General features: G+C 41.1%; 3 protein-coding genes and 1 non-coding gene across 4 annotated transcripts; 2 read left to right on the top strand and 2 right to left on the bottom strand.

The window, feature by feature from the left end:
• The first annotated feature begins 22,361 nt into the window (after positions 1–22,361).
• Smad9 (SMAD family member 9) lies at positions 22,362–48,285 on the top strand. The gene is made up of 5 exons (XM_042685591.1): positions 22,362–22,962; positions 27,472–27,729; positions 29,715–29,936; positions 42,639–42,895; positions 48,107–48,285. The coding sequence occupies exons 1-5, from the start codon at positions 22,551–22,553 to the stop codon at positions 48,248–48,250; spliced, it is 1,293 nt and encodes a 430-aa protein (XP_042541525.1). The 5' UTR covers positions 22,362–22,550; the 3' UTR covers positions 48,251–48,285.
• LOC122112935 lies at positions 38,391–38,497 on the top strand. Its single transcript, XR_006148313.1, has one exon. It is a non-coding gene; the product is annotated as a U6 spliceosomal RNA (small nuclear RNA).
• Positions 48,286–66,980: 18,695 nt separating the features above from the next.
• On the bottom strand, positions 66,981–78,205 carry LOC122112884 (regulatory factor X associated protein). Its single transcript, XM_042685840.1, has 4 exons — positions 78,142–78,205; positions 74,101–74,807; positions 70,075–70,182; positions 66,981–67,248 (listed from the first exon to the last, which is right to left on the bottom strand). Exons 1-4 carry the CDS (start codon positions 78,203–78,205, stop codon positions 67,138–67,140), a joined length of 990 nt encoding a protein of 329 aa, XP_042541774.1. The 3' UTR covers positions 66,981–67,137.
• Positions 78,206–138,515: 60,310 nt separating this feature from the next.
• On the bottom strand, positions 138,516–138,839 carry Sertm1 (serine rich and transmembrane domain containing 1). The gene has a single exon (XM_042685304.1). The coding sequence runs from the start codon at positions 138,837–138,839 to the stop codon at positions 138,516–138,518; it is 324 nt and encodes a 107-aa protein (XP_042541238.1).
• Between the last annotated feature and the right edge of the window lie 4,172 nt (positions 138,840–143,011).

Raw genomic sequence — 143,011 nt, 5'->3', positions numbered from 1 at the left:
TGGTGAATGTTCGTGATAAAACTGGATTTTACTGTCATACACTCAAGCATTTGCTGGGTGGCCTTCTGCATTGCTAGACCATGGGGTGACCAGGCCTGTGGCCATTAGCAGCTCAGCCTTTCTTAGCAAGTGCCAGCTCCTGTGCTTTCAGGAGTACGAGGGGTCAGGTGTGACAAATGCAGTTGTGAAGGTGCACACTGGTGCTTCAGAGGCCTGTGGGGAGGGAGAGGAGCGCAGAGGAAAGATGATCACAGCTGCTTCCCCTGGGTGTTGGGATGCTGCTGGGGGAGGTCTCCAGGAAGCTGGCTCAGTCCTCAAGGAGGAGGTTGATAAGGATATGGCTGCCCAGAGGCCTCTCAGCACAGTGGGAAGGAGGGATGGGATCCAGAAAAGATGACACTGGGATCTGGAATGGTACAACACTTGCCTAGAAATGCAGGCTGGGAGACCCTTTGCAAAGATGTTGCTTGAAGTTGATGCTACAAACATCTGGGCACATTGTCTGTTTAGTTTCATATAAATGGTATAAATGCATCTTCATAGTAGAAGTTTGGGAGACACATTTTATTTTTGTCTTATTTTCTGTGTTGTTCTCAGGCTTGAACTCGGGCTTAAGTGCTGTCTCTGAGCCTTTTTTTTTTTTTTTTTCCATTCCTGGGGCTTGCACTCACGGTTTGGGCACTGTCCTGGGGCTTCTTTTGCTTGAGGCTAGCACTTACCACTTGAACCACAGCACTATTTCTGGCTTTTTCTGTTTATGTGATATTGAGGAATCAAACCCAAGGCTTTATGTGTGCTAGGCAAGCACTCTACCACTAAGCCACATTCCCAGCCCTCTGAGCTCTTTTTGCTCCAGTACTAGCTAGCTCCCTACCACTTGAGCCACACCTCGCTTTCCAGCTTTTTGGGGGTTTATTGGAGATAACAATCTCACAGACTCCCTACCCAGGCTACCTTTAAACCTTGATCCTCAGATCTCCATCTCCTTAGTAGCTAGGATTGTAAGTGGGAGTCACATACTCCTATTATGTGGAGGTATTATTGGTAAACCAAATTTGCCTTATTCTACATGACTAAACACAAGAATATTTAAATTTCACTTTTTAAGTGTATTTTTATCTTATTCTAAAGTTGGGTGCACTGTGATCCAACCATTACTTCAGTTTCATCAGATAAAAGCCCATAAAATAAGTAGTAAGAAGGAAAGAAAAGATAAAAGATAAATACATAAAATTCATTGGGGATAAAAAGACAATAAAGCACACACAAAAAACAATCTCACTTAAAGAAATCAGAAACCTTATACTCACGTTTGATTTTTTACATTAGGGTACCTCACATCATACCACAGGCTGCGAATGATTTATCTGGCTCTTTGTTTAGAGCAAGACAGATTTGTGGCCATGATATGAAGTACTAAGTAAACTAGTACTTTTAGAATTTGTGCTTAAATAAACCATGTGGGATGTTTTGTTTCGTTTTATGGTAATCCTAGGGCTTGAACTCAGGGCCTGGGTACTGTTCACGACCTTCTTTTTGCTCAATGCTAGTACTCTACCACTTGAGCTACAACACCATTTCTGGCTTCTTCTGTTTATGTGGTAGTGAGGAATCAAACCCAGGGCTTCATGCATGCTAGGCAAGCACTCTACCACTAAGCCATATTCCCAGCCCAGATTTTAGCCTCTTGAGTAGCTAGGATTACAGGCATGAGCTACCAGCGCTGGGGTTGTTTATTTTTTTTGTTATGCTGTACATAGAACATCCATATTTATTAAGATAACCTGATTTAGGGAAGTGTTTTGTGCTGAGATTTGAACCCAAGGCCACAGTTTTGTACTTATTTTGAGGATAGAAAAGTCTTATGAATATCAGGAAGTTGATATATGAGGTTGAGGGGAAGGGGGGCAGACGAAGAAGGAAGTGCAGGTGAAAACAGTCATGCACATATGTGAAAATGGAATTAGAAACCTTGTGGGGATGGGTGGGGTTGGGAGAGATGGAGGAGAATGTTGAAAGGAGTGATATTGATCAAGATGCATTATATTCTAAACTGACATGTTGAATTGTAACCTCTTTGGACAACTACTTAAAGACAAGTGTAATATTCCCATTTCAGAGATCAGAAAGTGAGAAAGGATGGATTCTAAATTTTGTGCCTTTTCCAACTGAGAGTCTGGGATATTACTAAATTTTGATACAGGTTTAAGTATCAGATATGTTAAGACATGAACACAAATTTATATTTCTGCTTTTCCCCCCAAATGGTCACAATGTATTTTTAAACTTAATTATTTGACTGGAGCAATTTTATAGGTTGCATCTTAAGACTGATTCCAGGAAAAGAAAGCTTAGTAATACTGGTTAAAGGTATATAAAATTTCTGTTGGTTGGCTTGGAGATAGAACATTGATCTCATGAAAAATAACCTCTCTAGAGCTTTTTCCATACTTTTTCAGTTTTTCTCTGTTGAAGCAAATGTTATTTTTAAAACAATGCTGCTTTCTAACCCCTAAACCACCATCAGCAGAGAAAATGGATATGTTTGCATGAATACTGATGTTGTAGAAGGAAGGATCTGAAATGTGGACATGGGCCAGGGCTCCTAGAGACCAGAAGCTATGTGTGTCTGTCAGGGGTGTGGGCTAAGGAAAGATTAACCTGAATAATTAGACCTGAGGGAGTGTGAAGATCCCAGCATTTCAGCTTATTAGGGATTCTGATAGCTGTATACCAATGGCACATTATTTTCCACCTGAAAAATTTAAAGCTTATTTTTTAAAAAGCTTTTTAAGCCAGGTGCTGGTGGCTCACACCTGTAATCCTAACTACTCAGGAGGCTGAGATCTGAGAAATCCATTTAGAAGATAGCCTAGGCAGAAAAGTTCATGAACACAAAAGGTAAGGTACATTTTTTTTTTTTTTGCCAGTCCTGGGGCTTGAACTCAGGGATTGGGCACTGTCTCTGAGCTTCTTTTGCTCAAGGCTAGCATTCTACCACTTGAGCCACAGCACCACTTCCAGCTTTTTCTGCTTAGGTGGTACTGAGGAATCCAACCCAGAGCTTCATGCATGCTAGGGAAGCATTCTACCACTAAGCCACATTCCCAGCCCCAAGGTATGCATTCTTTCTTCTTCCTCCTCCTCCTCCTCCTCCTCCTCCTCCTCCTCCTCCTCCTCCTCCTCCTCCCCCCCCTCCTCCTCCTCCCCCTCCCCCTCCCCCTCCCCCTCCTCCCCCTCCTCCCCCTCCTCCTCCTTTGTTACATTACTATTGGGTAATTCAGATAGATGCACCTCTTGAAGTTAGTTGAATTTTAGAAGCCAGCTTTTGGCTGTCTAACCTCTCTTTTTTGAAGGGGAGGAGCAGCAGAAGGCTTCCCTGGGTATGTGCTTTTTGGCATGTACTGTTTCTATCCTTTTTTGCATTTTATTGAAGTCCTTCCTTTCCCTGTCTAATCAATCCCCTTCCTTTTTAGCTGGTCCTGTTTGCTGCCCTTCTAATGCATAAACCTTGTCACATCCGAGTCCCTATGCAGGCAAGCGACTGGTAATTTTACACTCAGAAGCAAATGCTTTGCCTTGAAAATGGACCCCCACTGACTTTATTTCTAGCAACTTATAACACAAGTTGCTCATCGTTCACCTTTTCCACCTTTTGGCTATCGTGAGTAACTATGAATATCTGTTCCTAGTTGTTTTGAGTGTATACCTAAAGTGCAATTGCTAGGTCACATGGTAACTACGTTAATATTTTGAGGAGCTAGCAAAGTGCTTTTCACAGTTGCTAAGTCATTTCGCAGTTGCAGAAAGGTTCTACTTTTTCCCTGTGCTTGCCAACACTTGTTATATTGTTTCACGGATAATCTGCCCTATAATCTGCCCTAAGTAGCACCTCACTGCAGGGGTAGGGGGAGGGGTCCTGGGGTTTGAATCCAGGGCCTGGGTATTCTCCCTGAACTCTTTTGTGTGCAAGGCTACTGCTTTACCACTTTGAGCCACAGTCTATTTCTGGCTTTGTCTGAGTAGCTTATTGGAGATAAGAGTCTCATGGACTTTTCTGACCAGGCTTGCTTCGAACCTTGATCCTCCATGTCAGCCTCCTGAGGTAGCTAGGATTACAGGTGTGAGCCACCAGTGTCAGGCTTCATTGTGGTTTTGATTTGTGCTTTCCTTATTGACTAGTGATGTTGAACATCTTTTCACATGCTTATTTACCATTTCTACCCTGTATCTTCTTTTAATAAATATCCATTAAAAGTAGGGTGTGGTGGTACATACCTATAGTTCCAGCAGTTACCCACAGGTAGCTGAAGTGGAAGAACTGCTAGAGCCTAGATACTTAGATCAGCATAGGCTAGATGGGAAAACCTTGGGAGGGAAAGGGAAAGGAGAAAGGAGAAAGTTGGTGCTTTTCCCACTTTTAAATTGGCCATTTTGTTATTCCTGTCATCATTGAGTTGGATGTGTTCTTTATCTACTCTTGACAGATATCTAAAGAATCAGACATATGAATTTCATAGAATGGGATTTTCCTAAAGAAAGTGTACATACTCCCCACATTTCTTTCTTTCTTTCTCTCTTTCTTTCTTTCTTTCTTTCCTTCTTTCTTTCTTTCTTTCTTTCTTTCTTTCTTTCTTTCTTTCTTTCTTTCTTTCTTTCTTTCTTTCTTTCTTTCTTTCTTTCTTTCTTTCTTTCTCTCTTTCTTTCTTTCTCTCTTTCTTTCTTTCTTTCTTTTTTTTTTTTTTTTTGCAGTTCCAGCCCAGGGACTTTTTAGTTTGTTTGTTTGTTTTGCTGGTATTAGGGATTGAACTCAGGAATTCACACTCCCACTTGGCCTTTTCTGCTCAAAGATAGCACTCTACCACCTGAGCCACAACTCCACTTCTAGCTTTTTATTTGTTAATTGAAGATAAGCGTCTCATGGACTTTTCTGCCCAGGCTGGCTTTGAACTTCAGTTCTGAATAGCTAGGTTTACAGTTGTGAACCATAGGTGTTTAGCTATTTCCTGCATTTGCATATTTATTTTTCCATGTTTAAGAGTTTTAATTCTATAAAATTTCATAAACTATGGTGTTGTAAATTTGAAAAAAAAAATCAACCATTTAAAATTTTTATCCTGTTTCTAAAAGCCACCCACCTTTGGTCACATTAGTTTTACAGAAATTGGGATTCGAGTAAAAGCTTTCTAGCTAGTGTAATGAGTAGTAGTCCAGTGTGGCTGGACGTTTAATGACTCTGCACTACTCCTCAGATGGAATTACAAAGGCCATTTGCTTGTATAATTGTAGCAACTTGGATCACTGAAGAAAAAACTATGCCATGACTTTTCCTCTTGGTGTCCCTCACTTAAACTCCTTATTGTTAAGTCTTTAAAGTGTTGGGAAGCAGTACTGGAGCTTGTACTCAGGTCTTGGGTGTTGCGCCTTAGCTTTTTTTGCTCAAGACTGGTGCTCTGCCACTTTGAGCCATAGCTCCACTTTGTGGTTCTTGGTGGTTAACTGGAGATAAGAGTCTCACAGACTTTCCTGCCTGGAAAGTCTCCTGGTTCTGAGTAGCTAGAATTTCACATGTGAGCCAGCAGAGTCCAGCTTAGAAAAATTTTCAAGTTTGGTTCCTGCTTCCGTTTTTGATCTATAGGAGTATTGAAGGGAGCTGCTGAAAATCCAGCAGCAAGTGCTCAGTGAAAGTGAATATACTCAAATGAATGGAAGACAGTTTGACTAGGATAATGATAAGTGACATTATGGTGTTTAGAGAAGAATTTGCATAGGAAGAGCAGCCAGGAGTGGATTTCAAGGAATAGCAGTCAGAATGGGAGTTCCCCAGCTTCAGCTCTATTGACATTTGGGGCCAGATAATTCTTGTTGGGAGGTGGTGGGGGCACTGTCTTCTAGTTGTAGGAGTATCCCTGCTCCCCATCCACTGGATCTCAAGACACCTCTCTCTTCCAGTCGTTGCAACCAGGGCAATCATCTTCAGACATTGGCAACTGAGCCCTGGGGAGGCAAAATGAACCCTGTCTCTCCTAAGCCCAGACGAATGCTCACAGCACAGTGGTGATAAGAGAACTGAAAGGAAGGAAATCCTTAGTAAAAGAAAGAAAGGAAGTTACCAGCAATTAATATTTATTCACACCTACTAGATCCTGGGCATCAATGCCATAGTCATCTAACAGATAATAGTAAGTAGTATTGGAATGCCTATTTTATGTGAGGAATCAGAGCTATGGAGTTAAGTCAGTCTCTGTCCTTAAGGATTTTATCATTCTGCCAGTGGCTTATACCTGTAACCCTAACTATTCAGGAGTCTGAGATCTGAAGATCTCCATTCAAAGTCAACTTGGGTAATAAAGTCTATGAGACTCTTGTCTCCAAAGAAATGGAGCTGTGGTTCAAGTGGTAGAGTTCCAGCTTTGAGCAAAAAAGCTAAAGGATAGCACTAACGCCCTGAGTTCAAGTTTCAGTACTGGCTTGTGTGCATAGGTATGCACACATGCTTGCACATATTTGTGTGTACATGCACACACACACACACGACTTTATCATTCAGTAGAGACATATGGCTGGGAATGTAGCTTAGTGGTAGAGTGCTTGCCTAGCATGCATGAACCCCTGGATTTGATTCCTCAATACCACATAAACAGAAAAAGCTGGAAGTGGCACTGTGGCTCAAGTGGTAGAGTGCTAGCCTTGAGCAAAAGAAGCTCAAGGACAGTGGCCAGGTCCTGAGTTCAAGCTCCAGGACTGGCAAAAAAGAAAAAGGGAAAAAACCAATAAGATATATGAACAAGCAAATTGCAGTGAAGGAGAAACTAATGATGTGTCCAAGGTACTGACCAAGAAGAGAATTTCTGTTTGAGGAGTCCAGAAATCTATAGTATATGTGCTGGTTTTAAAGGAGGGGAGCCATGACACCCCTTTTTGGATTCTAGAGATGAGGCAAGGATTGCCCCAGGTCTTTCAGTTGCTGAGTTGAAGGTCACAGCTTAAGGTAGAGCTTTCTCCAGGGTGTCAGCCTCTATCCAGAGAATAAAAGTCCCAGGCTATAATTAAAGCAGTGATGATTTGCATAGGGCAATTAGACATTTCCCTGAGGCCCAAGTAGAGTGATTAGCAACTGACAAATTCCCAGTGCTCTGCAATTTCTGAGATGGTTTGTATTCTTCACATATCATTTTAATCATCATCAGGGCAGGGAGGCTCAGAAGATGCATAGCTAACTGCCTCATCAATCAGACTCCCAGCCAAGCTTTATTGACAACATACGGTTGATTTTCCCAAATTGCATACGAAGAGACACATTTGCATTCCTGTATTAACTAGCAGTAGCTGGACTGTCATGGAACCTAGAAACAGATGGGACCATATGGCTAAATGTATGCAGTGGCAATATATTGTTTAATCTCAGCAGCAATATCTACTGTGAGGAAGAAAATTACAATTATTATGGAGTTTACATAATATATATTAACAGCTCTTCATGCTTCCATATTTATTTACACTCTAAATGTTATCCATTGAAAAACAAGAGTAATATGTATGCATGGATGAAAATTGCTAATGGGATTATTAAGTTACATCCCGTGGGAGCTGTAGCTCTGCTTTTTCTCCACTGGCCTCTATCCCTTTAGTGACAACAGTGTCCAGACTTGCTGATGTCACTGTATACTTATTTAATTTGACTAAAAGTGATAAATATATTTACTGAAGATTTTGTTTAGACTCATATTTCAAAGGTTAGTATGGGACTTTTGCATCATGACATGTTTTCTGATACGGTTGTGAGAGTATAGTAACTTATCAAGAAGAATTATTATAATTTCTTATAAATTATTATTAACTTCTGAAGAAGAATTATTTATATAACATGAGCTATGGAGATTATACACCTGACTTGTGTATGAATGAAAAATAGAGAATGTTTAAAAAAATAGATGCTCTGTCCTATGTGTGCTATGACTGTGAGACACTGTTTTTGCAATAACAGCACACATCCCCATTATTGGGGATGAACTGCACTTACTTTTGGAGATGGAAGAAGGAAGAAAAGAGGGAAAAGAAGAAGAGGAGGAGGAGAGAGAGAGAGAAAGAGAGAGAGAGAGGAAGCGCTTCTATTTTCTACCTGGCTATATGATATTTTGAATAATACAGCTTATCTGTTCACCGAAGGACATGCTGGAAACAGTTTTTTAAAAAGTGGTTCCTTGTCTACAGCAGTAAACTAACACTGTTTTGCTTCCCCCCAAAGCTGGACCGGTTGTCAGATTCTTAGTTTTAAGGATGTTTGGTGTTTTGATGGGCAAAGGGTTTATAAGATAAAGTGTCCTCAAAACTAATTTGATTTGTTCTGCAACTTGCTGACGAAAACATTCAGACGGTAGGATGGGCACAATGTATTTTCAAAGTTAAAATTAAAGCTTGGAAGTAGAAATGTAAAATGACAGCTCTTAATTCTGATACAAGGCCTACTACATTGTTTCTGACCAAAAACTTAGAGATATGCTTTTAGTAATAAATTTTATAAACTTTAGCAGTTGACTTTTAGAGCTTGACACATAGAAAGAGGTTGATAAATATTTATTGAATGGAAGGATATTTATTCCTGAAAAAGCTAGATGTGAATAAGAATTTTGTAAATGGAATCATACTTTCACATGAACTGTGACTTGTTTTGTAAGACAAATAGTCTTTTCCAAGTTTATGTTTGTGGTAAACCCAGATTTTTGTGGGTCAGAGTTGTTTGGAGTAAAGACACCTTGCGTTATGTCAGATCTGCTTTATTCTTTGTGAGGTTGCTAAGGTACAGAGGTTTTTGTTTTTTGTTTTTTGTTTCAGTTTTTGGCAAGAGTTCTTCTCTAGTTTATAAACAATTCAGTAAAAATAGATTTCTAAGTATTTTCAGTTTGTAATTCATAAATCATTCATGCTGAAATGCTTGGCCTGATTCCTCTTCTCCTTGAGAATGTGGGATGTTTTATAAACACATGAAGAGTTCCAAATATACCAGAGAAGAAAGAATTGCATTGTCAGGAATGTGATAATATACATAAAATTTCAATCTGAGCTCTCTAATACAAATAAAGAAGCAATTAGAATGGGCTTTACAACCCTAATAGGAGTTAAAAGTCCTATTTTGGATCTAGGTAAGTTCTTGCTAGCTAATTAAAGATCTAGAACAAGTAAGAGCTTCTGTTAGGTAAATTATACCACTGTCTAGCTGAAAACCCAAGACTTGCTTTGGAAATCAAAGCATCATAGAGTCACACTTAAGAGCAAATAGCACATTATTGTTGGAATGACTACAAGATACCCAGTCTCTCTCTGTGCATATGTGTGTGTGTGTGTGTGTGTGTGTGTGTATAGTTATATATTAAATATATAAATATCATGTTATATCTCTTTTTCTATCCATGATTTCCTACCCCACCCAATGTTGGAGCTCAAACCCAGGGCCCCTATACCTGCAGCTCTACCACTGAACTACACCCTACCCTTTCCTGTAGTCATCAATCACAAGAGTTAGCCAAGATCAGAGGCACCTTAGAGAGATTAATAGATGTTACCAATTCAGAATTTGATAAGGAAGGCATGAGAGAAATAATCTTTATTAATAATATAAAGTAAGGCTAACTCAGGAAGAAGTATTCAAGTATGAACTTTCTTCAAAGCAGAAAGATTATGCTTAAAATGTTTTTCATTTTTCTACAGTCCTCTACTCAGTTTTCTATTTTGACTTTTCTGCCCCAATAAGCATTTTCCAGTTGATATAAAAATACACAGTGAGTAGAGAACTGGTAGCTTACACCTGTAATCCTAACTACTAAGGAGGCTGAGATCTGAGGCTCACAGTTCAAAGCCAACCCAGGCAGGAAAGTCCGTGTGACTCTTATCTCCAATAAACCACCAGAAAACTGGAAATGGCGCTGTGGCTCAAGTGGTAGAGCGCTAGCCTTGAGCTGAAAGGCTGAGGGACAGCGCCCAGGTCCAGAGTTCAGACCCCATGATCCACCAAAAATACAAAGTGAAATGTCTTCTTCCCTTCTCTCCCCCATTCTTCCCAAAGGCAATGAGTGGGGTCAGTTTTTTGTGCATCATTTGAGGAGCACAGTAGTGTTCATCTTCTATCCTTGGCTTTAAAAGCTCTTATATTGCCAGGTATTTGTGGTTCACACCTGTAATCTAGCTAGGCAGGAGGCTGAGATTGAAAATCACAGTTTGAAGGCAGCACTGGTAAGGAAATCCCTGAAACCAATCTCCAGTTAACTACCAAAAAGCCAGAAGGACAGCTGTGGTTCAAGTGGCACAGAGAAAAACCTAAGTGAGAGTGCCCAGGTCCTAAGTTCAAGTTTGAGTACACACACACACACACACACACACACACAAGCTAGTCTAATAATTAGGCTAATTAAGTTATTCACTGCTGTTTATAAGGGGTAAATATGCCCTAATATCATTTCAGAATTTTTTCCCTTGCAAAGGCAGAATCTCATGCTTATCACAATAAGTGTTCAGGAGTGTCAACATTTTTCCCATTTGAGAATACTTTGTGCTTCAGCAGGAATGGGATCCATTTATATTTTGATAGCTGGTTGCGGTGATGTTTTTGTGCTTGGAACCTGTTCTGCTGTTCTGCATTATTATGCTACTTATCCTTGTATCGTGAAGGGGGAAAGGAGCCCAGCAACAGAGGAGCCAGGTTTTGCACCATGCACCCCTTTTTGAGAGGATAGATCTACTTTTTCTAAGCTTTCTAAGCTTCTTGGAGAAGTATGACTCATAATGCTGCATCATCAGCCCAGCCCTGCTGGCCAGCTGCTCCATGCAGGAACTTGACTTTTGCTCTCTCTTCAGAACATATTCCTACTTTCTTCCACCCTCCCCTCCTTCTTTTTCTCCTTCCACCCCTCTCAAATATCTCGCTTACTTCCTCCCAGTTTTTCTCAACCCATTGATACCTTAGAGTCACAGAAGAAACAAGCTTCTCTTCTGGAGACAATATGGACAACCTTCGTGCATCTGTGCCCATTCTTTGCTTTCCTGCTCTTGCCCAACACCTTCCCTCCATCTGTGTGTGTGTGTGTGTGTGTGTGTGTGTGTGTGTGTGGTGTGCTGGTCCTGGGGCTTGAACTCAAAGCTTGGGTGCTGTCTCTGAGCTTGTTTTACTCAAGGCTAGCACTCTACCACTTGAGCCGAAGCTTCCAACTTTTTTGGTGCTTCATTGGAGATAACGGACTTTCCTGCTTGGGCTGGCTTCGAGCCATGATCCTCAAATCTTAGACTCCTGAGTAGCTAGGATTACAGGCATGAGCTGTCAGTGCTGGGCTCCTCTGACCATCTCGTACATGAATCACCCCTTATTTCTAGTTCCTCTCCATCTGTATACTGACCTTAAGAAGCCTAATCTTGGGGAAAAAAGGTAAAGCCCATTTGCCAATGCCACCTTCCTCCACAGCCGCTGCTTCTGCATCTACAGATCTTCCTCTCACTTTCTTGCCCTCGTACCCTTCTCTCCCATCCCAACTGTCTCCACGTTAGCAGTCAGCACAGCCATTTAAACCTGCAAGTCCATCATTCACCCTATTTGCTTGTAAAGCCCATCGTACGGCTTCCATTTGCATTCACAGTAAACCTGTTTTTGGTGTGTTGCCTTCAAGCTCCAGCCTGGGCTGCCTCCAGCCACCTTCCTTGGGCTCCAAGAAAGACCTCCATCCAGCCTTTCTTCCTGGGTCACCAGCTTTGCTTCATCTACCTGGACTTACCAAATCCTTTTACCACAACACCACCTTCTTGGCGTTCCAATCTGTAGTTCTCATTCTCCAGCCTCGGGGGTGCCACACTTTCAGCTTCAGTTTACACAGGTCTTTCACTCCTGTCTTTGAACAGCATGTTAGTTTGCTGCAAAGTGCTTCAGAGTTTGCAATCTTTATTTGTCACTCTCCAGACGGATTTGTGAGTTCTGGAAGGGCAAGGGCTATCCCGCTGCAGCTCTGGTAGGCACTCAGTGGCTGTGCAGGGTGAAATTGAAGGATGAGAATGGCAGCCAGCAGGTCCAGCTTAGCTCTGGATGATCCTTTCTTTGAGATGCAGAGCCAGTCCTTCTGTTGTGACACTCATCTCTTAGAATCACAGCCTTTTGGAGATCAAAGAGGTCGTTACATCCTTAGAGGTCTCTTTCTTTGCCTTCTTGCTATCTCAGCTCCTTCCTTCATCGTATTCTGCTCTAGGAAAGCTCTAGCCCAGTGTCAAGTAGAGCGTCATTTGCTCTTAGTCTAAATCTGTCTGTCAGAGAAGACACCTTTTCCCCCCTCCTATTTGTGTGTGTGTGTGTGTGTGTGTGTGTGTGTGTGTGTGTGTGTGTGTGTGACAATACTGGGCCTTGAATATAGGGCTTTTAGCTTTTTCATTCAAATTTCCAGCGTGGTGTGTGTGTGTGTGTGTGTGTGTGTGTGTGTGTGTGTGAGAGAGAGAGAGAGAGAGAGAGAGAGAGAGAGAGACAATACTGGGCCTTGAATATAGGGCTTTTAGCTTTTTCATTCAAATTTCCAGCGTGGTGTGTGTGTGTGTGTGTGTGTGTGTGTGTGTGTTGTGTGTGTGTGTGTGTGTGTGGTTAATTAGAGATAAGAATCTCACAGGCTTTCTTTCCTGCCCAGGCTGACTTTCCAACAGCAATCCTCAGATCTCAGCCTCCAGATTCATTAGGACTATAGGGCTGAACTACTTGTGGGGTGCTGGAGACACCATTGCTGTTTTCCTTCCGTCTCCTTTGGAAGCAGACGTGAGTTGCTATGGTGAATAAAAATAATGAACCAGCCATGTTCTGTGACTGTCTCTGCATTAGCTTCTTGCTGAACAGAGCTATCAAACTGACCCGCAGGGCTGACTGCAGTGTGCATCTTACTAGGGGAGGGAGAAATTTCTCTGGCATACTGACCACCAGGGGGTGCTTGTGAAGGACAATTCTGGGGCTCTTTGTACCCAGTGCTTAGGCAGACCCAGAGATTCCAGCTGACATAGCATAAGGTTTTTACCATATTTATTTTCTCCAGAATTAAGAAAAAACACCAGTAGATGCTTTAAAGAAGGCTGAATGAGTTGAAATAACCTGTGTGAACTGCTTAGAGGAGGTGGATTTAAACGGACAACTTAAGCAAGGGTAGCCAGGCGCTGGTGGCTCATGCCTATAATCCTGGCTTACTCAGGAGGCTGAGATGTAAGAATCACAGTTTGAAGCCAGCCCTGGCAGGAAAGTCTGGGTCTCCAATTAAACCACAGAAAAACCTGGAAGTGGCACTGTGGTTCAAGTGGTAGAATGCTAGCCTTGAGCCAAAGGAGCTCAGGGACAGTGCCTAAGCCTGGAGTTCAAGCCTTAGGTCTTGGGGGGCGGGGGGTGGGCTGGGGAAGCAAATTTAACTTCTCCCAAACTTTTTATCAGGTTACAAGAGTTTGTTTTTCAGTGGATTTCTTTCTTTCTTCCTTTTTTTTTTTTTTTTTGGTGTTGTGTAGTTAAATCATTTTGTGTGTATGTGGTCAGCACTGCTTTTAAGTGTGCTTATTTATCTTTTTTTTTTTTTTTAAAAAAAAAAACAACCCTCAAAAACAAGAAGTTGTTTTGCTCACTCATTTGGGGTTTATTGTAAAAGCTGTGTACCAGGAAGAGAAAGAAGTTTTTGTGCTCCAAGTGCATGAAGCAGACGAGGAGGGAGCCAGAGAAAGCACAGCCACTCCATTCTCTTCTCGTTGTCCTAAAATGGCCAGCATTGGTGAGGGTGTGAAGCTATTGACACCAGGTGGCCCCCAACCAATAGATCCCAACACAGTCCACCAAACATATATGTATTTACACATATATGCTATCTATCTATTTATCCATCTATCTAACTCTTACTCCTTTGCAGTGACAAAATTAATTCTAGAAAGAAACAGTGAGAAAGCAAGTGGAATTTCAATTTGGTTAGTTATTGAAAGCTCAGTTGGACGCTCATGGAACACAAGCTGTTGTTTTGCCTTGTTCTATGCCATGTAGTGAGGGCCACGTGTGAATTCTCACCGTGGGACAACTCCTGTGCAGCACCCACAGTGATGAGCTGGGCATGCGATTTCATGTGGCACATCTAGCCAACAGCCACCAGGTCCTTGGACCAGCACCCAGGCACACCCTTATGGGAGGCATTGCCCATCCTGACCTGCAAATGAGGAAAGAAGATTATATGTCTTGCCTAACTAAGTTCACACTGTGGTATATGACAGGGACCCACAATTCTCTGTCTGTCTGTCTGTCTCTGTCTCTGTCTCTCTCTGTCTCTGTCTCTTTCTCTCTCTCTCTGTCTCTCTCTCTCTTCAGTTGTGGGGCTTGAACTCAGGACCTGGGCACTGTCCCTGAGTTTCTTTTGCTCAAGGCTAGCACTCTACACTTGAACCACAATGTCATTTCCAGCTTTTCTGTTTAAGTGGTACTGAAGAATCAAACCCAGGCTTCATGCATGCTAGGCAAGCACTCTACCACTAAGCCACATTCCCAGCCCCACAATTCTCTTATAAAGGAGGATTACAACTGCATTAAAAATGTAACTTCTAGTCAGGCACTGGTGGCTCATGCCTGTAATGCTAGCTGCTCAGGAGGCTGAGATCTGAGGATGATGGTTCAAAGCCAACTCATGCAGGAAAATCACTGAGAATGTTATCTCTAATAAACTACTCAGAAAAAGCCAGAGAAGTGGTATTGTGGCTCAAGTGGCTAGCCTTGAGCAAAAGCAGCTCAGGGATAGTGCTCAGGCCCTGAGTTCAAACCCCAGGATTGACCAAAAAAGAAAAAAAAGTAACTTCTGTTTCCTAAACAGGGAGCAGAAAGTGTTTCTTTTCTATTTCTCCCTTCTATAACCCTGTTACAATGAAGTAAATTTTGTTAAAACTTAAAAAAATCTTAGAAAATTATCCTAATCTGTCATCAATGTGTTTTAAAACTGGTTAAATCCTAAATACAGCCCAGTTATCCTCTAAAAGAATCCTTCTAGAACCCTCTATTTGACCCAAGAGTTCCCTTTTTCACAGCTCTTGTTGTGTTTTCTAAGAATTAATTGGATGTAGCTAGGCACCAGTGGCTCATGCCTGTAACTCTAGCTACTCAGTAGGTTGAGACTTAAGGCCTGAGGTGTGAAGCTAGCTTGGGCATACAAAAAGTCTGTGAGACATTTATATTAACCAGCAGCATAGAGCTGTGTGGCTCATGCGGTAGAGTAAAAAAAAGCTAAGGTAGAATGCCCTGGCCTTGAGTTCAAGTCCCAGTACCAGCATATTTACAAAAAAAGAATTAATTGGTTTTGTTTCTGTGTATGAATGCTTTTTGTTGTTGCTGTTGTTGTTTTGTCAGTCATGGGGCTTGAACTCAGGACCTGGGTGCTGTCCCTGAGCTTTTTTACCCAGGGCTAGTACTCTACCACTTAAAAAATTATTTTATTTTATTGTAAAGATGCTGTACAGAGGGGTTACAGCTATATGAGTAAGGCAATGAATACATTGCTTTTTTTATTTTTTTATTTTTTTTTTATTTTATTTGTGAACATACTGTACAGAGGGGTTACAATTACATGGGCAGGATAATGAGTACATTTCTTGTTGAACATCGTTACCCCCTCCTTTGTTTTTCTTCTACTATCCCTTCCCCCTTCCCCCTCCTCCCTGCCCCACAACCCCTGAAAGGTAAAGTTCATTTCCAACATAGTGTCTTGTGAGTATTGTTGTAATGGGTCAACCTGTGTCCTTGTTTCAGCATTTTGTTATTCCCCTTCCCATCCCCATATTAGATAAATGTTTATACTCTACCACTTTGAGCTATAGCACCGCTTCTGGTTTTCTGGTGGTTAATTAGAGATAAGAGTCTCACAGACGTTTTTCTGCCTGGGCTGGCTTTGAACTGTGAGTCTCAGATCTCAGCCTCCTGAGTAGCTAGGATTACAGGTGTGAACATTCAGTGCCCATCTTATATTCATCTTTAAGAGATGCCTCATTTCTCTTTTCTTAGTTGTACTGTGTAAGAGTAGTGTAACTACAAGTCATACTAACTACCCTCTTCCTTTTTTTTTTTTTTGGAATGGCTCCCACAAGAAAGAATGCTCTATTTTAGTATGGAAATACCAGAGGTCTCTTGAGTTTAGGGGCTGATTGACAGTAGACAGCTATTGAAACCAGGTAGACACTTCCAAGCAAACATGGACAGAGGGGACCAGCACTGACCAGGCTAGTGTAATAGCCATGTGGAGATAGACAATGGCCTCTTTGTTCATTTAGGGGCAAAAACGTAAGATTGAGAATAGAATAATCTATGTAGCCTCTAAGCTGCTCTAAAACAGCTCAGCCTGGACAAATAGAAACCATTAGCATAGATAAGGACTTACTTAGTGTTAGAGAGGCTTCAAGTGTGGCTTATTATTTTTAAGACAGTTACTTTTTCTATTAAAAATTATACATACAAGACAAATGCAGAAAATAATACCTTGAATATCTGTGTTACCCCCCCTCCACCCCAAATCTGCCTTAATAAATCTTAAACCTTTTGATGTTTTTTTATTTTCTTCCTTCCCCATGTTGAAGCCACAGTTACAAACTTAGTGTTTATTACTCAGATTCTAAATTTAACTCTTTGGGACTTTATATTCTTTTTGCTGGTCCTAGGGCATGAACTTGAGGCCTGAGCACTGTCCCTAAAACTTTTTTGCTCAAAGCAAGCATGGTATTACTTGAGCCTCTGCTTCACTTTTTGCTTTTAAGGGTTGATTGGCAATAAGAGTCTCATGGACTTTTGGGCCCCGGTTGGCTTCGAACCTCAATGCTCAGTTCGCAGTCTCTGAGTAGCTAGGATTGCAGGCTTGAGCCACTGGTGCTCAGCTGAGACTTTTTTTTTTAATGAAGAGGGCTTCTGTTGAGTGGGACAGGAACTGACTTGTAGCAATAACTCTTAGTTCTTACTTTTGGAGCTGCCATGAGACAACAAAATCATTTGAAATACAGCAATGGGATTAGAGTGTGAAGAGTCAAGTCTTTTGAGACCCTGCATTCAGGACTAGCTGAGATTTCTCCAAGGGCCAAGGAAAGATTGTAGGCCCTTACTGTGGAACCTCAGGCTGTGTGAAGAAACATAAGACTGAAAAATGTTTTCTGTGTTGTTTTTGCTGGCACTCAGGCACTGAGCTCTGAGCTTTAAGCTTATACTTTACTGCTTGATCCATCTCTCCAGCTCTAAGTTCTGCTGGTTAATCTGAGAGATAGTCTCAGATTTTTTTCCCCTGGTTGACTTTAAATTGTGATCCTCTGGATCTTGAGACTCCTGAGTAGCCATGAACTCAGGGCTAGGTGTTTTTCCTGAGCTTTTATGCTCAAGGCTAGTGCTCTACCACTTGAGCCACATCTCTACTTCTAGCTTTTTTGGAGATAAAGAGTTTCACAGACTTTCCTACCCAGGCTGGCCTGAAATCAATATCTTTAGATTTTAGCCTCCTGAATAGCTACGATTACAGATGGGAGTCATTGGTAGCAGGCAATCTTTTTTTTTATTGTAAGGTACAATAAAATAAAATTTTCTTTGTGAATTTACATACCCCCCAATAAAAAGGTTTAATGGTCTTATTACACATCTTACTCTTTCTTTATCAGCTGTCTTGCAAGACTATTTTATTTTGCTGGTTTTACACAAACTATTTCATTCAGATGTAGTCATTTCACATAGAAACTCTGAGTTAGAAACAAAAACAAAGAAGCAAACAACAAAGCCAAACCAACCACAGTTTAGGGAATCCGATATTTGGTACAAGGAGCAAAAACTGTTCAAAAGGTATATTTTAGTTGAACTTGGCTAAACATTTCTTTACAAAAGGCCTTTCTCTCCCACTAACCTAAGCATAAAGATTTATGCCACCACTTATTCATAACAAATCTGCTGTAAAACAAAGCAGAATGTACAGTTCCCTGGGGGTTTGGGTTGCTTTGTGTCGAGCTGTGTCTCCTGTTTAATGCTCCTCATCTCTCCAACCACTGCCACAGTGCTGCCTGTCTGGATTAAGTAAACACAACGTGAGCCCAGTGACTTAACTACACTTTATAAATTCACCATTGTTAAGCTACAAAACCAGCCTTTCTAAATAAAACTGCATCTGAGTCAAACTGCCAAGTGAAAAAGCACAGCTTTGGAGCCCTAACTCCTTTTAGTTACACTTTAGTCCTGGACAGTCTTAAATAAGATCCATATGAGGACTGAAGGGATGTCAGCTTTGCACTTTGTTCACAAAGTGCCCTCACTTTTGCTTGCAGGAGGTCCTGGGAGCGATCAAGAATGATCACCAGCCGGCACCAATGGCTCATGCCTATAATCTTGGGTATTCAGCAGGTTAATGACACCCTAGCAGCTTCTCAAGAGGATGAGATCTGGTTCAAAGCCAGCCCAGGCAGAAAAGGTTGTGTGGGACTCTTATCTCCAATTAACCACCCAAAAGCTGAAGTGGCGCTGTAGCTCAAGTGGTAGAGCCTCAGCCTTGAGTGAAAAAACTGAAGAACATACTTAGGCCCTGAGTCCAACCCCAGTACTGGCACAGAAATGAACAAACAGATAAACAATCAAATATGTTGGAGGGGGCGGGGAGGATTGGGTGGGAGGGGGGCGGGGGGAGGAGGATGGGAAGGGATGGAAAGGGGAAACAAAGGAAGAGGCTACAATGCTTGATAAGAAATGTACTCATTATCTTGCCCATGTAATTGTAACCCCTCTGTACAGTATTTTCACAATAAAAAATAAATAAAAATTAAAAACAAATAAGTAAATGCTCATCATAGCAGAGGAGCAAATAGCAGTTTTGTCCTTTAAAAAAAGTTTATGTTGGGGCTGGGAAGGTGGCTCAGTGGTAGAGCGCTTGCCTTGCATGCCTGAGGCCCTGGGTTCGCTTCCTCAGCACCACATAAGCAAAAAGAAAAAAGCCAGAAGTGGCGCTGTGGCTCAAGTGGTAGAACGCTAGCCTTGAGCTGAAGAGCTGAGGGACAGTGCCCAGGCCCAGAGTTCAGGCCCCACGACCAGGCCCCCCCCCCAAAAAAAAGTTTATGTTGTGTGATTATAGGCAGCATGCCTAAAATCAGTAGGCTGAGATCTGAAGATCTCAGTGAGAAGCCAGCCTGGAGCTGGGCACTGGTAGCTCATGCCTGTAAACGTAGCTACACTGCAGGCCGAGGTCTGAGAATAATGGTTTGAAGCCATTCTAGGCAGGACTGAGACTCTTTTTTTTTTTTTTTTTTTTGGGTCCGGTCGTGGGGCCTGAACTCTGGGTCTGGGCGCTGCCCCTCAGCTCTTCAGCTCAAGGCTAGCGCTCTACCACTTGAGCCACAGCACCACTTCTGGCTTTTTTCTTTTTGCTTATGTGGTGCTGAGGAATCGAACCCAGGGCCTCATGCATTGCAAGGCAAGCACTCTACCACTGAGCCACCTTCCCAGCCCCAGGACTGAGACTCTTTAATTAATCACAGAAAAACCTGGAAGTGGAGCAGTGGCTCAAGTGGCAGAGTGCTAGCCTTGAGCAAGGAGCTCCAGGGACACTTCCAAGACCAAGTTCAAACCCTAGGACCAGCAAAAACAAACAAACAAATAAATAAACAAAAATGAAAAAATGGAGAAGACAATCTGGGCAGGAGTTGGATCTCCAAGTAACTACCAAAGCTGGAAGTGGAGCTCGGTTCAAATGGTAGAATACTAGATTTAAGCAAAACAGTACAGGAACAATGTCCAGGGCCTGAGTTGAGATCACTGTACTGGCACACACAAGAAAGAAAAGAAAGAAAGAGAGGAGAGTGGAGGGGAGCGGAGAGAGAAGTTTAAAGGCTGGAGATGTAGCTCCAAGATGGAGCCTTGCATAGTTTGATTCCTAGCACCTGAAATAGAATTCTAAAATAGAACTCAGAAAGGTACAGCTTTCCCTCCTAGGAAACAAAGGAGAAAATTACATTTAGTAGTTATTTAACAAGCAAATGTTGGAGATTTTGAGCTCCACTGATTCCAAGAGACTGAAATGAGTCAGCTTGCTCCAAAATGTGACCAGCAGCAGCAATCACTTTAAACATGAATGAGGTAGCTGATTTTTAAAGTCTGGAAAAAGAAGGTTTTTGTTAAAGCCAACTGTTTCCCAGAGGAGGAAATGCAGTTCTGCCTCAGGAACTTTAAATGGATCTGTTGAATAACCCGGAGGGGATGTATCATTCCGAAGAGAGGGCAAGGAAGAATCCAGCTGATTTTCAGGCAGAATAACAAGCATGACCACATTACTTTTTGGTGTATACACACTGTGTGTGTGTGTGTGTGTGTGTGTGTGTGTGTGTGTGTGTGTGTGTGTGTGTGTGTGTGTGTGTGTGTGTGTGTATGTGTGTGTGACCTGTATAAAAGCAGTTCTCACATTCCTTTGGTTTTTGGTCCCTTTCCACCTAAACAAAACATTCATGTGAACTTGAAAGAACCTTGTTTATGTAGGTGATGGCTGATAAGTTTTATTTTCTAGTTTAGAAATGAAGATTGAGTAATCTAAATAAGTGTTTGTTGATAACTTGATTCATTAACAATTATAGGTCAATTCTGTATGAATGTAAACATATTTTTGTATTGAAAACCAGGTTTTCAAAAATGTGGTAAAGAAAATGTTATTGTTTTGTGTCTTTACAAATCTCTCTTTTTTTTTCATTTGGACCTCAAAAGTTTAGGGGCGGGGTGTTACAATTTAACATGTCCATCTTTGTCCAGTGCTTCTTGATCAGAGATAACCCTTCCATTATTGTCCCTATAATGCTATGCCATCTCTTTAATACGTGCTTTGGTAGATGGCACTGTAATTTTCATACATATACAACTGATTGCTTGGGCTGCTGTGCATACTTTTCACTTACACAGACACGGAATGGAACAAAGAGAATCCCACAGTCCCACAAAAGGGTCTCAGGAATCCCAGGGACACACTTTGAGGATCACCATCATATAAAATGGTTTTAAAGAATGTGTGATGGAGAACAGTTCTCCCTGAGTGGTGAGATTATTAGGAATCCGTCTTTAAAAAATTATTGGGGCTGGGAAGGTGGCTCAGTGGTAGAGCGCTTGCCTTGCATGCATGAGGCCCTAGGTTCGATTCCTCTGCACCACATAGGCAAAAAGGAAAAAGCCAGAAGTGGTGCTGTGGCTCAAGTGGTAGAGCACTAGCCTTGAGCTGAAGAGCTGAGGGACAGCGCCCAGACCCTGAGTTCAGGCCCCACGACCGAACCCCCCCCCAAATTACTATCAATTAGTTATGCAAGGGGGCTGCATTTTAATGTCTCCATTTGTGTGGATAAGACATCTTGACCAGAGTCACTCCCTGCATCTGAGACCCTTTTGCTCTCCGGTAGCACTTAGTTGTTGTTGTTTTTTTCTTTTCTGTTATGTGAGGATGGATTACTTGTACAACTTGGAAATCAAGAAACTAAGTGGCTGAGGGAAAAGTACAGAGGCCCTGAACTAGGCTGAAAAGTTTATGCTTGGGAAACCAAAGAGCCACATAATTGATTAACTAATTAATTATTAACAAATTAATCTGTCATATTTTTGGTGTCAGTACTTGGACTTGAACTCGGGGCCTGAGTGCTATCCTTTAGCTTTTTTGCTCAAGGCTAGCACTCTACCATTTGAGCCACAGCTCCACACCTGGTTTTTTGGTGGTTAATTGGAGATATGAGTCTCACTAACTTTCCTGCCTGGCCTGGCTTTGACCTGTGATCCTCAGATCTCAGCTTCCTGAGTAGCTAGGGTGACAGGCATGAGTTGCATCATTTCTTACATAGGAAAGTGACTTGATAAAAGATGTGTCTGGGGGCTGGGAAGTTGGCTCAGTGGTAGAGTGCTCGCCTCGCATGCATGAGGCCCTGGGTTCGATTCCTCAGAGCCACATAAGAAGAAAAAAGCCGAAGTGGCGCTGTGGCTCGAGTGGCAGGGCACTAGCCTTGAGCTGAAGAACTGAGGGACAGCGCCTAGGCCCAGAGTTAAGCTCCCACTACCGACAAAAAGAAAAAAAAAAAAAAAAGATGTGTTTGGGAATAAAGAGATGAAGGTGGGAAGGGAAAAGGTAGAGAAATGAGAGAAGCCACTGCTGGAGTCATTGCAGGTTCTTCAGATGGGTGGAGAGTTGGGCTGAAAATGGGGACAAAGTCTCAAGGAGATTTTTGCAGACCCTGACCAAGGCCTGAGTGGGAAGTAAAGGAAGGCAGGGCCAAAGAGAACCAAGAGAATTTAGGCTAAAACATTGTCCTTCTTCACGTTCATCTGCAAATTACCCTGCCTCAGCTCCTGGATGTCTTGTCCTGTTTTTCAGAGTTGGCTGGTCCATCCATGAGCTTTGGAGGAAGTCAATACCCTTCTCAAGGTGGCTCCCTCTCCACTGCTTCCGGAAGGAAAGGGAGATTTGGACGTATGACATCCCTGGGGAGCTCTCTGCGGCTGGCCTGTCCGTGGTGGTGAAGGGCCGTGGGCCTGGTTCCTGCCTGTGGGAAATCCGAGTCCCCCTCCTATGCACTCCAGCACCCCCATCAGCTCCCTCTTCTCCTTTACCAGCCCTGCAGTGAAGAGACTGCTGGGCTGGAAGCAGGGAGATGAAGAGGAGAAGTGGGCAGAGAAGGCCGTTGACTCTTTAGTGAAGAAATTGAAGAAGAAGAAAGGAGCCATGGATGAGTTAGAGAGGGCTCTCAGTTGTCCAGGACAGCCCAGCAAATGCGTCACGATCCCCAGGTCTCTGGATGGGCGTCTGCAGGTGTCCCACCGCAAAGGTTTGCCTCACGTTATTTACTGCCGTGTGTGGCGATGGCCCGATCTCCAGTCCCACCACGAGCTGAAGCCCCTGGAGTGCTGCGAGTTCCCTTTTGGCTCCAAGCAGAAAGAAGTGTGCATCAACCCTTACCACTACCGCCGGGTGGAAACACCAGGTAGGCGCTGTTCACCATGCCTAAGGCTTTATTTCAGACTTAAGGTGAGACCTGTTGGTGGAAGCTGGGCTGGGGACCCCAAGATAAGACACCTGTACAAGTAGAGAAAAGAGGGAGGTTTGATTCTGAAGAACAAATATAAAATGTCTTCAGAAACATCTAGAAGCCTGACCCTGGTGGTTTCCTCCTATAATCCTTGCAACTCAGAATCAGGAAGCTGAGCTATAAAAATCTTGGTTTGGCCAGGTGCTGGTGACTCACGCCTGTAATCCTAGCTACGCAGGAGGCTGAGATCTGAGGATCACAGTTCAAAGCCAGCCCAGGAAGGAAAGTCCATGAGACTCCATTAAACCACCAGAAAACTGGAAGTGGTGCTGTGGCTCAAGTGGTAGAGCACTTACTTTGAGCTGAAGAGCTGAGGGACAGCACCCAGGCCCAGAGTTCAAGCCTCACGACTGACCAAAAAAAAAAAAAAATCTTGTTTTGAAACTAGTCAGGGCAGGAAAGTCTATAAGATGCTTATAAGTTAACTAGCAAAAGATGGGAAGTGGCAGTCTGGCTTAAGTGGTAGAGCTCCAGACTTGAGTTGACAAAGCTAACAGACAGTGACCAGAACCTGAATTCAAGCCTTAGTATTGGCAAAAAAAGAAAGAAAGAAAGAAAGGCAGGGAAGGGAAAACAAGAAATGAAGGAAGGAAGGAAGAGATCTGAAGAGTTTAGTTCAGTGGACACCTAATCTTTATGTTATTTTGATGTATTTAGGTAGAATTCTCATAATTTCTTCCTAGGTTTTTTTTTTTTTTATGTCAGTTGTGGGACTTGTACTCAGGGCCTGGGTTCTGTCTCTGAGATTTTTTGCATTCTACTACTTTGAGCCACAGCTCCTCTTCTGGCTTTTAGGTATTAATTGGAGATGAATCTGATGGCTTTACCTGCCCAAGCTGACTTTGAACCGGGATCCTCAGATTTTAGTCTCCTGAGTAACTTGGATTACAGGCGTGAGCCACTAGCACCCTGCACTTCCTTGTTCTTAAGAGCTGGAAGGATCTTTACCAATGGCTTTGATAATGATTAGCTGTGAAAAAATATCCATCTTACCTTTCCCACTCCACTACTAGACTAGACTCAGCCACTGAATTGTACTAAACTATATTGGAAAAGGTTTTTCCTGCTTCTACTTTGCCCAGTCTCAGGTAAGGGAAAGTTATCTCATGTCTGGGTCTGAAGACAGCCAATGAAAGAGATTCTGAAAGTCATTTCAGGGCTAAAATAACAGATTGGGGGAGCTTGGAAATTGCTCTTACATCTGAGCTCCTTTGTTTTTGTTCTGGGGGAATAGAACCTGAGGCCTCATGCATGCTAGACAAGTGTTCTGTCACCTATCTCCTCCCCTAGCCCTTAAGTACTGTTGAGCCAGAGGAGAGTGCTGTTAAAAACCCTTCTCCCTCCCAAATGTGAATGTCCCGCCTGTCTGGAGAACACTGGTGGTTAACTTTGTCCTTCATATTGATTGACACAGTTGGACTGCTTCTCTTTCGTCTGCCATCGGGACAGGAATATAGTTGTGCTGGAACTCTTCGCTCTTTGGTCATCTTCCTCATTCCAGGAGCTTAAGGGGCTGGCACATTAGCTCAGGGAACTCATTTGTATCCCACTAGGAGACAGTTCTGTCTGATAGCCGCTCACGTGTGCAGTTCATCTTACTGGGGTGTTACCCAGCCCACATCAGTTGCAGACAGTTATGGTTTTTCAGACTCCTCAAACTTGCCATACTGTTATCAAGTGTTTGTCCAAACGCCACCTCTGTGTGTCCTAGCTCCTTCATGCAGGAACTGGGACTGTGTCTCAAAAAATGATGAGAAAGTCTCATGCTCTTGGCCAGTCTCACGCATTTCTTCGAAATCATGAGAGGGTCTTTGATTCTTCCCTTCTTTCCTATTTCTCTTTGAACTCTCCTTTCATATCAGAAAAGAAAAAAGGAGCATGGTGCTACCTGCCTGTAACATCCCAGCTATTCAGCAGGCTGAGGCAGGAGGATCTTCTGAGTTCAGGAGTTTAAGGCAAGTCTGGGCAACGTAGCAAGACCTCATCTCAAAAAGAGAACAAATGAAAGTTAATAAAGTCAGAGTTTACATTTAAAAAATGGGATGATTCCTTTCTGCCTCAAATATTTGAGTAGATTGAATTCATATATAGATAGAATTCATATAATTAATTTTAGGTTTGCCAGAAAGATGAGTCAAAGACTATATTGATTTACTGCAATTTTTAAGCCACATACTTTTGTTTTGTTTGGGATTCCTAATATATCTTTTTAATAAAATGAGTTATATCTAGTTTTGTATCTAGTTGTGATCAAAGTAAATATTGTGAGAACAGTGAAAATATTAATGTTAAGTAAGTTTGCTGAGTCCCCAGTTGTAATAAGAGCGTGTTTGCCTTTGAAGTTTGTTTTTTGGCTTTTACCATGTATTTGAAGTAGATGGAAGGTTGCACCTGGTTTCCTTTTCATTCACACGTCCATTTTTGCATGGTAATGTTGGAAGTTTGTTCTCTAATGTCATAGAAGACAGTATGTACAAGTCCTAGTTTGTAGAAGAAACCATTTGTTTCTCTACTGCCCTCACCTGTACTGACTTTAGTTGAAAACTTCTCATTTACCTCTTTCAGTTATTTTCTGCTTAAAGAACTGACATTCTGGGGCTGGGAACATGGCTCAGTGCTAGAGTGCTTGCCTTACGTGCATGAGGCCCTGGGTTCCATTCCTCAGCATCACATAAACAGAAAAAGCTGGAAGTGATGCTGTGGCTCGAGTGATAGAGCACTAGCCCTGAGCTGAAGAGCTGAGGGACAGAGTCCAGGTCCAGACTTCAAGCCCCACGACCGACAAAATAAAATAAATAAATAAATAAATAATATCCTCCAGTCCCAGCTTCCTCAAAATTAGGATTACTATAGTGAGCACCAGTAACTGGCTAGGACTTGTACTTCTTATACATTTTTTTCTTTTATCAATGTGATCACACATCAATCCATCCACAGAAACATCTTTTAACCATTTCCTATTCTTTGCTGTTTCTCTCCATGGCAATTAAAAATCTAGGTAACTTTCTTATTAGTCATTTTTAGGTAACTTATCATCTTTATAACATAAAAGATGAGGATTTTTCCTGCCTTCCTTCCCCTTCTCAGTTCTTGATGTTTATGTTTTAGTTCATGGTTTGTGGAAGTTCTTGGTTATGTTCCTGGTTCCTGCAGTGGAGTTGGGATAGCACTGCTTTCTCTCAGAAAGGCATTGGTGTCTTGTCTTCTAGCCATCAGTATTGAGGTGGGAAATTGATCCTCATTTCTCTGAAGGTGGCTTAAAGGCTCCTGGGAGATTCAGAATATCTCACTTACTCTTTGATGTTTGAAATGCAATAATGTTGTGACTAGGTTTGAGTCTATTTTCATTTACTTTGTGTTTCTTTCAATCTGAAGACACAGATTTGGGAAGTTTTCTTCTATTGTTTCTTTGATTATTTTCTCCTCTGTTTTCTTTGATTCACTATCTGGAACAGTGACACAGGCTGTACTTTAACCTTTAGGATTACTTCCTTTAGACCAGGCACATATTAGATGTTGGAAGGAGCTTCCAGTGCCTGAATAAAGCTTGCCCTTGAAAATCTGAATCCAGTCTGACCTTTCGTCTTGAGTCAGGATCAGGGACACCCCATGTTCTTTTTGAAGAATAGAACTAAATGAACTAAAATGAATAGACTTAATTTGTAGGTTTTCCCGTGACTACTGATATTTTGCTTGTTCACTTTCTTATTCTACTTTGCACTTCACTGAAGAACTTTTCTCTCTTCCCCTTTCAATCTTTCCCATAAGGGAAACAGGATGTTTTGATTTCAGCAACATTACTGAGCCTGAATTAAGGTTGGTCATCTAAATAATGCAACACAGTCTTGGAAGGAAAACACTGTGGGCGTCACTTAGATTTCATGGAGAGTAACAGAGTGCAACTGTGCTTTTAAAAAAAAAATTAACTTGATTGGCAGAACTAAAAGATCATACACACAGTGAGATCCTGAGAGTACAAGTATTAGAATATAGCTCTGGTAATTTCCAAGGTCGAGAGACTCTTTTTGGACTTTCTGAAGTGTGTCATTCATGGTGGATGATGAGCAGAAATATTGGAGGCACCAGCTGCTGGTGGCTCATGCCTGTAACCCAAGTTAATAAGGAGGCTAAGATCTGAGGCTCTAGATTGAAAGCCAGACAGGCTTTCTTTATCTCGTTAACTAGCAAAATGTCCAAAGTGGAAGTGCAGCTTAAATGGTAGAGAGCCAACTTTGCCCCAGTACCAGCACAAACAACAACAACAAAAAAAATCCCTACTAATTCTCGAGGGATGGTTCCCATTCATCAGCAGATGGCCAGATGAAAACCTCCAATGTCTCTCTCCTCCATTCTGTCATGATGCACAGCGTGCAGTGCTCATTCTCCTGTTTCTTCTGCTCCTAGTGTTGCCCCCCGTGCTGGTGCCAAGACACAGTGAATATAACCCCCAGCTCAGCCTCCTGGCCAAGTTCCGCAGCGCCTCCCTGCACAGCGAGCCTCTCATGCCACACAATGCAACGTACCCCGAGTCCTTCCAGCAGCCTCCATGTCCTGCGCTGCCTCCCTCACCCAGCCATGTGTTTTCACAATCCCCGTGCTCTGCCGGCTACCCTCACTCCCCAGAAAGTCCTTCTGAGCCAGACAGTCCGTATCAACACTCAGGTCAGTAAGAACCATGGAAAATATGGGAAAATAAGACCAAAAGCAATTACTGATGATGGATCACTGAAACTGTAATCATTGCGGCTACCATTCACAGAATGCTTTACAGTTTGTAGAGCAATCTTCTGTAGGACCTTGAAACCATTCATCCTCTGAGATGACTAGGACTATACCCATGCTGGATAGAGAAGGCCTGCAAATCACGTGGGTTTTTTGTTTTGTTTTGTTTTGCTTTTTTGCCAGTCCTGTGATTCTAACTCAGCCACCTGGGTGCTGTCTCTGAGCTTTAGTACTCAAGGTGAGCACTCTTCTACTTGATCACAGCTCCATTTCTGGCTCTTTGGTGGTTAGTGGGGAATAAGAATCTCACAGACTTTACTGCCACCAGCAGCGGGATGAACCACATGTTTGGCTCTGGTTTCTGATTCTAGTCTTCTGGAAGCTTTCAGAAACTAAATGGATTTGAAAACTATCCCTGGAAATTTCCAAGGACTTTTTGTTCTCCCCTCCACCCCCAATCTTGGAGCTTGAACTTAGAGCTTGGGCATTATCCTTGAGCTTCTTTTGCTCAAGGCTAGCACTCTACCACAGCATCACTTTCAGCCTTTTCTGTGTATGTGGTACTGTGGATTCAAACCCAAGGCTTCATGCATGGTAGGCAGGCACTCTACCACTAAGCCACATTCCCAGCTCCAGACTTTTTGTTCTTAAAAGCAGTAGAAATATGATTAAAATGCTTTTCTAACTAACATAGGATGGTGTGGTTTGGGGGACAGGCAACATGCTTCATCAACATCTGGCCTTTGCTCTCTTTGACTCTAAACAGAGAGAATGCCTGGCTATAGAAAATGTGTGTATAGAATGTGTGAATAGGTTTGGGATATGGCTCAAGTGGTACCTAGTAAGAATGAATGAACGAGAGAGAGAGAGAGAGAGAGAGAGAGAGGTTGAGAGAGAGATTGAAAGGTTCAGAGAGAGAGGGGGGAAGGGAGGAGGAAGAAAGGGAGGGAAAAAAAAGAAAGGAGAGATGGAGAGATAGAGGGAGGTTTGCCACACTTGTGAAATGGGTCCAGATTGAGGAAAAAAAGAAGAGATTTATGTGTACCTCTACAGTGTGAGATATATAATTTCCAGAGTTGCAGTGTGCTGGTGGTTCATGCTTACAATCCTAGCTACCCAAGAACTGAGATCCAAGGATCCAACTTTGAAGCCAGCCTGGGCAGGAAAGTCTATGAGACTCTTGTTTCCAATTAACTACCCCAAAACCAGAAGTGGAGCTGTGGCTCAAGTGATAGAGTGGTAACCTTGAAAACAAAAGCTCAGGGACAGTGCCTACATCCTGAGCTCAGGCCCCAGCATTGATATCCACACATATAACAAAACAAACAAAATGGAAATATGCTGGCCTGCTATTTCTCATGCTTTTTCTTTCTTTCTGTGTGTGTGTGTGTGTGTGTGTGTGTGTGTGTGTGTGTGTGTGTGTGTGTGTGCACGCACATGCACCTGCATGCACATGCACACACACACTAGTACTAGGCCTTGAGCTTGGGGTCTGGGCATTATCTAGCTAATGGCTGAGGCTCTACCACTTGTTGAGTGGTGGAGGTGCATGTATTCAAATTACCTGATAGAAAGTAATGTATTTTAGGTGACAGGGAGAGATAGTAAACCTCATCGTACTCAGGAATGAATTTGTTTGTTGTAATCTCAGGCAGCATGCCTGCCATCAAACAAACACCAGATCTCCCAGGACTGCCATTAAAGTCTTGCTTTGGCTGTACTTGTCTCAGTTCAGTTTTCGAGCTTGCCTGGGTGAGTGTGTTTCTTGCCACATGAAGTGCAATTTAGTCCGTGCCAATTGAAACAAGACTGGAAAAGCAGCACGCGGGGCATACAGCCACCTTTCTAGTTCAAAGCATTCACTTCCGTTTCTTGGTGGAGTCCGGGTGTGAGTGTAATGCTGTTCACCTTGCTCTTTCTTTCAGACTTCCGGCCGGTCTGTTATGAGGAGCCCCAGCACTGGTGCTCAGTCGCCTACTATGAACTGAACAACCGCGTTGGGGAGACATTTCAGGCTTCCTCCCGAAGCGTGCTCATAGATGGCTTCACTGACCCTTCAAATAACAGGAGCAGATTCTGTCTTGGACTTCTTTCGAATGTGAATAGAAACTCAACCATAGAAAATACCAGGCGACACATAGGAAAGGGTAAGAGTGAATATGGCATGTCTCTGTGCAGTGTTCTGAGCTGAGATGTGGAACAAGAGATCAGCCATGGAGCCTTGTGGACAGACCCTCCGCTGGAGCGCTGTGGGGCAGTGGGTGTCATGTGTGGAGAGGTCACAGGGACTTTCTCGGTCCTCGTCTTTGCCTCTGGAGCCAGCAGGCCATCTTTGGGGGTGGCACAGAATGGCTTCTGTGAAGACAAAATTAGATGATGCATTTGAGAACAGGATGAGATTATTCAATGGAAACGTTACATATTAATTTTGAATTTCCCAAAAAATGCTAGCTAGCATTTCTCTGATCAAGAGGAATTGTGACAGGTAATTATTGTTATCAGGTTAAGTGGTTACAACAACGCCTGACTTCCGTTGGGACAGCTGGTAGATGATGGGAATCCTTCTGAGTCCAGGTAGTTGCTAGGATAGCTGCTGGGGCTCAGCCCTCACTGCTGTCTCACAGGTGATGCATTTGAAGCGCATCTTACCCTGGGAACAAAGGTACCACAACCCAGGTGGATATGAAGTGGGCTGAGGGCCTTTAAATTCTTCCTTTCCTGTTTTTGTTTTCTGTTCATTGTTGATGCTTCTGCATGAGACCACTTAAGAGTCACAGCACTGTTAGTATTTGATCTTTTCTTTCTCCCATCCAGTAAGGTAGCAGGGAGCGTTTTCTTTGAGGTTTCTAGGTATGTGTGTGTGTGTGTGTGTGTGTGTGTGTGTGTGTGTGTGTGTGTGTGTGTGTTTTCATTATCTTACTTGGTGATGTTTTCTAATGGTCTCCTATTGTAGCAACCTCCAACCCATCATCAGGAACAGACTGAGTTCATTTCTTGAAAAAAAAATAGAGAAAATTATGTCTGTATTGAACAAGTACTCATTGTTCCTTAAACAATACAGCAAAGCAATTATTTAAACTGCAATAGGCATTCTATGTAAGTCACTTAGAGATAATTTAAAGTATTTTAGTTAATGGGGCACTATGATATTTTATTTGAGAGACTTGAGTATCTCTCCCTTATATGAAGTGGATCCTGGGATTGATCCCCCATGATGCCAAGGGCTGACTAAGTCATCCATGGGTCAGCATTGTGACTGAGGTTGTAGTTTTGTTCTGGATTTTCTGACAGGGAGGGCAGATGAGAAACTCCATCTGTAATGTGATTTTTTTCCCCCCAAAGTGGGAAATACAGTCATTCCACTAAGGAAATAATACCTTTCTCCCATTAGTCCTTCCCTTCCTCCTCTTCTTCCTCCCCCCTCTTCCCTTCCATTCCCTCCTTTCTTTCTCAGTGGTGGAGATCAAATTCAGGACCTTGTCCATGCTGGGCAAGTGCTTTATCATGGAGCTATATCCCCATCCCTGTCCTTCCCTTAACTGAAACAAGTTTCTCAAGTCTGGCTTTACTTTCAAATGATTTTTGTGAGACTCTCCAGCAAAATCTGGTGACAACTTATTAATACATAACACATACGTGGAGCTGTTTGCTGAGATCCATGCAGGCTGGTCTGCAAAGCAGACTTTTGGTGCTAGTCCATCCAATGACAGAATTGAACAATGGACAAGTGTTGATTACCCTTCTTCTCGCAAGTAGCTAGTTTAAGGTGTTGCTGCTACCAGTCCGTCTTTGTCTGTGTTGCTGACTGAGAACTATCCCACAGCGTTAACAGAGCACGTAAGGAGGCACCAGGGCCGATGAGCTCTCCGGGATGACTTATGAGTTCTCACGGTGGTCTCAGAAGCCTGTGAAGTAATTGCCTTTAATATAAAACTAAGTTGTTGTTTTTTGTCTAGAAAAGCTGTGAGATGCTTCCTAAAGCATGGCGGGGGAAAAGTGTTGGCTGGAACCCTGTGAAGTGAAGGCTTGTGGGATCGTGAGCGTACCTCTCAGGTGCTGGTGTGAGGTGTCCGCGTCTGCGCAGCATGGCTTTCTGGGACCCTGCCCGATTACGTTGGCTGCACAATGCACTCCTGGGTTAGCAATGATGTAAACTTGCTCTGTGGAGGTAATTCATAGAGAGACGAATTTAGGAAATTTGGATAGCACCTGTTCTCAGCCAAACCGGACATAAGGGATAGGACAGAGTCCACAGGACAAAACCTTCTGCCCTTGTGAATTATGAGCAGCAGAAAAGGAAGACAAGTAAGATGTAAGGGAACAATCAAGCAAGGGAAAGAATGGGGAGGGAGAATGCTATCCTACTGTTAAGGTCTTCCTCAGAAAGTGACTTTGAGTGCCGAACGAACCAGGAAATGAGCAGGAAATGAAGACATCTGGGAGGAAAGGTTTCCAAGCAAAGGGAAGGGAGAAATGCAACACTTCTGAGCCTGCCTGGACAGGTGTGGGGAACAAGGTGTGTGGGGCTCGAGGGCTGGAGCAGCCGTCGGGAGCCGTGAGGACACATGAAGGGCTTTGGTCTCCACTCTGTGAAATGGGAAGAATAGACATATGCTAAAAACGGTCCTGCAATCTCATTATACACTTTCAAGAGACTCCTTGGCTGCTGTCTTGAGAACAGACTGTAGGGTGAGCAGAGGTAGACGCCGTCTACAGACACATTCTCCCTTCAGAAACGTTGAGGCCACTTTGTGTGTGACCCTTGTTACTTGACGTTAGCCAGGTTGGCTCTCCTCCTAAAGGGAGTGGCAAAAGCATGGACACTCGCATGGTTTCTGCTGTGCCCTCGCATGCCACTGTGCGGCGCTGTGGCTGGTATAAAGCTTGCAATAGTTAACTGCTGCCGAAGGAATTGAACATCAATATTCTGACCTTGCTAGCACTAGGTTTCAAATGGCTACTAATAAGCCAGCACTAAGCTACCTAAGCCAGGCTCGTAAATACCAGAGGAAGCACCTCCGAGAGATTAGAACACTGAAATCTAACATGGGTTCTATCCTCATTCTTCCTGAGAACCAGGCAGAGCACTTGAACTCACAGCCATGACATTCAAAATGAAAATGATGAAGATGATGACATGATGATGATGATGATGATGATGATGATGATGATGATAGCTACCTAGATGGGTGACTTAGTCAAGTTCCCTGGCATACACTTACCCATAGTATTTATTTTGTGTGTTGTATGTTTGTGTTGTATTGTGTTTGGGCTTGAACTCAGGGACTAGGTGTAGTCCCTTAACTCTTCCATTCACTTGAGCCACACCTCCACTTCCCTGGGTAGATAAGTTAAACATTCTTTGTCTTACAATTTATTTCTACCTGAGGCTCGAATGAATATCATTTATTCTTAGGTGGAGGGACTCAAACCCACTTTATGGTATTTTATGATCTCTGTGGCTATCTATATAGGCTACTAATTCACTCCTAACACACACACACACACACACACACACACACACACACACACACACACACACACAGTAATTCAAGGCTAGACACCTGTGACCTATGCTTGTAATCTTAAGGAGGCTGAAACTTGAAGGATAGAAATTTGAAGCCAGCAGCCTGGGCAGAAGGTCCACAAGACACTGTGTCAAATGAATTAGCAAATTATATGCAGTGAATCAAGTCTAGCAGGAGGCTGAGGTCAAGCCCGTAACAGAAGCAAAACAAACAACACCAACAACAGAAAAACAGCGCTTTGTGTCTTTGTTTTGAACATAACTTGAATTTCCAAATAAAAATTAGTCAAATCACGGCTTTGAATTGATGAAGAAGCACAGGCCTTGAGGTTAGGGTTGTGTTGCTTAGAAATGTGTGTCTTAATATAATTTCTGATCAGTAGTAAGGTATTTCTGAGCACCCGTGGCTTCCAAGGTAACTTCATTTGGCTCAGTTAACCTTCTGGGTTTTTGTTTGTTTGTTTTAACCTTGGGTTTTGCACATGCTAGGGAAGCATTCTGCTCCAGAGTTACACCCCTAGTTATCATTAAACCACGTGAATGAGCCTGTGCTGGGTTCTTGGTATAAAGGGATACAAGCTCATTTCTCTTCTGCAGATGTATTGGTTGTCTTTGTCCTGCCTGATGTCTATTCTTCATTTTGTGGGAGATAAAGTAGGCAGGCTAGGATGGTGCCCCAAAGCATTAAGTCTGCCCATTGAACTCACTGAGGTGAACGGAGACCATCCTGCAAATAATGGTCATGTTTTCTAAATCATTGGAACTCACTTGTTTTCCTTTGTCACATGTACTGCAGAATTCTAGCGATTCTTCCTTTCTTTTTTTTATTGTGAAAATACTGTACAGAGGGGTTACAATTACATGGACAAGGTAATGAGTACATTTCTTATCAAGCATTGTTGCCTCCTCCTTTGTTTCCCCTTCCCATCCCTTCCCATCTCCCACCCACCCCCTGTCAGCCCCTTGGAAGAGGATCTTCCCTTCCCAGTGCTATCATTTCCTTTCCCAAATATTTATTTCCTTCCCTCAAGATACCCCTTCCATTTTAAGATGTATGAGGCTCCTCATTTTTGGAAGAGCAAATCCTCAAAAATATTTTAACTTAGGATATCATAATATTCCAGCCACTAAAAGTGATATTGCATAGTATTTCATATCCTGAGAAAAATGTACATAATAAATGACTAAATGAAAGTTAAAAATCTGTAGAGTAGAATCCCAGTTTTTAAAGCCAGGTGCCAGTGGCTCACACCTGTGATACTAACTACTCAGGAGGCTGAGATCTCAGGATCACAGTGCAAAGCCAGCCTAGTCAGGAAAGTCCATGAGACCCTTATCTCCAATTAGTTACTAGGAAGTGGGAACTGGATCTTTTGTAGCTCAAGTGGAAGCATGCTAGCAAAAAAAAAAAACCCCACAACAAACAAACAAACAAACCTCCTCTCCCCGCTAAAGCTCAGGGATAGTGCCCAGGCCCTAAGTTCAAGTTCCCAGGACTGGGTATTTCTGTGGATTTGGGGCTGGGGCTGGTTTTATTTTCTGTTTTCTGAACAGGGCCAGGAGGGCTGGAGTTGTAAGCCTGAGCTAGCTGTACGCACAGAACAGCATCTTGGTGTAGCCCTGCCCTGCCCTGCTTGTTCATCATTGTTCAGGGACTTGGTCTTCAAACATAGATTTTTAGGGACCAGTGTTGATGCAATCCAGAGGTAACTTGTATGAAATAGGAAAATCTGCTCTTCCTCAAAAAACAAACAAAACAACAAAAACCCTGCACTGCCATCTGCTGGGAATGCAGTGTCATAATTTTACAAAGGTGAGGAGGTAGGCACACCCTGATGTCCCAAAGTGCAAAATTGTAGGCCCAGTCCATATATGGAAGACAGACAGACAGACAGATGATAGATGATGGATGGATGGATGGATGGATGGATAGATAGATAGATAGATAGATAGATAGATAGATAGATAGAAAGATAGATGGATAGATAGATGGATAGATAGACAGATAGTACACTATTGTGGAAAATTCCAAGTTGTACACAAAGTAGAAGGAACAATAGTGCAATGAGTGAGTCTCTACTCAGGCATCGATTGTCATTAGCTACCATCCTTTTTCCTCTGTTTTCCATGATACTTTGCTAGAATATTTTATTTTTTCCTTATATTTTTTATTGTAAAGATACTGTACAGAGGGGTTACAGTTACATGAGCAAGGTAATGAGTCCATTTCCTATCGAGCATTGTTACCCCCTCCTTTGTTTTTCCCCTACCATCCCTTTCCTCCACCCCCAACTCCTCCCCCCCCAAAGTTATAAAGTTCATTTTTTTGGGTGGAAGGTCCAGTCATGGGGCCTGAACTCTGGGCCTGGGTGCTGTCCCTCAGCTCTTCAGCTCAAGGCTACCGCTCTACCACTTGAGCCACAGAGCCACTTCTGGCTTTTTTCTTTTCTTGCTTATGTGGTGCTGAGGAATCGAACCCAGGGCCTCATGCTTGCAAGGCAAGCGCTTTTACCACTGAGTCACCTTCCCAGCCCGTAAAGTTCATTTTCAATGTACTGTCTTGCACATCTCATTGTTACAGTGGGTGATCCTGTGTCCTTATTTCAGCATTTAGAATATTTTAAAACCAAATACTAGACCTTGTATCCCTTTGCCAACCCCTTTTGAGAATATATTTAACTGTACATGGATTTTTTTTTTTTTTTTTTTTTGCTTTGGTGCTGGTCTTGGGGCTTGAACTCAGGGCCCAGACACTGTTCTTGAGCTTTTTTGTTCAAGGCTAACCACTTGAGCCACAGCTCCACTTCAGACTTTCTTGGGTAGTTAATTGGAGATAAGAATCTCACAGACTTTCCTGCCTGGCTTTGACCCTCAACTCTCAAAGCTCATCTTCCTGAGTAGCTAGGATTACAGTGAGCTATCAACACCCGGCAGGGTTGTTGTTGTTGTGCCAGCCCTGGGGTTTGAACTCAGAGCTTGGGCACCGTCCCTGAGTTTCTTTTAGCACCATGAGTCAGTGGTGGTTAGTTGCCAGTCCCCCACTTTTCGAGTCTCACGAATACTTGGTGGTAATCACACACAAGTGAAAAGCTTAGATTCATAATTCTCCTATCTTAGCATCCTAAATGCTGGTACTACAGGTGTATAATCTTAATTGTCCTGGGAATCAAACTCAAGGCCTTGAGTATTAGTAATTCTACCACCGAGCTACTTGCCTCAGGTGATACTTTCTTTGGAAGAATTTATCCTTGTTAGCCGGGAGTTGGAACAAGCTACTGGATTATAAACAAAGCTTTGTTGTACACTGTTTTATCTAAAGCGTCTCAATTCTAATTAGTATGTTAATCGCCTATTTTATGACAAGGAGAACAGATTTGATGCCACCTTCATAGAGAACTAATACAATGAAGACTACAGTACCATCTGTGCACTTTCGTTTTTCTCTGAACTGTTTTAAAACAGTGTCACATGTAATACAGACTTTCAATGGGGGTGAAATCCCGATGGGGATTTAAACACACAGGAGGCTGTCCAGTAGTGTTCATGAATGGAGTGGCACAATGGATTCTATGCATTCTTCTCTGAAAATAGCCAGTGTCCCATGCTTAACAATTCAGGCTGTCCAGTGGTCCAGGTTCAGGGCCTGGTCTGCAACACAGCTGGTATCAACTTCATGGGGGAGCTTGGTACAAGTGCAAGTCGCCTTCCTCTCTCAGCACCTACAGTATCTATTTGAAGGAGTGTCCACGTGACTCTCCTGCATGCTGAAGTTGGAGAACTGGTCTGCTCTGTGGTGATCTTGAATCAAAGATTCAAGGCCAGGGTCTGGCTTCTGTCTTCACTTAGTGTTCAGAACTGGTTCCCTAATTTCATCTCATTGCTCTGCTCTCTCTCCTCTCTCAGGATGCAGCCTACCATCCCTTCCCTGCTAGGCTCTCCTCTACTTTGTCACTCAGCCAACTTGTGTGGTGGTTGTAGACAAGACTAACAGGATTGAAAAACCACCATGTAAATAAAGACCAGGGGTCAGCTAACAAAAATCTTACCTATTACACGTGATAAGCTCCAAGAGCATTATATATTTGAAGGTCATTCAATTCAAATACCTGCTAAACCCTAAGCCTCTTTCCTCTTTTAAAATGCCATCACCATCCCTGAGGGAGCGTCTCCCCACCTCCAGGTACACAGTGCCCACCTGGTCTGGAACTGGTCTGGCCAGGTAACTGTGTAATGGCCAATCAGGGCCATCTTCTTGGCTACTACTGCCTGGGTCGTGGATAGCAGTCCAAAGACTATTCAGGGAGGCAAATAAAGGAGCTGAGAAGGAAAAGGGAGAAGAAAGCCGAGAAAAGAAAAGATGGGTGCTAGTTGGAAGCAGGCAGCAAGGGTAAACTTGTCCTGAAAACCCTGAGCTCTGCAGCACTCTTAGGAAGTCTGGGGCCATTTCTCAGTATCACGTAGATGGAATTACATGATACTGAAAATCCATTCATTTCTACTACTTTTCCTGCTCTGACTTTTCTATATTTTTCTGTGTGTGCCATTACTGAGCCTTGAACTCGGGGCCTCATGTTCTTGCACGTCCTTTTCACTCACGGCTGGCACTTTACCACTTCAGCCATGCGTTAAATCTGGCTTTTAATTGGAGGTAAGAGTCTCCAGCATCTGTCTGCCCCTGGTCCTCAGATCTCAGCTTCCTGAGTCTAGAATTACAGCTGTGTCATCTCCACCTGGCTTTAGTCTCCAGCATCTGTCTGCCCCTGGTCCTCAGATCTCAGCTTCCTGAGTCTAGAATTACAGCTGTGTCATCTCCACCTGGCTTTTCTCTCTATTTTTGGCATAGGTAAAATAACTTTTAAGGAAAAAGAAGGGGGAGAGGTAATGGGAACTATACGGCAGGAGATAGTCATATAAAATTCCATGTAATTCAAAGTTTCCTCTTATTAAGAGGCACAGCTGTATCTATAATATTTACTGAATTCATGATCATGTAACTGGGGTCTAAGCACCTCAGGGGCTCTATAAACTTTATTCTTGAAAAGTTTTTTTTAATCTTCACCTTAAGAGCATTCACGTGCTTGCCTCAGCAGCACATATACTAAAATTGGAAGGATGCAGAGAAGATTAGCATGGCCCCTGCGCAAGGATGACACGCAAATTCGTGAAGCGTTCCCTATTTTTTTTGTATATACATTTTTCTGATTTGGGGAGGGAAAGGGAAAAAACAAAATGCTTAAATAGGGATACAGGTGGACCCATTGTAACAGTGAGATGTAGAAGACACTATGTTGAAAAGAAACTTTACAATTTCAGGTGGGGGGGGGGGGGAAGGGGGAGGAGTTGGGGAGGTAGGGAGGAAGGGATGGTAGGGAAAAACAAAGGAGGGGGTAACAATGCTCGATAGTAAATACACTCATTACCCTACTCATTTAACTGTAAGCCCTCTGTACAATATCTTTACAATAAGAAATATATATTAAAAGCTAAAAAAATGAAAAAATAAAGACACAAGTTTTTTAAACAAACAAACAAAATTCAAAATACATTATGACATATATTCTGGATCATTTCCACAAACACTTCCTAACTACAGTTAGTTACATTTATAATCATGTTGACATCTAGTGCTAGAGAATTTTTTTCCCTATTAAAACTTGAACATCTTCATTTTATCTGACCCAGCCCTTAGCTGTAAATTTATGTTGCATCTCAAACCTACGCATTGGGAGAGAAGGAATCAGTGAATTAAACTTGGAAGAAAAGCAAGAGAGCGGGATTCTTCAGCATCCTTTTGAATGTTGATCTCAGAAATGTTAGGGTAAAATGATAGAAACTACATTTACTTGGGTGGTTTTCTATGACTATCTGAGCCCATGTACTACTACTGAGCCAAGTAAAAAAATATGACTTAAATTCTAATTGTGGATGATATGCCTCTTAAATAGATCTCTTTGAAGTATTTACTATTTATATGTGTTTATTCTGTTTTGACTTATTCCTCTTATGTTGTGTGTCAGGCCTGGGGCTTGAACTCAGGCACTGTCTCTGAACTTTATTATTTTTTATTTTTACCACTTGAGCCACAACTCTATTTCCAGCTTTTGGGTAGTTTATTAGAGATAAGAAACTCACAGGTTTTCCTGCCTGGGCCACCTTCTACCTCACTCCTTAGATCTCAGCCTCCTGAGTAGCTAGGATTACAGGCGTGAGCCACCAACACCCAGCCTAGAATTTTTTTCATCCTCATTCCTTTGCCTCTCAGAGTGTTGGGATTACAGTCATGTACTACCACATATGGCTCTTTGAAGCATCTATGAAGAGAAATATTTAACACTGTCCAAAAAGAGATATACTCATTACCTGACTTATGTAACTGTAACCCCGCTATACAGCGCTTTTACTATAAAGTTTAAAAAGAATAGAAATATTTACAATTGTTAACAACATAAAGTTGAAACTTCATTTATTGTGGGAGTGGGCTTAGTCAATGCCCTGAAGTAACATTTTCATGACATTAACTGTCAAAATTTTGTTTGTATATGTACATGATGGATTGTGGATTTTTTTGCATGATATACTAATTTTGCTTCTAATATTAGGCAACCTTATTTGGGATAGTGCCTGTGTGGTAGAGAGCAATGGCAAGAATGATAGATGAAAACCTACTGAATGGTTCTGGGGAAGGATTGTATATGGGCAGCATTTCTTTCTCTTTTTTTGGTGCCAGTCCTCAGCTTGAACTCAGGTCCTAGCCATGGTCCCTGAACTTTGTTGCTTAAAGCTAGTGCCCTACCACTTGAGCCACAGCTTCACTTCTGGCTTTTTGGGTGCTTAATTGGAGATAAAAGTCATATGCACTCTTTCCTACCTGGACTGGCTTTGAACCTCCAAAGTAGCTAGGATTACCGGCCTGAGCCACCAGTGCAAGGCTTAGGGAAGGCTTTTTTTTTTTTAATTGTGAAAATACCATACAGAGGGGTTACAATTACATGGGCAAGATAATGAGTACATTTCTTTCTTTTTTGGGGGGGGTCCGGTTGTGGGGCGTGAACTCTGGGCCTGGGCACTGTCCCTCAGCTCTTCGGCTCAAGGCTAGCGCTCTACCACTTGAGCCACAGCGCCACTTCCGGCTTTTTTCTTTTTTGCTTATGTGGTGCTGAGGAATCGAACCCAGGGCCTCAGGCATGCAGGACAAGCGCTCTACCACTGAGCCAACTTCCCAGCCCAATGAGTACATTTCTTATCAAGCATTGTTGCTTCCTCCTTTGTTTCCCCTTCCCATCCCTACCCATCCTCCCCCCCTCCACTCCCCCCCACCAAAGTTGTAAAGTTCATTTTTCGACATAACAACTTGTACATCTCATTGTTGCAATGGGTCCACCTGTATCCCTATTTAAACAATTTGTTTTTTCCCTTCCCCTCCACAAATTATACCAACATCAAATACAGTTAAAGCAGGAGTTATACCATGGGGGAGGGGCATACAAAATAACAAAGAAATAATCTTATAAATGTGTTAGAAACAATCACATGAAAGAAAAAAAAAACATTTGAATACAAATCTTAGGGTTCATTTCCCTAACATCATCTTATCTGACCTTTTCTGCTTGACTCAGACATATACTAGATATTACAAATAAGAGAAACCATGGGACCTATGTTTCTTTGGGCCTGGCTTACTTTACTTAATATAATTTTTTCAAGTCTTTTCATTTCCTAACAAATGGGGCGGTATCATTCTTTCTGATGGAGGCATAGAATTGCATTGTGTATATATACCACATTTTCTCGATCCATTCATCTACTGAGGGGCATCTGGGTTGGTTCCATGTCTTAGCTATAGTAAATAATGCTGCAATAAACATAGTTGCGCTGGTAGCTTTAGTGTGGTCTTGTTTGTGATCATTTGGGTAAATGCCCAAAAGTGGGATTGCTGGGTCATAGGGGAGCTCTATGTGGAGTCTTTTGAGGAACCTCCATACTGCTTTCCAAAGTGGTTGAATAAGTTTACATTCCCACCAACAATGCAGTAAGGTTCCCTTCTGTCTGCTTCCCCTCCAGCATCTGTTGTTATGATATTTCTTGATTATAGCCATTCTAACTGGGGTGAGGTGATATCTCAATGTTGTTTTGATTTGTATCTTTTTTTTTTTTGGTCATGGGGCTTGAACTCTGGGGCTGGGTGCTATCCCTCAGCTCTTCAGCTCAAGGCGAGCACTCTATCACTTGAGCTACAGCGCCACTTCTGGTTTTCTGGTGGTTTATTGGAGATAGAAGTCTCACGGTCTTTCCTGCCTGGGCTGGCTTTGAACCGCAATCCTAAGATCTCAGCCTCCTGAGTAGCTAGGATTACAGGTGTGAGCCACCAGCGCCCCGCAAGATTTGCATTTCTTTTATGGCTAGAGAGGTTGAGCATTTCTTCATGTTTCTATTGGCCATCCTTCTTTCCTCTTCAGAGAAGTTTCTCTTAAGTCTTTAGCCCACTTATTTATTGGGCAGTTGTTTCTTTGAGGATTTGTTGTTGGGGGATTTAATTTTTTGAGTTCCAAGTATATTTTAGGTATGAGACTCTTGTCTGTTGTATGGCTAGTGAAGATCTGCTCCCAATCCGTGGGCTTTCTATTGATCTTGCTAGCTATGTCCTTTGCCATGCAGAAGCTCTGCAATTTCATGCAATCCCATTTGTCCAGCATTTCTTTGATTTGTTGTGTTTCTGGGTCTCTATTACAAAAATTTTGGCCTGTGCCAAGGAGACCTAGGGTTTCTCCTATTCCATCCTGTAATGTTTTCAGAGTGTCTGCTTTGACTCCGAGGTCTTTGATCCATTTGGAGTTGATTCTGGTGCAGGGTGATATAGAAGGATCTAGCTTTAGTTTTCTACAAGTAGTTAACCAATTTTGCCAGCTAGGGAAGGCTTTTATACTGAGATATGAACTCAATGCCATAAGCAAGAGCTCAGCTTTTTTTCAGTCATGATTGTTACTGGAGCCACCTCCATTTCTGGCTTTTTTTTTTCTTTTCTGCTGCTTCTTTGAAGATAAGGAGTCTTATGGATTTACCTGCCAGGGCTGGCTCTGAACCTCTGATTCACAGGTCTCAGCCTCCTGAGTAGCTAGGATTATAAGCACGAGCCACAAGCACTGGGCTGTTGGCAACATTTTTGAATGGATTCATGGACAACCCTAAGAATATAATGGAAAAGAATGGGATTTGGCCCACACATTTCACACACCTCTGATGGGTGATTGACAGTTCTGGAGGTGGGAAGAGTCCTGAGAAGGGAGCGGTGTCTGCAGGAAGGCTGATGTTTTTGCATTCGCAGGTGTGCACTTGTACTACGTTGGGGGAGAGGTGTATGCCGAGTGCGTGAGTGACAGCAGCATCTTCGTGCAGAGCCGGAATTGCAACTATCAGCATGGCTTCCACCCGGCCACGGTGTGCAAGATCCCCAGTGGGTGCAGCCTCAAGGTCTTCAACAACCAACTCTTTGCACAATTGCTCGCCCAGTCCGTTCATCATGGCTTTGAAGTCGTTTATGAGTTAACTAAGATGTGCACCATCCGGATGAGTTTTGTTAAGGTAAGGAAGGCGCGCTTGCTTTCAGATCATAAGGCAGTAAATGAAAAACACAACAAAAGACAAAGACGCTCTTGGTTGATGTGGTAGTTAAATGGCTAATTCAAGCAGATGACATTTTTTTAAAAATCAATCCTATTAGCAGTGTGTAGGCATTCCTCAATGAACACAAACTGCCTTGCTTAGCAATTACGTGTGAAAATTTTGTATGTTTTTGCCAGTGCTGGGGCTTGAACTCGGAGCCTGAGCACTATCCCTTAGCTTTTTCACTCAGGGTTGGTGCTCCACCAATTAAGCCACAGCTCCACTTTCAGCTTTTTGGTAGTTAATTGGAGGTAAGAGTTTCATGGACTTTTCTGCCAGAGCTGGTTTTATACTGTAATCTTCACATCTCTTCCTCCTAAGAAGCTATCATTACAGGCATGAGCCACTAGTGCCTGGCTTGTGAGAATTCTTACTTTTGGAAGAAAACCAAGTAAAAGTAGCTATCAGGCTTGTTTTGCTTTTTTTTTTGGTCGTTTGTGGGGCTTGAACTGGGCCTGGGCGCTGTCTCTCAGCTCTTCAGCTCTAGGCTAGTGCTCTACCACTTGAGCCACAGTGCCACTTCTAGTTTTCTGGCGGTTTATTGGAGATAAGAGTCTCATGGACTTTCCTGCCTGTGCTGGCTTCAAACTGTGATCCTCAGATGGCAGCCTCCTGTGTAGCTAGGATTGCAGGTGTGAGCACTGTATTTTTTTAAATACAGAAAGGAAAATCACAATAATAATAATAATTTTATAGGATTAAATTCTGGGAGATTTCTCTATTCCTTAAATTGCCAAACACTATTGTTACCCAGGAAATATAGGTATGAATTTAGTAAATTTGCCTGCATTAAATCAGATCCTTGTCTCACTCTTAGAAAACATTAAGGATGGGTGCTGGTGGCTCATGCTTGACATTCTATCTAGTTGAGATGCTAAGATGGGGATGATCATGGTTCAAGGCCAGCCCAGGCAAAAAGTTCAAAAGAGCACATTTCATCCAATAGCTGGATGCACCTGCACACACCTAATATCCATTCCAGCTATGTAAGACAGAGATTATGTTCCAGGCTTATCTGAGTATATAGGTTAGCAAGGGCTCATCTTAACATTTGAAAAAGCTGAAAGTTGAGGCCTGAGCTGTCATTGCTGCTCCAGAGAGAAGCATAAATAAGGAGGATTATGGTTCAAGGTGACCTATCAAAAGGCAAGATCCTATCTCAAAATAAACTGAGGCATAGCTCAAATGATAATGTTTACCTAGCAAATATAAATCCCTGAGTCCAAACTCCAGTGCCAAAAAGAAAGAAAGAAAAAGAAAAAAGAAACATCCAAGCAAATGGCAAACTGAGAAGATAAATGTATAGTTTAGATACAAAAGGTAACTGGTTGTAATATAAGACAATATAAATTAAATGCTGACAATGGTTCTACCCAATGGGGTAGAACCATGGAGGTGATTAATTGAGATGATTGAGAAAATAATGTATATTCTTGTTATAGGTATTTGCTGAGTTTTTTCTAGTTAAATAGTATTAAGGGTAAGGAAATGAGTGGAAAGGAAAAGCAACTAGGTTTGTCCATTCAATTTAAAGGCTTCAATTTATGCCAAATACTTGAAAGTTGTCAAGTTTCAAAATAGGAATGTGTTTATCAAACTATGTACAATGTCATGTACCATCTAAGAAAGGAGGCTTACCAAAAGGTTGTGTGTGTGTGTGTGTGTGTGTGTGTGTGTGTGTGTGTTGAAGTACTGGAGTTTGGACTCAGGGCTTCCTGCTTGCTAGGTAGGCATGCTATTGCTTGAACCACACTTAGGGCTTTTTGCCTTAGTAATTTTTAAGATAGAATCTCAAGAAGAGTTCTGTTTATACTTTCCACATAGCTGAGTACATGCTACTCATTAGTTGAGATAGATTTTTCCTACCATCTTCCTAGGCTATCATTCTTCTGACCTCTGCCTCCTAAGTGGCTGGGATCCCAGGCTTGAGCCACTACATCTAGCCTAATTATTATTATTATTAATGTATTGTATTATTATTATTAATGTATTGGAATTGGAATAATATTGTATTGTATTGGCTTCACACATGCTAGGAAAATGCCTTACCACTGAGCTCCATCCTAACCTTCCAAATCAATTTTACTATTTTTATCAGCCCTTTAAATGTTACTATGACAAATGAGCAGGACACCAGTGGCAGCTCATGCGTGTAATCTTAGCTGCTCAGGAGGTTAAGATCTAAGGATTGCAATTTGAAATCAGCCTGGGCAGGAAAGTTTGAGAGATTCTTATCTCCAATTAACAGTTAAAAAATAACACCAAAACCTGGAAGTGGAGAAGTTGCTCAAGTAGTGGGGTGCTATCCTTGAACCAAAAAGCTCAGGGACAGTGGCTTAGCCCTGAATTCAAGCCCCAGAACTCTCCTACTCCCCCACCCCCAAGTTACTGTGACAAATGGTTGTCTTACTTTCCTATCCTCGTTATATGTAAGTTATGATTTTAGTAATTATTTTGAAGAGAATCATTGCATGTAGTTTTTAAGATGGCTTCTTGCAACCATTTCTCTTTCACAATGACAAAGCAGCTGTAGTCATTCAGTGTTTTAATCGTATTTTTGCATTGGAAAGCAATGATTATGTATGTCCCTGGAACCCTTTCAGATGCAATGCTGCTTCCAGCCAGCAGAGGGCGGGAAGTTGCCATTAATGAATAATCACTGGAATTTTAGTTACTTTCTCCAGATCCCTGTTTTAAAATGAGGCTGAAATAGCTACATTGCATAGGTAGTCACTTCACTATAACACAAGCTCACATAGAAATAGGATTTACCTGAGATCAACCAGATGTATTCTTCAGATATGCACCATTTAAATTTATAATGCTGTATATATAGTTCATAGGAAAGTAATAGGAAAAAATTTCATAATCTTACAAATATGAAGTAATTTTTAAATTTTCTTTCTTTTTTCTTGTTTTGGTCCAAGACTGGGACTTGAACTTGGTGCTTGAAACTTTCATTCACTGGCTAGCACTCTACAAACTGAGCCATGCCTCCAACCCCAAGATTTAAAAAAAAATTTTGTGGTGATGGGAATCCAACCCAGGCCTTTATCTGTGCTAGACAAGCACTCTACTTAGCTGTGTCCCTCGCCATAATTTCATTAAAAATATAAATAACTCTAAGTGATTAGTTTAAATATTACAGATGACTGAACTCCAGATGATAATTGGGAGGAGATGAACCAGATCATCTAAAGGTGTCTTTAAGCTCTGATTTTTCCTGGTAGTGATCACTCACTCAGCAAATATTGAAGCAGAACCTGTCATGCAGCAAGCCAGGAGCTGCTGCAGGCACTGGCATCCACAGTGATTACCCACAAATCCCTGCCCTCGTGAAATGGAAATGCTGGTCGACAAGCTGTAAACAACACCCTTGACAAAAGGTCAAGAAGAATGAGATTATGTTGAGCTAGGCAATGGGAACTGGAGTGCTGGGACTAGAGGAGGCTCGGAGGGAGCGGTGCCTGTCAGCAGAGTTGAGGGAGACGATGGAGTCAGTCATGGAACTCTCTGGAAGAAGAACAGTAGAGGCTGAGAAAAGACCAATCTGGAAAGCCTTGTGGCAAGAGATGCCTGGCACTGGAGCAACAAGAAAATGAGTGGGGGAGGGGGAGGGGGGTGGAGGCCTAAGGAGGGGGATCATGTGATCAGAGCCACCTTCCTACGCCCCCTGAGGGCTCTACAGGAACAGTGGAGTTTCTTGTCCTGGCTTGTGTTTTTAGAGGGCCACATTGGCTGCTGTGTACAGAAAAGATGGGAAGCAGTCAAGGTGGAAAGGAGGAGACCAGGAGAGGTGGCGGTCACTCCCACCAGCAGAGCAATGCAAGAGCAGCCAGAAGGGAAGGATCCCAAGCAGAAAGGCAGATTGGATGCAGGTGTGAGGAGAAGAAAGTTAGAAAGATGAAATTAGTCACCTTCAACGAAGAGAAGAATCAGGTGGGTCCGGCTTGCAGGTACTATCAACAGCGCTCGTCTGGGGGCCAGTTGTGATGGTATATGCCTGTAACCCCAGCTATTCTGGAAATGGAAGCAGGAGAAACATCATCTGAGGACATCCCAGGCAAAAGCATAAGGCCCTACTTGAAAAATAAATAAACTACAAAGCACATGGACTGGGGAGAATGGCTCAAGTGGCATAGCACCTGTCTAACAAGCTCAAGGCCCTGAGTTCCAAGCTTTAAGATGTCTGTCACACACTGAAATAAAGATAATGAGTAAACAGTTGTTAGCTGCCCGACTCTGGGGAGAGAGGTTGGTGCCGGAAAGGTAAATGTGAACTACCCACAGGTGAATGCTATTGAACTCCATGGGTCTGGATGGGCTCACCGTGGCTTTGCTTTTACACAGAGAGGACAAGGGATCTAGCAATGAACCCCGGGACACTTCAACAGCACTTCAATCCCAGGAAAAGAAAGGCAGCCAGCAAAGGAAACTGAAAAAGGCCAACTAGTGAAGCAGTAGCAGGGCCAAATTCTAAAAATGCCTAAATGGTGGAGCTGCTTAATTGGGTAGACATATAACTATTGATCCTTGGGGAAAAGGGAGGTGGCTGAGTAAGCAAGTGTGGTAGAAATTATTGTGTTTGTCTGTCTGTCTGTCTGTCCCTCTCTATCCACCCATCCATCTCCTCTCCTATGAATAGCTATACATGAGAAACAAGCGAGCTAGAGAGAGAAGAGTTCCATGTTCTGATAAGCCAAAAGCCCCTCTATTCTGTCTTCATAACTTGGAGAACTAATGTGTGAGGAGTCAAAGTTCAGTATAGATCACTAGCTCCAGCACAGAACAGGTGGACGAACATAAGGTTGTCTTCCTTTGTAGCAAGAGAAGAACTTGCTCATAACCCCCTGTGATGAAGCCAGAGCCCCAGACCATGTCCAGACAGAGATCTAGCTGTGAATCCAGAGGCTGGTACTAGGGTAGACTCCTCTGAGACTTCTGGTTAATGCAAAAGGCCTCTTATACTTCCAAGGGAGTGGAGTCCACATCTCCCCTCAGGTATCAGGAGCTTTCTAGGAGTGTGGGCTCGTCATCCCCTATTGGCTGCCTGGGACCCTCTAGCTCCTGAAGTGCTGGTGGCTGGGGTAAAGTGACCCACTGACCGTGGTCTCTGTTCTTGCTTTCCAGGGTTGGGGAGCAGAATATCATCGTCAGGATGTCACGAGCACCCCCTGCTGGATTGAGATTCATCTTCATGGACCACTGCAGTGGCTGGACAAGGTTCTGACTCAGATGGGCTCTCCACATAATCCCATTTCTTCCGTGTCTTAACAGTCTTGCCATAAGCTACATTTCTATAGAGTAGATGCTATGTCAGGTAGTAGCTTATTTCAGATATGCAGCCTAAGTGACCGTTGCTAAAGACAGACAGAAAGATGTGTAATGGTACTGTTCCTTTTGTTTTGTGCTACCTAGTTAGCCTGGGGCTAGTATACTTGGAAAGCTAGGGTTTCTGGGCCTGTGATTTAAAGAGACAGCAGCTGCTTTTGTGGGAGAAACACAGAAAAGGCAATGGTGTCAAGGTGGTGTGAAGGGTGTTGGTAGGGTCCAAGGTGGTCTGAGGAGTGTAAAGCATGTTGTATGCACTTGCAGAAACACCAGAACTGATCACATCGCATAGCAGAACACCTCTACCAGTAACTCTAGAACAAATCCACTTCTAGAGTGGACAAAGCCATCAAACCCAAGCAGTTGAAACAATCTCACTTTTAGTGCTACCGGCAAGCAAAGAGTCAAGCTTAGAGAATGAACAATGAGATAATTAGCCACAGATGATTGTATCTTATTCCTGAAGTTAATTTTATTTCTGTGCTGATATCAATGGTACATTTTTAACAGATTTATAACTGTGATTGGAAAAGAAAGAAACTGTGAAGCTAAGAGTCATGTGGCTTCAATCTACCATTGGGGAGGGTGAGGGGTGGGGAAAAATGAATCTAATAGGGAAACCAATAGGAAAAATAGCATGATAGGAGTTGTAATCTCAAATGATATGGTAAGTCTTAGCATGCAGATCAAGAACACCTAGGGAGGCTCCTGCTTTCCCCATTGGAAGTCAGGTTCTGTGTTTGTTATTCAGGCCAGAGCATCCTGCGGGCTGTGGAGTCTGCACAGGGCTTTGACATCATGCCAATCCTATGAAGACAAGAAGCAGGGAGCATATTATGCTAGACAAAGGTCACACTGCTGCTCACATCACCTCACACTCCTGCAGCCAAGTGTCCAGGTTGATGTACCCTTGCTATGCCTTTCTGCCTGTTGACAACTATTGGCTATTTACAGATGGTTGAAACAATAGTTAAAGCCTTTGAGAAAACTCACACATCATCGGATCAAGTTTCTGAATTACTGCCAGGTGTCAGCTAATATCTGTAATCCTAGCTGTACTTAGGAGGCTGAGATCTAAGGATCTTGATTGGAAGCTAGCTCGAGCAGGCAAGTCTGTGAGACTCTAATCTCTAGTTAACCAGCAAAAAGTAGAAGCAGAGGTGTGGCTCAACTGGTAGAGTACCAGCCTGAAGTGAAAAAGCTAAGGGACAGTACTCAGGCCCTGAGTTCAAGCCCCCAGTACCAATACACGTCACTCACACACACACACACACACACACACACACACACACACACACACACACACACACACACACACACACACACACACACACACACACACCACATGAAGGAACATAGGCAAATAATAAAGGGAAACGTTTCACATTTTTAGGTACTTGCCACCCACTAAACATCACATTGCTTAGGAAATATTTGATACTGAATTAAAAGTATATAATTTCAGATGGCAGTTATGCTTGTAAGCCAAGAGGTTTCTTCATTTATATGCTCTCTAGTGTTAATACACATGTGATTGCTTCTTATTAAATTGTATTCAGGATAGAAATGATCCTGTGAAGAGAGGAATGAGCTGCTACTGTCACCTCTTACAATGACTAGTTGTCTAATAGAAACTTTCATATAAATCTCTGTATACACATAGGATAGAAAATAACTGCAATTCACATTAAAACTTGGCAGCCCCCTTAGTATTTAGAAAAGCCCACAGTCCATTGATTCATTCATACATGCTAGTCACCTGTGTGCAAGTGACCATGCCGAGTACTTGTAGGGCCAAGTGTAAGGGAGTGATAGTCCCAGCCTGCTGAGGAGCTGAGAGTCTCATAAGAAATCCATTTGTATGGATGCTTCCCTATAAATAAACCATGAAAACTTGCTTCTGCTTGAAAAATGTAGCTGATTTTTTTCATTATCTCTAATTCTGAAATTTTATTTCCTTTGAGTAATGGGTTCTTTGGATAAATGCTACTTTTCTTCTGTTTTGAAGGCTTCTTTTTCCTCATCTTTGCTTCTCTGTTGTTTAAATAATTTTCCCAGACAATTTGTGAATATGAGGATTTCACATCAGCACCATTTCATGGAAGATTTTCAAGCAAACACAGTGTTTGCTTAAGGGATCAGACATAGCTTTCTTCATCTCTCTACAAGCTATAAATGCATCCTCTGCTCTTAGGCCTTTATAGAATTCATCAAAAGGAGTAGCTTATAAACAATATTAAAAAAAGCAACACCAAACCAAAAACACTTAGATTTCCCTGCAACTTTAGAGAACCAGAGCAATACACTGCATGCACCTGAATTCTTTCTGCAAAAATAAATAAATGCGATTGGAACACATCTCCAACCATGGGCAACCAAACCCTACTGTAGCAGGCACACAACTTAGAACTGGTGAGAAATAAATCCTATGGTCATTGTAACTTGGTCATTTTCTAAGTTTTTTTTTCTTTTTTTTGCTGCAAAGGTTATAATGTAGTATTTGATCTGAGACTTCTAAATGTACTAATTTGTGTTCATCCCATGAGGCAGAGAAGCTAAATAAGACACCGATTAGTGTTCTCTTACAGAAAAAGGAGCAGAGTAGCAGGCGCAGCCTTTCAATATATCAGCACTATAAAAGATCCAAATTATCCTAGGCCAGGATGGCAGAGAACCTCAGCTTTGTGGCCTGCCCACAAGATCCGACACATTCATTTTGCTCTTCATACCAGGGTTTTGTTTGTTTGTTTTGTAAAAACTAAGATGTGGACAGTTTGTTTTAGCAAGATGATGTGTTAATGGCTGCCAGTGTTTCAGAACCAGAAAGATGTGAATATTTTTTTAAACAATATACTTTAGGTTCTATTTTTATATTTTATTATTACTATTTTATGGTACTGAGGTGGGTTTTTTTGTTTGTTTTGGTTTGTTTTGGTGTCAGTACTTTGGCTTGAACTCAGGGCCAAGGAGTTGCCCCTTAGCTTTTTTGCTCAAGGCTGATGCTCTACCACTTGTACCACAGTTTCACTTCAGGCATTTTGCTGGCTAATTGGCCATAAGAGTCTCATGGAGTTTCCTGCGCAATGGCTTCTGTGATCCTCAGATCTCAGAATCCTGAGTAGCTGGAATTACAGACATGGCCACTGTTGCTCAGTTTGTGGTCCTGAAGGTTGAACAGCAGGCCTTGAGCTTGCCAAGGTGGAGCTCAACTACTGGAGCCAGTTCTGGCCCTGTTTTCAATGCCTGCAGCCGTGACTTTTGCAATAAGGTCTCCCAACATTTTCTGGACACATTGGCTTCACACAAAAATCCTTCTTCTCTCAACATCCTGGGTAGGTAGGGTTGGGGGCATGAACCAATGGCTCCCAGCTTTCTTTAATTTTTTAAATGTAATAAAATCAGGAAAAGTTGGCCAGTTAGCAAGCATTTAAAGTCTCCTTTTTATTGTCTTTGGGGATATGGGAAGAAGAAAACAATAGCAATGAAAGCATTTTATAAATATCATTTACTTTATTTTGAGCTTCTGCCTAACTTTGAATATATTCCAAATATTTGGTGCATATATATATATATATATATATATATATATTTAATAAGCAAAATAGAACAGGCACTCCAAATTGTTTAACCTGCTATGATTTACAGCTGAACTGTACAACAAAATTAGGTAATCCTGTCGTATCTTAAAGAATGGATGCAAAACAGGTCAACCAAATACTAAACGGTCTCTTTGAATGAGGCATTGCTTTTGGTTCTAACAATCTTGGCTTCAATCATCCTTCACATGCACTCATGTACTGTCCTCTGATTGGTCATAATAAAGAATACTCTACCAATATGTCTTGGCTTGTTTTTACTATAAACTTCATAGATGGATTCACAGCATATAGGTTTGTGAGTCCCTTAGACAATCTGTGTGTGTGTGTGTGCACGTGTGCACATGTGTGTGCTTGGATGTGTGTGCTTGTGCAGTACATATACATGCCAGTCATGGGTCTTAAACTCAGAGCACTGTCCCTGAGCCTTTTCATTCAAGGCTAGCATTCTACCACTTGAGCCTCAGCTCCACTTCTGGCCTTTGATAGTTAATTGGAGATAAGAATTTCACAGACTTTCCTGGCTGGCTTTGAACCATAATCCTCAGATCTCCTAAGTAGCTAGGGTTACAGACATGAGTCACTAGCACCCAGCTCCTAAGACAATCTTAAACTGTCCTCTTAGTAAATAGGATGTGTATGTGTGTGTGTGTGTGTGCGCGTGCGTGCACACGCACGTCAGTGCGCATATGTGCTGTACTGGGGCTAGAACTAAAGGACTTGCACTCTTGCTTGAGCCACACCTCTACTTCCAGTTTTTTGGTGGTTAATTGGAGATAAGATTCTCATGGATTTGGGCTGGGAAGGTGGCTCAGTGGTAGAGTGCTTGCCTTGCATGCATGAGGCCCTAGGTTCGATTTCTCAGCACCACATAAGCAGAAAAAGCTGACAGTGGCTCTGTGGCTCGAGTGGTAGAGCACTATCCTTGAGCTGAAGAGCTGAGGGACAGTGCCCAGGCCCAGAGTTCAAGTCCCCATGACCAAAAAAAAAAAAAGAATCTCATGGATTTTTTTTTTTTTCTCTGTCTGGGCTGGTTTCAAACTGTGGTAATCAGATTTCAGCTTCCTGAGTAGCTAGAACTACAGATCTGAGACACCAGTGCCCAGCTGAAAATAGGATTGTGAAAACACCATGCCACAGAATAATTTGATGATGCCTTTGAATTAAGCATCTTGGATCAAGTAGCATTATGGATAGAATTTTGAAGATACTCTGCAGAAATGTTCAAGACAATGTACAGAGGCTTCCTCAATTTGCCATGGAGTCACATTCCAACAAGACCCTTGTGAGATGAAATAATCCTACATAAAATTCCTTGAGTGCATCTATCCTACTGAGCAGCAAGGCACATGGGAGAGCATGTGTTGTTTTCTCTGGCAATCTTGTGGCTTGCTGCCTCTGCCCCAAGCTGTCACAGTGCAGTTCTGCATATTGCTAGCCAGGGAAAAGCAGCAAAATCCAAAATTTGAAGGGTAGTTCCTACAGAATGCATATTACATTTACAACACCCTAAAGTTGAAAACTCATCTAATTGAACCACCATAAGGACCTTGCATATATAGAATTGTTTTCTATATAGTAACAAATATTAAATGACTTGCAGAATATAGGACAGAATAATCTGTGTTATCATTGTGAACATCTCTCTATATATATTCTCTATTGTCCTGAGTAGCTAGCATTACAGGTGTGAGCCACTGGTGCCTGGCCAGTGTCGTAAGCCTTACTCAGGAGGCTGAGATCCAGAGGATCTTTATGCCCAGGCAGAAAGTCCATGAGACTCCATCCCAAAATGGCCAGCAATCAAGATGCAGTGTAGTAATAAACTGAAATGTTCAATTGTAACCTTTTTGTACAACTATTTGAAGATAATTCAAAATAAAAACAGCAAAAAGCCAAGTTGGAGGTATGGCTCAAGAAGTAGAGTGCAAACTGAGCAAGCAAACAGAGCAAGTGTGAGATCCTGAGTTCAAACCTAATATTTGTAAAATTTTCTAGAAATCTAACCTCTTTATTGACTTAGACTCTATCTGTATCTGTCTGTCTGTCTGCCTGCTTGCCTGTTTGTCTATCTGTCATCCATCTGTCATAGTGCTGGGACAGAACACAGGACTTTGTACCTGTAGGTAAATGCTCTGCCATTGAGCTGTATCCTTAGACCTCATTTTTTCCCCCTAAAACAGCAATAGGATCCTTTGTTCAAAAGAAATATTTCTGAACATAAAAATGTTTGAAAGACAAGCTATACAGACTCTGATACCAGCATAAAACCTCTGGTTTAAACTTAAGTTTCTGCACTAGATACCATGTTGAAAATGAACTCTACAACTTGTGGATGGGGACAGAAGGGGGAAACTGGGAGAGAAATGTACTTATTACCTGACTTATGAAATAGTAACCCCTCTGAATATCACCTTCATAATAACAAGTTAAAAAAATCCCTAAGTTTCTGGGGGAATGAGGTCGTAGCTCAGTGATAGAGCACTTGTCTACATGTGCAAAGTACTCCAGCACCAAAAGCAAGGGAAGGAAAGAAAACAATAGTAAAATCAAGTCTCTGGAGAGCAGTAATAGCTTGTTTATCCCTGGGTCTACACTAACTTGCATTTAAAATTACATCATTGCGATAGACATAAAATGCTGTCTGTACATATTGCCATCTTCCAGAGGAGTAATTCCATTCATCAGCCTAGAAACCTCCCCATGTTCACTCAGCAGATGGTTCTGTCGCACCAGCAGGCATTGACATACAATGACAGGGAAGCTTCGGCCATTAAGGGAGGGAAATAAGCAAACCAGACACATCAATTTGCTGACTTGTAAGAGGCTTCTGGGGATCATGGCGAGCCATTTTCATCAGTTCCAGGCTGGACACCAGGGAAAGCTCTGGAGCTCATCAGCTCTCATCCCCCTCAGCCCTCAGCTCTCAGCCCTTCCTAAGCCAGGTTAGGGGCCTATTCTCTGTGCTCCCAAAACAGTTGTGCCTGTGAGTGCTCATGGCAGCAGCAAGCCACAGCTCACGGCCAATTGCAGACGATTACAGGATCACCAACTGACACTCTGCACTGGATTGTGTTGCTAAATAATGATGTTCTGTAGGGTTAGGTGATTCAATGTATTTTTGACTTCAGATGTTTTCAAGTTACGATGCGTTTATAATGGGATGTAATCCCACTGTAAATTAGGGACATCTGTATATGAAAATGATTATAATGCAATGTTTAAAATGTAGTTGTATATCTAATAAAATGTTTCATTTAAAATCAGTGTGTGTGTGTGTGTGTGTGTGTGTGTGTGTGTGTACTGGGGCTTGAACTTGAGGCCTGGGTTCTGTCCCTCAGCTTTTTCACTCAGCAGTAGAGTTCTACCATTTAAGCCACACATCTACTTCTGACTGTTTTTGGTGGCTAACTAGAGATAAGACTCACAGATTTTCCTGCTCAGGCTGGCTTCAAAATGATCCTTAGATTTCAGTCTCCTGAGTAGCTATAATTACTGACACAAGGCAAATCATTTGCTTATTATATGCTATGAAAAAAGTTAAATTGAATTTTTTCTTTTTTCTTTCTTTTTTTTTTTGTTAGTCATGAGTCTTGAACCTCTGGGTCTGGGCACTGTCTCTCAGCTCTTCAGCTCAAGGTGAACACTCTATGACTTGAGCTACACAGTGCCACTTCCGGTTTTCTGGTGGTTTATTGGAGATAAGAATCTCAGACTTTCCTGCCTGGGTTGGCTCTGAACCATGATCCTCAGATCTTAGCCTCCTGAATAAGCTAGGATTATAGGTGTGAGCCATTGCCACCCAGCCCTGACTGAATTTTTTCTGAGGGAGATTCTGAAATTATAAATTCCTATAAAATGGGTTTTCAAACAAAAGATGACAAAGCTATTTGTGTCTCCTAATCCAGCATACCTCTATATGCTGGGTGCCAGTGGCTCATGTCTGCATTCCCAGTTACTCAGAAGGCTGAGATCTGAGCATCATACATAGCTCAAAGCTAGCCTGGACAGGAAAGTCTATGAGGCTCTCAACTCCAATTATCTAATCCCCAAAAAGCTGCTAGTGGAGCTGTGGCTCACGTAGGAAAGCACCAGTCTTTTTTCCCCCTGAAAATAAAGTTTTTTCCATGTTGTGGACAGATGCAGTTAAGTGTAATCAGTTCTTCTGTATGTGGAATAATTTGTCAGAATAAGTTTTCCCACAATATTCTTTTCCATCAACTCTGAAAATCCTAACCTAACAACATAACCAAATCAAACTCTTGAAACTCACCTCTTAGAATCTCAAAGTTTGGCAAGTCTCTCCTGTAACATTTATTGTATTATACATGGCTAAAGAGCAATTTATATTTTAGCTTGTGTGTTTCATTTTTGTAGATGATTTTTGTATGATTTTTTTGGGGGCCGGTCATGGGGCCTGAACTCTAGGCTCGGGTGCTGTCCCTCATCACTTCAGCTCAAGGTTAGCGCTCTATCACTTGAGCCACAGCATCACTTCTAGCCTTTTTTTTTTTTTTTAATGTGGTGCTGAGGAATCGAACTCAGGACCTCATGCATGCAAGGCAAGCACTCTACCACTGAGCCACCTTCCCAGCCCCAATTTATATTTTAAAAGGTGACTAATTAAACAGCTAAATTCAGGAAATTAATGTTTTAGGATGCACTTTGTAGAGCACTAGTCTTGAGCAGAAAAACTAAAGGACAGTGCTCAGGCCTTGAGTTCAAGTTCCAATACTGGAAATCAATCAATTGCTTTGTTTTGGGGAATGAGAGAGGCTTCCTCAACTCTAGAAAGGGGAGAAAAGATCTAAAAAGAGTGGAAAGAACTGTGATGAGAAAATGAGGGAAGTGTGACACTGTTCAAAAAGAAATGTACTCATTATCTGACATGTAACTGCAACCCCTCTGTACACACAATAAACTTAGAATAATCCACTGGCAGTACATTATGGAAATGTATGATGGCTTAGAGTAAGGGGAAAAAGTAGACATGGGCAGGAGGTTCAAGGTAGGGAAAGGTTCTAAACAGATGTCTGGTGGTAGATTCTGAAATCAACAATAAAAAAAAAATTTCAAAGCAATTCTACTAGGTAAAAAGCAAATGTCACTAATCACAATGGAATTCTCTTCCATCTCCCCTGAATCATACTGGAGGCAAACCATAGGCTGCATGGGAAAACCTTTCTGGAAAACCTTTCAGAATTGGGAGTCATCTCACTACTTATAAACTTAATAGCTCAGAGCTGGCTAGGTTTAGAGAGCTTTGGTAAGGAGCAGAGTGTACACAAAATACTATCAATATTACATGCTCTGTAACATGGGTGGAGGAATGATTTTTTGATGGAGCATGCAGTGTTCTTCCTACAGTTACTTTGAAAGCACATCATTTAGTTGGTCAGTTGTATATCATAGCTACATTTTTTCTTTTAGATAAGTTTCTACACAGTGTTTTCTTGGAAACTGATGAAATCTAAGCCCCCTTTCTCCACCTCTCGTAGACTAGTATTCATTTTCTATTGTTACTAGAAAAACGGCCATAAATTGAGTGGATTCAAATAGCATTCTCTTATAATCCTGGAAGTCTGAAATCAGTTTGTTGGACTAGTTGTTAGGGTGCATGCATGTCTGGAAGCTTGCTTTTTCTAGCTGCTGGATATTGGGAGCTCCCTAAATTTTCTTGGCTGGTGGTTCTTTTCTTTGAATCCATTTAGCCTTTGGCCTCCATCCTCTCATGAATTTCATCTTCTTGGGGCAAGTCCTTCTCTGTCTTCCTTTTGCAAGGACATATTTATATTTATATTTAGAATCCACTCAGGATGGCCTTACTATCCCAAGATCTTCAGTTTAATTATCCCAGCAAAGTCCTTTATGTAAACTCCACAGGTTCCAGGAATGGATACATTTGAAGATCAGTATTCAGCCTCCCACAAGAATCTATACCTTGCTCTCAGAGAAGAGCCATTAGCTATTGAAGTTAAAGATAAAATTATTAGTTTGTGACCATTGCTTGTAATATACAGCCCTCACAGAAGCCAACGGGTCCAATAAACCCATATTGCAATAAATATCTGAGAGATATTTATTTCAGCAACCACTAGTGTTCGTAGCCAGTGTTCATGGTCATGGACAATGACCCTGGGCTAGCTATGCAACCTGACTTGGCCAATGGTATATTACCAAAAATAAGCAGAGGTTTGATAAGATTCAGATAAGCAGAGGTCCCCTAATTGGGGTTCTCATTTTGTAATATCACTCTTGAGAGCAAGTCCCCTTGTAAGAAGCATGGGATAGAGTGAGAGTGAAGAGATGCCTGTGGACAGATATTCTGGGTCAGGGGCCAATAGATACCATAAAGAGCCGTACGGAAAAGCATTTTGTCTTTGTGGGATATGTGGTCTCTTATAGTCATAAGCAATTAGCTTTGTCATTGTATTACAATGACATTAGCCATTCAGAATATGGAAGCAAGTGCACATGGCTGTATTGAAATAAAACTTTATGGATACTGATTATATGTAACTCATGTAATTTTCACATATCACAAAATATATTTCTTTTAAAGTCAACTATTTTCAAAAATATAAAATTGACTTCTTCAACTGTTAAAAATGTACAAACTAGCTGGGCACCACTGGTTCACATACATAATGCCAGCTACTCAGGAGGCTAAAATCTGAGGATTGGTGTTTGAAACCAGCCTGGGGAAGGAAAGTCCATGAGTCTTTTATATCTTATTAACCACCAAAAGCCAGAAGTGGAGGTGTGGCTCAAGTGATAGAGGGCTAGCTTTGAGCAAAATAAAAAGCTAAGGGCCAGCTCCTAAGCCAGCACACACACACACACACACACACACACACACACACACACACAGTAGCTGGGTGCCAATGGTTCATGCCTGTAATCCTAAATACTCAGGAGGTAGAGATCTAATTATCATGGTTGGAAGCCAGCCCAGGCAGAAAGGCCTGAGACTCTTACCTCCAATTAACTACCAAAAAGCTGGAAATGGTGTGGCTCAAGTGGTAGAACATTAGCCTTAAACAAAAATGCTAAGGGACAGTGCCCAGGTTGAGTTCAAGCCCCTGTACTGGCATGCATACACATATACACACAAAGGCAAAAAAGGCAAAAACTATTGCATGTGGCAATACAAACACTGACAAGGGGACTTTGGTTTGCCATATCCTGCTATGAATGAGAAACACCTGAACACTCCAATCACAGCCATGCTTCTATGGAAGGCAGCCTCCAGAGATGTCTAAGCAAGATCACAGAAGGGCTCAGTTTACCATTGTGCTCTGCTCTCTCCCCACATCCCTCAAAAATTTTAAGCCATTGTGCTTTGGAGTGGTGCTTTGTTTCTGTAGAGAATGGAAACTGTAGTTGTTCCGAGGTTTGGAATATTGATAAAACTATCTTTAGTTAATCATGAGATCTCTGAACAGCTCACAAGAACAGCTCATCATAAAGTACAGGTATGCCTATTTGAAAGTACTGTTCAATTCATTATTTGATTGCTGCCTGGCTCAGATCAGTATCCTGGTTCAATTTTCTTTGTATGCCAGCTGTCTAAGAAATGTCTTACACAATATCTCCTTCCCTCTCTCTCCCACATCATGAGGGAAGGCTTGCTTTCTTGGTTGCCAGAAATAAACTCATCGATCCCCGCCTCCTATTATTGCCAGAGGTGAGCTATTCCATTTCCCACCAAGGCACTGTGTAGGAGCCAAGGCAGCACTGGCTTTCCAGACACCTCTGTTTCTGTTACGGCTGCTTCTGTCACAGTCACCATGGGGTGCTTGCTTCTCACCTTCAGTACATGTGGGAGAGAAGCACTAAGGCTGGCATCCTGAGCCACCCAGATTTCACGTCAATGTATGAAGCTGAGTATAGCTGTGTGAGTCTTAGATTCAAGTTTTTGCTGCCCTTCAGACTAGACAGTGCTTGGCCTGGACAGGGACTATAGTCATTTTCAGATTGCTAACAAGGAGGAAGAGTTCAGGGAGTGAGATATCGGGGATCTTGATCAGCCCTATTGAAAGTGGCTATGGGAATAGTGAATGAAGGGCAACCTTGATTCTTTGTTGTTGACAACAAGAAATGGAAGACATGGGAATCATGTTATTGGGCATGGGTGGGGGCACGGTCCTAATTAAGGGGGAATGCTTAGCCTTTCTTGGACAGGCATTTCCTGGCTTCCAAGAGTTCATTATCACAAGAAACAGATAGGAAGCAGATGCCATGATGGATATTTAGAAAGAAAAGACCAGCTTTGGAAGTATAAAGGAGCTTGGAGATAGGAGCCAGTGACTCATGTTTTGTAATCCTAAAGGCTGAAATGTGAGGATCAGAGTCTGAAGTAGGCCAGGGCAAGAAAGTTCATGAGATTCTTATCTCTAATTAACCAGCAAAAAAGCCAAAAGTGGAGGTGTGGCTTAAGGGTTGCCTTGAGTGCAAAAGTTAAGGGACAATCCCCAGGCTGAGTCCAAGCCCCAGTACTGACACACACACACACACACACACACACACACACACACACACACACACACACGAGACTGGACACAAGGGTCTCTGAACATTATCCTACTAAAAATGAAGTTGTACAACTACACTAGAGCTGAGTGACTTGAATAAAAATATAGATGGAATACTGGGTCCTCTTATTTTCTGAAATGAAGTTATCCTCACCAGGCTTCTGTAGGTTAATTCTCATCAATATGGCAGTGAAGCATAGATTTGCATGAGTATAATTGTATTACAATCATAAATGGAATAACATTTTTGTGTGAACACTTAATTCTATTAATAATATTGATATAATCCTGCTTATTAGTTTTCCAAAGGCAACTAGCTTAGAAGTCAGGTAATGAGTACATTTCTTTTTGGACAATGTCTCCCTTTCCTTTGTGCTCAGTTTTTCTTCCCATTCCCACTCACAAGTTGTACAGTTCATTTTCAACAGTCTAGTTAGTACCACTGCTGCATTTGTTCACCGTTTATCCCTCCATTTCTGTGCCCCCCCCCACTATTACCCTCCCAAAGACAGATAAAGGAACAAACAAGACAAAATGAAATAAAAAAACTACACAGAAAAAGACCTCTTCATTTCCATTACGTGGAAACTATTATGGAATCGTTTCTAGATTTTATTTTCATTATAAAGGTGATGTAGAGGGTTACAGTTAGGTAATGAGTACATTTCTTCCTTCATTTTTCTCCCAGTTTTTTCCCCCTCTCAACCTCCCTCCCTCACAAGTTATATAGTTCATTTTCAACTTAGTATCTAGTGAATGTCACCGTTGCATTGGTTCACTCTGTCCCACATTTCTGTGCTTCCCCTTACTCTCTCCCAAACAGATAAACTTACATACAAGACAAAAATTACAAGACATACATATAAGACAAAAGGTAGAGGTAGAGCCGTGATCTCCAGTTTGAGAACAGGAAGTCTTGCAAGGTGTGTAGTTCCACCAGTCTTAACTTTTCTCCTGGTTGTTTTTCTCTGCTTTCTGTTTTTGTTTTCATGCTGCATATACTCTTATGCCCAAGTTACAAGTAGCTCAAGAAAATCAGTATTTGTGCTTACTGACTATATCCTAAGAAAAGTTATGCACTTTTCTGTAACCAGAGTAAACATATGAAGAGGCGAGTTTAAGTAGTGCTTTGGAATTGTACAAAGGATTATACAGAGGATGGAGAAATATGTTAAGGACAGTAGAGGGGAGGTAGCCCATGTTGATTGGAAGGTGAAACCAACACATCCTACTACACACGTGTAGTATTTTCATCATTGTTCTAAATGTTTCCACTCAATCAGAGCAAAATTTAAATCAGGTGTTCCTATGTAAGCCAAGTCTACTAGATATACGACAGTGGTCTACTTTTCTAAAAACTGGTTATAGGAGCACAAGTCCTACTGTATGAGGATGAATTATTTTCCATCAACGGCACCAGTTTTCATAAGCATCATACTCATTTTCTTAGCTAAAGAAAGTTAGGGGCTGAAATGGTGGTGGTCTGCTGTAATCCTAGCTACTAAGGAAATGTAGATAGGAAGATCCTTGTCTGAGGCCAGCTCCAGGCATAAATTTCATACTCCTGTCTGAAAAAGAACTAAAGCATAAAGAGGGTAGCACACTCCCATAATCCTAGCTACTCAGGAGGCTGAGATCTAAGGATCGTGATTTGAAGCCAGCCCGGGCAGGAAAATCTATGAACTACCAGAAAACCATAAGTGGAGCTGTGGCTCAAAGTGGTAGAGTGCTAGCCCCAAGCAAAAGCTCAGGAACAGTGCCCAAAGGATAGATCACTTGCTTAGAAAGCACAAGGCCTTGGGTTTAAAGAGAAGCAAGAAACTGATGAAATGATACTGTTTAAAAGAAACAAGAAATTACAAACTAACCATCATTTCAACCTGTTCCATAAGTTTATTAAAAAATGGACAATAAGCCAGGCAATGTCACTCCTTGCTACTCAGAAGGCTAAGATCTCAGTGAGCATCCAGGTTCCAAGATACCCTAGGCAGAAAAGTCAGGAGACTCTTCTAGCTACGTAACTAGCAAAAAGCTGGAAGTGGAGAGTGGCTCAAGTGGTAAGAGTGTCTGCCTTAAGTGAAAAAACCAAGCAAGAGGCTGGGAAGGTGGCTCAGTGGTAGAGTGCTTGCTTGCCTTGCATGCATGAGGCCCTGGGTTCCATTCCTCAGCATCACATAAGCAGAAAAAGCCAGAAGTGGCACTGTGGCCCAAGTGGTAGAGTGCTAGCTTTGAGCTGAAGAGCTGAGGGACAGCACCCAGGCCGAGTTCAGGCACCACAACCGACAGCCACAGCGCCACTTTCGGCTTTTTTCTGCTTATATGGTGCTGAGGAATCGAACCCAGGGCCTCATACATGCAAGGCAAGCACTCTACCACTGAGCCACCTTCCTAGCCCAATTTCTAATCATGTTTTACAAGTTTTGTTTTTTAAATTTAAAGTAAGGAAAGCACATGTGAAGATGTTGGTTGTGTATGGTAAAAATTCTCATAGTATAAAAGATTATTTCAATAAAAGATTGTCACTTGGTGACTTCCCACCCTCATACTCTTATTCCAAATCACCAGTGCCTCATTTTTCTTTATGAAAGCAACTTCCAGTTATGCACACACATATGGATGCATATACAATTATATCTAGTAGTATGTTAGGATCCTTTTGGATTATTTATCCATAATTTACAATCTACTTATCATTGTTGGCAAACAGTATCTATGCCAACCACTTCTGGTTGGTTGCTTTCTTTGTTGTGGTACTTTGGGACAAACCATCTACTGTTTCTCTTCTCTTGCTGTTTGTCATTTTGTTTCTGCCATACTTGTTGCTGGCTGAGATAGCAGGATGCTCTGGGCTTCTTGAAATAAGTCCCCCCCCATGACTAGCTTTCCCATCATCAAACCCTTTGGGATTAATTGCTCTAAACTCTCCAAGTACAAGTATGAAGGTTCTTATAACTGAGTAAAGAACTAACTTCATTGACTTAGTAATATACACATATAAAGGGCGCTGGTGGCTCACGCCTGTCATCCCCGCTACTCAGGAGGCTGAGATCTGAGGATCCCAGTTCAAAGCCAGCCTGGGCAGGAAAGTCCCTGAGACTCTTATCTCCAATGAACCTCCAGAAAAACAGGAGTGGTGCTATGGCTCAAAATGGTAGTGTGGTAGCCTTAAGCAAAAACAGTTCCTAGGCCCTGAGTTCAAGCTCCAAGACTGATCAAAAAAAAAAAAAAAAGCATATAAAAATCTGGAGCAGCTACTAATTCATTGTAATGAGTACTACTTACCTTTGCAGCCCAGTTTCCTAGCTTAACTATCTCCTATGTTCTCACTTTTCTTACGCTTCCATTGCAACAGATCTCAAGCCCCTGGTGGCCTCATTTCTTCCCTGCAATCCCCCTTCCTTTTTTTGTCGGTCGTGGGGCCTGAACTCTGGGCCTAGGCACTGTCTCTCAGCTCTTCAGCTCAAGGCTGGCACTCTACCACTTGAGCCACAGCAACACTTCTGGCTTTTTCTGCTTATGTAGTGCTGAGGAATGGAACCCAGAGCCTCATGCATGCAAGGCAAGCACTGAGCCACCTTCCCAGCCCCCTCTAACACTTGTCTATTACAGAAAGTATTCTCTTAACCCCTGTCCATTCCATTCAGTGGATACTGACAGCAGAAAAAGGATTACTCATGTAACTATCTACATATAGTCATATATATGTATATATGGGTGTGTATTTTATATGGCAATAAGAGGTGAGGAATGGTTCAATGGACAGATTTGATTAAACCCAAGAGTTGAGCCACAGCGCCACTTCCAGCCTTTTCTGCTTATGTGGTGCTGAGGAATCAAACCCAGGGCCTCGTGCATGCAAGGCAAGCTCTCTACCACTGAGCCACCTTCCCAGCCCCTAATCCTCCACTTTTAATGGGTGAGCTTGGGTAGTTTTGGTTCTAGATGAAAGGGTACATTCTAAGGGTCAGATAACTGGAAGCCGTAAGAAAAGATTACACAGGCACTCATCTGTCTTCTGACAGGATCATTGTATAAGGTCAAACATGAAAATCCTGTGTCTTTATTCAAATACAAGATAAGGCAAACACATACAAATTTTCTGCTGGCATCAGGCTTTCTTCACATACACAATATCCATTCATACTTCTGTATCCAGTCCTAGCTCCCACAGGGCTCTAGTATGGCTACGAACTCCCTCATCCCCTTCTCTCACTAAATGACCCCTACATCAAGCATATAATCTATCTTCCCTACTGCCACAGCAGTTTGAATTCTTTGAATTAGTATCACATAATGGCAGATGGTCCTGCAAAGTTTCTGGTTTCAAAGATATTGATGTTACTTGCCAATTCTTTAACCTATAGTATTATCTGGGAGATAGACTGGGCTGGCTATAATAAAAACAAAACACATGGCTGATATAATCACCAGGGTCAAAACAACAAATTGCATTTCTCTCTGCCATAGTGGGCCGAAGACATCTGAGGCTAAGCTATCCAAGGCTTTCATCTCACAGATTCACTTTTCCCTGTGAATGTCCATCATATTTTGTCCATGGATGAGCCACAAGTCAGCTGCATGGAGGAAGGGGGAAAATGAGCTGATTGCTTCCTTTTGAAGGGCACCATCTAGAAGTTACACACGCTGCTTCTGCTCACCATTCTACCTACCAAAATTTACTACTCATGCTTCTCATAAAAGGCCAGCAGAGAAAGTCTTTTTTTCTTAAGCTAAGTGTTTTAAAATCTGAAGGCTTTAATTCAAAAATTACTTGCAACTGAAGAAGCAGATAAGAAAATCAGAAGCTGCTAACTCACATGGCAAAGAGATGAACTGTTCTACTCCTACCCTAATCCAAAAATGAGTAGCTACTTAATTCGAAAAAGTATCCCATGAGAAGATTCTGAGCATAACAAGGATTTAACTGCTACTCATCAGCTCAAAGTTCTTACATAAAAATTAGTCCCATTTCATTCAGCTATCACTGCCTATTAAACTCCTTTCTTTTTCTTTTACTATATCTGAGTAAGCATCAGCCGAATTTTTTGTTGTCACAAAAGTGAAAGTTCTACAGATTCAATTAAACTCTCATTGCTCCAAGTACAGTATCAAGTACTAAATGAACACCTCTGTATCTGGTGCACAGAGGGGAAATTAGACAAGTCAAAGTTCAGCATGTGGATTTTAATAAATCTTTCTGGCAAAAGTGTTTCTATAGATATGCAAGTATAAAACAAATGTAAAAATGAAGACTAACATTTTTTTAACCCATATTTTTTTCTTAGCCGTTTTTCTTTCTCTCTCTTTCCCTCCCTTCCTTCCATCCTTTCTTCCTTTCCACTCAGGGTCTGGGTACTGTCCCTGAGCCTCTCTGTGCTCAAGGCTAGCACAGTACCACTTGAGCCACAGCACTGCTTTTGGCTTTTTCTGAGTAGTTTATTGGAGATAAGAGTCTCACAGACTTTCCTGCCCAGGCTGGCTTTGAACTTTGATCCTTGGATCTCAGCATCTTGAGTAGTTAGGATTATAGGCGTGAGCCACCAGCGCCAAACTCCATAAATATCTCTTAAAACTATGACTAACTTTAACATGATACATATTTCAGAGCTTAAAAATCAGGATTCTCACAGTTTTATATAGTTCATCCTGAAACACATACTTATTATCCTAATATTGGATATACTCTCTTGACATTTAATTCATCATTCTTACTTGTAGGTTTGTCTTAAAATTTTCCTAGGAAAAAATAAGAAAGTATCCAGATTTCCCATCCTTTGTAACACTACTTAGGAATAATAGTCTTAAAATAGTTCAATTTTAAATCAAACTGACAAAATGCTAGAGTATTTTTTTCAGAATCTCCTTTTTGAAAAGCATCTTTTTTTGTTTGTTTGCTTTAGTGAAAAATGAATATAAATAACAATTCTGTCCAGGAATTTGTGAGTTGAGGTACACCCATACTATTCACAAATTCATACACAAAAGAGTCTGCTCTAAAGGAGAGCAACATTAATAGGCAACCAGAAACCTAGAAGCCAAGTAATTCATCTCTCTCCTAGGCTTCATTAGCACATCTTTCACCTTACACATGCACAGTGACGCATGATGGCTTTCCTTACAGCATAAAATAGATTTCCCTCTCTGACAGGTACTTTGATGGCCTATTATTGTGAAAAGTAGTTATCAATGTTCCTTAAGAGACGCACTATTTATTCACATTGTTGGTGAGATAATTTTTAGTTGTGTAGGACTATTTCAGACACTGCTGAACACTTAGTATTCCTGGCCCTCTGGTTAAAACCCAGGTGTCCTCAAGCTCACTACAACAACCCCAAAACACTCACACTCTTCCAACTGCCTGTTGATGAGAACCAGAGACCTAGATGATTCAAGATAACCTATGAACTTCAAGACTTCCACAGAAAGTAACTGTTTTCAATATCTTCAGTAACACTGACTGAAGAGTAACACATTTAAAAAAATGTAAATACTATTTTAGAAAGATAAACTGATTAAAAAAAATTCATGGAAGGATTAGATGCAAAAAGTATAATACTTATTTACCCCCAAATGCACACATACATTTACAAGAAAATGTTCATGTTCTACTGGCCTAACTTATTCATTATTCTTTTAGTATAAAAATATGTACATCTATTACTGTACAACAAAACCACACAGAAGTTCTTGGTAAACTCCCTCACACTGAAGCTCCTGGAAACTGCTGCTGTCTTTGCTCCAAAACTTGCTGATTTAGGAGTTGTTGCTGTTTCTGTAAAAACTGCACCACTTCTGGACTTCTTAGTAATGACTTAAAGAGAAAAATGGAAAAAAAAATGATACCATTACTCTTATGTGATTACATTTACGTGACAGAATTACTCTGATATGTCCCTATGCAAGATAGAGTATGGTTACAAAAGTCTGAATTGAATTCAGTTTTGTGGGTGATAAATCATACTATAGTCAAGCTGCAAACTATTTTTTGTTGTTGTTGTTGTTGAAAAGGTGATGGATGAGCAGCGGGTTACAGTTATATAAGTTATGTAATGAGTACACTTGTTTTTAATCATTGTTACCCCATCCCTCGTTATCTCCCTGCAAATTAATGATAATATTTTGCTATACAGTATCATAATACTAACACCTACAAACAATAGCTTGAAACCTGGTGTCAATGCTAAGTCTGCACATAAAAGAAATGCTTTCTACATTCCAGTAAACATACTTTCTTCAAACATATGAGTGTAAACAATAATGGTCTAAAATGACAGCAAGACAAAAAAAAAAGGGGTCAGATGTGAAAATAAAAGTTAAATGACTTTCGTACACATATATGAACCAGTACTGAAATTCAAAATCTTCTCATCCAAATCTTCAGGAAGAAGTTAAAATTTGTATTTGTGAGCTGGGTTTTGGTGGCTCATGCCCTGAACTCAAAGCCAGCCCTGAGATTTGAGAATTACAGTTCAAAGCCAGCCCAGGCAGGGAATCTTATCTCCAATTATCTTGTTTATCTCCAATTAGCCACCAGGAAATCCAAACTGGCACTGTGGCGCTCAAAGTGGTAGAATGCTAGCCTTGAGTAAAAGTGCTCAGAAACAACACCCAGACCCTGAGTTCAAGCCCCAACACTGACAAAAAAAAGTATTTGTGTGTATATAGGTGTGTATGGGTATAAATCTATCACTATCAACATCTGAAATAGGTAGATATAGATACATATAAATAAAACTATATATGAATGAATATATTAAATTGGAGAGACTGGTTGCTCTAAAACACCAATACATTTTTTTTCTATATTTAGTGTTTTTAAATGGCTAGCATCAGATAATAAATATAATAGTCTATGGGTAATGTGTTTTTACAATAATAAAATAGTTGTATAAGTATATAACAAAAATATACTCTAACCCCATTCTTAAAATATTAAAAAAATTGGAAACAGAGCAAGGGAAGAGGGGGACATTGTTAAAAAAGAAATGTACTCATTACCTGACTTATGTAACTGTAACTCCTCTGTACATCTCCTTTATAATAACTTCGTAAAAGAGCCAAAGAAGATTAAAAAGAAAATACACCAAAAATAATTGGAAGTGGTATCAATAAATATTGATTTTAAAATAATTCTTAAATGATTATTTAAAGTTATCTAAACTATTAAACAATCAAATTTAATTAAAAATGATTTGTAAAGACTGCCAATGTCCTATTAAGTAAATGCACAATAATTCATTGGTTGTTGTAAGACTACTGTATATTTATTTAGGTTGTTTCAAATATTCATTACTTAAGATGAATATATTTCTGCCAGTGTCCATGTTTTTAACTTTATCTATATATAGGATCTACTTCTGCAGATAGCTTTACATTAATTTCTGGTCAAAAGTGATAACTATCTCTAAAGCTCTATCTACCAGTGTGTACCAGCACAGGAATGCCCATTTCAATGTCACTGATTATAATCACTAAAGAAAGCTTTTCTTACAGTTTACTATTATTTTTACTGATACTGAATACTTTTCTATAGACCTGAACGGTAGTACTTCTGCTTCTATCTTTTGTAATGTATTGAGGCCAAATTTTTTTCCTTATAGAATCATATGAATATATATGTATATGTATGTGTATATGTATATATCCCCCAGTGGGGCTGGAACTCAGGGCCTGGGAGCTGTCCCTGAGCCTCTTTGTGCTCAAGAATAATGCTCTATCGCTTGAGCTACAGTGCCCTTTCCATCTTTTTCTGAGTAGTTTATTGGAGATTGAGTCTCAGGGACTTTCTTCCCCAGCTGGCTTCAAACTGCACTCCTCAGATTTCAGCCTACTGAGGAGCTAGAACTATGGGTGCAAGCCACTGGAGCCTGGCTCCCTACCACTATCTTTGACTACAGAAATCATTTTTTATATAATTAAGTTCATCTTTTCTTTGTGAATTTGTCTTTAAAACTAAAAATAAATCTCATTCTAGAGAGAGAAATGGTGGGTAAATATAATCACAACTCTCAATGAATATTTGTAAAATGGAACCAGGTAACTCAAAGGGATGGATGGGGTTGGGACAGATGGAGGGGGAGGAATGAAGGAGGTAATATTAAGATGCACTGTACACATAAATGGGTAAGTTAAATCAAAACTTCTCTGTAAAACTACTTAAAGATAATCCTACTCTACAATTCTGAGATAAAGTCTCAATTTTATTCTAAAGGAATTCTAAAGGACTTTTACTAGGAATTTATTCTGGTGTATAAGTGTCAAATTACTATGTAATTATTGGTATTTAGTGAACAATCTCTTCTTTCCTGATCAACTTCTGATAACTTTATAATATTGGTTGGTTATACCGCAGCATTATTCTATGAATATCAGAATTCAATATAAGGAAGTGTGTATGGAAATGGCATCTTGCTCACATATGCAAGGTTCATCAATGAAGAAACAAGAGTTATAGGTGTAACTGCAGTTACAGTCCCAGAGATCATGAATGGATTTGGGATGGTAGACTGTAGTGGTAAAGTTAGACATGATTCAATTCTGGTAGCCACCTAAAAAGTTCCAGAACCTTGAGAATCTAAGTTCCACTTATGACAAATAATTTTCACTAATAGATTTGTAACCAGAAGCCAACACATACCAGTCGTTTCTGATTTAACACTTGTTCTAAAAGAGTAGGTCTTGCAGGACGATCCCCAAAAGATCCTGTTCTTTGTTTTACAATGGAGAGTATATTGTCTGCAGTTTCCTGTGGTAAATGATAAAAAATGCAAGTGAGATTAAGTTAACATTGTAACTATGATAACCCATGGTTATAGGGCTGCAATGAAGTTGTGAACAAGTCTTGCTTCTCTCCCTCTGCCACATTACTGTGAAACTTTGGGAATGCCTCTACCTAAGGCATAGGGGAGGTGCTGGGAGTTATTTTAGGTAACACTTCTTCTCTCCCAGGGTTTCAACCCGAGTTCTTTAGTCTCTCAAAGGGCCTCACATTGATACTGGGCAAAGGTGGGGATGATGGTGAAGAGTAACTTGTGAGCTATTTTGAATACTAGGAAAAAAGAAAAGAGGAACGAAACCGTCTCCCTGTATATGATCTAGGCCAAAATACAGCATCTGCACACCTTTGATGAAATATATAAACTCAGAGGCAATGTACACATTGCTAACAAGACATATGGATCAATTTTTTTTTTTTTTTTTGCCAATTCACAACCAGATAGAGGGCCAGTAAAATATTAAAGAAGCAAATGCTAAACAAAACTTTCAGAATTTGGAAGTAGAGGAAGAATATAGTAAACTAGCTGCAAAAGGCCAGTAAGCACTGTTAGCACAGACAAAACAGTTATCTTATCAAAACCCAAAAAGCTGGGTGCTGGTGGCTCACACAGTAATCCTAGCTACTCAAGAGACTGAGATTTGAGGATTACGGTTCAAAGCCAGTCCAGGCAGACAACTGAACAGCAAAAAGTCAGAAGGAAGTAAAAGGACAAAGTTGAAGACAGCAACAAAGGAGTGATATTGTCCAAAAAGAAATGTACTCATTCCCTGACTTACGAAAACTATAACCCCTCTGTAAATCACCTTTCTAATAAGCATAGCTAATTTTATATTCTATCTATCTATCTATCTGGAAGTGGAAGTTCAGTTCCAGTGATAGAGAGCCAGCCTTGAGCAGAAAAAGCTAAACAAGAGCTCAAGGCCTTAAGGTTAAGTCTCAGTACTGGCGCACACACATGCATGATCCCTGCCCCCTATAATCAGGAACACCTACTATCTAATGTGTATTCCCACTTACCAGATAGAAAAGTACTTAAAACACCTTTTCTGGCCTAGCTAAGTATTATCCTAGTTCATTGCAATAGTCTGCTACATTCAAATAAAATAACCACATCCAAAACAAAAACTGATGGGGGAGGTGGTGGGGATTGAATCTAGGACCTTGTATATGCTAAGCATTTACTTCTGCATTGCATCCTGGGCACCCAAATTCTTAATATAAAAATACAACTATAAAATATTTTATCATGAAGCAATGCTTTATAGGAATTTAGTTTCCATGCTATTTAGGCTATTTATGATCTAGGCTGTTTTTCCTCTTGGCCTTTTCTATGCCAGCATTTCAATGCACTAAATGATCCCATTTGCTTCTTTTATTATGAAAAGTTAAGCGAAATGTTATTATGAAAGTGTTCTATCCTTAAAAATTTTAGGCCTCAAAATGTAAAGATGCTAGTATCCACAAAACACACACACAAATTCTTCCTCTTCGTCCCATAAAGTTTAATTTTATGTGTGCAAGGCCTTGGTTGGGGAGTCCCTATATTACCCAAGCCTCAGAAAGTTAATACCACAGAAACCATATAGTGGAATAACCTTGTATAGTGGAAATAACCTTGTATAGTAGAAATAACCTTGAGTCATATGGCCCAAACTTGTAAAATGTTGAGATTCCCTTAAAAAAAAAACAAACAACTTTCAACACTTCTTGTCCTATGACACAGACTTTTGAGGCATTGTTTTGTTTTGAACAAACTACTGTGCTTTTCACCTGAGAATCCTAGTTACTTCAGAACTAAGCAAAACAACCAGCATTAAATTTTACAATTTACTGTGCTATATGTCATTTTTGTAACTGTGTAAGGATGTTTAGACAATTCTGAATGTATTAGGTCTTTTTTTGAGATTTTTGACTATGTGAAAGTTCATTATCCTAACATTCAATTTGTGCAACGTTGTGTTCTTTGCACAATTATGTTAGCACTTAAAAATGTTGACTTTCCTTATTAAATGATGTCCTTTTTGTACATCTTCATTTGGTAAAGATAAAATAAGATCCCAGCCCTTCGGGTGACTCCATAGGTGGTGTTGATGCACCTCAGTTTTTCTCCTCACCCAAGTCCTTTCCCATGCTAGATAAATACTCTTATCACTGAACTACATCCTCAGCCTCTTTTCTGTTCTTTGGTTGTTGGTTCTAGGGATTGAATCAGGACCTTGCTCATATTAGGCAAGCATTCTACATCCAGCTTGGTTTCTGATTGAGCTCCCCTATATACTCAAGATCATGTTACTGTATTTCAGATAACCACAATTAGAAAACTGAGTGTATACAATTACCAACCATATGAATCTATAAATTTTTCCACCTACTTTATCAACTCATCTGGTCAAAACTATTATGCTTGTGTAATTGTTGTTGGTATACCTGTGTTTAAGCTTACAAAGTACTTGTATGATTGCTTATTTTACCACCTAAGGTGACCTATAAAATATTTTTATCAAAGAAATGTATTAAAATACATAGCATATTACAGAATTATATTTTGGTCTTTTAGGGTTTCAACATTTGGGATTATGGTCCAAACCTAAACAATAATAATTTAAAAAACCCTAAACACGCCAGGCATTGACCAAAAAAAAAAAAACAGAATAAAAGTGAAAGAGAAGTCAACCAGTACCCTAGTGTATATAGTTAAACACAGTATGTTGGTGACTGTAGATTTCAGATATATTTAGGCTAGTACATTTATAAATATATACAATATCTAAGACTAAGCAATGGGTTAGCTGTTCAAGCTTAGCCTAAAACTTTTAGAAAACATCCTAGGACAGCTTTCACTTTTAAACATTAATTTCTGGATCACTACTATCAAAATTCAATTTTTCTGGCACTGAGTGATTATATTCTTCTATTAAAGTGAAAACACATAGGATGCAATTTGTGTAGCAATCTCGAAGTACACTGCTAATAATGACAACAGTAATGGCTAAGGTTTACTGACTTTTACTATCTGCTGGACACCAAGCAAATACTTAACTTAGGGAATATGTCACATTCTCACAGCAACCCTAAGCACCAAGCATTATTTTAATACCAACCTTGGAGTGAGATGACTTGATAGAGGTCAATAGCATGTTCAAAGCCACAAAACCAGCAAATGATAGAATGGAGATTTGCTGCCAGAATTCCAACTCCAGAGAACTAGAGCATCTTCAACACAGTTTAACTCAAGACACTCAAAAGTCTTCTGAGACACCTCATGGTTAATCATCCCCCCCTTCCACCCCCTCCCCACCCCGGGGCTACTAAACACAGGCACAAACCAAGGTATCAAGTAGTATTGTACTAAAGTACTTAAGTTGAGGAGGTACTAGAGTACTCCTAGAGTACTATCCTAAGTACCAGAGAGTACAAAGCACTCGGTATTCAAAGCACTATAGAGTACTAGAAATAGGGATCCTGAGAACAGGCTACTTTTCTCCAAAGCACCAATTTCATCCAGGTCCATAGTCCCTTTGCCAACTCTACCTAGGGTGAATCACAGCCATCACTTATTAAATGTCCTTTCAGCCCTATCACAGTTGTTTGACATGACTGCTTGGCGGATGTGTTTCAGGATGACACTCATTCACTTATTCCAAGGACCCACAGGAGAATGGAGGCTTCGCGTAGGGTTCCCATTAGCTTCTCGGGGAGGAAGACACCCCCCCCCCCCCCCCCCCCCCCGCCCAGCCACTAGCTCAGCGAGGCATCCCTCCCCCCCTCTGAGAGCACAGGTGCAGGTCCTGGAAATGGCGTTTTGGGGAGGGGCGAGGGAGGAGGAGAGGTCAGCCACAGTGGGGTTTTCCTCCCTCCCCCGGCTCCCCAGCGGGGCGCGGGTACCTCCACTTTGACGCTGCCCGCGCCGCCGGCCGAGGCAGCCCCGCCGCCGCAGTTCAGGGCCTGGTCGCTCTTCTTCTTCTTGTACTTGTCCTTGTACATCTTGTTGCGGTGCTTCTTGCACATCCACGGCTTGCGCTGCTTGGCCACCTGGCTGGTCGTCTCGCGGCAGCCCTCGTAGGTGCAGGTCTTGCTGGCGCCGCCGCCCCGCCTCCGGCCGCCGCCGCCCTCGCCCCCCGAGGGGGCGTCCTCGTCCTCCAGGTCCTCGGGGCTGGCGGTACTTTCGCCTCCTCCGGGGGGGTCGGAAGTGTCCAGCAAGTCCGCGTCGTCCTCCGCCGCCTCCTCCTCCGCCTCGCCCGCCACCTCGCACAGGTATCCGAGGGGCCGGCCGGGGCCGGCGGCGCCCCGCGCGGGGGCCGGGGTCGGCGCCTGCCTCAGGCCGCCCTCGGCCTCGTCGGGCCCCGCGCACGGCCGCATCACCAGCAGCGTGAACTGCGAGCCGGGCGCCGCCACGGGGGCCGCGGCCAGGCCGGCGGCCGCCGCGGGGGCCGGGGCCCCGGGACGCGGGACGCCACCCGCCGAGCCCGGCCCCGGACTCTCGGGGACACCCTGCACCTCCGTGCTTCTGGCACGCGGCGGGGTCGGCGACCCCGAGCTTTCCACACTCGAAGTCTCCGACTCCCGACTCCGGCTCCTGGAAGGCGCCCGGACTAGGCCGGCGCGGGTCGCAGGCGACGCGTCACACGTCTCTTACGCCCGCGGCGGTGGGGCGGGGCCTAGCGGGCGCCTAGACACTGACTGCGCATGTGCAGTTCTTACAGCACCCCCCCCCACCTCGACTGCTGGTCACGTGACTGCAGCTTGTGGACCCCTCCTACCTGAAACAGTTCGCAGGACTTTCACGGTGTGTATTGAGTTTCCCTGAGTGATGTTAAGATCTGTGGTGTCAGGATGCGAATTAAGACGGTATTTTACCCCTGTAATGATACTTTCACCCCAAACTTCTTGAGATGGGGCATGCGATTCTGTCACAACTTGGAGCAAATAGTTGATAGTTAAAGGCAGCACACGCGGACTATTGGAAAATAATGGAGTGGAGGAGGGAGCTAGACCTGGGCTCCTTCCAACTTGTGTATGTGTGGACGGATACTTTTCTCCCGGAATGAATGAATGAACTAAATGTTTGGAGATGAGGTCTTGCTGTGTATCCCAAACTGGATGGAACTTGGCAACTCTCCTTCCTCCCCTCCTGAATGCCTGGGGATTGATTACAGGTGTGAAAAAACGTCCATTCCTTTGCTCAGTTCTTTACATCACAAATAACAATTTCATTAAATACAAGGAAGTATGAAAAGGAAGAGCAAATGAGAAACATTAAAATGACAATGATCAGGGGAAGGATCTTGTCATACCCCAAAGAAAACTGATAAGTAGATATTTTCATTAAATGTATTCATTCCCTTTGTGAGTCAGCTTTTCTATTTTACCTGTTGGAAGGGGAGTCAGTGAATGGGTCTACAATGATAATAAATACATTTAAACAAAGATGTTTAGATGATGTGTGAGTAAATCACCAATAGTAATTTCGAGACAGTGTAAGAGAGAGGTTTGGAATTAGACAACTTGTGACATTTTTTGTGTATTTTTGCATGTATGCTTATGGACTATATTGATTTGTGCGCATCAAGATACCTAGTGTATATAACATTACACAGCCATAATTGCAAAAGAAGTTTCTTTTTTGTGTTCTTGCTTGTCTGCTTTCATATAACAGAAATTCTGGCCTCATGGAATGTATCTGAAAGAATTTCCTTTGCTTCAACTTTATTTTGGAATAATTCAAGAAGAATCGGTATTCGTTCTTATTTAAATGTTTGGTAGTGCTCAGCAATGAGGCCATATAGTTCTGGTTCTGGGCTTTGTCTTGGTTTTGTGGGTGGTAATACTGGGGGTTTAAATTCAGGGCCTGGTGCTTGCTTGGCTGGCACTCTTATCACAGAGTCATCTCCAACCCTTGGACGTTTTGTGATGGATCAGTCTCATTCTTTATTGATTTGGTCAAATGTTCTGTTTCTTTGTGATTCAGTCTTAGTAAGGTTATCTTCTAAGAATTTGTCCATTTCTTCATACATATTTAGTGCCAGTCCTGTGTCATGAAGGCCTGGAAACTGTCCCTGAATTTAAGCTAGCACTTTTGAGGCTCCACCTCAGTCAGATGTTTTCCCAGAGGCCAACTAGAGCATAAATACTGTGGCTCCCTGGTACATGCAGGCCAGGATCCGAAGGAAAGGTCTCACATGGTTTGTAAGGACCGCATTCAGGGTGCTGAACTTTGCTTTCCCTCTCGCAGCAAGTTTATGAAGTACTCTCGTGTCGATTACTCTTGTGTCAATTGTGTTTCTTCATAGCAACTCAACATCTTTTGTAGGTCAGGCAGGTTTTAGTTATCTTTCCTTTACAGGGAAATACATTCAACTTCTGATTAATTGATTGCCAATTGCTACAATAGCAGTAGGTGGTAGGAGAAAGACTTGTAACCAGATCTCTCTTAGGCCTTAAATTCCATAATCAATTAACTGTTTGGTTGCGTCTGGTGAGCACAACTGTGAGTGGGAAGTGAAAGAAAGAAGCAACTCCATCCCACAAGAGGGCAGTGAGAGAATTAGAGCAGCAAGGATTATGGGGGAAGAAGGTGACCTGAGACTAGTTATGGGATAAATAATTAGTTATAAGTAATTAGTAATTGGGACAGCTGGGTGGTTTGGTTTTGATAATGATGGAGTGCAATGATTCTAAAACACCTCCAAAATTAATCCACACTCCTAACAGAACCCTTTGTTATTTTGGTAGCACTGTCAATTTAAATCAGAGTTAAAGATGTCTTTTGGGAACTCAGTGTTTTCAAAAAGAGGGACAAGATACCTGAACAGTTAACCATGGGAACATTTTTATGAAGAAAAAGAGGCAATAGAAATGTCCTCCTCCTCACATTGTTGTAGAGAGTATAAGAAGAGGCTGTCAACATTTCTAAGCTTTGTGGTAGGAGATGTAAAATCTGTACAAATAGACAACTGGAAATTCTGAATAGAACAAAAGACCACATGCTAAAAAACATGTTGACAGGAAGATGTATCAGATAAAATAATACATCCTTTTCAACATTGAATTTCTACAGCTCATTATGCATGAATGTATTTTCTATTCTTCTGGCTCAAAAGTTGGCAGAATCTATATTGTCATAAAAAAGATAACATATACAATCGAAACTTTCCATTTCATGTGCTGTGATAAATATCTCAGGGTACTGACTAACAATATATCCGTAGTATGCAAATGAATGGGTTTCAAATTCATTTAATTGATGGCTCATTATTTTCTCGCACTTCTCATGCTGAGAGATAACTTTTCCAGGTGGTCAAAGATCTTGACATTTTCGGGCTAAGTTTGGCCCTGAGCAATTAAAAAAAATCACACCAGAAGTTACTCTTAGCAGTTCCCCTAAAATACAAATTTCAGCTGACCTTGATTTAGGAAGGATGGGATTTTATTTTATTTATTTAATTTTTTTAAAGATTTCTTTTTTTTTGGGGGGGGGGGCCCGGTTGTGGGGCTTGAACTCTGGGCCTGGGTGCTGTCCCTCAGCACTTCAGCTCAAGGCTAGCACTCTACCACTTAAGCTACAGCGCCACTTCTGGCTTTTTTCTTTTTGCTTATGTGGTGCTGAGGAATCGAACCCAGGGCCTCATGCATGCAAGACAAGTGCTCTACCACTGAGCCACCTTCCCAGCCCCAGGATGGGATTTTAGTAGGATCTGTTTACTTGTGGAGACTATGGTGTCCTTGAGGGTTGTGTCCTGCCTCTTTTGGATCTTTATATCTTGGCCAGCCTTGTGCCTTGTCCACAGTGGTTTTAAAAAAAACGGGTTAGATAAGACCTTAACCTGCATTTCATTCAACTCCTTTATTTTGGAGAAGTGCCAAAATGGTACTTTGATTATAAAGCTTATTCGGTGATGAGCTAAGTCTAGACTCCAAGTTTCTTACACAGTTTGGTGCCCTGTTCACCTGTTGGCTGAATGACACAAACAATTTCCCTTGCACAGGTCATGGTGACTTCTTAGTTGTCAAATCCTCTTGTCTCTATCGAATGTGCCTCAGTCTGTAACCCTGGAAACAGGAGACATCCCAGCCACTCCAGCTTCCAGATAGTTGGTGGATAAAATGCTTTCCTATATCCTTTTGTTCATTTTCTTTTGCCAGCAGGTATCTGTTCAAGGCCAATCTTTTTACTCGGGCACAATCTTACCCACCCCACCTTATTGAAAACAAACTGTATCAAGCATATGCCTTTATGTGTAGTTACCAAATCTGGCATCTTTACATTCTCCTTCTTGGCTAGATACCATGAAATGGGAGATATGCTCGAGTCTGACACCTTCTCACATAGGCTTCCTTCTACCCTCCACCATTTGCTGTCATTACTGTCTGCCATAACTTTCTTTCTTGGGTGGTACTGAAGTATCAACTTAGAACCCCTACTAGGCAGGTGATCTACTACTGAGTCATGTCTCTAGACCTTCTTTTTGAGGTAGGATCTCATTTCCTGCTCAGGCATGTGCCTAGACTATGATCCACATATGAAAGCTCCTCTTCATAGCTGTGATGGCAGGCATGCACCACCACACCCAGTTTCTTTCCATTGAGATGGGGTCTTGTGAACTTTTCCACCCAGGCTGACCTAGAACCTCTATCATCCCTATGTTAGTTGGGATGACATTTGCACCCAGCTATTGGTTGAAAAGAGGTCTGGCATTTATGCTGGGGCTGGCCTGAAACCAAGATCCTCCTGGTCTCATCCTCCCAATTAGCTAAGATTACAGGTGCCAGCCATTGGCATCCAGCTCTGGAAGTTTCTTTTTCTTTTTTGGGTCCGGTCATGGGGTCTGAATTCTGGGCCTGGGCACTGCCCCTCAGCTCTTCAGCTCAAGGCTAGTGCTCTACCACTTGAGCCACAGCACCACTTCTGGCTTTTTTCTTTTGTGGTGCTGAGGAATCAAACCCAGGGCCTCAGGCATGCAAGGCAAGCGCTCTACCACTGAGCCACCTCCCCAGCCCCTCTGGAAGTTTCTTAAAGAGTAGTTTCTTCTTTTTCTGTATACTAACTCTCATCTTGTTCATACCTCAATTTTCTGCTATGTGACTTTTTCTTGTCAGCACACAGGCTGATCTTCCTGATATTTCTAGTATTTTCAAATCATCAAATTCAGTGGGTACTTTTTAGTGTCTACATCCATTTTCAGCAGCCAATTTGACCTTGTTGTCTTGTTTTAGACAATTATCATCTATCCTGAAGCTCAGCATCTGAACCTGTTTTCTTTGAGGGGGGCTTTTATACTTTATGCAGAGGAGCCTGTTCCAAATACCACGTACCTGTGCTCCCTGTCTTGTCCTCACAGACCCTTTCCTAAAACAAAGATGCCACACAGGGATCCAATTTTATCCCACTTGTTTCTGTAGGTCAATGCTGCTTTTCTCCCTCTCTCCCTCTCTCTCTCCCCACTCTCTTTATATCATGGCACATGCAGAAAGATAATATGGCCCACTAAGGAAAAATCTGGACAAAATTTGGGGACAACAATAGGAAAGGCTGGGTGGTAATCAACTTGTTATGTTTTTCTTAAAATATGTCAAATGTTTTCCTGCAAAACAGGTAGGATTAATGGAGGTTAAATGTGTCAACTTTTTAAAATCCAGTGTGTCTTAGAAAGACAGAGTTACAGAATGAGCAACTCCTGAATCTGGGATAATGCAGAAAAATTGCAGTGAGAGAAACAGGTTGGGGTTGATACTGCTTTACATGACAATGCCTAGGGCTTGTTCTTGGTGACATGAACAGGCTTCACATGGAAATAAAGAGTTGAACAGAGGAGTATTTCTTCTTTAACATGCTGTTCTTATTAAAATCCTCCCTTCTCTATTACTTCTGTTAGATGATATGTCTTTCATCCATCCATTTCTTCTATTTTTATAGGCCTGCTGTCCAAATATGCACAACCATAAGATTTTGAGCTGGAGTGGACAACAGCTACAATTATGGGCATAAGCCACTGGTGCCTGGCTAAGTATCCATAGATTTTGGTAGAAATATAATTTCTGGAACCAATCCCTCACGGATAAGGGAAAGACAATCATAATTAAGATATTTTTCCAATTGCCAAGTTTTGGGGATACAGGTCTAGTTACATTCCAAGTCTTCAAAAGACAAAATAAGCTGGGTGCCAGTGGCTCATGTGACTCATGCTTTGTACTTCTAGCTACTCAGAAAGTTGAAATCTGGAGAATCATGATGCAAGGCTAGCTCAGGAAGAAAAGTTTGCTAAATTCCTTTCCTTATAAAAGCAGGTAGGAGGAGCGGGGAGGAAGGGATGACATTGTCCAAAAAGAAATGTATTCTTTATCTGTCTACTATAACTGTAGCCACTCTGTACCATCACCTTTATAATAACAATAAAAAATTAAAAAAAAACAAGCAGAAGGCCAGCCTGGAGGTATGACTCAAGAGGTCGAGCTCCCAATGGGAAAGTAAATCAAGCAAACATGAAGCCCCAAGTTTAAGCCTCAGAGCCACCAAACAACATCTTTCACCACTACCATTACTTTCTATTAAAATGGAAGTTTCCCACAGAATGCAAGGACAAGAGATTAGTTATTAAAAAAGACAACATTTATATCCTAAAGAAAATAGTTTACTCTGGGGGCAGAGGTAGGAAGATCTTGAATTTAAGGCCACATCTGGAAAATTTATGGAGAACATGTCTCAAAAAAACAAAATATAAACAGAAAAGGTGGTGCAGCTGGGTGCTGATGGCTCACACCTGTAATCCTAGCTACTCAGTAGGTTGAAATCTGAGGATCCTGGTTTAAGGCAGGCCCAGGCAGGAAAGTCTGTGAGAATCCTGTCTCCAGTTAATCACCAGAAAACTGGAACTGGTGCAGTGGCTCAAGTGGTAGAGTACTAGCCTTGAACAAAAAGAGCTCAGAGACAGTGCCCAGGTCCCAAGTTCAAGCTCCAACACTGACAAAAAAAAAATGTAGCTCAAGTGTTAGAGAAATTACTATCTACTAGGTGCAAAGGCCCTGAGTTAAATCCCCAGAACCATGAAATTCTGTCCTCAATTCTTCCTATTTAAACCAAGGGCAATATCTACCTTTGAGGATGTACCAAAGTGCTTCTTTCCCATGGCGTCATGTAATAAATCTCCTTTCTCTTTTCCTTACCAGGTCTCTTTATTTGGCCTACGGGGATTGCGTGGCTAGACCTAAGGTGGGACTCTTGGACTTTGAGTATGTGTTATAAACCTGGTTTCAATTTTAGCAAATATTGCAGGGAAGAGAAATGAAGATTCTAGTGCAAACTCTGCCACTCATTCACCCTGTATCAAGCAAGTTAATCTACTGAGATAGGATTTGAATTGTCAGCAAACAATTGACTGCCTGTTTTTTTTAAAAAAATTACTTTGTTATTATTATAAAGGTGATATACACAGGGATTACAGTTACAGAAGTCAGGTTAAGAGTAGATTTCCATTGTACAGTGTCATCACTTCCCTCATTCTTGACTAGTCCCTCCCGCCCATCTCCACCCATGAGTTGAATAGTTCATTTTCACCAATGTCCAGTGAGCTCCACTGCTGCACTTTTTCACGCTTCTCCCCTAGAGTTGTTGTTGTTGTTGTTGTTCTTCTTCTTCCTCCTCCTCCTCTTCTTCTTCTTTTTGTCAGTCGTGGGGCCTGAACTCAGAGCCTGGGCGCTGTCCCTCAGTTCTTCAGCTCAAGGCTAGCACTCTACCACTTGAGCCACAGTGCTACTTCCGGCTTTTTCTGCTATGTGGTATTGAACCCAGGGCCTCATGCATGCCAGGCAAGCACTCAACCACTGAGCCACCTTCCCAGCCCCTTCCCCTTGAGTTTTATACCTTCCCAAAAACCTTCCAAAGGGAGACATATGAACAAACCAGATAGAAAGAAAAGAAAATAGAAATAACAACAAAAAGAGAGATTTCTTTTTCCATATCTTGGGCTTTGTTTTGATATATATATATATATATATATATATATAATTTTATATAAATTAAAGAGGCACAGGGACATTGCGCCTTTGTGTTTTTCCCCTAAAAGTAGCAGCTTTTGGTCTCACTGTGGGTGAGTGCCTAGAATCCTTCATAATTTATCATATTCCAGTGTATTTTAGATCTAGCTTCTGCATATGAGAGAAAACATGTGCCATTTGTCTCTCTAAGCTCAGTTTGCCTCACTTAACATGATTTGTTCTAGGTCCATCCATTTCCCTGCAAATGATATAATATTGTTCTTTCTAGTGGCTATGTAAAATTCCATTGTGTATAGGTACCACGGTTTTTGGATCCATTTATCTATTGTAGGGCATCTGGCTGTTTCCATATCTTGGCTGTTGTGAATAGGAGTAGCCTGATTTTTGTTCTCTCATTATACTTAATGAATGCCTATTTATTTATTTATTTATTTATTTATTTATGTCAGTTGTGGGGCTTGAACTATGGGCTTGGGCATTGTCCCTCAACTCTTCAGCTCAAGGTGAGAGCTCTACCACTTGAGCCACAGTGCCACTTCCGGTTTTCTGGTGGTTAGTTGGAGATAAGAGTCTCACAACTTTCCTTGCCTGGGCTGGCTTTGAACTGATCTCAGCCTCCTGAGTAGCTAGGATTACAGGCATGAGCCACCAGCGCCCAGCTAAATTTTATTCTTTAACCTATCTACTTCACAGATATTCATGAGATAATACTCATGATATATCAAGCACGGTTGAAGAGTTCTAGGAATAGAGAACAAGCAAAGCTATTCTGTCCTTCCCTATGAAGTCATCTTCCAAGGAAGAGTCTTTAAAATATTGGTTTAAAAAAGAACACTTTCACTTGTTTCCATTATATTTTATTTCCTTTCGGTGAGATCAGATTTTATCACCCATCAGGAAGAGTTACTATTGTCAACTTTTAAAAACAAAATATATTAATATAAAAATTTATAATGATAATTTCTTTTTCCTCCTCCTCCTCCTCCTTTTTTTGTGCCAGTACTATGACTTGAACTCAGGGCCTGAGCACTATCCCATAGCTTTTTTGCTCAAAGCTGGCACTCTACCACTTGAGCCATAGCTCCATTTCTAGCTTTTTGGTGGTTAATTGGTGATAAGAATCTCACAGACTTGTCTGTTCGAGCTGGCTTTAGCCTTGATTCTTAGATCTCGTCCTTTCGGGTAGCTAGGATTAGAGATATGAGTTGCCAGAGACTGACTTTTTTTCCTTAAGGAAGAATTCTTATAACTTCCATATCTGAAAATTAGCATTCTTTGCTTTAAATAGGAAATGGCATTTTATTATGTTGAAGCCCTGGAATGTCACATTCACACAGCATTTTATTGCTTCTTTTTCTTTTTCAACTTATTCTAACACACATTAAATATTACTTATCTTCCAGGTAATCTTTAATAAAAGAACTTTGTCATCTTTGATGTTTGCCTGGGGCAGGAATAAAATTTTAAGTTGGAAGGATGTCAAAGAGCTACATCTCATTATCTTTTAGAAAAAAACCCAGATTGTATGTATCCTTGTTCATAACATTTAATGCCAAAGATTTTCAATTAAAATAAGGTCCCACACAGATGCTTGGGGAAGAACACTGAACAGGCAAAAAAGTAATCTTGCTTTTTGAAGTTCATTCTTCATCATTAAATGCTAAATTATGGCTCAGCAGTCTGGAACTGTGGCTCTTACGTGAATATCTGTGGCTTTTACACATGTGGGTAAACCTTGATACTTGTGAGCAAGGGGGAAAATAAAAAAAACGCAAGAAGAAGGGCTTGCTTATACACTGAGGAAAGAAGAGGCCAAATAAGGCAAGCAGTAAAATATAGCCCTGATATTACTGATTGTGATCTTTAGTTTTTTATTGTTGTTATAAGGGTGATGTATAGAGGGGTCACAGCTACGTAAGTCAGGTATAATTTATGGAGGAGAAGGGAAAAATCAAATTGTTTAAATAGGGATGAGATGTATAAGATGTTATAAAAATGAAAAATGAACTTTTACAACTTTGGCGGGGGGGGGGGGGTGGGCAGGAGGGTTGGGGTGGGAAATGGGAAGATGGTAAGGGAAGGGATGGGAAGGGGAAACAAAGGAGGAGGCAACTTTGCTTGATAAGAAATGCATTCATTACCTTGCCCATGTAATTGTAACCCCTCTGGTATTTTCACAATAATAAAAAAATTAATGTGTTATTGTACTTCAGCAAATTAAAAAAAAAGACTATATTTCTTTTTGGACAATGTTACCCCTTTCTTTGCTCTCTCCCAGTTTTTCCTTTCTGTCCCCACCTACAAGTTATATAGTTCATTTTTTTTTGGGGGGGGGGTCCGGTCATGGGGCCTGAACTCTGGGCCTGGGTGCTGTCCCTCAGCTCTTCAGCTCAAGGCTAGCACTCTACCATTTGAGCCACAGCACCTACTTCTGGCTTTTTTCTTTTTGCTTATATAGTGCTGAGGATTTGAACCCAGGACCTCATGCATGCAAGGCAAGTACTCTATCACTGAGCCATCTTCTCAGCCCTATAGTTCATTTTCTACATCATGTCTAGTGAACATCACTGCTGCATTTGTTTACCCTTTGTCCCTCCATTTCTGTGCCCCTTTACCTTCCAAAAGATAGATAAACAAAGAAGACAAAACTCCCAAAAACAGCCACAAAGAAAATAACCTCTTGTTTCTATTTCATGAAGTTCATTTAAATAAATATTGTTTTATATGATCAAATGACATAGGCACTGAGCCTTTGTGTTCCTCTCCTTAAGAGTATCCTCCTTTGGTCTCAATGCGTGAATGCCTAGAGTCTTGTATAATGTATCATGTCCCAGTGCTGACTATGGTCTTAATGAGAGGAATTTCATAGTCAGGACAGACGCTAGGTCACCATGAGTTGGAGCCTGATAGTGAAGTAGGAAAGACAGATATGAGGTGCATCACTCTTTCCGTGAGTTGAGTATGAAGAAAAAAATGAGAACCTCGTAGCCAAATGAATGGCAGGACTTAAAAAGAACTGTTTGTGTTTTTGGTCCCTGATAATTACTTTTTTTTTTTAAGATGACAGAGATGTATTTTTGTGTTTATAGGCAAATTAGAAAGAGACAGCAGAATGGGAGAGGTTGAAGTTATGAGAGGAGAAGGTTCACATACGATTGTTCTGTCTGTTTTATGAGAATGTCTAGATAAATAGAGAGTATAAAGGGGTTTCTTCTGAATTACTTTCTTGAGATAAATAAAGCCAGGCATCAATGTTAGGCCCGGGTGTTCAGCCCCCAGAGATAGAGTCGGGTAAGAAGCAGCAGCATGCCAGCTCATTTAGAGCACTGATAGCCTGCTGAGCAAATAGGAGCTAATCATTTTGAATCTGCATAACCATCCACAAACATTTCTGAACCATCTAATTTTTATTTCCAGACAAAGTCTCAGCGCAAGCACCTCACACAATCGAATATTTTATTAGTCAGAGAAAAAGTTTATCCAAAAACTCTCCATAAGGAAAGCTTTAGTCTAATCTCCTCTCTGTCAACATTTCATCCTGACAGATGTGTCTCAATCTGGATTCTTATTTACAAAGAACACAGACATATTGTCATTACAGATAATTAGTCTTAAAAGCATTAGCTTTTATAACACTCATTTTAGATTTCTCATTCACCCATCAGCATGTTAAGAAAACATATGCCCATCTCCTGTGAGGGTCTGGGTATGATTTTATTTCTTCACAATTTCTTTGTGTATTTTATATTTTCCAGGAAGGAAGGCATTGAGTGATTCTCATGAACCTATTGTTCCAGTATCTTAAACTGATTATCAAAATCACAAGGTCAAGGGGTCAACTTGTCTATTTCTTCATTGACAAACATTTAAAAAATAAATTATTGCCAGGCACTGGTGCTCATGCTTGTAACCCTAGCCACTGGGGAAGCTGAGATCTTAGGATCATGGTTCGAAGCTAGCTTGGGCAGGAAAGTTCATGAGATTTCATTTAACTAGTAAAAAGCTGAATATGGAGCTGTGGCTCAAGTGGTAGAGCGCTAGTCTTGAGCAAAAATGCCCAAAGACAGCACCTACGCTATGAGTTCAAGCCCCAGGTCCAGCACACATGCGTTCACGCATGCACACATACACAGGAATTTATTGTATTGGAAAGAAAATGTAATATATGAATATCTGTAAAAGAACACATTGCAATGTGAAAATCTACATACTATAAATTTGTCTTGAACATTGTTCAAGAAATTTTACTTGACAGATACACTGGGAGGACCTCAGACATTCCACTGTACAGTGTGTCTTTGATAATGCTTTTTTCTTTTGTGTGTGTGTGTGAGCCAGTACTGAGTCACATTTTCAGATAAGAGGGTCCATTGTAGTTTTATTCTGAATAAGCCTGTCTTCTGCTGAGATGGTTGGTTGACCATGGGTCATTTGCTTAATAATATCTGGAGAAAAATATTATCCTCTGAGTTCTGGCTCCCTGACCATTGCAAATTCACCTAAAACATGTCCTTATAATACATAAAGAAAAACTTGACATAAAATTAATCTGCCATTAAAATGGGTTATTTTAACATATTTCTTACAATAATTTTTAGATAAACCAGAAAAATATGAATACAGAAGGATTTGAATAATATAATTTGAACAATATGACTACCAAATCAGATTTAATAAATAGGTATAAACCTCTGAACGCAAGAATTAAAGAGTAAGCCAGGTGCCAGTGGCTCATGCCTGTAATCCTAGTTACTTAGGAGGCTGAGATCTGAGGATCACAGTTCAAAGCCAACCCTGGGCAGAAAAGTCTGTGAAACTCTTACCTTCAATAAACTATTCAGGAAAAGTCAGAAGTAGTGGTAGAGTGGTAGCCTTGAGCACAAAGGCTCAGGGAAAGCATGCAGACCCAGAGTTCAAGCCCTAGGACAGGCAAAAAAAAAAAAAAAAAACAATTAAGAAAATAATTTTCAACTGCTTAAAGAGACTTATAAGTGAAAAATTATATATAGTTTTGAACTGAGGATATATTTCAGTGGTAGAACACTTGCCTAGCATGCACAATTCAATTCCCAGTGCTGAAAAAAAAATGAATGCACATTTTTCTTAAATATACATTGAACAAATACAAATATTAACACATGTCCAAAACATGTGAAAACTTAAATAAAACAAATATTTCTCTAATTGTCAGTTATTTGTTAAAATTAAAATGAAATGAAAACCATGAATATGCCTATAGCCATTCAAGAAACAGTTAAATTTTTTTTTTGTCAGTCATGGGGCTTGAACTCTGGACCTGGGCGCTGTCCTTGAGCTCTTCAGCTCAAGGTTAGCTCTTTACCACTTGGGTTACAGTGCCACTTCTGGTTTTCTGGTGGTTATTTGGAGATAAAAGTCTCACAGACTTTCCTGCCTGGGCTGGCTTTGAACTGCGATCCTCAGATCTCAGCCTTCTGAATAGCCAGGTTTTCAGGTGTGAGCCACTGTGCCAGGCTAACAGTGAAAACATTTTATCAATCAGATAAAAAGATTTTCCGTTTTACAAATGAGTTCTCTCAATATGTTTAAAGAATGGATAACTCAAGAAAGAAACAGGCCCTGGTGCCTCATCCCTATAAGCCTACCAATACAGGAGGCAGAGATCTGGGAGACTGAGGTTTGAGGACAGCCTGGGTAGAGAAGTTTACTAGACTTCGTTCATATCCAATTATCTTTCAAAAAGCAGAGCTGGAAGCTCAAGTAGTTCAGTAGTAGAGTAGCTGAAGCTATTCAAGCAAGCACAAGGCCCTAAGTTCATATCTCAGTCCTATTTAAAAAAAAAAGACATTTCCTTGATAGTACAGAAGAAGAAGAGACGTTTTTCAAATACCTCAAGGGGCTAATGTAACCTTAATACCCAAGTGAAAAGTTGTGGGAAAAACATTACAAACCAATCTCATGAACACAAGAGTGTCAATATCATAATATTTCCAGATAGAACCATGTAATATATATGAAGTTGTATGTATGTAAACTTAGTAATTAGTTAACCCATCATGTTAATATTGAAGAAGAAAATATACTGTAATTTCAGTAGAGTTAACGATAAATTCAAGTTTCACATGTTTTCAAGGTACTGCCTTAGCAATCTAGGCACAGAAAATAACTTCCCTATCTTGGTAAACTAAAAGCCTCCAGCAAATATCTTTATCAATAAATAATTTCAAAGTTTGAAAGTCAGTGAAGACGGGGCTGGGAAGGTGGCTCAGTGGTAGAGCACTTGCCTTGCATGCCTGAGGCCCTGGGTTCAATTCCTCAGCACCACATAAGCAAAAAGAAAAAAGCCGGAAGTGGTGCTGTGGCTCAAGTGGTAGAGCGCTAGCCTTGAGCTGAAGAGCTGAGGGACAGCGCCCAGGCCCAGAGTTCAGGCCCCACAACCAGACCCCCCGCCCCCCAAAAAAGTCAGTGAAGACAAAGATGCTTGCTATCAAAGCATCTTTTCAGCATTGAATTGGAAATCCAAATCAAAAGAAATAAGGAAATTGTATGAAATATAAAAGATAAGAAAGGAATGGGTTAGGTGTCCAGAGCCTGTTATGTTAGCTCCATGAAAGATTTTGTTAAGGGGAATGAGGTTCAAGGTTGACCCTAGGCAAAACTCCAACACCCTATCTGAAAAATAATTAAACAAACAAAACAGGGCTAGAGGTGTGGCTTGAGTGGTAGAGTGCCTACCTAGCAGTGTCCAGAACAATGAAAAAAGGAAAAAAGAGTAAAGTTGTAATTACACACAGACCATGATCATCTACATTTAAAAATCAAATAAAGACATTCTATAATTTAAAAAGAAATGAAGCTGGGTGCTGTGGCTTATGCTTATAAGCCTAGCTACTTCAAAGGCAGGGCAGCTTGGGCAGAAATTCTCAATAAATAAAAAAAAAATGCATGTGATCTCACACATTTGTTATCTCACTATTGGGGAAGTGCAAATAGTAGGAATGTAGTCCTGGCTAGCCTGGGCATAAATTTGAGACTCTATTTGAAAAGTAAAGTAAAAAGGGCTGGGATTGTGGATGTGGTAGAATATCAGCCTATTAAGTTTAAGGTCTAGAGTTCAAATCCCAGTACCACCAACAGGTGAGGCTGATAACTAGAAAAGAACAAGCTCACTAGGTACTATATTTAATGAATATATATTTAATGTAAAAGTCAAGTTTATTCTATTTCTAATATATATGAATACATACAAAAATGTAGAGAACCTGAATCATAGCAACGAAACATGAATTAGAAACAAGTCAAATAAAACATGATCATGACTCAGTTCATATTAAGTCACTGTGTACTTGCTTCTATCTACATTTATAACATATAATTCCTAAATATATCATTACCTCCCACTTTCTTGCTTTTTTAAAAAGATGGGTTGTCTCTATTATAAAACCTTTTCCATCTTAAGAATTGTGCCTTTCACTTGTCTAACTATTCCATTCACCATTGTGTAATTCTGAATTATCTAACGATACTCTTTGAGTGAACTCGTTATTATGAGAAGTTTCAGGTATGTTAATTAATTCAATTAAATTTGTGCAACTGAATTTTACATAAGGTGAAAAATAGTGGAACAAAAAACTGCAATATTTTTGGGTAGAACTTTTATGTAATATTACACAATAATCCTTTGGGAAGATAGCCATATCTCAAAAGCTATCAGCAAAGCAAGATGGTTAATGTAACATAAATAGAGTGATTAATATAGAAACTCCAGGATTGGCAAACAGAAAAACCATTTTCAAAGATACCTATGAGATATCTTTGAATTCACACACAGCAACAACTCCCGCCCCACAACTCATTTGCATTAATCTCTGATAATTGATTTTCTTGATTATCTGTAAACTTGAAGCGTTGCCTGTGAAGATCGATGTCCTTAATACTTTAGTTTCTTCATTTAACAGAATTTAGAGAATAGAAGTTATATTAAAAATCAAGTTTCATCCACTGATAATGGGCAATTAGTGGGTTTATTTTTGTTTCTGTTTCGATGTTTGCTAAGCTTCTCTGTCATTGTTCTAAGAAGAACTTAAAATTTTATGAAAGTAACATGTGGATAATTAATCCTTGTCATTTGGCATGAATGCTGTGGATTGTTGTTAGAAACAATACACATGATTAGCTTAGGATAAAAGAGAAGTATAATTTATTTTGTACTGTTTGTCGGAGAGGTCAATTATTTCTCCCCCTGTCCCTGATCTGTGGTGTTCTACGAATAGTCATAACCAAGATCCTCCATACAATTACCACACTATTGACGTGGTGAAAAGGGTTCTTTGCTTGAGGTTAGTTCTCTCCGAGGCCTTAAAGAAGCAAAGGCCATGCTGGGTTGCTGCAGCAGCCACTCATGATCAGATATTCCCTGCTGGCTTAGAGTTGAGGAACAGATGAGGTTTGAAGGCAAAGAAATCATAAACACGCCTCATGACCTTAAGAAGATAAGGATGACTGGGCCAGGTGCTCCAAGTTAACACATCTTTGCATTTTTCCTACTCTTCTTCAATTACATAGCAACATAAACTCTCTCTCTCTCTCTCTCTCTCTCTCTCTCTCTCTCTCTCTCTCTGTGCGCACACTAGTACTGGGGCTTGAACTCTGGGTTTGGGCACTGTCCCTTAGTTAATTAATTAATATTTAATGGACCAGCTTAAAGCTGGTCCTCGACCACTTGAACTACATCACTACTTCCCACTTTTTGGTAGTTAATTGGAGATAAGAATCTCACAGACTTTTCTGCCTGGGCTGCTTCAAATCTCAATCCTCAGAGCTCAGCCTCATTCATAGTCAGGCATGAACCACCAGTGCCCGGCTAGTACTTTTTTTTTTTTTTTAAATTTTATTTTATTTTATTTGAGAACATACTGTACAGAGGGGTTACAATTACATGGGCAGGATAATGCATACATTTCTTACCAAGCATTGCAGCCTCCTCCTTTGTTTACCCTTCACCTCCCTTCCCACCCTCCCCCCTCCCTCCCACCCAATCAAACCCCCCCTCCCCCCCCCCCCCACTCCGACATTGTAAAGCTGGTTTTGACATGACATTTTGTACTTCTCATTGTTGCAACAGGTCCACCTGAACGGCTAGCACTTTTGAATTGAGTTTCACTTTTTTTTTTACTTTATAGAACCAAAATGGTACACAGTTTGCATTTCCTTTACTCAAAATCTGAGGCTATTTAGAAAACAAATAAATAGTTTGAGTGTCATCCTGGGTAATTTGTATAAAATTTTGTGCTTGAGAGGTTCTTTTAAATAGAAATGGAAAATTGTGCTTTACTTCCATTTTTTATCATTTTCTCTTTAATTACTGAACTTCCTTTCCCTGAATCAAGTCTCTAATGCAGACTTTCATTATTTGTTCTTAACTCTAGGAAGATTTATTATTCAAAGAGCAGCTAGAAATGCAGAATTAATATAATTTTGTTCATATTTGAAAGGGCTAGTCAGAAATGTTCCTTCTAATGAGATTGTCTTGTGCAAAAAAAATCTAGTCCAAAAGGTAGAAAAAGAAAATTTTAAAGTAATTTATAATAGAGAAAATATTTAAAAATCCTCAGTAAAAATAAAAATGGCTTCAATTAACCTAATTGCACCCAAACATCATAGATCTTCCAATATCTCTTTTGAAGTACATCTTAAATAAATGACCCCTTGACTGTAAGTCCTCCTTTTGTAGATGTTTTCTCTTTATATCTATCCTTCTTTCCTTCTCTCCTTTCTTTCTTTCCTTCCTTCCTTCCTTCCTTCCTTCCTTCCTTCCTTCCTTCCTCCCTCCCTCCCTCCCTCCCTTCCTTCCTTCCTTCCTTCCTTCCTTCCTTCCTTCTTTCCATTTTGTGTGTCAGTACTGGGGCTTGAACTCAGAGGCTATATTCCTTAGCTTTTCTGCTCAAGGCCAGTACTTGATCCACAGCTCGACTTCTTGGCTTTCATTAATTAAATGTAGATGAGGGTCTCACAGACTACCTGCTCAAGTTGGCTTCAAACTGATCTTCAGACTTCAACTCCCAGAGTAACAAGGATTATAGTCATAAGCCACCAGTGCCTGGCTGAGGGTAAATACTCTGTTTTCTTAAAAAAAACAAAACCAAAACTAGCACACTATATGTGTTTCCTTAGACATGATTTTCCTTATAAAATAAAACGAACCCTTAAAAATCTACAGCCTGGGCTGGGAAGGTGGCTCAGTGGTAGAGTGCTTGCCTTGCATGCCTGAGGCCCTGGGTTTGATTTCTCAGCACCACATAAGCAGACAAAGCCAGAAGTGGCACTGTGGCTCAAATGGTAGAGTGCTAGCTTTGAGCTGAAGAGCTGAGGGACAGTGCCCAGGCCCTGAGTTCAGGCCCCATGACCGACCAAAAAAAAAATCTACAGCCTTATATTATGGAATTAGAGCTACCTTAATCTGTAAATACATCATTATTTTCTCTTTAATTTTCTGTATTCTATCAAGTCTGTTTGCCAAAGGACCTTGGCGTTATCATCTTTGGAAGCCTTTAAATGGAAGAGAGATTTTTATCTTTTGTTCTTGGTTCTGATGTAACTTAATTTGGAGAGAAAGGTAACAGATAGATACTTAGGTGCTTTTGAAAAATATAGTAAAATTCATTGCAGCCATGGCATCTCCCTGGGGTGGTATCTGTATGAAAAACACAGGCAGACAGAATCCAACAAGACAGGTCAAATGACAGACAGGTCAAATGGGAAACTAGCACATGTTCTATTAGAGGGAGTTTGGGGCTTAAGCAGAATGGGGAGGATCAATAAAGAGAAGCAAGGTGGTTGAATCCAGTGTACAAGACAAAAGGGGGTGAAAAGCAATGTCCACAGGCACAGCAGATGGGAGAGAGACTTGATTACATCAAAATAAAAAGTTTCTGTCCAGCAAAGGACAGTGACTGAACTAGAAAAAATAGCCAACAGACTGGGGGAAGAATTTTTTTTTTTTTTTTTTTACCAGCAGTACATTATCAAAGTCCTAATATCCAAAATACACAAGGAGCTCAAGAAACTAACCCCTTCCAAAGCCAATAAACCAATCACAAAACAGGCAAAGGAGCTAAGGAAAGACTTCTCAGAATGGCAAGGAAACATAGGCAATGTTCAACATCCCTGGCCATAAAGGAAATGCAAATCAAAACAATCTCTGAGATTGTTTTGATTCTATCTCACCTTAGTTAGATTGTAAGTTCAAGCAACAACAAATGTTGGGAGGGATGTGGGGAAAAAAAGAGCCTTTTGCACTGTTGGTGGGAAAGTAAACTAGTGTACCCACTCTGGAGAGCAGTCTGGAGATTCCTCAGAAAGCTAAACATAGATCTTCCCTATGGCCCAACCATACCACTTTTGGGCATCTACCTAGAACATCACAAGCCAGGGTACAGTAAAGACACCTGCACATCCATGTTCATTGCTGGACTATTCATAATAGCCTCCCTGTCCTCAACCAAAATGCCTTGACTTAACACCAAGGGAGGTTACTGTCTCCTTCTTGTGTTTTATTGTCTTCAGAATTGTAACTTTATGCCTTGATCATAATGATCATACTGATGCATATTCATTGGTTCACTGGGAACACAGATGTCTTAATAACATGATTATTATCTGGGCAAGCCTTGACTTATATATATATCCTATATATATATATACATATATATAGGATATCCTTATATATATCCTATATAAGGATATAAATAAAAGCAATGACTTGTCTCAGACATATGCTAGTTATTGCAAATAAGGGAAACCATGGGACCTATGTTTCTTTGGGCCTGGCTTACTTAATATAATTTTTTCCAAGTCTTTCCATTTCCTAACAAATGGGGCAATGTCATTCTTTCTGATGGAGGCATAGAATTCCATTGTGTATATATACCACATTTTCTTGATCCATTTGTCCACTGAGGGACATCTGGATTGATTTCATATCTTAGCTATGGTAAATAATGCTGCAATAAACATAGTTGTGCTTGTAGCTTTAGTATGGTTTTGTTTGTGATCATTTAGGTAAATGCCCAAAAGTGGGATTGCTGGGTCATAGGGGAGCTCTATGTGGAGTCTTTTGAGAAACCTCCAGATAAGTTGGTGTTAAGTGAAATGAACTCCAAGTTAAGGACTCAAATGTTTTTTCTTTCTTGCTATTGTGTCTAACATATTTATAAGATATTTCTTTGTTGCTTTGTATGTCCCTCCCCCACCGTATAACCCCTGTTTTCATGGTATTTGATGTTGGTATAATTTGTGGAGGGGAAGGGAAAAAACAAATTGTTTAAATAGGGATACAGGTGGACCCATTGCAACAATGAGATGTACAAGATGTTATGTCAAAAGTGAACTTTAGTGTGGTCTTGTTTGTGATCATTTGGATAAATGCCCCAAAGTGGGATTGCTGGGTCATAGGGGAGTTCTATGTGGAGTCTTTTGAGGAACCTCCATACTGCTTTCCAAAGTGGTTGAATAAGTTTGCACTCCTACCAACAATGCAGTAAGGTTGCCTTCTGTCCACATCCTCTCTAACATCTGTTGTTAAAACTACCAGCACAACTATGTTTATTGCAGCATTATTTACCATAGCTAAGATATGGAACCAACCCAGATGCCCCTCAGTAGATGAATAGATCAAGAAAATGTGGTATATATACACATGGAATTCTATGCCTCCATCAGAAAGAATGACATTGCCCCATTTGTTAGGAAATGGAAAGACTTGAAAAAATTATATTAAGTGAAGCAAGCCAGGCCCAAAGAAACATAGGTCCCATGGTTTCCCCTATTTGCAACAATTATTATATGTTGGAGACAAGCAGAAAAGATCAGAGAAGTTGATGTTAGGGAAATGAACCCTAAGATATGTATTCAAATGTTTTTTTCTTTCATGCGATTGTTTCTAACATATTTATAAGATTATTTCTTTGTTGCTTTGTATGTCCCTCCCCCACAGCATAACCCCTGCTTTCCCTGTATATGATGTTAGTATAATTTGTGGAGGGGAAGGGAAAAAACAAATCGTTTAACTAGGGATACAGGTGGACCCATTGCAACAATGAGATGTACAAGTCGTTATGTCGAAAAACGAACTTTACAACTTTGGTGGGGAGGAAAGGGGGAGGAGGATTCGGTGGCCGGGGTGGGGTGGGGGGATGGGGGGGTGGGAGATGGGATGGGATGGGAAGGGGAAACAAAGGAGGAGGCTACAATGATTGATAAGAAATGTACTCATTATCTTGCTCATGTAATTGTAACGATATATTCACACACACACACACACAAAATCAGTGACTGCCTTCTCCATGGAGTCCCTCAAAAAACAAGATAGCAGGGTTCTAATGAATAGATTATGCTTCCTTCTGTCTTTGATGGAGGAATAAAGACTAATGTCTAGTATTTAACATTATCATTTTGAATTCACTTGCTATCCTTTTAGGTTTTATAAGAGTTAGTATTATCTATCTATCTATCTATCTATCTATCTATCTATCTATCTATCTATCTATCTATCTATCTATCTATCTATATCTACTTGTATCTATTGCTGGTCCTGGGGCTTGAACTCTGGGCCTGGGCACTGTCCCTGAGCTCCTTTAGCTCAAGACTATTGCTCTAACACTTGAGCCATAGTATTACTTCCAGCTTTTTCTGTGATTAATTGGAGATAAGAATCTCACAGGCTTCTCTGCCCCTGCTGACTTCAAGCCACCATCTTCAGATCTCAGCCTCCTGTGTAGCTAGGATTACAGCCATGAGCCACTAGTGCTTGGCTAGTATGTTTTTTTTTTTTTTTTTCAGTTTTGAAACCAGATTCTTAGCTCACAAGGAGGTTTGTTAGGTTGCAGAAAGATTGGTGCTCTGCACCCTAAGTTGAATGAGAAGTAGTGAAGGAAGAGAAGATTCTCACATCGAGTCATTAAAAAATTAACTTGGACATGATCTTCATAAGCAGATTTCCGGGAACAAATAAGTTTAATTGCTACTGGAAGCTTAGATTAAACAAAATATAATTTTGGTTAGGCATAATGCATTTATAGTTAAAAAGTCAGTCTGTGATTTTCAAATGGAATTGGAAATGCAACATGGCTGGCAAATTGACTTTCAATTAAAAATAAGACTGAAGCCATGTCTTTTCTAAGTATTTCTGGATTTATATATACTTTAAATGATTTTTATTATCTGTGTGTGTGTGTGTGTGTGTGTGCGTGCGCGCGCATGCTGGTTCTGGAGCTTAAATTCAGACCCTGGGCATTGTCTTAGATTTTTCACTCAAGGCTGGCACTCTACCACTTGAGCCACACACAGTTTCATGTTTAGTTTTTTGGTGATTAATTGGAGATGAGTTGCAATGACTTTTTTTTTTTTTGCCAGAGCTGGCATCAAACTTGTATTCTCAAAGGGCACCCAGTGACTCACGCCTATAGTTCTTGCTATTCAGGAGGCTGAGATCTGAGGATCACTGTTCAAAGCCAGCTCTGGCAGGAAAGACCGTGAAACTCTTATCTCTAATAAACCACCAGAAAACTGGAAGTGGCATTGTGGCTCAAGTGTTAGAGTACTAACCTGGAGCTGAAGAGCTGAGGGACAGGGCTTAGGCTCAGAGTTCAAGCCCCATGACTGACAAAAACAAACAAACACCCCCCCCCCAAGAAACAAAAAACCCCAAACTTGGATTCTCAGATCTCAGCTTCCTGAGTAGCTAGGAGAACAGGAATGAGCCACTGGTGCCTAGCTGTCACAGATCACTTTTATATTGAAGTTTTCATCTGCAGAATGAAATAGTTCTTGGTGAGCAGGAGGTTGAGAATGAGTTGCTCATGCAGAATGGAAGCAAAAACTTTAAAAGTCAAACTTTAAAGGTCAAGTTGAACTTTAGATACATTGTTCACAGCACAGTAACGTCATTAATTATGAGAGGAGTTCTGAAAGTCAGGTTGCTGTGAATTCAGTAACAACATCTTTAATAAATGAAGGCCATGAAATGGGAGGGAATACAATAACGTGTGTGTGTGTGTGTGTGTGTGTGTGTGTGTGTGTGTGTCCTCTTAAGTGTTTGTATGTACGTGGATATTTGAAAAGGTTGGGTACAGAAATTTCAACTTAGGCAGTAGTTTATTATAAATTGAGTAATGGTGATTGAGTCACCAGAAAGCAAATGGTGAGTTCTCATTGGAAGACTAGAACACGCTAGGAGCTTCAATGATTTATGTTCAGTCTTTAGCAGAGTGCTAGTGTCTCTGATAATTATTCAGCAGGGTTAGAGAATGTCTGCCACATACAATGCACATCAATGCCTAGAAGCCTTGGGAGGCAGAAAGATACACAAGAGAAACCTCATGGTAGAGAAGATATGCAAGCAGTTTGTTAATGCCACCTGGAAAATATTTTTTGTTTGTTTGTTTTTTTAGATTCTAAATTGTTTTTTTATTAATAAGTTTTTTTATTGTGAAAATACCGTACAGAGGGTTACAATGACATGAGCAAGGTAATAAGTACATTTCTTATCAAGCATTGTTGCCTCCTTTGTTTCCCTAGATTCTAAATTGTTTTTAAATTTTATTTTATCGTTCAAAATGATGCTGCAATAAACATATTGTGCTAGTCGCTTTAATATGGCCTTGTTTGTGATCGTTTGGGTAAATGCCCAAAGTGGGATCAGATGCCCCCCCCTCAGTAGATGAATGGATCAAGAAAATTATATATATATATATATATATATATATATATATGTATGAATTCTGTGCCTCCATCAGGACAAATGACACCACCCTATTTGTTAGGAAATGGAAAGACTTAGAAAATATTACATTAAGTGAAGTAAGCCAGGCCCAAAGAAACATAGGTCCCATGGTTTCCCTTATTTGCAGTAACTATTATATGTCTAGGACAAGCAGAAAAGGTCAAAAGACATATATATATATATATATATATATATATATATATATATACACACACACACACATACACACACACACACACACACACACACACACACACACACACACAGATAAGTTGATGCTAAGCGAAATAAACCCCCAGATAGGGACACAAGAGGTTTTTTATCTTTGTTGCTGTTGTTTTTTAATGTACTTATAATGTACTATGCGACTTTTTTTGTTTGTTTGTTTCTTTTGTATGTTCTTCCCCCATGATATAACCCCTGCTTTCATTGTATTAGATTCCGGTGCCCTGCATCTTGTATATACATTTTTCTAATTTGTGGAATGGAAAGGTAATAACAAAATCCTGAAACAAAGATACAGGTTGTGCAAGACACTAGGTTGAAAGGGAACTTTACAACTCTGGGGCATGGGGAAGGAGAGGAAGGAGTTGGGGAGGTGGGGAAGAAAGGGATGGTAGGGGAAAAACAAAGGAGGGGGTATCAATGCTTGATAGGAAATGTACTCATTACCTTATTCATGTAACTGTAACCCCCCGTACAGTATCTTTACAATAAAAATTATATATATATATATATATAAAAGAAAATGAAAAAAAAAGATATTTCATACTTACACATGATCACCACCAGGGGGCAACTTTCTCTCCCCTTGCAGCTAGCAGCCAAAGGCAAGGAAATCTGCTTCACCCTATCTGGTCAAGAGAAAAATCCCTAATCTGCTTCCAAGAATCACAGTAGATAGCAACGGTCTTCCTACTTTTTTTTTTTTTTTTTTTTTTAAGGTCTAAGTAGTTTTCTAACATTCATGGCATTCCCTCCAGGAAAATAGGGGCAGTATAACGTGTAGGTATGCAGAATGACTTCAAATGCAAAAAATTTAAATATGACTTGATTAGTCCTTAATAGAGTTAGGAAAAAAAAACCTAAATTACTTATTTGTGTATATGTAATTATATGTGTGTCTGCAAAATACTTTCTATGGAATAACTTTTAGGTGTTTTATTTTCAAAGCAATAACTTTCAGAATTCAACTCATTTATATCAGCAATTGCTTATTAGTTCAGAGCATTAAATATACGCTAAATGAACAGAGGTATGTATTCATTCCCTAGATACTTTTTCTGTCTTCTTAAATGTGGAATTACTTAGTAAAGAAATAATATTCACCAACACAGTTGAGATAGTCTATTTTCCTTTTATGAAGGAATAAAAACGTTTCAGTTTTGTTTTTGCAGGTTGATAAAAACAGACTGGCCTTCATTCCTGGGCATTCGATCTTCATTGTCAGGGAACAAATTATAAAAGTTCCAAGTAAGGTTAAAAGTGAGCTTGGCTGTGCTTATCGAATTGCTCCAGGCTTTGCAAATACTTTCTGTGCTCTGAGCACAAAGGCACATTCATTCTACATCAATTTTTTTTCAGCCTAATTTGCTTCCAAAGCTATCACTGGTAGAAATGACTGTCATTAACTTCATCTTCAAGTGGGAAAGAGACTGTTAGCAAGGTTCTTTGCTCATTTTACATCAGTGCTGGGACATTACTATCACAGGTAGCCACTATGGATGGCTCCCTTCTTTCCTTAAGAAGTTGTTCCTTTCAAATGTCAAATCAGTTTGGTGGCTCACATCTGTTATTCTTGCTGCATAGCAGGCTGATATTTGAGGATTGCAGTTTGAATCCAGATGGGATAGGAAAATCCGTGAAATTCTCATTTCCAATTAACAGCAAAAGCTGGAAGTAGAGCTGTGGCTCAAGTGATACAGTGCTAGCCTTAAGCACAGAAGTTAAGGCACAGTGCCCAGGCCCTGAGTTCAAATCCCAGCACTCCCTCCCCCAAATAGTTTCATGCTTAATACTCCTCCTACAAATCAGTTGGATTATAAGCCATTAACAAATATTTTGGTCCTTGTTAATCAAATAGAAAAAAATGTAGTTCTTATTCCTATGGTGCGGGTTGAATTTTGTCTCTCCTAAATTCCTGCAATGCTCTGATCTCCATTGTGTTGGGGGATGAGACATTTGGGTTTAGATGATATAAGGAGAGTGGTGCCCTTTGAGGGGGGGGAATCCATGCTCTTATCAAAGGAAAGAGGCACTGGGGCTCCTCTGTGAGGAGGCAGGAAGTAGTCACCTGTCTGTAACCAGGCAAAGAATGAACACTTCCCAGAACCCAACCATCCTGTTACTTGAATCTTAGACTTCCAGCCTCCACAATTGTGAGAAAATAAGTTTCTCTTGTTAAATTCCCAATCTGTGGCACTTTGTTTTAACAGCCTGATTTGAGATCAACATCAAAGACCACGTGTTCCCTTCAGTGTATGTTTAGTAGAAGCATTAGATATACAAAGTGAGAAGCAGAATATATATGAAGTAGGAAGTATACAAAGCCATATTCATATATAGGAGTCTAGTTTACTATGAAGAATGACTTGGCATCTGATTGGGCTCAATAGCTGAGATAATAAAATTGGATGTAAGTTGAGTCAGGTGCTTCTTAAAATTGCATCAATCTAGCGTAGTTTTTTCTTTTCTTTATCTTTTTTTTGGATGTCTTTGTCTGATGGTACTAGGTCTGAACTCAGTGTCTCACACTTTCTTGCTGGGCTGGTGCAATAGTGCTGAGCCATGCCTCCAGCTTTGTTTTTTGCTGGTTATTTTTAGGATAAATAGGGAGTCACTTCCTGCCCTGGTGCATACCTGACTCTGGATCTACCTACTCTTAGAATTCCTTTTCTTGTTGGGATAACAGGCATGTGCTACCATATCCAGCTTTCCTGCATGGAAGCAGTCTTGTGGACTTTTCTGCCTCCCCACACAGTTGTGGACTTAGGAGAGTTCTTAAAAACCTTTCTCAGCTTCAAACTATGATCTACCTATGCTCAGCCTCTGAAGATTGGATTAGAGGATTGAGCTACCAACACCTAGCTTAAAGTGTATTTTTGTGGAAGAGTGACTAAAGACTTTTGGTTTGGTCTAACTCTAATAACTACTAATTATTATTAACTGTTTTTCTTGCCTGACTTTGTTTTTCTCAATGATTGGGCATCTCATTGAAGTTGTTACCTCTACTAATAGTAACACTGGGATTGAAAACCTGTTTTTCTTTTTCTTTTTTTTTTGGGTCCAGTTGTGGGGCCTGAACTCTGGGCCTGGGCGCTGTCCCTCAGCTCTTCAGCTCAAGGCTAGCACGCTACCACTTGAGCCACAGCGCCACTTCCAGCTTTTTTCTTTTTGCTTATGTGGTGCTGAGGAATCAAACCCAGGGCCTCATGCATGCAAGGCAAGTGCCCTACCACTGAGCCACCTTCCCAGCCCCGAAAATCTATTTTTCTTTATGATGTTGTTTACATTAATGTCCCCTAAAGGTCCTGTGTTAAAGGCTTTGTGCCTTTAACAGTGTTGTACTGTTGGGAGATACTGACTTCTCTGAGAGGTAAGGTCTGGTGGAAATTCCTCACATTATTGGGGGTTTGCCCTTGAGTGGGGTTGTGGAGTCTTGGTCTTTTCTTCTTTCTTTTCCCTTCTTGGCTATGAGATTTTCCTTATGGCAAGCCCACTAGAAGTTTAAATTAAGCAACAGCTCCATCCAATCATGGCTGGATCCTCTAATGCTGTGAGCTAGAATAAACTTTTTTTTCTTCAAAAATGAAGCACTTCAAGAGTTTTGTCATTGTAATGTAGTGATGACTACCATAACTCACCTGTTCAATGAGGTGATAAACATTTCCAACCCTCAGGGCAGGTGGCTATGCATAAGTTGACCCAATGGTTCTGATATTTGAGCAACATCAGAGTCTCCTGGCACTTGCTAAAACAGAGATTACTAAATTCCCCTATCTTCCATCTCACCTGGAGTTTCTGATTCAGCAGGTAGAAGATTTGCATGTCTAATGATTTCTCAGTAGTGGCCACATTAAAAGAAACAGGTAAACCATTTTACTAATATATGTCATTTCACCCAGAATATCATCATATAGAAGGATACTATCATAGCAACATGTAACTTGTGTAAGGCTTGTTCATGAAGAATTTTTCTTTATGATTTTTTTTACAAGTGCATTTTTAGCTCTCGATTTCTACCACACCTCAATTAAATTTTCTTTTTGGATTCCTAGCACTTTTCAATTCAGATGAATCCCATTCCAGGTGCCTAAGAACGCCACATATCTGGGAACTATTATGTTAGGTGATCTGTTTTTAGAGTGGGGGAAAACAGCAGAGTTTTGTAAAAGTGAGAAAGTCCCTAAAGATGACTTGTTTCTTTGTGTCTCAGACATTTATGTCGCTTTTGGCTTAACTTCCCAAAAGTACAGGTGTCCTTTTGTGAGAAAATTGGATGCCTAGGCCTGGGATATTTTAGTAGAAAGTAGCATATCTCACTACATAAAGAGAACATCCACAAATAGCTTCTGTGATACCCCTAAAATATTCTTGTTTCCCAAATCAGGTTCTTTCTCTATCTATCTATCTATCTATCTATCTATCTATCTATCTATCTATCTATCTATCTATCTATCTATCTATCATTTCCATTGGTCCTGGTATTCCAGCCAGGCTGAGCAGTGGTGAATTTGTTGCTTTAAATTCTTCCTGGGAGAAAGTCTAGAGACCACTTTAAATAGAAATCTCCAGGCAAACCCTCTTCCCAGGAGAGTCTGAAGATCACTTTAAATAGAAATCTCCAGGCACATTGCCACTTAAGTCAATTAGAATCACCATTGTTCACTGAGGCTTCCCCCAGATGGAGACCTCAACCCTCAGATCTGGGAAGTACCTGGGCTGAGAAAGCTTGCCCACCTTTGAGATCTCCCCCACCCCAGTGGGTGTGGTTGAGGACTTCATCAGTGAAAAATGTACATTCTTCTCTTCAGATCACAGGGAAATGTCTTTTAGTTATTCACATTTCTGCACAAGTAGTCATCCACTAGTGATACATTATCCCTGTAAACATTGTTAGGTTTTTAAAAAGAGGTAGCCGAGTAAGAACAGCACCACACATGTGGTATTCAGGTAAGGGGTAGGTTTATTCATTGTTCTGGCTGGCACCAGGCCATGTTGGCCCTCCACTTCGCAGAGAAAGGCCTGGAAAAGAGCTGGGAAAGAGAGAGAGCTGGGAAAAAGAGAAGAGAGAGCTGGGAAAGAGAAGAGAAGGAAAGAGCTGAGAAAGAGCTGAGAAAAGAGCTAGAAAAGAGAGCATCTAGGCCTGGGCTAGGCCTTATCTAGGGTATGGGTGGAGAAAGGTGTGGCCACATCAAATTTAGATGTGACCTCAGCAGATGCAGATGTGACCTCTTCCAGGTGTGCCAGTTGCCTAGGTAACGCAGGTACTGGGTGGAGACTTTGCTGTGAGGAGGGTGGAGTCTGCTCTCCATCCAGGAGGGGACCTTACATTCCAGCCTATTAATAATCATGAAATAGGGTGCAGATTCTCTCTGGCTACTTCCTGCTGACAAGGGGCATCGACAACAGGGGTAAAAGGCTGGAATTTGGTCCCCTCCCAGAGAAGGCAGTGAGCAGCAGCTGTCCCTTGGTGGCGTGAGTCTTTAGATGAAGTCTGGAGAAGTCTCATGAGCATTGAGGGGCTGGAAAAAAAATACTAGAGAGCAAATAAATGGCAAGTGGAAGGACTTGGGGCTGAAAATGTTGGTAGAAATGTCCCTAGCTACTTCTGACATCTGGTGACTAGGTAGAGGAGAAATCAAGTAACAAAGGCAAGAATATAAATTCCTGTTCAGTTAATAGGTAGACAGGTATAGACATTGGATGGGCAGGCTTCTTACTTCTTCTGACCTTCTGGCTCTAGTTAATTTTGAAAGGGCAGGCACAAAGTGCCTGATGTGACATCATCTCCTCTTACTCTTCTCCATGTTCCCTCGTTCCCCAGACTGGCTGAGTCTAGGTGCTTGTTGCTGGGAGGGCTTGTCCCAGTTGGTATTCAAGAAGGTTTGAACTCAAGGCCTGGGCCCTATCCCTGAGCACTTCTGCTCAAGGCTAGTGCTCTACCACGTTGAGTTACAATAGCACTTCCAGTGTTTGGCTGGTTAGAGATAAGAGTCTTGAGCCATGCTTCCAGCCTGGCTCTTTGTAGATTAGTTGGGAGATGGAGTCTTAGGGATTTTTCATCCTGGGCTGGCTTTGAACTGCAATCTTTGCCACAAAAGCCCTTTATTATTTCCAATTAAAGCAACAAGGAGATCAAGTAGAATTGCCAACAAATATTCTGAAATGACAAAAACTCATTGGATATGAGAATCTTAGCACAGATATGCCCAATATTTTAGAGTCATGTAGTCAGTACCAGAATACACAACACAAAACAAAAAAGGCAAAACTCAAAACCTAAAATTTTGACAACATTTAGACATCTTTGCTAACAAAGCACATCAGTGATTGGGCCTCAGTTACTAGGGCCTGTGAAAAGAGCAACTTGTTAGCAAGGCACCTTAGAATAGATGGATGGAGTTGTAAGCTTGGTGGAAGGTTAAAGGTCAGATGGGGCCAAACCCTTAACCCACCATGTGGCCAAGATGGCCAACTCAAGATGGCGAATTTCTGAAAAAATGCAAAGAAATCCTGAATAAATAGATCAAGCCTACATTGGCTAGCCTTTGAGAGGGAACCTAGAGGGGGTCCCTGGGACTCAGCCTGCATCGCACTCTTCAGGGCACAAGCCAAAATGTAGAAAAGAGAAAGGAGAGATAGGGAAAGTTGGACATGACTGGCAGAGAGAGAGCAAAGAGAGCCTGAAAGTAAACAGACTTCTGACCATTTACCATTGCAGTGGCAAAAACTGTGTACATCTGAGAATGGCATAAAATTAGGCGCTCTGGCTTTCCAGGGAGCTCAGGAGGCATTTCAAAGGGGTTTCATGGCTCGGGCATGATTCGCAGCACCCCATTAAATGAGTAGGAGAGTCAGTCTGGTGAGTGAAGGAGAGCTGACCAGGCAGAAGCGGCGTCCCGACTTCCCCCAGAGCCCTCTAGAGAGAAATGGCCAAGCCCCCAAAGCCAAGCGTCCCCGGCTTCAGAGGTGACTGGCCTTTCAGCTAAAGGCCGTAGGAGCTCTCTGGCATGGCACCATATCTGAACAGTGACTGAGCAACAGAGAGCCGTAGAGAGTAGTTTCACTCACCAGAGTAGAGAAGTGGTGTGGACGTGGATGTGAAGGACAGCAATGGTATTGAAGTGCTGTGTCTGCAGCAGACAGACCAGTTCGCAAAAGGCCGTCAGAACTGTGGGTATTCCTCAGAGCAAAAAGGGAAAACAAACAAAAAAAGAAAAAAAGGAAAAAAACCAGAGAGGAATCCCACCTATCCTGACTTTAAGCCCTTTATCCGAGTCAAAGCACTATTTATGTTAGGTTTTTAAAAAGAGGTAGCTGAGTAAGAACCACACCACACACGTGGTATTCAGGTAAGGGGTAGGTTTATTCATCCTTCTGGCTGGCACCAGGCTATCTTGGTCCTCCACTTGGCGGAGAAAGGCCTGGGAAAGAGCTGGGAAAGAGAGCTGGGAAAGAGAGAAAGCTGGGAAAAAGAGAAGAGAGAGCTGGGAAAGAGAAGAGAAGGAAAGAGCTGAGAAAAAGCTGAGAAAAGAGCTAGAAAAGAGAGCATCTGGGCCTGGGCTAGGCCTTATATAAGGTATGGGTGGAGAAAGGTGTGGCCACATCAAATTCAGATGTGACCTCAGCGGATGCAGTTGTGCCAGTTGCCTAGGTAATGCGGGTACTGGGTGGAGACTTTGCTGTGAGGAGGGTGGAGTCTGCTGGCCATCCCGGAGCGGACCTTACAAACATCTCATGTTAAAATGTTACCAAAAATTTGTCTTTGTATCATGGTGTTTTAGATTCATGACAGGAGAGTCAGGTTAAGTTTCTCAGTCTCACTGAAATGAACACATTCTGGAGATGTGATTCTAGCTTATAGATAGGATGACAAATGTTTGCATCATTTGCTATGGAATCCGTACTTGTGGCATTAGTGATGAATAAGTTATAGAGCCAGGCATTGGTGGCTCATGCCTGTAATCCTAATTCCTCAGGAGACTGAGATCTGAGTATTGAGATGCAAAGCGGCCCTGGCAGGAAAATCCATGAAACTCTTACCTCCAATTAAACACCAAAAAAAAACCAGAAGTGGAGCTGTGGCTCAAGTAGTATAGTCTTGAGAAAAACAAACAAACAAACAAACAAGCAAAAACTAAGGTATAGCACCCAGAGCCTCAGTTCAAGTCCCAGTATCTGCACAATAAAAAAAGAAAAGAAAAAGACAAAAAGGGTAAGTTATGGTAGGTAATGTATCTCCAAGATTTTCTACTTGAATTCTGACCACATGGTCACTTCAGACACATGGTGGTTCATCAAGGAATGATAATAATTTTAGGTTGAAGCATAGGAAGCTACTCTGTTTATAGGGCCACAGTGGTGAATATTGACAGCTTCATGTATATAATCATAACTAGAGAAGGTAGTGTTTTTCTTTTCTATTCATTTTCCATGCCATTTAAAATTGAACAGTAAGGAGCAAAAAGTAAAACTATGAATGTCAAATCCAGGCAGTTGCCAGTGAGAAAGAAATAGAGCAGAATGCTTTAGAGTCATGGTTGTCAATCTTGGCTTCCATTAAAACCCACATATTTGGCAAGCACACCCTCACCCAATAGTCACACCGAAAGGAAATGGTACTGAATAGCACTTCCTTGATGGTGACATTGTAAAGCAAAATGATATGAGTTGTACCAGGCTCCATATTAAGGACTGGAACAGGGGTCTCCTTTGTTGCCCTTGAAGAGGAAAGTGTCCATATTTGTGAGAGAGCCTATGGAGTAGAGGAGACAAAAACCACCAGAACTTCTAGTAGTACTTGTCAGCAAAGAAATGTAGATGTTAGCTTCTGAAGGATTTTTTTTTTTTTTTTTTTTTGGGTCTGGTCGTGGGGCCTGAACTCTGGGCCTGGGCACTGTCCCTCAGCTCTTCAGCTCAAGGCTAGCACTCTACCACTTCAGCTATAGCGCCACTTCCGGCTTTTTTCTTTTTGCTTATGTGGTGCTGAGGAATCGAACCCAGGGCCTTGAGCATGCAAGGCAAGCGCTCTACCACTGAGCCACCTTCCCAGCCCCCTTCTGAAGGATTTTTAAAAATCAAATCTCTCATGAGATCATAACTCTAGTAACACCTGCATCACAGTCCCGTACAGAGAATTACATTTGACTGTGCTCAGACTCCTGATTCACAGAAACAGACAAACAAACAAACAGACAGACAATATATCAACTAAGTATCCAGGAAGGAGGAACCAGTCTGGAAAAAAATGTTTTTAAGACTCCATCTCAATCAATAACTGGGAATGATGAGACATTCTGTCCTTCCAGCGATGTGAAATGCTGAGAATGGAAGGATCAAGGCTCTAGGCCAGCTTGGGAAAAAAAATTCACAAGACCCTATCTTATCTTATCTCCATCTTAATAGAGAAAGCTGGGTGTGGTAGCCTGTGTCTGTTATCCCAGCCATGGCCTGAGTGTGGATGGGAGAATCAAAATCCATGCTGGCTCCATCAAAAAGGAATACAATATCTAAAAAATGACCAGAACGAAATGGGGTAGAGAGGTGGCTCCGCAAGCAAGCGCAATGTCCTAATTTAAACCCCATTACCACCAACCAAACAAAACACAATGGAAGAACTGTCTAGTTATGGAAATGTATTGCTTGAGCAAGTTCACTTGAGGCTGAGGTCTGGGCAAAGGATGGGATTTCTGCCCCATGGGTGAAGTCACATTCTATGGTGGCTAGAAGGAAATCAATATTCAGAGGCTCTTTAGTTTGAGAATCAAGAGCATGTGTGGGAACTGGTGTGCTGTCATAGGGAGCCTCAACATAGGTTTGGTGTTGTGGTTTTTCCTTAGGCAATGACGATGTCCAGCTTAGTGAATGTTAACATTTGTTTTCTCACATATTGTTGTTTTAACAACTGGAGTTAGCCTCCAGTTCAGCATTCAGGGAAATGTAGGACCATGAAGACTAGGAAGCTCTGGAAGACAGCAAGAGATGCACAGAAGAAATTAGTAGGTGAGAGCCATCATCACTGTCATCTCTGAGATAATTGGAAGGGATCCAAGTAGCTTGCCATCATTTTTATTCAAAGCACAAGGTTTTTAGCTGAAATCTATGCTGCGTCTCTCTCTCTCTCTCTCTCTCTCTCTCTCTCTCTCTCTCTCTTGGCTATTAGCAGAACGATTGATTGACTCTATTTATAAAAATAAAGATATACTGGAATCTTATTCTTCACTGCTGTTTTAGAATCTGAAAGACACTTTACCCAAAGCAGCAGATGTGGTCCTGAAAGTTTTAGGTAAAGTAAAATTTCCTAAATCAAATCACAGATGTCAATTTCTATGTATCAGGATTACAGTGCTGTTTCAATATTAATTTTTACATGATCTTCACTCACGCTTTTATGCTTTTAGGATTGTTCATTAATTCACTTCTTCCTTTCTTGCTCCTTCTTAGCAAGCAAATCATTTTATTTAAGTGGTAACCAAATGTTTATTTATCAAAATGATTTTATTTAAAATGACCTTTCTACAATCTCTTGGCAAAGGCAAGAATTCCTTATAATGGAAATTTGACCTTTTAAAAAATACTTTGGATGCTTAAAAATCAGATCCATATGTATAACCACTTTGTTCCCAAACTTTTAATGGGACCGAGAGACTAATGCTATATACTTCTTTGAAATCTGACCTGGTTTTTTTTTTTTTTTTCTGATACTCAGGCTTGAACTCAGAGTCTTGGCACTGTCCCTTCACCTTTTCACTCATACTCTACCACTTGAAGCTCTACTTTGGCTATTTGCTGGGTGATTGGAGACAAGAGCCTCATGGACTTTCCTGCCTGGGCTGGATTTGAACATCACTTCTCACATCTCAGCCTCCTAAGTAGCTAGGATAACAGGGGTGATCCATCAGCATCCAGCTTCCGACCTACTTCCCATTATTTCCCTGCAGATGGGTACATGCATTTAGCCATCCCAGCCCTGTGTCTCCTCAGATTGCTACACACAGTATTTAATTCCAGCATCCAGGGTACTTTCTTCCCTCATGTTCTCTGTAATGAATCCAATCTTCTTTCTCAGTTCTAATTCATCTTAGCCCTTTTCCTCCTGATTCTGAGAGTTCCTCCCTTCATCTCCAAGGAAGTTATTGCCTGGCCTTCAGCAATGCCAGCTTGAAAGGCTTCTCAGCAATTTAGGTCTATATCATTAAGTTTCTCCAGTATGTCTCAGGCACTGTTTTAGGGTTTAATTATTTGTCTTCAGGGAATTTTCAGGTAGCGATGGTATGTGGGTAGGATAGTATAATCATAAAATAACCCTCCCTTCCATATTTCTCAAATCTCTACATGGTAACAATTTTGGGAGATATAATGGAGGAATGCACAGGGTGTGAAAAGAAAAGCTATTAATGAATTACACAAGTATTTTGTGATCTGGGAATTATAGTATAACTTTCTATTCCTGCCATTTCTCAACCCCAGGAATAAGAAGACACGTGCCAACTTTCCCGAGAGCATACCTTCATCTCTTGGCCACCTTGGATTTAACTGAAAGCACAGTCATAGAATTTCACAAGAAGCTGAGTCCCAAGTGGAAATTCACTTCCTGTGAAATCCTTACTGCAATATAGAAATAGATCCTATCTAATCATTTACCAAGAAATGGTTGTCGAGTGAGTTAGAACGTCTTGATTTATGAAACTTTGTCAATAGAACTGTTTTGATAGAAATGAGTGTGAGATTATGTTCAGAAATGAGCCAGCTGTCCTGATAATAGTGGTTATGTTAAATATTAGAAAAGAGAATCCATGTTTACTTGTGACTCTATTTTAGGCCTATCTATAAGCATCAGTAATTCTGGAGACAGAATAAAGTAGCAAAGTACTATCGTACTTACTGATATACTTATTGTCATTAAAATTCATGTTTTGGTCAAGTGGAGAGGGGGGAAGATGAATGGAGAGATGAAAGTATGCAAATTCAATTTATATATGTGAAAATGGGACCACCACGTAACTTGAGGAGATAGGTGGGGTTGGGAGAGATAGGGGAAAATGGTGGAAAGAGTAACATTGATCAAAATGCATTGTACTCACAAACTGACATGTTGACTTAAAATCCCTTTGTGCAATTATTTAAAGATAATAAAAGTTATAATAAAAAGAAAAAAATAAAGGAGAAAATTACAATTCATATTTTGGGAAAAAAAAGAATTCACAATTTGAATAAATCATTTGAAGGCTTTCACATTGAGTGGGTGTAAAAAATAAATTCTGCCTGGCTTTGCAGCCAGAATTTTCACTTAGGCTCTCATATTGCAGTAGACTTTGTGACATTTTCCTTTCTTTCTTTCTTTCTTTCTTTCTTTCTTTCTTTCTTTCTTTCTTTCTTTCTTTCTTTCTTTCTTTCTTTCTTTCTTTCTTTCTTCCTTTCTCTTTCTCTTTCTCTCTCTCTTTCCTCCTCCCCCTCCCCCTCCTCCTCCTCCTCCTCCTCCTTTCTTATTCTTCTATTTGTCGGTCATAGGGCGCCTGAACACTGTCCTTCAGCTCTTCAGCTTAAAGCTAGCACTCTACTACGTGAGTCACTGCGCCACTTCCGGTTTTCTGAGTGGTTTATTGGAGATAAGAGTCTCCCGACTTTCCTGCCTGGGCTGCCTTTGAACCTGACCCTCAGATCTCAGCCTCCTGAGTAGCTAGGATTACAGGCGTGAGCCACCGGCGCAAGTGACATCTTTCTTAAACTCTTTGATAACTTCACTGGACAGTCCAATAAGAATCTTCTGGTGCTGGGGAGTGATGCATTTCTGTATTCCCCACATTTGGGAGGTAGAACCAGGAGGATTGTGAATTTGAGGCCAGGCTGGATTGCATAGTAAGACACTATCTCAAAAAACAAACAAACAACAAAACCCCAAATCAAACAAATCATCCCCCCCATACAAACATACTCTCTTTCTCTTTCTCTCTGTCTCTCTCTTCCATCACTTCAAAGCAGGACATTCTTTTCTTTTCTTTTTTTTTATTGTGAAAATACAGTACAATTACATGGGCAAAGTAATGAGTATATTTCTTATCAAGCATTGTTGCCTCCTCCTTTGTTTCCCCTTCCTATCTTCCCCCTCTCCCCCTCCACCCCCATGCGCCAAAGTTGTAAAGTTCGTTTTTCAACGTAACAACTTGTAATTTCATTGTTGCAGTGGCTCCACCTGTATCCCTATTTAAACAATATATTTTTTCCTTACCCCTCCACAAATTCTAACAACATCAAATACAGTGAAAACAGGGGTTATACCGTGGGGGAGGGACATACAAAGCAACGAAGAAATATATTATAAATATGTTACAAACAATCTCAAGAAAGAAAAAAAATTTTTGAGTCCTTATTTTGGGGTTCATTTTGCCTAACATCAACTTATCTGACCTTTTCTGCTTGTCTCAGACATATACTGGTTATTGCAAATAAGGGAAACCATGAACCTATGTTTCTTTGGGCCTGGCTTACTTCACTTAATATAATTTTTTCCAAGTCTTTCCATTTCCTAACAAATGGGGCAATGTCATTCCTTCTGATGGAGGCATAGAATTCCATTATGTACATACACCACATTTTCTTGATCCATTCATCTACTGAGGGGCATCTGGATTGGTTCCATATCTTAGCTATGGTAAATAATGCTGCAATAAACATAGTTGTGCTGGTAGCTTTACTATGGTCTTGTTTGTGAACATTTGGGTAAATGCCCAAAAGTGGGATTGCTGGGTTATAGGGGAGCTCTATGTGGAGTCTTTTGAGGAACCTCCATACTGCTTTCCAAAGTGGTTGAACAAGTTTACACTCCCACCAACAATGCAGTAAAGTTCCCTTCTGTCCACATCCCCTCCAGCATCTGTTGTTGTTAGAGTTCTTGATTTTTGCCATTCTAACTGGGGTGAGGTGGTATCTCAATGTTGTTTTGATTTGCATTTCTTTTATGGCGAGGGAGGTTGAGCATTTCTTCATGTGTCTATTGGCCATCCTTCTTTCCTCTTCAGAGAAGTTTCTCTTTTAAGTCTTTAGCCCACTTATTTATTGGGAAGTTGTTTCTTTGAGGGTTTGTTTTTGGGGGAGGCATTATTTTCTTTGCCAATTCCAATGCAGTTCACACAGGAAAGAGCCTTATTGATTTTGATGTGTCTTCTCAGAAGGATGTCGTAATTTATACTGAGAACTTTAAGTGATATCCTTCAGTGGTTTTGATCAAGGAGAATGAAGGCTCTAATGATCTGAGCAAGAGCTTTCTCTCAAGACCTGTGGCATCTGGGAAATTCAAGAAGGTATCAGGGGCTGGGAAGGTGGCTCAGTGGTAGAGCGCTTTCCTCGCATGCATGAGGCCCTGGGATCAATTCCTCAGCATCACATAAGCAGAAAAAAGCTGGAAGTGGTACTGTGGCTCAAGTGGTAGGGCACTAGCCTTGAGCTGAAGAGCTGAGGAACAGTGCCCAGGCCCAGAGTTCAAGCCCCATGACCGACCAAAATGAAAGAAGGCATCAGGCATGAAAGCATAGGAAAGAGAGTGGAGTGAGTGGGCTCAGAATCGACTGGTCTACTTGATTCTCTTTCTAAAATGTGTCTTACATCCATCCACTGCTTCCATCTATATCCAAACCACCACCGACGTTGCATGCTCTATCATGACAGCATGTCTCTCATGGCCACACTTGTTTACTTTCCAGAATATCATGAGGAACTCCTCTTCCTTCTCCTTTTTCTGTAATAGGATTTGAACTCTGGACTTTGTGCCTGCTAGGCACAAGATTTTCTGTCTCTGAAAAAAATCTACCCATTTGGTATTCATCCATCCCCTGGATGTCCAGGTGTGCAGAGGTCTAGCTAAACCTAAGTTGTGGTGTGTGGCAGCAGGTATACTGTCTTACAAACATTCACAGAAGTTCCACAGAGTTTACCAAGGAGACCCAAGGAAACCTTGGCCTTGCTCCGACTAGCATGTTATGCTGAATGCACAGAAGGTGAGCAGTGTGGTATCCACACAGGGCTTTGGAATCCAGAGTATTTACCTGCTTCTCTCCTCGCTGTCTTCTCCATGCCCAAGCCACTGCCTTCACTGCCTGTCAGTGTCCTTGTTTTGTCCTTTCACCAACCCCCAGCCTGTCTTTTCTCCATCGCAATGTCTGTTTCCTTCCTGAATATAATTTTGTCTTATTTTTCTTGATTCTGTATTCACAAATAACTCTTGGGATAAGAATCTAATTCTCTCTTGATTGCTTAATATTGTCAGTCCCTTTAAGCTAATTGTATTTTTATTATTTTATTTTGCACTGTATTCTTTAAGGATGAAGAAGAGGTAACAGTTGCAGGGACTGCTAGCACCCTAATTTCTATAAGAAACTGAGAATGGCAGTGGAGAGAGTATCCTCTTTATGCTTGTATCAGTCCATGAAGAAAGGCAGGAAGTCTTCTTTAAAAAAATCCCTAAGCCTACTCTCCTATAATTAAAAAATTGTGCATGCCCCAAATCTCACTTTTCCCTCCAAGATTGTAGTGAGGTTTGTCTCAGTGACAGCTCAGAACTTTGGTATTAATTTTCTGAATGATTAAATGAAGCCTATTAATCCATGGGTTTTAGCCTATCTCTTCCTGTTTTCACAAGCTGTGCCCAACACAGAAGGAGAATCACATAGGTCAACTTAGAAAACAGTTTCTCGATATAAAAAACATTGAGTTGGAGCTGAGGAAACGCTTCCAACAGGACTGGCCTTTTCCAGGAAATCCACAGAAGGGTCAACTGAGACTCTACAATTGCCCTTAAAATATGAAAACTACTAGAGATGGACTATTTCCTCCTCCTCTTCCTCTTCTTCTTCTTCTTCCTCCTCCTCCTCCTCCTCCTCCTCCTCCTCCTCCTCCTCCTCCTTCTTCTTCCTCTTCTCCTTCTCCTTCTCCTTCTCCTCCTTCTCCTCCTCCTCCTCCTCCTCCTCCTCCTCCTCCTCCTCCTCCTCCTCCTCCTCCTCCTTCCTATTATTATTTCCAAGCAGGACTTGGATATACCTAGCTTAGTATGAAAATCTTCATACTAATACATATGTATCCTGGTATTCATTATGCCCCTACTCCTTGGCAATGTGAGGCAAAGCCATGTCTGCACAAAGGCATTAGAGCATGGCTGCCTTCAAAGGACTCATTTTCCTGGGAGGGAGGCAGACACATCAGCAAGCGATGACTACATATGTGTTGACACATGCTCTGAGAGGCCTAGAAAGGAATAGTAATTTTACTGATGAGTTAAAGAAGACTTCAAGGAGGAAGTGGGATTTAAGGTAAATTTTGCAAGAGAAAGACAATTCCATTGTACAAGCAAAACAGATGAGGCTTATTCAAAGTGAAGAGACCAGAGACACAGAAAGTACCAAAGACACAGGCTTGAAGACCTCTAGTCTGGAATGACAGGTGTGCAGAGCACAGGTAGGGGAGAAGGAAGGCAAAGAGTAAGGCGGGCAGCTCATGAAGGGACTTGCTGCTCTTGCAAAGGAATCCTCAGAGAATGGAATCATCTACCAGGAGGTAATACCCCTGGACACATTTTGAGAACATTATGAATTATCAGTAGAATCAATTGGAGGAGGGAAGGGCTGAAGGCATAGAAACAAGAAGATTGTAATGGCCTAAGACAGAGAGGAAGCAGACTTGAATTAAATAGTGGAAGTGGCAGAATTAGGAAGGGTGTGTGTGTATGTGTGTGTGTGTGTGTGTGTGTGTGTGTGTGTGTGTATGTGTGTGTGTGGTATGTGCATGGATGCTGGTACTTGGACTTGAACTCAGGGTCTCCTGCTCTTGGGGCTCTACCTCTTCAGCTATTCTTCCACACTTCTAGTTCTGGCTCCTAACTAGTTAACTGGAGGTTAGTCTTAAGGATTTTCCTGCTCAACTTGGCTTCAACCTCCATTCTCAGATCTCAACCTCCTGTGTATCTAGGATGGTAGGGTTAGTGATCCAGGTATTAGAAAGGTTTTTAATAAGCAAGTGTCTGACTGCCAAGGCACCAAGGCTCACACCTTTAATCCTAGCTACATAGGAGGCTTGAGATCTGAGGACTGCATTTCAAAGCCAGTCTAGGCAGGGAAGTCTAGGAGACTCTTATTTCCAATTAACCACCAGAAAACTGGAAGTGGCACTGTAGCTCAAAGTGGTGGAGTGCTAGCCTTTAGCAAAAGAGCTCAGGGACAGCTCCTTGGCTATGAGTTCAAGCCCCAAGATTACCATCACCACCACCACCACAAACAAAAGCAAACTGACAACTTGGTGTTAGATTTGATATAGACTATATAAAAAAAGAAGAAGCCTAAAATGATTCTGTCATCCACTTAACTTGATGTGATCTGCAACCCCACTCCTCCATTTATTCAATTGACATGCCCTGAGGGTTTTCCTATGTGTCAAGGGTCATACTCAACATGAAGGTACAAGTTCATGTATGCAACAGCCTTTCTTGGAGCCCTCACCCCACACTTGTGGTCAGACACTATTCTAGATTCTCAGAAGCTAGCAGTGAATAGAACTGATAAAATACGTTGTGACAAGCACACATGCAGAGACAGGAAGAACAAAAGGCTTCTATTATTAAATCGGTGGACAACAGGGAAGATGGGCTCTAGAACAGCTACTTCAAAGAGAAAAAGCAGCACAAAAGTATCTTACATGAGCAGAAGTTGTTTCCGAAGAAAGATAGCAGGAATTCTGACAACAGAACCCAGAGCCAAGTTTCAGACATTTTGCTAATTCAAGTTTTAGCGCAACAGGATATTAGTGGTAGAAGCAGAAAAGAACAAGGGAGGAAGACACCTGCAGCTCTTCTGAGAAAAGTGGCTATTTCTTACTCACCTTAACTTAGGGTCAAACGGAATAGAAAAATCTTTAGGAGGCCAGAAATAAAATAAAATTGTTCAGGAAAGTATAGTCTTTCCTGTTCTTGGTTTTATGCAGTAGCATCCAATACAGGAGACAGATGATAAAATAAATAAGTTATATAGTGCATTTGTGGTAATAAGTGCTATGGAAAGAAACACAATGCAGGTAATGAGAACAGGAAATGTGGAGGGCATGCGTACGTGTGTGTTCACACACATTCATACATGTTATTTATTTATTTATTTTTGGTGAAAATTATGGGGCTTGAACTCAGGGCCTAGGCAGTATTCCTGTGGGTTTTTAAAAAATTTTATTTTATTGTAAAGATGCTGTATAGAGGGGTTACAGTTACATAAGTAAAGTAATGAGTACATTTCTTGTCCAACGTGTTACCCACTCCTTTGTGTTTCTCCTACTATCCCTTCCCTCCCCTACCTCCTCCACTCCCTCCGACCCAGAAGGTGTAAAATTCGTTTCTAACATAGTGTCTTGTGAGTATCATTGTTGCAATGGTCACCCTGTGTCCTTGTTTCAGCATTTGGTTATTTCACTTCCTCTACCCAGATTAAATAAATGTATATACAAGATCCAGAGTGCTGGGCGCCGGTGGCTTATGCTACTGAGGAGGCTGAGATCTGAGGATTGCTCTTCAAAGCCAGCCTGGGCAGGAAACTCCATGAGACTCTTATCTCCAACAAACCACTACAAAACCGGAAGTGGTACTGTGGCTCAAGTGGTAGAGCACTAGCCCTGAGCTGAAGAGCTGAGGGACAATGCCCAGGCCCAGAGTTCAAGCCCCATGACCACCACCACCACCAAAAAAAGATCCAGGGTATCAAAATCAAATACAGTGAGGAAACAAGGGATATGCCATGGGGGAAGAACATACAAAAGAAAAAAAATCTTATAATACATTAAAAACAACAACGATAAAGAAAAACCTCTTGTGTCCATATCTTGGGGTTCCTTTCACTTAGCATCATCTTATATGGTCATATGTACATAGCTTTTGAACTTTTCTACTCATCTGATAAAATTATCTTAGACATATACTAATTAGTGCAAAGGCTACTACTATTCTGTTATTTGAGCCATAGCTCTAACTTCTGGTGTGTGTGTGTGTGTGTGTGTGTGTGTGTGTGTGTGTGTGTGTGTGTGTGTGTGTGTGTGTGTGTGTGTGTGTGTGTGTTCATTGGTGATAAGCCAGCCTGGGTTGGCTTTTAACCTCAATCCTCAGCTCTTGGTCTCCTGAGTAGCTAGGATTACAGGTGTGTGCCATGGGCACATGCAGGTTATTTTAAATATGTGTCAGAAAAGGATTTGTGGAGACAGACATACATAAGGAGTACCTGTCCTCAAGGAACTCAGTCTTCTAGATGACTCAGGCAGGCTCAGCACCATGTGAGATGATCTGAGTTCAGGAAATCCATGAGGTGAAATGCAGGCACTAGCAGCGCACCTATCAATAGAGGAGTAGGGAAAGGTTAAAGCAAGTGTCTCAGAATCTCAGATGCGGTGCTACTTCAGCCATATCTGAAGTTGAAGCAGAGTTTAGCAACTTGAATAAAACTGTTGAGGCTTGGATCATAATTGTCCTCCAAAGACTCAGATGCAAGGGTTGCTTGCCAGGCTGATGGCACTTTTGTGAAGTGGGGAAATCTTTAGAAGGTGGACCTAAAGGAAGGAATTTGGTTCATTGGGGTTATGCCCATGACTTTATCATTGGTGGTGTGACCATGCCATACCATGGGATATGGGAGTCTCATGATGGGGAGTAGGTCAAGAGCCCTCTCCTGCTCTCTCATTTTCCCAATACCACCATCATGGTGGGAGTGTGTGGCGGAGGAAACTGCTCACTTCGCAGTATTGGGATTTCTCCATCTTTGGTGCTGTTCCACAAGCAGCTGCTAGGGAATATAAACCTCCTATAGTATATGGTAGAAACCATAACCATCCCAGTGACTCTCTACAGTCTGATACACAGTGAGCAGGAGGGCAAGAAAATGAGCAAAATAGAGTGTTCACCCTTTTAAAATTGAGCAGGACAGAGAATAGACAGAGGATAGACAGAGTCCATGAAGCACACCATAGCAAAGGCAAAAGAGACCACATCATGACAAGTATGTGCTAAATAAATATTTGTGACTTCAAAGATTCAAACAAGCAATGGTGGCATAGGCGAGCTGGGGAAAGCTTATCAGAAAGATACTTGGACTTGGTCTTCAAGGATGAATATATGGGTTTCCAGGCACAAGGGCAGCATTCAATTAAGGCAAGTGGGTAATAGCAGTAGAGAAATGCATAGTCAGCTCTGAAATTATTTTTCTGTTTCAGAAATCTAGCTTAGGCCCACAGCAATATTCTGTTACCTAAATCCATCCCTGATTAGGCAGGAAGGAAATGATTTCATTCTGAAGACAGAGACATAAATAATCACAGAAAACCAAAAATATAAATGCTATTTATTTCTGGTTCTTCTGTTAATGTGTAATTAACATTTAGAATAAAAATCTAGGAAGAAGCTAATTCTAATATTGGAAAATGATTGAAGAAAGATTTCCGGAGAATCTAGGAAAAGCTTGGGTTTTCTGATAGCCTCGGAGGAGTAGGGCTTTAAGAATTAAAGTGAGAGTCTCTGTTTCTATTTCTGCTTACCTCAGCCATGTCTTTCTTCACTGGATCAGTTAAAGATAACCAGATCTTAACGCTTCCAGAGCTATGATTCCCCAATCAATTACTCTCTTTAGCTTCTTATCACACTTTATAAATAGGGCACGGACTCCAAGCCAATTGCACAGTTCTGAGAAAGCAGTGAAAACTTGTCAGAAGCAAACATTAACTTTTGGTTAACACTGAATGAATCTAGAGCAATTTCTCTCTGAATAAACCAATATGGTTTATGCTCTTCTTCCTCCTTCTTCCTTCTTTTCTTTTTCTTCTTCATCAATTCCTCTTCTTCACTGGTCTCAGGGCTTAAAACTCAGAGTTTGGACCCTGCCCCCTGAGCACTGTCCCTGAGTTTTCTTGGGGCTTAAAGTCAGGGCCTAGGCAGTCAGTATCTCTTAAGTTTTTTTGTTTTTTGTTCTTTTTTTTTTTGCTCAAGTATAACACTCTACCACTTAAGCCATAGTTCCCCTTTTGGATTTTTTGTGTGTAGTTAATTGGAGATGAGTTTCACAGACTTTTCTGCACAGGCTGGCTTCAAACCAAGATCCCCAGATCACAGCCTCCTGAGTAGCTAGGATTACAGGCACGGGCTACTAGAGCCTGGCTCTAGTTTTGTTTTCAATTGATACATATTGTTTGTGCATGCTTATAACATAGAGTGTGATAATTTAATACTTGCTTATAATGTTTGTCATATTTCGCAGGACAAACAATATTTCTATCTCCTTAGATGTGTGTGTGTGTGTGTGTGTGTGTGTGTGTGTGTGTGTGTGTGTGTGTGTGTTTATTAGGGCCTTAAAGCTCTTCTAATTATTTCTATTGCTCTATAGAATAGTAGAGTATCTACAGTATACAAGCAGTTTCTCCTCCTCCTCCTCCTCTTCTTCCTCTGCCTCCTCCTCCTCCTCCTCTTCCTCTTCCTCCTCCTTTTCCTCCTCCTCTTCTTTCTCTTCCTTTCCTCCTCCTCCTCCTCCTCCTCTTCCTCATTATTAATATTATTTTGTTCCGGTATTGGGGCTTGAACTCAAAGCCTGGGTGCTATCCTTAGCATTTTCACTCAAGGCTGGCACTCTAACACTTGAGCCACAGTTCCATTTCTGGCTTTTCATAATTAATTAGATATAAGAATCTCATGGACTTTGCTGCTCAGACTGGCTTGCAGTGGTGATCCTCAGATCTCAGCCTCACGAATAGCCAGGAATACAGGTGTAAACCACCAACCTCCTATACAATTTATTATATTAACTAGCTTTGTTTATCATGAGCAAGAAGTGGTCACTGGAAGAACTGGAGTCAGGGATCTCTCTGAAGAGGGAGTTTAGAATAGAATAGGAGTTGGAAGGAGCTAGAAGGAAAAAGAAGACATTTGCATCATGGGGAGAGGGTGGAGGCAAGACAAGTTATAGGCAGTGGCTGGAGACGTGGACAATCATGTTCAGAAGAGATGGGTCCATCCTTGAGAATGTCACATTAAAGAACAAAGGTGTAAGTAGGGTGGGCTAGAAGTAAATTCAGAAACTCTTGCATACTGCTTCAGAATTAAGATGAGATAATTTCTCCTTTCCTTTTCTCTCCTTTCCTTTTCTTCTTTCCTTTCTTTTATTTTTCTTTTCTCCATTTCACTTTTCTTTTTTCCTCTCCTCTCCTCTCTTCCCCTCCTCTCTTCTTTCCTCCATTTCCTTCTCCCCTCTCCATTCTCCTCTCCCTTCCCTTCTTTTCTCCTCACCTCTCTCCTCTTCTCTCCTTTATTTTTGTGGTGCCAGGCTTGAGGATTGAACTCAGGGTCTGGCCACTGTTCCTGAGCTTGTGTACTCAAGACTAGTGCTCTATCACTTGACACATAGCCCCACTTCCAAGGTTTTGCTAGTTAGTTGGGGATGAGTCTTACATACTTTCTTGCTTGGGCTGGCAACAAGCCACAAACCTCAGACCACAGTTTCTCGAATAGTTAGGGTTACAAGGCTTGAGTCACTGGCACCCAGTTTAGTTTTCCTTTTAAACTCCAAAAATAAATAAATCAATGGAAAAAGGTACATTAAATGAATGTGACAAAACTTTAATATTCGTTGTGTTTCTAAAAGTGTCTTTAATATACAAAGAATAGAGAAATGCATGAAAGAAATAGGAATAGGCTATAAATCTATAAATAACACTAAAATTAGGAAAATATATGAACCATTAATTTTTTATGTATAAAACTGAATTAAAAGCCAAGTGCCAGTAGCTCACAATTGTCATCCTAACTACTCAAGACGCTGAGATCTGAACATCAAATTTTTTAAATTTTATTTTATTGTAAAGATGCTGTACAGAGGGGTGACAGTTACATGAGTAAGACAATGAGTACATTTCTTGTGGAGCATTGTTACCCCTTCCCTTGTTGTTCTCCCACGATCCCTTCTCCCCCACTATTCTTCTCCCCCCTCCCCACCTGAAGTTGTAAAGTTCATTTCCAATATACTCTTGTGGGTGTCATTATTGCAATGGGTCATCCGGTGTCCTTGTTTCAGAGTTTTATTATTCCCTTCTCCTCCCCAAATTAGACAAATGCACAGGCACAACGCAGGGTACCAAAATCAAGTACAATGACAACAGGGGATATACCATAGGGAGAAGAACACAAAGGAAGCAAAAAAAAATCACACAGCACATTAAAAACAACAACAACAAAGAAAGACCTCTTGTGTCCATATCTTGGGGTTCATTTTGTTTAGCATCATCTTTTTTTCAAATTCTTTATTGTGATTAAGTGATGACATAATTTCCCAAATTTCACAGTATTGTGGGATAGTGATGCTTAGTTAAAGTCACAAAGACATTCTAACTTCCATGGGGCAAATTGACTATGTGGGTCTATAACATTTATGAGTTCTATGAGCTTTGCAATACAATTATTTCTTCCACATTGGGTGATATGTGCATTTCTTTTGTTTTGCATAGCAGCAGCTGTTCCCTCTTTCCCACTTGTTCCCTCCCTCCCATCGCTGCCATTGAGTTGCTTAGTTCGTTTTGATCAATGTCCAGTGCAGCTGATGGGTCCTGTTGTATGTTTTTCCCTGATTCCCTCTAGTTCTGTGTCCTCCTCCTGGTTTCCCTCCAGTATGCACATATATACCATACATGTGATCAGCAGCATGAGGTTATTTAGTAGTGATTCAACCAGATGAGTGGAAGTCCTTTGTTTCTTAAGTCCTGTTAATTTTGTTGTATCACCTTACATTTTGGATTTAACATCCACTTATCAGGTTGACCATGTGTCGTTTGTCGCTTTGCTCTTCTGTTAGCATCATCTTAGATGGTCACACGTACACAGCTTTTGAACTTTTCTGCTCATCTGATAAAATTATCCTAGATGTTTACTAATTATTGCAAATGAGGGAAACCATGGGACCTATATTTCTTTGGGTCTGGCTTACTTCACTTAATAGAACATCAGGGTTTGAAACCAGCCTACGCAGGAAAGTTTGTGAGATTGTTATTTCAGATAAAGTATTCAGAAAAGGCTAAAAGTGCCGCTATGGCTCAAGTGGTAAAGCACTAACCTTGAGCACAAAGAAGCTCAGGGACACAGCCCAGGCCCTGAGTTTAAGCCCCAACTCCAGTCCAAAGCAAAACAAAACAAAAACTGAATTAAATTAAGTGGATTGATTTTTTTCAAGACTTGATATAGAAAGCAATAGAAGCAATTGAAGGTTCTCGAACAGGTCCTCAAAATAGAAATTATTGAATATATTAAGAAATTTATCATGGCAATGTAGTTCGGAATGAATCAGACATGGGAGTATGAAGTCTGGAGATCATAGCTATTTTTCAAGTTGTTGTAGTTATTCAGTTAATTATTGCTGACAACTGAAGTAAAGAGGAAAGAAATTATTATTATCATTATTATTATTACTACTATCAGTTGTGGGCTGAAATTAGGGCTTGGGTGCTGTCCCTGAGCCTCTTTGTGCCAAGACAAGTGCTCTATCACTTGAGCCAGAGCATCACTTCTGGTTTTTGAGTGGTTAATTGGAGATAAGACTCTCACAGGAATTTTTCTGCCTGGGCTGGCTTCAAACCACCATCCTCAGATTTTAGCCTCCTGAATAGGTAGGATTACAGGCATGAGCCATTGGCACCCTGAGAAGGAAATTATTTTATGTCACTGACTATCCAAACATTGCTCCTTAAGGAAGGTTTGGAGAAAATTGGTGCCTCATCAAAAAGGTAAGAAAGTAGCTGAACAGGTGTATCATAGCACAAATTTGGGCAATTTCTTGATTCTCTAGTGTCCCTAACACAGTCACATTCATTGCTAGTGCCTGGCATTGAACTTGTCAGTGGAAAGCTGGACTTGGAGCAACTGGAAAACAGAAGCTGGTACGTGTATAGAAATGCAGGCTTTCCAAGTGAGAGAAGAAAACTCAGATCCAAAAGTGAGTGAGACAGCCAGCATCTACACAACAAAGTCACAGGTGCCAGGAAGATTCTGCTCTTATCTGGATCCGAGGGTATAGTGCTGCCTGCAACGGCACTTGGAGAACAGGAATGGAAGAGAGAGAGAAACCCATCTTTGACATTTCTAAATTCTCTACACTATGACATTTCTTTCAACATAGCCACTGATTTAAAGGCCTGTGGCACTATCTTTTAAACTCCTTAACATTTTCTCCGTTTTGTTCCTATGGGTGTCTCCTGTTAAATTCAAGCTAGCATGGCAAATTTCCAAATTTCATTCTTATTTTATGCATCTTATATTTTATTTATCCATGAACATTTGCTATGTCAGAGCAGCGTGAGAATCTCTATCATAGTTTTTTTAAAAAATGAATTTCCACAGTGCTCAATATTCCATTTCTTTTTTCAAGTATATTATACTAAATTTTCACTAGTAATAGACTTAGACCTTTTACAGTTAAAAAAGATCAGGGAGAAAATCATTTGAGCACACGTACTTAACAAAAAAAAAAATCATTGTTAATGACCAAAATTCCACTCAGCTTACTGGACTTGTTCAAATTTTAACTAGAACATTTTGCTTGTGAAATTAAAGAATACTGATGAGCTATATTTATGGATACTTTGAATGTAAGTATTAACTTCACCTACGAACATTCAGGTGGCCCCTCAGCTATGAGTAGTGTGCTCTGTGTCGACTTTAATGTGAAAAGACTTCAGTGTGAACCTAGGGCTAAGCTATCATTCTGCTGATAGCTGTTCAGGCACTCAACGAATACCTCTGAATTTCTATAAACTGGTGAAACAAAGCCAGGCTTGCCATCCCTTGGGAAAAGATTGGTCTCCTTGTGGTTTATCTTCTACCTTTCCATTCCACTGGGCTGTTTCTCCTGAACCATTAGCTAACCCAAGCCAGCCCTTCCAGCCACCATACTGACAGTACAGTTAAATGCAGACTTCCCTCTGTGTGTGTGTGTGTGTGTGTGTGTGTGTGTGTGTATGCGCACGTGTGCAAATGCGCATGTGCCAGTACAGGGGCTTGAACTCCAGGCCAATGAGTTAATCCCATGGCTTTTTAGCTCAAGTTGGTACTCTAGTACTTGAACCACAGAGCCACTTCTGGTTTTCTTCTGTTTAATTGGAGATAAAAATCTCATAGACTTTCTGTCTGGGCTGGCTTTGAACTGTGATTCTCAGGTTTCAGTCTTCTGAGTAGCTAGGGTTATAAGCATGAGCCACTCATACCTTGGCTTTTAATTTAAATTCTTTTGGGACTTCTGTCTTTTAGTTTTTCTATTCATTCTGTAGGGAAGAACAAAGAAGTAAAATTTATAAATTGTTTGAGTAAATATTTATTGAAGGTTTTGCAGTGGATGTTCCTTCACAAATACTGGTAACAGTCATTTCTTCAACCTGGACTAGTGAATTCAGATACGCAGGATTCTAAAACCCACATTGTTAAGCCAAAGGATTCCATATCATTATTTTTCTTTTTAGGTTTTCATTAATGAAATGCAAAAACAGAAGTGATTTTCTTGGGATGATGCCATCTTTATCCTATAAGTACTGACATACTCCTTATGAGGAATGATTTGCCCCTCATTATAACAACATAGCCAAATACAGATGAACTGTGATCTGCCCTAGAATGATTTCAGACCCCTATAGCTTATAAACAGGTGCCTTCTTGTGATGAAGAGATCTGTCCAGTGTTTCTATATTTAATTGTTGTGTGTAGTGTTCACAGTCTGTAACTAACAGTTCAGTCTGTTTTGAGCACAAAGGTTTGACTTGTTTGAGAAAAGCAGGTTGCAAGCTGCTAAGTGACAGAGGTTCCTTCAAGATAGAGAGAGGAATCCAGTGAGAGGGCACTGGTGACAGCAGGGGCACATACAGTGTGCTCCAAGTGCAGTGAGCAGAGTGTCTGAGGCCACCTCTCCAGCCTCAGAAGCTGACAGGAACAGGGACGACACCTCCCACAGGCTATTGATCGGGTGAGCACACTCCTGGAAAGGTCTACCAGGAGCTTTCTGCCGTTAAGTGACTTAGAAAAATCATTTAAATGGAGACTGGTATTTCTGCTTTCATTTCTTTTGGGGAGGTATTTTGCAACATTTAAACAAGTGTCTCAAAGGGAATTTTATTTAGTTTGTTACTCTAAATGAATTTTGTGTGGACATATTAAAACCCAAGGAAGATTTACTTCTCCTTTCTTAGCCTATCACTCATTCAGTTGTAGACTCTACTGGGGAGGTATTACACATTCTGACCTATGAGTAGCTTGAAGCCTTCCTTAGGGCACACTATGGTGAAGAGGCAAAGCTCAGAGAATCCTGTGTGAAGGAAGACAGATGATCACCACAGCGGTATTATACATTCTACCAGAGGGAGTATGAAACCTACAGGCTGCACTCCACCTGCGACAGTCACAGAGGACCCCAAACAGAAACTAATTATCTATGCAAAATGCAAGGAGACATACTATCTAACCAGGTATTGGGGGAGAGGGGTTAGGGAGAAGGATGGTGGTCCAGATGAAGGGCGATTTCCGCTTTCCCTTCTCTCTGTCAACCAGATAAGATTCCTGAGATTACTCCTGGGCATTTATTCAATCTAGAACAAACATGGCTACAGTAAAGTCATCAGCACAACCATTGTTCACTGCAGCACTATTCACTACAAGATATGGAATCAGCCCAGATGGCCCTGAATGCACAAATGGATCAGTAAATGTGATATATATATATATATATATATATATATATATATATACATACATACACGCACAAAATGAAATTGTACTCATGCATTAGAAAGAATGATAATCGTTTCACTTGTTAGGAAATGGAAAGACTTGGAAAACATATTGTAAGCCAGACCCAGAGAAGCACAAAGGTTTTTCATCGTTTCTCTCATTTGTGGTAGATAGAATGTGTCTATAAATCTAGAAGTAAACACTTTGGGATGGACTGTGTGCACATGGTTACAAATGATTAACTGATGTACAATAGACTCTATGGAGAGCTCAAATAGTGTAATCTTTTAGAAAGACTATGTTAAAGCCCAACAAAATCAATGCCAGGTAATGGGTATATCCAAGAGGGGGTGGAACTAAAGGGAGAGGGGTAGGAGAATTAAAGAAGAGAGAATGCAGCCAAGAATTCATTGCATATACCACAAAATTTAAGAAAAGTAAGGGAAGAGGTGGGTCAAAGGGGGATGAAAATGTTAAAGGGGATGATACTGATCAAAATACATTTTATTTATAAAATGCTTTGTTATATGGCACTTCCTTTGTACCCAACTCCTTAAAGATAACTTTAAAATGTGTTTTTTAAAAAAGTCGGGCATGGGCTGGGAAGGTGGCTCAGTGGTAGAGTGCTTGCCTTGCATGCATGAGGCCCTGGGTTCGATTGCTCAGCACCACATAAGCAGAAAAAGCCAGAAGTGGCACTGTGGCTCAAGTGGTAGAGTGCTAGCCTGGAGCTGAAGAGCTGAGGGACAGCATCCAGGCCCAGAGTTCAGGCCCCATGACTGACCAAAAAGAGGAAAACCAGGCACTTGTAGCTCACATCTATAATTTTCACCTATTCAGGAGTCTGAGATATGTGGATTGTGGTTTGAAGCTAGCTTGGGCAGGAAAGTCCATGAGATTCTTATTTCCAATTATTCACAGAAAAAGCTGGAAGTTGTACTATAGCTCAAGTGATAGAACTCTAGCCATGAGCAAAAAGGAACTTAAGGGCCCAGAGTTCAAGGCCCAGGATGGGCAAAAAGTAATGTAAAAAAACAAACAGGCAAAATACTTTTTTAAAAAAGATCCCCTGTTTTCACTGTATTTGATTCTGGTGCCCTGCAACTTGTATATACATTTTTCTAATTTGAGGAGGGGAAGAGAAATAACAAAATGCTTAAATAAAGATACAGGTTTACCTATGGTAACAATGAGATGTATAAGACACTATGTTGAAAGTGAACTTTACAACTTGTGGAGGGGCAGGGAGGAGTTGGAGAGGTGGGATGGTAGGAGAAAAAAAAGGAAGAGGTAACAATGCTCAATAGGAAATGTACTCATTAACTGTAGCCCCTCTGCACATTATTTTTACAATAAAAACATATAAAAAAGATCAGGGAGGTTCACTTGTGTATTCTAAGGAAATGAACACCCATAAGTATGGTACTCTACAAGTTTTTAAACAATTCTGTCAAATTTGAGATACTAGGGATGGAGTTATAGTAGTTCAGTGATAAGAGATTTTGCTTAGCATGTGCAAAGACCCAGATTCAATCTCTAGGAACTCAGACATAGTAAGAAATATTGAATCTGAAATTCATGTAAGAAGTAAGAGTGGTATCACAATTAGAGTAAAATATGATCACATCGTTTATATTTTGGACCATAGGCCAGTATTGTGTCATACCACTGCAAATGCAAATATGATCATTCTCAATGCTTTCTGGAAAGTGCATAGCAGAAAATCAGCTGTACTCCAAGTATTTGGAACAGCCACACTTATTTCATAAGTTTAACTTTAGTTCTTTCTCAGGCAATACAACTGAAAAGCAAATTTTAGGGAGAAACTTTTAATAGCTTGGAGTACAAATGCCTCCAGGACCTTGGCTTTGCTGGGGTTACCAGAGAAGGTGGTTTAAATGAGCCTAAGGTACAGAACACCAAGCCAGCAGCTGTGGTGTACCCTGAAGATAGAGACTTCCGACCAGTCCTTCAGTGAGAGAGATAGTTGTTTGCTCCTGAGGAAAGTTAAGGAGATGGGTGAAAGCCCAGGACGGGAATCTTTGGAGTTAGTGAGGGACTGCTTGAGCAGGAAGCGAGGTGCAGGGGTGGGGTGGGGGAAAGAGGGGTGGGAAATGGAACAACTTGGAGGGAGCCCAAAGCAGAAGGCAGAAAAATCCCTAATGGGAGAATAAGAACTCAAACAGAACTGTGGATTTTATTCAACCTAGTAAACGGTGCAGGAGAAACTGTCTGCTGGGTCACTGGAGCAAAGAGGACAAGTAAGCTTGAAATGTTTTGATATTTACACAGCACCACTGATTGAGAGCTGCTCTTGCACAGACAGAAAGGGAGGTTTAAAGTCTCAAAGAAGCCAAGTTCAGGGATCAAATAAGACCCTCATTCCTGTTCGGCAATTTGTGTGTATGCTCGTCGGCTTATTACCACTTTTCTTGGGTCCTCAAGGACGTTTATTTTTCAGGGCATGCACAGCTCCCTCCCATGATGCAACAGGCACATTGGCAAGATTCTCAGAACACTTCCAGTGTGCCTTTTCCATCCAGGCTGTAGACGTTCCAAGTGAAATCAGAGTCAGTTCTCCTCACAGGCTTGAGAGTTCTTCGCTTCTTCTGAGAGTAGGCAGACTTTGTGCCTGTATGGTTGATCTGTCTTTTAATCCTTCATTCATTCAGTGAACATGACTAATGAGTTCTATGTGCAAAGTATTTTTGTATATACTACTACTTCTACTTTCAGACACACTTGTGAAGCCTGTGATCATGGTAAGTCTCTAAACATGAAGGCAGAACAGCTCTCCTCAGCTTCAGATAGAAAGTAGCCTCTAGGTCTGCTGGCTGCAGCCCTGGTAGGCTGACTCCCCTTAATTATTTTGTTATTCCAGGACCTCTCAGAGGGAGAATAGCTCCTTCATGCAGGTCTATTTGTCGTTGATCTTGGATTTCAAGATATGTTAGAAATGGCTCAGGAGATTGGGGTATTGCACAGGAATAAGGACACCAACTGGAAAGGCACTCAGCAAGACAAAGTTTCCTTCTGCAGAAGGATGAGCCATCCAGCCAAAAATCTGGCAAGCAAGAACACAGAGTAATCAGGCTGCTCCCTTTTTATCCCTAACCCAGTAGGCCCTACCTCTCTGCTCACATTGGCTGAGCTCAGATTCACAATCTTCAAAAGGATATGGCTTAATTAACAGGATATAATTAAGGAGTGTCTAACAGGATGACTTTATTAAACTGCTCAGGAAAAGGACTTACAGAACTAAGATGTAATTAACAAGGGCCAAGCCACCTGGCCAAAGCAAAAACTCTTCAGGAAAACCATTCTCTAAAAATTAACAGAAAGAAAGCAAACTACCTTGATAGGAAAGGCACTTTTTCCTCACAGATAGATCCCTACCCTGTTCCAATGCTGCATGTTCAGACACCACAACACTAAGAATAAGAGGCTCAATGTCCTAGGTGCAGAAGGTGGAAGTCCTCTGAAGGTGATTCTTCTACTGATCTGCTGCTCTACTTACCCTGTGTATGAGGAACAATGACATGGAATTCTCAGCAAATAAGCCCTTTATGCCTTTACACGTGCTCTTCTATTGGAATGTCTCTTTCAAGACTAACCACATGTTCAACAGCAGACCCAGGCCTCTCCAACTAGGGGATGAGCTTCCTCCTCTGTTTCTGCAGATCTCTATATTTCCATGCAGCAGAGCAATTTTATAGCTAGCGAGTGCCAATAACAGTCTATTTTTGCTTTCAGCCATTTAGCTTGTAGCTGGGCTGGCAGGGCACCAAAGTGAATATTCAATTCAATTAGATAAAAGAAACCATCAAAACCTTTAAACTTGGCCCTGGCCCTCTAGACCACAACAGTGAGTGGAAAGCAGATGAATGAGAGGTCAAGTCAATTAATGCATAAGGGCTAAATGTTTTCTGTTCTTTTTCTTGTTGTTGTTGTTTTTTTTTTAATAAAGGAGATAAATTCGTGAAATCCATTTGGCAGTTTTATGTAGGCTGAGTCCAAGTGATTGAAATAATGGTGACCCAATAACCATTTTCCCACTGTAATCTTTTAGAAGATCATCATTTGAGTTGTAATTTCAGGAATGGAGCAAAAAGATTGCATTTGCAACTCAAATATCCTCTTCTCAGAAAGCTCTGCCTCTGTCTAATGGTCTAAGTTTCCAGATGAATTCAGTTTTCTCTGTCTCCTTTTTGGTTTTACTTTTTCCTATTCTTACAGTTTATTAGACTTTGCCAGAAAACCATGCAGACATCCAGGTACAAAGAACAAAGAAAAGTTTTTCTTGCCAGTAAAGGGACTGCCTCACAAGAGAGAAGTCCCGAGTATTGTCTCAGGTGACCCATATAACCTACTGAAGCTAGGAGGGGCTAGAAGGGACTAGGTGGCAGAGACCCTGGTGTGGACGTGTGGACCAGGGGCTCTGTCATGGTACACTAGGATTTATGGCTGCTGCCCAAGTAGTAGATGAGGAGTCTTGCAACTGCCCAGATCTGAAGCTCACTCTAAGGGGATCTTGCTGCCTTATATGGTGGTAGCTGCCCCAGAGAAGTGCTATCTCAAGATAAAGGGGAGTTGGAGGCTGATTACTCACTGCCTTTACTAAATGGGCCCAGTGTTGCCTAGGAAAGGAGCATGCTAAACTATGGGCAGGGGAAGGAGCATGCTAAGCTATGGAAAGGAGCTCATCGGAATAACACCTATGCACCTAAAATGATCCAACATACTGTATATTTTGCTTAATTTTCTTGTTATGTGTTTGAAGGACTTCTGTCCATTTTGCTCACTGTTGTATCCCACGAACAAAGAACAGTGACCTTTTTAGAAGATGTTTAATAAACATTTCCTAAATGAATGACCAGCTATCATTTCATCAGCAAGAATGCTCCCCAAGAAGAGACTCCCTTGCTTGCCTTGTGCATATGGGCCCTCATATTTCTCAGGATAGCCATGGAACTGAGGTATCTTTGTATCCACATCCTAGAAGCAGGGCTCTTGCTCTGTATTACATATTTGGCTCTCTAGCATATCAATGAAATGGGACCCATGTCCATATATTGAAAAGAATAAAGTCATAGCCTAAGGCTCTTTGCTCCATTTTCAGCAAGCATATGTTTATGTTGGAATGGGATATGTTACAAGGTTTAAGGTTTGATTATATATTTACGCCTCAATTGATTTTCTGGCATGAACATTTCCCTCAAATATACCTCTATTTAAAACAGCTATTTCTGAATGAAAGAAGTGAAACCTAATAGTGAAGATGCAAAACCTAAAGCCTAAATTTTGGGTTTCAGAACCTAGTTACCTCATGTACTGTTATGTGTCAATACATTGAGTGCTTACAAGAGGGCCTGACACCTAGTGTTGAGCAAATAAGTGCTAGCAATGAATTTGTTTAACGCTATTATTATTTCTAAATGGCTAGTCCTCTTGAGCTAAATCATTTTTGTTTTATGACCAGTAGTAAGAATTGGGATAGAAGGCATCTGGATCATTGCCCATAAAAGGCCTGGGAAGTCAGTGGGTACACGCAAGCATCTCACACGCTTCTGATTTTCATTTGTTTCTTGCTGACTGCCTGAGGCCATCTGCCTGTAGTGCAAATTTTCTATGGCTTACAAAAATATTATAAATATATAAAGATAAATATTATAAATATGGGAAAAGGTCATATAACTATGATTACCTTTTTGGATAAAAAAGGTTCCCAATCTAGGTAGATACTGTCAAATGATTATAACTTGCGTTATAGTAAACTCATTGGAACTATTTCTAATCAGAATTTTTTCTTGACTGGCATTTATTTATACAAGGAAAAAATGTAGCACTCGGAATCACAACACTTGGAAGCTGAGTCAGGAGGATTATAAGTAGGTTCCAGGCTTCCCTGGATGATAGAGCAAGTCCTTGTCACAAAAAAAAAAAAAGGAAAAAGGAGGGGCTGAGTGGTAGAGTGCACAAGGCCCTGGGTTTGAGTCCTCAGCACCACATAAACAGGAAAAGCTGGAAGTGGTGCTGTGGCTCAAGTGGTAGAGCATTAGACTTGAGCTGAAGGACTGAGGGACAGCACCCAGGCCCAGAGTTCAAACCCCACAACTGACAAAGAAAAAAAAAAAACAAGAAAGAAGGTAGAAAATAAATAAGAGGAGAAAAAAGATGTTTATAATAATACTGGGGGCACTCTGCAATCTTGAATTAACTCAGATCCTCAAAGTTACGTGACTATGCTTTGGGTACTGAGTGGCTATTATAAAGAAACCACAAACTTCCTTCTTGAAATTTTGTATTCCATAAGTAGTCATCCACTCTTGAAGAATTTTACATTCTTGAGTGCTAGAACTCAGTAGTGGGAAATATATATTTCTTAAGAAACAAGGCCAGGGGCTGGGAAGGTGGCTCAGTGGTAGAGTGCTTGGCTTGCTATGCCTGAGGCCCTGGGTTTGATTCCCCAGCACCACATAAGCAAAAAGAAAAAAGCCGGAAGTGGCGCTATGGCTCAAGTGGTAGAGTGCTAGCCTTGAGCTGAAGAGCTGAGGGATAGCGCCCAGGCCCAGAGTTCAGGCCCCATGACCGGACCTAAAAAAAAAAAAAAAGAAAAGAAAAAAAAAGAAACAAGGCCAGTTTGGAGATCAGTGACATGCTTGCAGGTGAATGGAACCCACTGGCACAGGTGCTAGCTAACAAGCAGGCTCTGGGTAACTGGAGTATCGATATAGAAAACCCATCCTTACAATGGTTGATGAGGTCTCTGGATAGTTAGAAGTGACTAGAGGAATAAATAGTCATATTAGTAGAAATCAAACTTCATAAGAGTATCAAAGTATAGTTCAGCATGGTTTTGAAGAGATGGCACCATCTCACCCTAATCTGACTTTCCTTGGGTCTGTTCAAGATTTATTTAAACCCCCAAGTCCTCCAGCTCCATCTGCTATGCTTCCCCCAAACCACAGGTTGCTCACCAGCAGGCCTTATGCTTGGCTGTTTCTCCAACATGATTGTTTGCATTGTAGCACATGACTCTGTCCCCAAGAGGAGGAGAGGAAAGGGAAAGAGGAAAGAGAGGAGAAGGAGAGGAGGTGAAAGGAAAGGAGAAGAGAAGGTGTCAGGGAAAGAAGAGAGAGGAGGGAAAGAAAGAAGGAGGAGGGGAGAAGAGGGAAGAGAAGCAGAGGAGGGGAGATGGCATAGGGGAGGGGAAGAGAGGAGAAAGAAAGGAAGGAGGGAGAGAAAAGGAGCAGGGAGGGCAGGGGAGGAGAGGAGAGGTAAAGAGAGGGAGATGAGCTAGGAGGCAGAGACGGGCAGAAAACAGAAGGAGAGCAACAGAGAGGAGAGAGAGAAGAGAAGGAGGTGAGTGTGTGGTAGAAACAGGTGGAGGAGGGAGGGGGCTGTGTGGCAAACCCATCCTCAGCTAAGACTGTTTCCATGGCTAGAAGATGAACACATATTTCAAAAGCATCTCTCCACCCACACCCATACCCTACCCAGGGTGGATCTGAACAGGACTTTTTGTCCATTTCTACTCTATTTTTTCAAAAAGCAGCTAGAATAATCTTTCTTGAGCACAAATTCAGTTATGTAACTTCCCTGCTTGAAGTCCTTCAATGGATTCTCATGATGCTCAGAATAAAAACAAAGCTCTTTCTATACCTATCAGGCTCTACGTCACCTGTGCTGGCCTACCTTTCAACCTTATGATCTTACCTGAACACCCTGACTTTTCTGCTCACAAGAGCTAAGGCCTTTCCTGTTACAGGACATTTAAATATGCTTTTCTCTTTGCGGACAACATTCTTCCTGACCCATTTGAGTATTCCCATATGATCTCATGAGAAAGGGTTTTCCTGGCCACCACATCTTAAGTGAATTTCTTTTGTTTATTGTGTCATGGTTGTATTTTCTTCATACCAATTGCCATTACAATTCTACATAAAATGTGTCTGAGCATCTTTTTTCACTAGATTATAAGGTTTCTGAGGGCAAGAACAATGTCTGTGTGCCAAAGACAGTCATCATTTAGTTAATAAATGCCTGTGAGTCATGTCTCCTTATAGAGTTCAGGATGGTAAACACCATCTCAGTATGGATCCAGTTTAAGATAATGAAAAGTCATGCTTTCCATGAGTTGCTGAGGCCTCTGGAGTGTCAGAAGTGACTACTGGGGTTAGTGGGTTCTGTTACAATAAAAAAGCAGTCATCATAGGAAATGTCTCTTATGAAGTGACAACTGCTTAGAAATGGTCTTGAGATGAAAGAATGAAGGAGGGATAAGTAGTATACTTTGCCATTGGAGGAAGGGTTCCATTGAGGCAAGAGTTAAATGTCTTTTGAAAAGAAAATGTCTCTTCAAATTGAAGGCTATTATTTTTCTTTGAGGGTCTCTCTCTGTGTGTCAAGAATAGTGTATATTAGTGAGTTTCTGTGAGTATGTACACATACTTACACATACATGTGCATACATGCACACAAACATACATTTGATTTGTGGTATGTGCACACAAACATACATTTGATTTGTGGTGTGTGTGTGTGTGTGTGTGTGTGTGTGTGTGTGTGTGTGTGTGTGCTGGCACTGAGGCTTGAACTCAGGGCCTAGGTGTCATCCCTTAGCTTTTCCATGCAAGGTTGGGCACTCTACCACTTAAGCTATACCTTCACTTCTGGCTTTTTGCTGGTTAACTGGAAAGAAGAGTTTTAGCAGACTCTCCTGCCTGGGCTGCCTGTGATCACTAGATCTCCATCACTGCCTCCTGAGTAGCCAGGATTACAGGCATCAGCCACTGGTGCCTGGCATCTGGTTTTGGTTTTGAGAGCCACCCACTGGATAACAAGGAATCAAGAAAAGCACACATGTCCTCTGGGTGAGGAGGGGCAGTTGCTGGGTACAGCAGGTCTGGGAGCCCCCCCTGGGGCTCTTGATGCAGACTCCTCTCCAGCACCCTTCAGACTTAACAGCCTTGAGAGATGTCTCCAGAATTACCTGGGCTCTGAAGGCAGAGGTTCTTCTGATGGGAACAGGTCCCAAAGGATTTTGTCATGAGGAATGGAAGGGTGGAATGTAGTATTGGTTAGGACCTCAAACCAAGGCAACAAGTCTAGAAACTAGAACTTTTCTTTGAAAATGTTTAAGTTGTGGTGTTAATTTCCTTTCAACTGTGGAATTGTCCTTAGTATACAAGGCCAATTTTCTTCCCTTAATGTGTAAATTCCCCTCATGCTCTAGTCAGGTCTGCTACAGAAACATCATTTTGTGAAAGTGGAGTTTTGTGGCCTTGTTTCACTGAATCCCTCAAGAGGTAGAAGCTTTCCATTTCTAGAAGGATGGCCTGGAGTCCCCATTACAGAGGAGATGGGTGGCAGTAAGGGTCATGGGTTGGGGTGTGGGATGGGGTGGTGCTCAATAATTGGAGGCAGGACCTCCTTTCCTCCAGAAACACATTTTGACAGATGTATTTGCTGCTCATTGCCTGTAAAGATTTGTAGAGAAGAGGTCTTAGGTCCTCCTCTTTAGCATTACCTGGAGCCCTCATTTAAAGTATCCATTCACAGGCTCTGCTCCTGGAGCTCTTTGGCTAGTCTCTGAGCCTCTATATCTTCTGAGCACCTAAGTGATTCTTTTCATCAGGGAAATATGAGACTCACTTGTAGAGGTGAGAGGAAGGTATCATTTGAGTCACACATTACTGCTACTGCGTTACAGAGGACATACAGAAAAGGAGTTATAGATTTACATCTATCTGTTATAGTAATAACTATAATGTGATTTAATGATATATGTTATATAGTATCTATAGAGTATAGTATAGGTACAGTATGATATAGTGATGTTAAGATGTAATGTGAAGACATAGGTATATGTAGAACTCCTAGGAAAAATACCCTCTTGAGGCAAAGTGACTTGATCACTTTACTGAAAAAATCAGAGAAGAAATCAGGTTTTCAGTGGAGTCTTCTTTATTTATAAAGCCATCTTTCAATCTTTCTGAACTAGTTTTTTAAACATCACAAATTCATCTCTAGTTGTATAATCCCTTACCTTGGCAACTTGTAATGGGGAAAAATCCTTTATTCCATCTTTGGATATGGATCCTCATTACTCCACTTAATGTTGAGAGCAAGAATCTTGTGTCAGGGAGAGAGAGGCAAGAGTATGCCTGCAGATTTGATTGGCTTTGACTTAAGTAGTTTTGCTGTCAGAAGTCCGCAGGGAAGGATGTAAAGCTACCCTTTAGGACAAATTGTAATCACATTGTTCTGCTTTGTGGGGATATTTTGCTCAAAGCCAGCACTCTATGCTTGAGCCACAGTTCCATTTCCAGATTTTTGATAGTTAATTGGAGATAAGAATCTCATGGACTTTCTTTCCAGGGCTGACTTTGAACCATAATCCCCAGATCTCAGACTCATGAGTATCTAGGATTATAGGCATGAGCCAATGGTGTCTGGCTGTGTGTATTTATGTGTTAATATTACTTTACTTATGGCTTTCCCTCCCCCATAACCAAAATAGCACAAGAATAACCAAAGATCAAAAGTGATACTATAAAATGACTGCCTTAATCCTGAATGGCTGTCACAACAATATTAACTGGGAGCATGTGAATATGCACACAGAATATATACATATTGATAGATACACAAACATGTGCATACATAAATATACTCAGAGAATGCTAATCATGATCTAAAATAGCTGATATTCTAACCCATTGTCATGCTTTAAATGGTAGCAAAGGCTGTTTTATTTCCACAGATGATACACTTGTTTTTACAGTGTTTGGGGTTGTTTCTGGCATATAAGTAGTTAAATGTGGTCTAATTTAGGTGTGATGGCTAGTCAATAAAAAGAAATAAATGGCTTCTGATGTGCATTACCAGTTCTCATCTCTTTTAGCATTCTGGATTGACTAAGACAGACCCTGTAAAAATGGTGAATTCTTTCTCCTATTCTATCTAGCAAATGCTGATGGCACAACACATGCAAAGGATGTGCTTTAATGCCACCACATAGGATATTACTAAATGTCTTGAGTAGGGAGTGATTCAATCGTGTTTTATGGTATATTGATGAGTATAGTGGCTCCCACAGGTTCAGTGTTTATGGTCTGGACCACTCATTAAAAAATTAAATGAAAATTCTTACCCTTAAGATGCTGCATAATCTCTTTGCTTTGTTTTAGGGGCAGCTAGATTTCCATGTCTGTGTTCCAAGGGTGTCAACACTCATGGACAGCCTTGGCTAGCTACAGTATGGTTGCTCCTAGGATTGTGGAAGCTTCTGGTACCTACTCAACTGGAATGTCTGAAATTTTTGACATAAACTCACATTCTAGAACCCTAATGTGAAATATGATGTCAACATACAACATTGCTATCAGAGACATGTAACATTCATGGAGTATAGAAACAGACACATATCAGCAATTCAACCCTGCATTTTGCAACCTAGTATGAATGAGCTAACATATGGTATATTGGAGACAATGCAATTCTGTTCTAAACTTATAAAGACGATGAAACTGAATATAGGATGTACATGATTGCTGAGTTATTCTTGCCTAAAATACAAAGAAACAAGCATTTCCCCTATGCATACCTTCTGCTGATGGAAATTACAGGTATGAAATAAAAACCTTCTGTGGTTTATCTTTTTTTTTTGGTTTAGTAATAGCGCAAAACATTCCACATGGATCACTGTGACTTAAACTAAGTAGAAGAAAAAACTCTGCAGACACAAAAACTGTATAGAGTTCATCATGACACACATTTGTCTTGCAATCAAAAGTCCAGCTCTTCCAAATGACTTCTATTCATTGATAAATGAAATCTTCATGTTTTAAAGGAAACTTAAAGAAAACATTTAAATGAAGAGCAGAAGGGGGGATTGCAGTCATAATATTCAACAAATTACCCCATGAGGCTAGAAAATCGAGGGACAGTTGGTAGTGGGAGGGAAAGGGGTACAGGATGGAAGCGGTGATATTGATCAAGATGCATTGTACAAGATGCATAGACTGACATATCCAACGGTAACCTTTTTGTACAACTATTTAGAGATAACAAAAGCATAATTAGAAAAGAAAAAAATTAGCATATTTGACTTGTAGTTTCAGACATATTATACAGTAAATCTAAACTGAGTTCCTTTTCTTTTTTAACGTTTGAATATGGAAAATATCTCTTAAATAGCTCCAACTTGATTTTGCCAGTTTTGGTTGGCCTCGTTGGTCTCACAGGTTTTGTAACAGAGAATAAACACACAGGTCTGCATCCAGCTTCCCTTAAGAAGTTTCCTCAGTTGAGTTCGTCGTATCCAGCAATGTGTGCTGATCAACTTAGAAGAAGCCAGCCTCTGATTTGTCAAAGGATCGATGCAAAATTCTCAGCACTAACGTTCTCACGCTTCGGTCACCATTGATTTCTACTTTCACAAATGAGAAGCATCCAGAAATCAAAGCGAAGGAGGAATACAGATCTACACACCAAAAGGGTCCTTTCTTCCATAAAGTAGCAGTTCCATCAGGGGGGAGGGAAAATAAGCTGTTGTCACTTTAAAGATTCTTTTCAGGATGAAAGGTTTGAGAAAGTGGATCTCTGAGAGGAAATACTACAGACTTCTAAATTGGTGAAGGAACTTCCTGCATCACTTGGATACTCTGGGTAGGAAGAACTGGAAGAGATGATATTTTTGAGCCTCTGGAGGGCAATGATTAAGAGCAGAAGTAGAAATGCTAAAAGGCTGAGGAATATGGACACGTAGATGTAGACATTGGACAGGTGGCCCGAGGACGGGTCTACCGACGTGGACAGCGATGTGGGGAATAGCTCGAGGAAAGTTCCGTTTTCCACGCTTCCTGCAGATCCAGACAAAGGGTCAGGCTCAGACATCTTAACGGAGAATGAAAGGCTGTACAGGGATTAGAAGTCAATGTGTCAGCTGGGCAGTGGTGGCTCACACTTATAATCCTAGCTACTCAGGAGGCTGAGGATCCAGATTTGAAGCCAACCTGGGCAGGAAAATCCATAAGACTCCTCTCTCCAATTAACCAGTGAAAAGCAAAGTCAAGTGTCCATTGAGACTGCAAAAATAAAAAAAATAGACATGTCAGTGCATTTTTCAGAAAATAACACATTTTTCAATATAATGTTTAATTTTTATTTCAGTGAGGTTAATGATCAAACCTACCAAGGAGAGGGAAATATGAAATGATTCCCCCCCAAACAAGTCATGCTTATTGAAAATGAGCTTTTTTTTTCTTTCCATAGCACTCTAGGTGCCATTTTATTATAAAGGTGCCAGGTTTCTCTAAGTACCTACAGATAGAACAGAAAGGAAAGCACAGTTCTGATGGGTCCAGCTGCTGCGATTTCAAGAGATGTGGAGAACCCAAAACATTAACCTTCTTCTTCCAGAAAGCCAGTTCCATGCACCCTGTGACCACTATCCTAACACCTGACCGGAATCACCTGCTAGCGCTTGGTGGAGAATCTTTGAACAAGCACATGTGGGTTTTGTCAAATATTTAGAATATGTTAATTTTCAAGTAATTTTTGTATGCCAGTACAGAAGCTTGTACTCATAGCCTAGGTGCTGTCCCTGAGTTTTTTTTTCCTCAAGACTAGCATGCTATCACTTGAACCACAGCTCCAACTCTTGGCTTTTCAATGGTTGATTGGAGATAAGTATCTCATAGACTTTTCTGCCTGGGCTGGGTTTGATTCTGGATCCTCAGATCCCAGCCTCCTGAGTAGCTAGCATTATAGGCATTGCCAGTGAATTTTAACTCCTTGAGATTAATAGCTATTTATCTCTATTTCTCTTCTTTAAATGTACCCAGGTAGTTTGCTTTACATACTTTGGGTATTCAAAAGAAACACCTTGAACTTAGAAGTTAAACACTGTTAACTTAGAAGAACTTGGATTTCGTCTAAGTAGTAGAGTATTTTTTAGTTTAAATTTTATTGTAAAGGTGATGTACAGAGGGGTTATGATTATGTAAGTCAGGTAATGAGTACATTTTTTTTTGAGCAGTGTCACTCCTCCCTCATTTTCTCCTAGTTTTTCCCTTCCCCCTACAAGTTGTATAGTTCATTTCCAACATAGTATCTGGTGAGTATCACTGCTGAATTGGTTCACCCTTTGTCCTACTTGAGTGGTAGGGTATTATGTTTGCTGTCAAGACTTAGGTTTGACTTAGGTTTGCCATGCAAATTTCCAATCATCTTTGGGCAGTTGGGCACCCAATGTTACAATGTACATTTTTTGAGCTTTACTTTTCTCATCTGGAAAATAGTTTTTTCTCATTTTCTTTGACAAGACAATAGTTATGAAAACACAGTGAAGTAAAAGGTTGGATCAAAATGTGTGTGTTGTGTGTTTATTCTAAGGGGCACTGAGGGGAAATGCTTTCCTCTTAACCAGTAAAGGAAGACTTCTTTCCTCTGGGAAGGAAGCAGTCTGAGGACAGAGGAACCTCTAAGTAGAAACTATTTTGCTCTTCAAGTGGAGAAAAAAAATGCTCTTCTTGCCTCCAGCAAGCACAGGATCCTTTTGCCATGTGCTTTAAAATGTAGCTTCAGTTGTAAAAATGCTCATAGGGAGCCATCCACGCTGCCCCTTGTCACCCCTTCCTACACTTGCTGGTGTTTGTCTTTTCCTTCTGTTCTCCAAATCTCATTAAGCAGCTGATTCTTTGAGTCTGACTTTTGCTGTGGTGGTCAGCACTGAGCAGCACTAATGAACGCTGGGAAGTGGGGAGACACCAGGGAGGGGCTGTCCCTACTGATTGTCATGCACAGCACTTCAGAGGGGCCAGGGACAATGTCTTAGTAATTCCTAAAATAATTTGACTTCTACTCCTCATTATGCTTTGGTCTGGTGATATTTTATTCCATTAGGCTGCTACATGCTGTTTCTGGGAAAGAAATAGAGAAACAGAGAGAGAAAGAGAGAGAGAAAGAAAAAGAGGAAGAAAGAAAAAGAAAGAAGAAAGGAAGGTGAGAAAGAAATTAACAGAAGAAAGGAAAGAGAAAGAAAGAAAGGAAGAAAGAAAGAAAAGAAGGAAGAAAAGAAAAGAAAGAGAAAAGAAAAGAATCACAATGAGCGCTTCTCTGATTTGGGAGTGGGTGGCCTTCCCACAGTGTGTGATGGCTCCAGCCACTCCTCTTTGGGGAATCAAGAAAGCATCTCAGAGGTAGCAGGGTACACAGAAAATGAAGACAGGAACCTCACAGACTAAACAGGAAAATAATATTCAAAATGTCCTAACACAGCCAAACTGTAACCAAGGAAACAGAGACACAAAAAGGCTAATTGCTGTGCCTTAAGTAATATTTGTAATGAAGAAGATAGGTCACCTCCACCCCTTATGGAATGAAGGTCTCAATTTTCCTATCACTTTGGCAGTGAGACCTGTCCATTGCCTTTTTTCTAGCACAGGTAAAGAAGGGAGTCTACCTTTGGTGTCTGTTATAACCACTTTGTAGGACAGATAGACTGGAGCATGTAACCATTTTGCAGACGAGAAAACTGAGGTCAAAGACACTCAGTTTACGCAGCTCAGCAATGACACACAGAGAAGTAACTATCACTTATGCCTGCAGTGCATGCCTGGTTTTCTTGATTGTGGTAGGAAGAGAACAATGACAAGTCATGACAATGGTAGTTCTCTGTCACTTACCTTGGACAAGCCTACAGCTAGTGTTGATGGTTGCTTCCCATTTGCCTGACAGTAAAGTACATCTTTTTTACCTCTCTAAGAGGACCCAAGTTACAATGTGATAGTTTGTATAATCATAGCCAGAAAGCAATCAAAGGTCATCACAGGTACAGGTACAATAGACAAGCATTTCTTTCTCAAAGTCTAGAAAGACTAGCAGAGCTTTCAGGCCTCTGCCACATTTCTAACAAGAGAAGTTGATAGATCCAGTCAGAATCAACTGATTATTCTCAAGCCACCTTCTCTTTTCACTCAAATCCATGTCATTTTCTTAGGGATGGGGCTGGAGTTATAGAGAATGTCATTGTGGTATCAGCAAGTGGACAGTAATGTTAAAACAAAGATGTTCTCTCTTCTCAGGTAGAATACTTTAAGGGGACCTGCTCATTTCCTGAAGGTCACCTTCTCCCTGTGAGCTCCTATTGTCTATGAGCTTCACAGAACACCAGGCTGAGAAGGTTTGGTAAAAGCACCTATTTCCTAAGCTGCCTTAGGAGCTTAGAAAAATAAACAAGTGAAACTTGTGTGTCTTTATCTGACATTTCACAATCAAATATCTTCCCCTTTAAATACCTTCCTCCCAATACTACAGATTTAATACCATTTCTAGAGTGCGTCTTAATTTAAAATGACAGCTACAGTAATTTCTTTTCTACTCTCAAACAAATAGCGCACATGCCTCATTAGAGATGATTCTAACTTGGCAGCATTAGTTCTCAGTTTCTTATTGACACAAAAAAGAAAGTTGGTTCATCTTCCTTCTCTGTAGTGAATAAGGCTTTGCATGAACCAAATCACGAGTGTTTAGGCATTTCGTCAAGAGGCACTGTGGAAACGAAATCAAATGAGTGTGCTGCAGGATGACATTTGTTGAGCTCTTTCTCTTAGATAAGGTTTAAGCAAAGAAGAAACAGACTTCATCGTAAATGCATAGCCTTGACCTATCTTGGGGCAGCGCCAGCATACTCTGATCTCAAGTGACATGTAAAGAAAGCCTAGCAGGGATCTTGATTTTGTTGTTGTTGTTCCTAAGCCATCCTCAGAAAGTATTTTTTTTTATTTTTTGAGAAAGGAAGAGGAGACAAGAGTATCACCACATTTATAAATGAAGATCTGTGGAAATGGCTTACCTCATTGTCAGCCAACACTTCCCTTTGTCTCTTGGAACAAAAACCTGTGCTGGGAAGACATGGTCAGAAAAGCAGCGAGAAAGGAAAGCCAGGTAATCCCTCCCTGTGAGCTCCATGGGGTGGAGGTGGAGAGAGAGACAGCCCAGCAGCCACCAGGACTGTCACTCAGCATCACGTCCCCCATGACCTTCCCAGAGAATGGAAACTTTCC

This window comes from Dipodomys spectabilis, unplaced genomic scaffold, assembly GCF_019054845.1.
Source record: "Dipodomys spectabilis isolate Male_0828 unplaced genomic scaffold, ASM1905484v1 ptg000095l, whole genome shotgun sequence".
In the NCBI taxonomy this organism is placed as follows: Eukaryota; Metazoa; Chordata; class Mammalia; order Rodentia; family Heteromyidae; genus Dipodomys; species Dipodomys spectabilis.
Note: the sequence above shows the minus strand (reverse complement) of the source record. Positions and strands in the feature narration are given on the sequence as shown.

Bases quoted from the DNA above. Each gene is read 5' to 3' on its own strand.
- Smad9 (XM_042685591.1), top strand. From the start codon at position 22,551: ATGCACTCCAGCACCCCCATCAGCTCCCTCTTCTCCTTTACCAGCCCT. The intron at 27,730-29,714 runs GTCAGTAAGAAC...TCTTTCTTTCAG, and splicing joins CAGTCCGTATCAACACTCAG to ACTTCCGGCCGGTCTGTTAT. The intron at 29,937-42,638 runs GTAAGAGTGAAT...TTGCATTCGCAG, and splicing joins CAGGCGACACATAGGAAAGG to GTGTGCACTTGTACTACGTT.
- LOC122112884 (XM_042685840.1), bottom strand. From the start codon at position 78,205: ATGACCTGTGCAAGGGAAATTGTTTGTGTCATTCAGCCAACAGGTGAA. The intron at 74,808-78,141 runs GTAAGAAACTTG...GCGCCGGCCTAG, and splicing joins TGAACAGGGCACCAAACTGT to TCCGGGCGCCTTCCAGGAGC. The intron at 67,249-70,074 runs GTATGTGTTGGC...TTTCTCTTTAAG, and splicing joins TGTTAAATCAGAAACGACTG to TCATTACTAAGAAGTCCAGA.
- Sertm1 (XM_042685304.1), bottom strand. From the start codon at position 138,839: ATGTCTGAGCCTGACCCTTTGTCTGGATCTGCAGGAAGCGTGGAAAAC.